We start from the raw sequence: 144179 nt of genomic DNA on the forward strand, positions 1-144179 counted from the left end.
TTCAGGTAGTTATTTCAATTTTCTTGTGTCTGTTGAGTCTTGCTTTATGAAAGAGTATATGGTCAATTTTAGAGAAAGTTCCATGAAGTGGTGAGTAGAAGGTATATTCTTTTGTGTTTGGGTGAAATGTTCTGTAAATATCTGTAAGGTCCATTTGGTTTATAACAGCATTTTGCTTCAGCATTTTTCTGTTTAGTTTTTGTCTCCATGACTTGTCTATTGGCAATAGCAGGGCATTAAAGTCTCCCACTATCATTGTGTGAGGGTCAATATGAGATTTAAGCTATAGTAGTTTCTTTTATGAACTTGACTGCTCTTGTGTTTGGGTACAGATGTTTACAATTGCAGTGTCTTCTTGGTGGGTTTTCCTTTGATGAGTATGTAGTGTTCTTCCATGTCTCTTCTGATTAGTTTTGGTTTGAAATCTATTTTTTCAGATAATAAAATTCCTAACCCAGCTTGTTCCCTGGGTCCATTTGTTTGGAATATCTTTTTCCAATCCTTGACCCTGAGGTGATGTCTATCCTTGATGTTAAGGTGTGTTTCTTGGATACAACAGAATTGTGGATACTGTTTTCCTATCCATTCTGTTAATCTGTGTCTTTTTATTGGGAAATTGAGACTATTGGTATCAATGAATAGTATTTTATTGATTATTTTGGTAATGGTGGTGGTGCTACTGGTGGTGGTGTGTGCATACGTACATGTGTCCTTTCCTTTGATTTGCTGGTCTGGAGTTATTTATTCCTGTGTTTTCTTGGATGTGGTTATCTTCTTTAGATTGGAGTTTTTCTTCTATTGCCTTCTGTAGGGCTGAATTTTGTAGATAGATATTGCGTAATGTTGTTTTTTTTTCCATCTATTGTGACTGAAAATTTTTCTGGACCTAGGAGTCTGGGCTGGTATTTGTGGTCTCTTAGAATCTGGAATGCATCTGTCCAATTCTTCTGGCTTTCTGATTCTCCATGGAGAAGTCAGGTGTAATCTAATACATCTGCCTTTATGTGTTAGTTGATCTTTTCCCTTGCAACTCTTAATATTCTTCCTCTCTGTATCATGCTTTGATTATCATGTGCTAAGGGAACTTTCTGTTTTGATTCAGTCTATTTGGCACCTCCTTCTTTATGTTAGGGAAATTTTCTTTTACAATTTTGTTGAAAATTTTTTCTGGGCCTTTGACCTGGGTCTCTCCTCCTTCTACTATTCCTATAATTCTTAAATTCAGTCTTTTCAGAGTGTCCCAGATTTCCTGTATGTTTTCCCCAGTGTGTGTATGTGTGTGTGTGTGTGTGTGTGTGTGTGTGTGTGTATACATATATAATATTTTCTTTGACTGAAGTATCCATATCTTCTATCATGTTTTCAATGCCTCAGATTCTCTCTGCCATATCTTGTATTCTGCTGGGGAAGATTACCTCTGTGGTTCCTGTTCAAGTTCCTAATTTTTTTCATTTCCAGATTTCCCTCATTTTAGATTTTCTTTGTTGGGTCTATTTCCACTTTCAGATCTTAAATAGTTTTATTCATTTTCTCCCAGTGTTTATTTGTATTTTTATAGATTTTTAAGGGGTTCACTTATTTCTTCTTTAAGGACCTCTATAATGTTCATAAAAAGTATATTAATGTCTTTGTCTCATGCTTCAGCTATGTTGGAATACTCAGAGCCTGCTGAGGTAGGGGTTCTGGACTCTAGTAAACACATTGTGCCCAGATGTTATTGATTGTGTTTATATGCTGGCATCTAGGAATCTGGGTTTGGGAACATTGTGATTCTAGGTGCTGATATCTATCTTGTCTTTGTTAGGTGGATCTTTTGTTTCTTGGTTTCTGTTTCCTCTCTGGTTCTTAGGAGTGTGTGGTGGCTGTGTGTTACCTGGTTACCTGGTAGGGAATTTATCTGGGATCCTGACAGGTGTGGCTACTGGGGGTTCCTGGAAAATGTGTTTCTAGGTTTTAAGAGCTGATGCTTAGAAATGGGGATAGGCTTTGAGGGGATGGGTGAGGGAGTCCATAGGAAGGAGTAAAGCAGGGTGCTCCATCAGTATCTGCTTCGTCCCCTGGGAATGGGAGCAGACTGTGAGGAGAAGGAATAACAGGTAGTCTGCTATAGAACTTGGGATAAAACTGGAGGGTTGGATATGGAGGAGAGGAGGAAAAATTGAGATCTGAAACTTGCCTACCTGCTTCACTGACCTACTTGCTTCTCTGGCAGACTTGGCTGGAGGGTTCCTAAAGAATGCCTGGTGGAGTTGTAAGGATAAAACAATGAGTGGGGTAAAGTGTGTTTGGAAGGGAAGATCTATATGATCCACTGGAGATAAGCGCAGGGTGGGAACGGAGGATGCTCTAGGTTTTCTGCTACAAAACTGGGGATAGGACCGGGGGATTGTATTTGAGGAGCAGAAGGAAGGTGAAGATCTGCAATTAGCCTACCTGCTTCTCTGGCTGGAGTGGCCTACGGGTTCCTAGGGAATGCCATGCCTATATCTTGAAGTGTTTCCCTGTTTTACTTGTTTTAATCTAGCAGTTTCACTGTTTGGGCTTTTATTTTAAGGTCTTTGATTCCATTTTAGTTGAGATATGGGGATGCAGCTTCTTTGTTTGGAATGTAAATAGACAGTTCTGTCACCAGCATTTGGTGATGTTGTCTTTTTCCAGCATGCATTTTTGACACCTGTACTGGGTAGTTTTATGTCAACTTGGCACAATCTAGAGTCATCAGAGAGGAGGGTGCCTCAGTTAAGAAAATGCCTCTAAATGACAGAAATGTTGGCAAGCCCAAGGACATTTTCTTAATTGGTGATTGATGTGGGAAAGTCCAGACCATTATGGGTGGTGCCAGCCCTGGGCTGGTGATCCTGGGTTCTATAAGAAAGCAGGCTGAGCATTGATTGCTGATTCTTGTTTGTTTTGGATTCGTTTTAGTAATGGTATTGTGTGTGAGTTTTTCCCCTATTTCTGGCTTTTGGTAAAGTGAAATTATCTATTGCCTTTGTTATTGTGAGTGAAGAGGAGGACATGGGGGAGCAGGAAGGTTGATTCAGTGGAAGAATAGAGGACAGCAGGATGAGAGATACCATAATAGAGGGAGCCATTATTGGATTGAGAAGCGATCAGGCACTAGTGAGATTTTCAGAGATCTACAAGGATGACACCAACTGGCTACAAGCCTACCTTAAATGCCCTCCCCCAATAATGAGATTGATAACTACCTTATATGCCATCCTAGAGCCTTTATCCAGTGGCTGATGGAAGCAGACGAAGACACCCACAGCTAAACACTGAACTGAATTCCTGGAACCAAGTTGCAAAGAGGGAGGAGTGATGAGCAAAAGGGTTAAGACTTGGCAGGTGAAACACACAGAAACAGCTGACCTGAACAGGAGGGAGCTCATGGACCCCAGACTGAGGGTTGACTGGCCAGCGTGGGACTGATCCAGACCCCCTAAATATGGGAGTCAGTGAGGAGTCCTCGGCATTCTTTGTGGCCTTGGGCAATAGGTCAGCATTTATCCCTGGCATCCAGGTGGAATTTGGGAGCCCATTCCATGTAGAGGGATGCTGTCTCAGCCTGGACACATGGGGGAGGGCCTAGGCCCTGCCTGTCCTGGATGATATGACAGACTTTGAAGATCCCCCATGGAAGGCCTCACCCTCCAGGAGAGCGGAGGGAGCATGGGGTAGGGTGTTGGTGTGGGGCGGGAGAGGAGGGGAGGTAGATGGAGCTGGGATTGACATGTGAAGCAAGCTTGTTTCCAATTTAAATTAAAAAATAATAATAATTTAAAAAAGAAAGCAGGCAGAGAAAGCCATGATAAGTAAGCCAGTTAACAGCAACCCTTCATGGCCTCTTCATTGGCTCCTACCTCCAGGTTCCTGTCCTGTTTGTGTTTCTGTCTTGGCTTCCTTTGAAGATTAACTGTGATGTGAAAACATAAGCTAAATTACCTCCCTCCCCCGAGTTTCTTTAATCATGTTGTTTTATCACAGCAGTAGAACCCTAACTAAGGCAACACCTTTATTAAAAATTGGAAAGCTGTAGCTGTGTGCATTTATTTCTAGGTCTCCTATTTCTGTTTAACCTGACTGTGTATTCTTGTGCCAGTACCATGCTGTTGTTTCTATGGATCGGTAGTTTAATTTAAACTTAGATATTGTGATACCTCTAGCATTGTTCTTTCTGATTACTTTGGGTATTTGTTGTCTTTGGGGTTTACATATGAATTTAGAATTTTTTCTTGTTCTGACAGTATGTCACTGGAATTTTGTAAGGATTGTATCAAATCTGTAGACTGCTATTGTTAGCCTTTGTAGTTGTTTTCTCAATAATGTACCTAAATTACAAAACATAGACATTGAAAATTGTTACAGAATACATCTCTAATTTAGAGACCAATTTATTTTCATTTCACATACTCATAAATTGTCCTTCATTTACTAGGAAGTTTTATACACATATAATAAAAGTCATTTGATACATACCAATTTTATTCTTGGCTGTGTAAGCTGAATAAACAGCTATATGACAATATAATTATGTTAGTTTGTTGAGCTTCAAGAGTAGACATAGTATTATTTATATATTACAACACCATTAGAAGCAAGGGTTGAGCCCCCTCTTCTAGTTGTATTAGTCCAGTGTTGTTATTACAGTTTGTAGAGTATACAGGAGAGAGAGTCGGTCATGAATCCTAAAGATTCTCCTAAATAATATGTGCTAACTTTGCTCTGAAAGCTTTTAAACATCCTTTTGAAGATTATATAATCTACTAGACAGACAATAAGCTTAGATATTTAAGAGAATCTACACTCTTCTGAATATGGAAAGTAAGTTAGGGTTCATAGACAAGTATATGTTTATATGCCTACATAAGAAATGGTATCCCCATGCCTATGAAGATACAATTAGTTTACAGAACACCAAATAGACTGGATCAAGAAAAATAGTTCCCTCAATACATAATATTCATAACACTAGACATACAGAAAGAATACTAAGAGCTGCAAAGGAAAAAGGCCAAGTAACATATAAAGACAGACCTCTCAGAATTTCACCCAACTTCTCAATGGAGACTATGAAAGCCAGAAGGTTCTGGGCAGACATTTTGCAGACACTAAGAGATCACAGATGCCATCCCAGACTACTATATCCAGCAAAACTTTCAATCAGCATAGATGGAGATAACAAAATATTTCATGATAAACCAGGTTTAAATAATACCTATCTACAAATCCAAACATACAGAAAGTACAAGAAGGAAAACTACAACCCAAAGAAATTAGCTGCACTCATGAAAATACCGGCAATAGATAATCCCACACCAGCAAATCCTAAAGAAGGGAAGCACACACAAATTACTACCACCACCAACAAAACAAAACAAATAGCAGGAACTAACAATAACTGGTCATGAATATCTATTTTTATTTAGAAACTATCATTTTATATATCACCCCCCTTCCATCTCACTCCCATAACCCCCAAGCCCCCCAACCCATCTCCCCAAGGATGGTGAGGCTTTCCATGGGGGATCACCGAAATCTGTCACATCATTTGAGGGAGGGCCTAGGCCCTCCTCCGTGTATCTGGGTTGAAATAGTATCCCTCATAGGGAATGCTCCCAAAGTCCATTTGTGCACTAGGGTTAAATACCGGTTCCACTGTTCGAGGTGCCATAACCTGCCAAGATCTCTTAACTGGCACCTACATTCAGAGGGTTTGGGTCAGTCCAATGCTGGTTCCCCAGATTTACAAATGGGGTCCATGTGCTCTAACTAGGTCAGGTCAACTGTTTCTATGGGTTTCTCCAGCACGGTGTTGACTGCTTTGCTCATCCCTCCACCCTCACTACAACTGGATTCCGGGAGTATGGCTCACTGCTTAGCTGTGGGTATCTGCTCCTGCTTCCATCAGTTACTGGATAAAGGATGTTCATGGGGCCTAGTATGATCCCTTGTTGGTTCCCCAACTGTCAGAATGGGATCCATGAGCTCTCACTTACTCAGGTCAGCTGTTTCTGCAGGTTTTCCCAGCATGGTCTCGGCCCCTTTGTTGGTCACTCCTCTCTCTCTCTCTGAAACTGGACTCCAGGAGTTGTGCTCAGTACTTAACTGTGGATCTCTGCTTCTGCTTCCATCAGCTATGGGATGAAGGCTCTATGATGGCATTTAAGGCAGTCATCATTCTTATAAGGGAGAAAGGGCACTTAAGGTATCCTCTCCACTATTGCTTAGGTCCCTAGTTGGAGTCATCCCTGTAGATCTCTGTACAATTCCCTAGTGCCAGATTTCTCTTTAAAACTATAGTGGCTCCCTCTATTGATGTGTCTCTTTTGTTATTCTCCTCTCTTCCTCTCCCCACACAATCTTCCTGACCACTCATGTTCTCCTCCCCCCCTTCTCTTCTCCCCTCCTCTTACTCCTAACTATATTCCCCCTTCCCCCATGATCCCAATTTGTTCAGGGGCTCTTGTCTTTCCCACTTCACTGGGGGACCATGTGTGTCTTTCTTATGATCCTCCTTGTTTCCTTGCTTCTCTGGAGGTGTGGATTGTAGGCTGGTATTCCTTTGCTCTATGTCTAATATCCATATATGAGTGAATACATACCATGTTTGTTTTTCTGTGACTGGGTTACCTAACTTAGGATGTTTTTTCCTACTTCCATCCATTTGCCTGCAAATGTCAATATTCCATTGTTTTTCCACTGAGTAGTACTCCATTGTGAAAATGCACCACATTTTCTTTATTCATTCTTCAGTTCAAGGGATCTAGATTGCTATGTACATAGTGGAACAAATGTCCTTGTATGAATGTGCATCCTTTGGGGATATACCTAAGAGTGGAATTGCTGCATCTTGAGGTAGACTGATTTCCATTTTCCTGAGAAAACACCATACTGATTTCCAAAGTGGCTGTACATGTTTGTACTCCCACCAGCAATGGAGAAGCGTTCCCCTTTCTCCACATCCTCTCCGGCATAAACTGTCCTTGATGTTTTTGATTTTAGCCATTCTAGCAGGTGTGAGATGGTATCTCAGAGTTATTTTGATTTGCATTTCTCTGATGGCTAAGGATGTTGAGCAATTTCTTAAGTGTCTTTCTGTCATTTTAGATTCCTCTACTGAGAAATCTGTATTTAGTTCCACACCCAACTTTTTTTTGGTTATTTTCGAGACAGGGTTTCTCTGTATTGTTTTGGAGGCTGTCCTGGAACTAGCTCTGTAGACCAGGCTGGCCTCGAACTCACAGAAATCCGCCTGCCTCTGCCTCCCGAGTGCTGGCATTAAAGGCGTGTGCCACCAACGACTGGCCCACACCCAACTTTTTAATGGGATTATTTGGTGTTTTGGTAACTAGCTTCTTGAGTTCTTTGTACATTTTGGAAATCAGCCATATGTCAGACGTGGGGGTGGTGAAGATCTTTTCCCATCTGTGGCTGCCATTTTGTCTTGTTGACTATGTACTTTGCCATATAGAAGCTTCTCAATTGCAGGAGGGCCCATTTATTGTCAACTTCAGTATCTGTGCTACTGGTATTATGATCAGGAAGCAGACATCTGTACCAATTCATTCAAGGGTACCTCCCATTTTCTCTTTTAAGTGGTTCAGTGTGGCCGGATTTATGTTGAGGTCTTTGATCCATTTGGAATTATATTTTGTGAATGGAGATAGAAAGGGATTCTTCTACAGTCTTCTACACATCAGCATCCAGCTATGCCAGAACCATTTGAAGATGCTTTCTTTCTTCCATTGTATAATTTTAGTTTCTTTGTCAAAAATAAAATGTTTGTAGCAACACACCTTTAAAAAGTTAAACAAATGCAACATAAATATAAACGACAAAAATGCATCTTTAAAGAAATGTTCCACACCATAAACTAATATAACATGGCTTAAAGAGAATATTCCACAACACAGAGATACCCTGCCTGGATGATCAGTGCTGCTTATAAATGATAAACCTTAAGAAAAGAAAATTTAGGCGCCAATCACCAGCTTCTTCCTTGTGTGCCTGGTGACAGAGGCCTTAAAGCAAAAAAATAAATAAAATAAAAAAAACCCTAACACAGCCTCTTGCCCCTTGCTTTTGACTGCCTACCAAAGCATAAATAGATGGCAAGTGGTTAATGATGAAGACATCACATACTTTGATTGCAGGATACACAAATCAGTCATTAACTGACCAAAAAATTCCCTCCCTACTCGATAATGTCCTTAGCGCTGGAAGTCTATTCAGGCTGCTGGGGGAGACAACAGGTTGGCTATTCTATCACTGGACTCTGCATGTTGCAATACTGAACTTTCAGGCAAGATGTGCCCGTTGGGGAAATAATAGTGGTAACCAACTGCTCTCTTGATAGGACCTGAGGTCTGATGTGCAGGAGTGTATTCATGCCAGTTAGTAGACATATGATCAAAAACCATGGGTAAGGAAATCACAGACTCCACGCGAGAATCTTTTGATGATGTTGACAAGTGGCCATGTTGTCAAACTGTCTTCTAGGTGTTTATATTTATTTCAATTCATTTCTTCTAATCTCAGTCTTGGACAGAGAATCTTGTTGCAATGTGTCACAGTTTATTAACTGTTACTGTTCAAGATCTGTGAATCCTCAGTCACAGATAGGACCTGTACAGCATCCCCCTCCTCAAAGTGCAGGAAATATGGTAGGGGAGAGGACACAAAGTGTTCAAATCTTGCGCTTGGGAGGCTGGGATTTGGGTGAGAAAGGATTCAGAAGACAGCCTAGCAAGAAACAAAGCCCAACCAATGCCAGATCCTTAGGAATATACTTTCAGTGGCGAAGTGCATTTGATGAGTGTAAAGAGAAGCTTTTTCTTTGCTAGCTGCTTTGGTTTATCCCCTGCCAGCCGCCTGGGCTCTGCCGCATTGTACTCCCCAAATAACACACAAGACGCTGTATTAAATATGAAGCTGTTGGCCTTGTTTGTTTCTTACTGGCTAGCTCTGACTTAAGTAATTACCCCATAATTGTTAATCTAAGTATTTCTGTTACTGGAGAATAGTTCCGGGCTTCCTACCCCATGGTGGTTTCATCTCGAACTCTCCTGTGTTTCTCCTTCCCAGAATCCTCCTGGACACCTAGTCCCACCTATCTAGATTCCTTTTGGCTCAACAGTGCTTTATTGACAAAAGACTTCCCCAGCATCTCCTCTTTTCTGTTTAAACAAAAAGAAAGGTCTTAACTTTAACATAGTCAAATTATATATAACAGAACAGTTATCAAGTAAGAACATAGTTACAATATTTTTTCTATCAACATTTAGTAAGATTTAAAGAAAATATCATCTATCTCATTCTTGTGAGTCCAAACTCCTATGTGTATCTTATCTTTTATCATAACTAAGGAAAACTATAATTATAACTATCTGTCTTCAACTCCATCAAAGACCACAGAAGGATAATATATAAACACTAGGATTGATTAGAGACATCTTACTGCCTAGACAGTCACCCGAAGTTCCACTGTAATGTTGGGGCATCCATCTTCAGCTCATAGGCCACAATGTATCCAGAAGATATCTCAGCCAAGCAGGAAATTTCAAAACTGTCCATCTGCATCAGCAGTCTGTCAGTCATTTTTCTGTGTCCTGCAGAAAGTCCCGTAGACTCTTCCATTAAGCAGGAACCCTGTAAGACTGAGTTTAGCAGTCACTTTTCTGTGGGTCCTGCATGTCCAGATTATACAACAACAAGCAGTACAGGCAAGAGCAGTTTCTTGCCCAAATGACTAATCTTGCCATGTTGAAAGCAAGCTCCATAACAAGTTTCTTCGATGCCCATCTTCCTCTCAGGCATAATTGGTACTGCCAGGAACAGACATTTCTCATTGTCAAGAAAAACCCTAAACCATTTTAAATGCCATTTTCTGAAGGTCTTTGAAAGGTTTGAAGACTATCTCAAATATATTTCTGTATATCTAGAAAACCTAACTTACCTAACTATAAATTCTATTATAAGTAACTATCTATAGTCTGTATTCAATTATGCATTACATTTTAAAAGATCAGTATAAGCACAATACTTAATCAAGAGGAGAAGTATACACATCACAAAATTGACCTTGAATTTGTATCAATAAATGAAAAACAATACCCATACCATAATTCCCTTTTTATCATTAAAAAAGATTGGCTGTATCACTAGCCAATTACAAACAACCCCATATAAATGAAAACAAAGATTTATAAACAAGATGGGAATTAGGACGTCGCTCATTCCAAACTGCTTCGTGCTGGAAGGGGGCGCTGTTCATACCATGGGGATCATGACAAAACTCAGAAACCTGTATAAATCTGTATTTTCGGGGTCTGTAAAGCTGCATCATCTTAGCTGTCTCAATTGTTGGAACACCTGGTCCACTGCTTCCGGGGGTCTTGGTTCGTCAAACCACAGAAGCCTGGAAGGAATCCTCAGCTTTTCATTTTCTGTAGAAACATAAGTAAAATCTCCTTTCCCAAGTATCATATCATTATACTTAAATTTTGAAGTTAAGGCATTTTTAAAAGATAGAAGTTGGATTAATTTAGTAGCATTTATAATCAAGTGAACAACTTTCAATCGTTAGCAGAGTCTCTTAAAACAACCTTGGTGGTTTTTTTTTCTTTGAATGCCGAGTCAGGAAAACTAACTTAAGCCAGCTGTGAGTCTCTGCTTGCTGCTCAGAGCCCGCCTGAGAAAATACTACTACCAAAAATCTGTGCTTCTCTCCGTTCTTCCTTTTCTAAAATTCCTTTAAAGCTTTTGTTGTTTTGCGTGGAAATTCAATCCCACTTCTGACAACCATTCTGTAAAGAGAAGCTTTTTCCTTGAGAGAATGCCTTCCCACCAGCCTGATTCCAGAGCCGCATCAGTCCTAAATAAACACACAGGAGGCTATATTAAGTATGAAGCTGTTTGCCTTGTTTGTTTCTTACTGGCTAGCTCTGACTTAAGTAATTACCCCATAATTGTTAATCTAAGTATTTCTCTTACCGGAGAATAGTTCCGGGCTTCCTACCCCATGGTGGTTTCTTCTCGAACTCTCCTGTGTTTCTCCTTCCCAGAATCCTCCTGGACTCCTAGTCCCACCTATCTAGATTCCTATTGGCTCAACAGTGCTTTATTGACAAAAGACTTCCCCAACAGATGAGTAGTCCATTTGATGGCTAGCCTACTTATTCCATCACAGAATAATAAATTCGTTGTTTTTGTTGTTGTTTTATAGGAACCCAAACTTGAAGGACTGGCAATCTTTTAGAGACACTTCTGTATTTCTGAGAAACTTTAAACTCTGGATGTTTAAAGTAACTAAATTTTAACGTGTTGAAATTTTGAACACTGTTGAGAACTTACAAAGCTGTACTGCATTTCATTTTGACATTAGCATACCATCTAGTGGAACATGATAAATGAAGGGTTGTAGTTGGATTGTGTTGTAAGTGTGCATTAAGTTAACCAGAGTCAGTTGATATAGGCTATAGTCATTTAGGAAGATGGATTCTCTCCTTATTTAGTGATTCACAATTTATATTCCTTTTTACTATTTTATGTTATTTTAAACAATTTTAAAATTTATCTTTTTTGGTCATATTCTTCCCTTCTACCTAGTCCTTCCAGATCCCTCCCCATCCCTACACATTTAAATTCAGGTTATTTCTCAAAAAAGTAAAAAACAGAAACCACAATTTGAAAAGAAAATTCTGCCAAAACAAGAAAATAAATACCTCCCCCTAAAAACCACTGAAGTGTAACCAAATAAAAACACACACAGAAAATAACTGGGAAGTTCAATTAAATGATGGGCATGAGGCCTGTCCTGGAGTGGTTGGTATATCCAGTGTATGGAGAAAACTTAGTTTTGCGTTTTGCAGCAGGTATAAGTGTAAGGGACAGCTCTGTTGCTAAATTTTATCCTGATGCCTAGGTTTCCTTTCATTCACTCAATCATTCATTCATTCATTCATTCATTTGTAAAACAATTTAAGAAAAATGTTAAATAAAACACAAACTATGAACAAGAAAAAACCAACAACCAGGAAAAGACTTCAAGAGAAGCAGGTCTGTAGATTGAGAAAATCTGTAGGTGTGATTGATGGGCCTATAGGCAAGATTGTAGTGTGTTTTCTTTTTTTTGTTTGTTTGTTTTGTTGTTGTTGTTGTTGTTGGTTTATGAGACAGGGTTTCTCTGTATTGTTTTGGAAGCTGTCGGTCCAGCCCGGCCTTGAACTCACAGAGATCTGCCTGCCTCTGCCTCCTGAGTGCTGGGATTAAGGGCGTGTGCCACCACCGCACAGTTTTGTAGTGAATTTTCTTATTAGTGATTGGTGTGGGAAGTCCCAAGCCATTGCAGGTGTTGCTATCCTCTGGGCAGGTGGCACAGTTTACTATAAGAAGTCAGGTTGAGAAGACAGGAAGGAGCAAGCCAGCAAGCAACACACCTCTATAGACACTGCATCAGTTCCTGGCTCCAGGTTCCTCTGCTGTATGAGTTCCTGTCTTGAATTCCCCGAGCAATGTACTATGCTATGGAACTGTGAGGTAAAATGAACTCTTCCCTCCACATTGTTTATAATCATGGCAGTTTGTCCCAGCAATTGAAATGAAAACACACCAGTTTAGTCTTCCAGTAACAACTTTATCCTTATGAGTTTCATGTCCATCATTCTTCTTATGTTTGTTTTTGATGAAACAAGTAATGTTATAAAGCATTGAATAGACCCTTATCATAGGATTTTCCATATGCTTTTAAAGATAAGTAACTTTGGGAAACACTCAAAGTAAGGATTTTTTTAGGGCAGGTAAGTACTTTTAAAACTCCTTGTAGATCACACCCCAGCTTTATGACCTGCACTTAAAGCAGAAAACATCCACTGCCCTTCCAAACACCAAATCTGATAAGGATTAGGCAAATCAATGCTGTATTTATTATGTTTTCAAAGCACCCTTTCCTTGGGGTGTTACTTTTTTTTTTTATTAAGGTGATATCATGGACTCTCTTGAATCCTGTAAGTGGATTATGTCACAAAGGGAGATGTAGCAAACACTGGGAGGAGGCTGGCATCCAGGATGTTCAGCGGAGGCTGGTACTGCTGTCCCCATACCTCTCACCACGTAGCATCTCATACCTGCACCCTATAAACCATTCCCACCCACATATGCCCCTTCCAAATACACAAGAGCACACCAGCCATTTCTACCCCCACATCCTGTCCCATGAAATAAAGCATCAGGAACAAGTTGAACTTCTGCATGGTTGCTAACAGTGCATATCCGTCATCTCCAGGCTGTAGGTAGACCAGTTGTCAGGCTTCCAGACCTGTACAAATCAATGCCCCTCTCTAACCAGTCCATCTACCACCCTTTCTCCCAAGATCCCACCACAGACCACAGGAAACTCATCTGCTCACGTTTGTTTGCTTTTATTTACGGTACCACAGGAGGATTCTGTGGTAACTGTCAATGGACCTGACACTGTCCATGACTGACCATCAAGACCTCTGAGGAGGTGAGGGGTCTTGATCACGCTGAGTCTCGGGGCTGGTCATGTCCCCAGTAGATTCTCTGGTGCTTGGTGAGGACCCTTCTTGTTGAGGATCATTCTTGCCCAGCTCCACGTTATGCTGATGGTTTTGATCAGATGGCATTCCCCCACCTCTCACAACTTTTATCAAATACTTCTCAATGAGTCTTTTCTTTGGCATCCTGTGCTGCCGGTGTCTTCTTTGCCGCTTATAAAACCTTTGAACCTGCAAGGACAGCACAATGATGATAAGCATGTGAAGGGGACACTGTGAGGAAAAGGTGTGGGCTGAGGAGGAAATCAATGCCAGGCCACGGAGAGACAAGAGTCCCAGGGAAGGGAAACTGCTAAATGAAGAAGAAAGGATACTTTGTTCTAGTAGTCTCACATTTCCACGTCTTGCCGAAATCGGCTGACCTGCAGCTGTGCCAGGTGCGCAGGGAGAATTCTGACTGGAAATCACGGTATTCCTTTGCTGTTCTTGTGAGGTTGAAGCTTCTAAATCTTTATTAGTCTCCACTGTCTCCTCACTAACATCCATAATGGAGCCCATCAGAGAGAGGTCTGACCCACAGCTCAATGCACCCCACTGATCTAGGCTGCCAAACAATGCAGGGCCACACCCTTCAGCCCTGATTGGTCAGCACAGCCTCACCAGCCATTATGAACCTTAACAGCATCATGAGGGGCGGGCTTCCAGAGAAACCAGGATGTACCTGAGAAGTCAGAATGCACCACCTTGATACCTCGCTGGGGAGGGGGGCACTGCAATTGTAAAGGAAGAGAGTCTGTCAGGAGACAGGAGGCTCTTAGTGAGCTTCTTCAAGAGCTACTTCCCAAACCACTTTTCTTTCCTTCAGTCAATGCTCATTGCAGAGGTAGACGTGGCTGGAAGCCCAGTCTCCAAACTCTTCCCTGTGTCACCCTTACTCAGTGGATCATTCTGGTTTGTCTTTCCCTTATCCCTTAGGGAGCATTATATTATCATTCTGAAAATATTTCCAAAAGTGATTTGATCAAATTAAGGACTCCTTAGCTTGTGAATTTCCTATAAACAAACAAAACCAGGTCTTTTTTTTTAATATTTTATTTTTATTATGTATACAGCCTTCTGCCTGCATGCCAGCAGAGGGCACCAGATCTCATTCAAGGTGGTTGTGAGCCACCATGTGGTTGCCGGGAATTGAACTCAGGACCTCTGGAAGAACAGTCAGTGTTCTTAACCACTGAGCCATCTCTCCAGCCCCAAAACCAGGTCTTTTTGAATAAGTACTCCCCAACCTGTTAAATTTGTCATGAGAGGTTATTTATTTTCATTAGAACATTTTTCTGTTTATTGTTGGAAATTTTTATATAAGTGTATGATGGATTTTTATTAAATCCCTCCCCCAATTCCTCCCCTCCACAGCCTCCTAGGTTCAAAAACATTAGAGTATGTTTCTGGCTGCCCTTTTCTTATCAACAGAGTTTGGGATAAATTGGAAGCTTTTGTAGACTATTGTATGTCTACTTTTATTCAGTAGTTGAACACTGACCTGTCTGGATTTTTTTTTACTTTTTTTTAAAGGTTTTTTTCTTTTGTTCTTGTGTAAGTGTGTGTTTGTGTGTGTGTGTGTGTGTGTGTGTGTGTGTGTGTGTGTGTGTGTGTGTGTCGTACTGCTGGCACACCTTTCCTTCCCTGTAACATATCTTCTATTATGGTGTTTTTGAATCATGTGTTTTTGAGAAATAAATGCTGCTGCTTTAATTCATTTGTTGGTCTGAATATAATTCATCATGATAATTGCTCAAACTCCCAGAGTTCTACCTATCTCTCCCTCCTGAATGATGGGCCTAAAGGCATGTACCACCACTGCCTGGCAGCTCTTTACTTCTAATGGAGTAGCAATATCCCTTTAGAATGTACACACCAGTTTTCTCATCCAATTCATTCCTGCTTTCAAGGACATCTATGTTTGCTGGGCATGACAGTGCCACAAACAGTGATGTTCTGAGCATCCTCATTTATGTCCTCTTGGGAAATTCTGCATTGAGACAATCACAGGAAATTGAAGCCCATGGCTTTGGTACCATTGATTGTCTCCCTTGAGGCTCCTGTACCACAACACTTAACCTTATAAGATTTAAACACCACACATTTATTTCTCACAAAGTAGACACTAGAACCACATTTAGAAAGTCATGACAGTCAAATTCTGTTGATCATATTTTCCTGGTCATGTCTTTTTTATATGTTTTTATTTAAATTAGAAACATGCTTGCTTCACATGTTAATCCCAGTTCCCTTCTTCCACATTCCTTCCTTCTCCCTCCACCAGCCCCCCTAGTCTAGATCAGTCAGCTGTTGGCCACTCAGCCATCATTCTGGGGTTCAAGAACTCCCCCTTGTCTGGTCAGATGTCTTTATGGGTTTCTCCATCATGGTCTTGACCCCTTTTCTTATCATTCCTGCCTCTCTGAAACTTGGTTCCAGGAGTTCAGTTCAGTGTTTAGCTGTGGGTGTCTTCCTCTGCTTCCATCAGCCACTGGATAAAGGCTCTAGGATGGTATATGAGGTAGTCATCAATCTTATCATCAGGGAGGGGCTATTAAGGTAGTCTCTCTGATATTGCTTAGTTTGCCCATTGGTGTTATCCTTGTAGATCTCTGGAAATCTCCTGGTTGTGCCTTTATGTGGTCCTTGGTTTGGGATAATCAACAACACAGAGAGGGAATTTTAACTTTATTAAAAAATTATACAGTCTATTTTGATCTTATTTCCCCTGCCCCAACTCCTCTCATATCTCCAAATCCCTACACACCCAGCTTCATAGTTCTTCTCTAGAGAGATTTTATATGAGGTGAAGGGAAGTGCTGACTCTGCCTGCTGTCAAGGAGGTAGGATGTGCCAGTGATAGGTTAGGGTTGTAGTCCACTGTCCCCCTTCCTTTTTCCTGAATTCAGCTAATCCTAAGTGGGAAAGAAGATAGCTCAGCAGGTGAAGACTCTTGCCACCAATCCAGAGGTCCTGAAATCTATGCCTGGGTCGCACTTGGTGGAAAGACCAGCTTCCCAATATTCTCTTCTGACCTCCATACATGTGCCATGGCAGGCGTGCACACACATGCATAAACACAAAGTAAAATATGTGACATATTTTTAAAAACAGCAAAATTATTGTTATTAATATTGGTGATTATCAACCTGAAATTTTAAAGAAAAACGTACTAAATGTGGTTATCAAAGGAAACAACAGACTTAAGACAGATGAAAGAGATCTCTTTAATTAAATAGACAGGACACAAACAAGGATAATGACAGGGAAATGGAAAGATCCCGCATTCCTATCAGCAGTGTCTCAGAGGAAATGAGACAAGTTGTGAAAATAATATTCAGTGAAATTTCAGATAAATTACAAATGTACAGAAAAACTGGAACCCAAAATGTAGGTGTCTTAAGGGGATAACACATGCAGAAATGCATGGTAGTATATCATAACTCATTTTTTAAATTCAGAAAACTTGTTTTAAATGGTGTAATCAATGACTTAAATATTTTTCAGGCTATTCCATCTTCTCGAGTCTCACACATTGTAAGGTCTGGTGATCATAGATGGCAAGAATATTACAGCATTGTGTCAGATTTACTGTTTGACCTGTATTCCTGAATCAGTTACTTAAGAAGTTCTAGAAATTCTGATGACCAGTAGTTTGAAAAAGATATCCTGCTGGGCCGTGTTAGTAAATTCTGGCTTAATCAAGAATCAAAATTCTTTCTTTTTACAGAGCAATGAAATGAAGAAAGAATTTAAAAGGCTGACACTCAGGGTGTGGATTTATCTGGGATCAGGAATTTCAGTTCCACCTACATGCCAAGAAAGATGCTAGCCTAAGCTAAAACCGCATGGCCATAAATTAGTTACAAGAGAACAATTTTAAAAGAAGATATGTGTATGTCCATAGTGAAATCTCTGCTTTCTTATCATATTGATTGATGACTTATTCTAGATTAGTAAAGGAAGAAACCAACCACTAATCCCACATTGGGTGGAAGAGGAGGCCCTGAGTCCCCCACCTTAGCTCAGATTTATTGGCAGATGTTCACTTTTCTGTCATCTGCACTTCCGTGGATAGTCTTACATCCATGGAAGAACTGACTAGACTCAATGCATTAGTAATGAAAGAAAAAATAGGATATAAAGTCAGGAGGAAAATATGGAGACTTTGCAAGAAATTGGAGAGGGGGCAATGTAGAATGGATATGATCAAAATATATTGTATACTTACTTGAAATATTTAAGGAATACCAAAGTGAATAAATCATTTAATAAATACAAAACCATGAAAGTCAAATGACTTGATTTGTGGACTACGTATGAAACAACTACATGAGAATCTATGATCTTGCATCCAAAGGAATATATTATAATGAGAGGAGATATTGAAACACATATGATACAAGAAAATGAGGCAGGGAGAAGACTAGAACCAAAATTTAAACCGGAATGCAAGTTGAATTTGAGGGAAAAGGAGTGCTAATGACTGAGTTAACTACAACTAAAGATACAGGATGAAACTGCATGAAATCACACTACTATTTTTTTTAATTTCGAGACAGAGTTTCTCTGTGTAGCTTTGGAGCCTGTCCTGGAACTATCCCTTGTATTCCAGGCTGGACTTGAATTCACAGATTAAAGACAAGGGTTACCACCACCCGGACTTTACTTTTCTTCTTACTTCATGTCTCTCTCTGTACGTAGGTGACAGGCCCAATTATTTTCTTGCTCCTTTACCTTTCCTTATCTCTTTAAACCCTTGTTTATTCTCTATGCCTACCAGCCCCACCTGTCCTTTCTCCAAATTAGCTATTGGCCATTCAGCTCTTTATTAAATCAAGCAGGTGTTTTAGACAGGCAAACTAACACAGCTTCATAGAGTTGAACAAATGCAGCATAAAACAAGGCATCATGTCTTAACATCATTGTACAAATGTTCCACAGCATAAACTAATATAACACATCCTAAAGGAATATTCTACAACACGGAGAAGCCATGCCTGGATGATCATTGCTGCTTCTTAAAGACAAAGGTTGATAAAAGAAAATTTCGGGGATCAGCCCCTCCAAGACCCCAACCCCAGGGAGCCCAGCTTCAGGTGAGATTGGGTCTCCAGCAGGGACCACCCGCCCATCACCCATCCCCCCGAGATCTTCTGGGCTGCTCCCGGCATCCAGAAGAGCCGCCCACACAGGCAAGAGATCAGCCCCTCCAAGACCCCAACCCCAGGGAGCCCAGCTTCAGGTGAGATTGGGTCTCCGGCTGGGACCTCCCGCCCATCACCCATCCCCCTCCATCTTCGGGGCCGCTCCCGGGTTCCAGAAGAGCCGCCCACACAGGAAAGAGATCAGCCCCTCCAAGACCCCAACTCCAGGGAGCCCAGCTTCAGGTGAGATTGAGTCTCAGGCTGGGACCGCCCGCCCATCACCCATCCGCCTCCATCTTCGGGGCCGCTCCTGGCTTCCAGAAGAGCCACCCACACAGGAAAGACATCAGCCCCTCCAAGACCCCAACCCCAGCGAGTCCAGCATCAGCATCCCCAGCTTCAGCCCGCAGTAAGGAAGGAGACCAGTGGAGACGGAAAGACGCCACCAGCACCCACTGGAAGAAGAGATGGGAAGAAGACAGAATAAGAGATCACTCAGCAATAGAAACACCAACATGACCCCACCAGAATCCAGGGATCCAACACCAGCAAGTCCCGAAAAGCACTACATAGATGAAGAAGAGGAGACAGACCTTAAAAATTATTTCATGAAGATGATGGAGAGCCTCAAAGAAGAAACGAGGAAATCCCTTAAAGAAATAGAAGAAAAAACAAACAAAAAAATCCATGAAATGGGGGAAAAATTCAAGAAATAAACAAATCTTTCAAAGAATCTAAAGAGCACCAAGAAAAAACAACCAAGAAAATTAAGGAAAGAGCTCAAACAGTTGAAGGATTGAAAGCTGAAATAGAAACGATAAAGAAAACACAGAATGAAGGGATGCTGGAAATAGAAAAGCTCGGTAAACGGTCTGGAACTACAGATGCAAGTATCACCAATAGAATACAAGAGATAGAAGAGAGAATCTCAGGTGTTGAAGACTCATTAGAGGATATAGAGTCGTCAACCAAAGAAAATCTCAAAACCAACAAATCCTTAACACAAAATATCCAGGAAATATGGGACACCATGAAGAAGCCAAACCTGAGAATAATAGGTATAGAAGAAGGTGAATAATTTCAACTTAAAGGTACAGAAAACATATTCAACAAAATCATAGAAGAAAACTTCCCTAACCTAAAGAAAGATATGCCTATGAAAGTACAAGAATCTTACAGAACACCAAATAGGCTTGACCAGAAAAAGAAGTCACCTCGCCATATAATAATCAAAACATCAAACCTACAGAGCAAAGAGAAAATATTAAGAGCAGCTAAAGAAAAAGGCCAAGTAACATACAAAGGCAGACCTATCCGAATTACACCTGACTTCTCAATGGAAACGATGAAAGCCAGAAGATCCTGGTCAGATGTCCTACAAACGCTAAGGGAACAAGGATGCCAGCCCAGACTACTATATCGAGCAAAGCTCTCAATTACCATAGATGGAGAAAACAAAATATTCCATGACAAAGCCAGATTTAAACAATACGTATCCATGAATCCAGCTCTACAGAAAATGCTAGAAGGAAAACCTAGAGCCAAGGAAGATAACTACATTCACAAAGACACAGGCGATATATAATCATACTTTACAAAACACTAAAAGAAAAAGGGAGGAGAAACTACACAAAATAACTTCACTAACAATAAATCAAGCGCAAACAAGGATCACCAATCAATGGTCATTAATATCCCTCAATGTCAACGGCCTCAACTTGCCTATAAAAAGACACAGACTAGCAGAATGGATACGAAGACAGAACCCTTCCTTCTGCTGCATACAAGAAACACATCTCAACACCAAAGACAGACGTTATCTCAGAGTAAAGGGCTGGGAAAAGATCTTCCAATCAAACGGCCCCAAGAAACAAGCGGGCGTAGCAATCCTAATATCTAACAAATTAGACTTCAAATTAAAATCAATCAAAAGAGATGAAGAAGGGCACGTCATTTTCATCAAAGGAAAAATACATCAAGACGAAGTCTCGATTTTAAACATCTACGCCCCAAATACAAAGGCACCTACATTCGTGAAAGAAACATTACTAAAGCTCAAAATGCACATAAAATCTCACACACTAATAGTAGGAGACTTCAACACTCCGCTCTCACCGCTAGACAGGACCTCCAGACAGAAACTTAACAAAGAAACAAAAGAATTAATAGAAGTTATGACCCAACTGGGTTTAACAGACATCTATAGAACATTCCATCCAAATACAAAGGGATATACCTTCTTCTCGGCACCACATGGAACCTTCTCTAAAATTGACCACATAATAGGAAACATAGCAAATCTCCACAGATACAAAAAAATTGGAATAACTCCCTGCATCTTATCAGACCACCATGCATTAACATTAGAATTCAACAATAACACAAATCGCAGAAACCCTACAAACTCATGGAGATTGAACAATGCACAATTGCACCATCCCTGGGTGAAGGAACAAATAAAAAAAGAAATTAAAGACTTCCTCGATTTCAATGAGAATGAAGACACAACATACACAAACTTATGGGACACTTTGAAAGCGGTGCTGAGAGGAAAGTTTATAGCACTAAGTGCCCACATGAAAAAACTGGAGAACAGTCATACTAGAGAATTAATAGCACAGCTGAATGTTCTAGAACAAAAAGAGGCAAACTCCCCTAGGAGGAGAAGACGCCAGGAAATAATCAAATTGAGGGCTGAAATCCATCAAGTAGAAACCAGGAAAACACTGAGAAGAATCAATGAAACAAAGAGTTGGTTCTTTGAGAAAATCAACAAAATAGACAAACCTCTGTCCAAACTAACCAAAAGACAGAGAGAGAACATGCTAATTAACAAAATCAGGGATGAAAAAGGGGACATAACAACGGACTCAGAGGAAATCAAGAGAATCATCAGGGCATACTTTGAAAATCTGTACTCCACAAAATTTGAAAATTTAAAGGAAATGGACAATTTCCTGGATAGATATCACTTGCCAAAACTAAATCAAGAACAGATAAATAATCTAAATAGACCTATAACCCCTAATGAAATAGAAGCAGTCATCAAAAGTCTCCCAAACTAAAAAAGCCCAGGCCCAGATGGCTTCAGTGCAGAATTCGACCAGAAATTCAAAGAAGAGCTCATTCCAATACTCGTCAAAGTATTCCACACAATAGAAGCAGGAGGCTCACTGCCAAACTCTTTCTACGAGGCTACAATTACCTTGATACCCAAGCCACACAAAGACACAACTAAGAAAGAGAACTATAGACCAATTTCCCTCATGAACATTGATGCAAAAATACTCAATAAAATACTTGCAAACCGGATTCAAGAACACATCAGAAAAATCATCCACCATGATCAAGTAGGCTTCATTCCAGGAATGCAGGGATGGTTCAACATTAGAAAATCTATCAATGTAATCCACCATATTAACAATCTGCGAAAGAAAAACCACATGATCATCTCACTAGATGCTGAAAAAGCCTTTGACAAAATCCAGCACCCCTTCATGATAAAGGTCCTAGAGAGATCAGGGATAACAGGAACCTACCTGAATATAATAAAAGCAATATACAGTAAACCAACAGCTAACACCAAACTAAATGGAGAGAAACTCAAAGCAATTCCTCTAAAATCAGAAACAAGACAAGGCTGTCCACTCTCTCCATATCTCTCCAATATTGTACTTGAAGTTCTAGCTACAGCAATAAGACAACAAAAGGAGATAAAGGGGATACAAATAGGTAAAGAAGAAGTCAAATTTTCATTATTTGCAGATGATATGATCGTTTACATAAGTGATCCAAAAAACTCCACAAGGTCACTCCTAGAGCTGATAAACACCTTCAGCAATGTGGCAGGATACAAGGTAAACTCAAAAAAATCAGTGGCCCTAGTATATACAGATGATGAAGTGACTGAGAAAGAAATCAGAGAAACATCACCTTTTAAAATAGCCAAAAACAGCATCAAATATCTGGGGATAATGTTAACCAAGGAAGTGAAAGACCTGTATATCAAGAACTTTGTGTCTTTGAAGAAAGAAATCAAAGAAGATACCAGAAAATGGAAAGATCTCCCATGCTCTTGGATTGGTAGGATCAACATAATAAAAATGGCAATCTTGCCAAAAGCAGTCTATAGATTCAATGCAATCCCTATCAAAATTCCATCACAATTCTTCAAGGACCTGGAAAGAACATTAAGCAACTTTATATGGAAAAACAAAAGGCCCAGGATAGCCAAAACATCCCTATACAATAAAGGAACTTCAGGAGGCATCACCATACCTGACTTCAAGCTCTATTATAGAGCTATACTCCTGAAAACAGCTTGGTATTGGCACAAAAATAGGCAGGTAGACCAATGGAACCGAATCGAAAGCCCTAATTTTAACCCACACACCTATGAACACCTGATTTTTGACAAAGAAGCTAAAACTGTACAGTGGAAAAAAGAAAGCATCTTCAACAAATGGTGCTGGCATAACTGGGTACTGGTATGCAGAAGACTGCAGATAGATCCATGTTTATCGCCTTGTACAAAACTTAAGTCCAAATGGATCAAAGATCTCAACATACATCCAGCCACACTGAAACTTTTAGAAGAGAAAGTGGGAGATACTCTTCAACGAGTTGGTACAGGAGACCACTTCCTAAACATAACACCAGTGGCACAGGCACTGAGATCGACAATTAACAAATGGGACCTTCTGAAACTAAAAAGCTTCTGTAAGGCAAAGGACACAGTCAAAAAGACAAAAAGGAAGGCCACAGAATGGGAAAAGATATTCACTAACCCTACATCTGACAGAGGGCTAATCTCCAAAATTTACAAAGAACTCAAGAAACAAGTCTCCAAAACACCAAAGGATCCACTTGAAAGGTGGGGTACAGAGCTAAATAGAGAATTCTCAATAGAGGAGGCTAAAATGGCCAAGAGGCACTTAAGAAAGTGCTCAACATCCTTAGCCATCAGGGAAATGCAAATCAAAACAACTCTGAGATACCATCTTACTCCTGTCAGAATGGCTAGAATCAAAAACACTGAAGACAATTTATGCTGGAGAGGATGTGGAGAGAGAGGAACACTCCTCCACTGCTGGTGGGAATGCCGACTCATACAGCCTCTTTGGAAATCAGTATGGAGATTCCTCAGGAAAATGGGAATTAATCTACCACTAGACCCAGCAATTCCACTCTTAGGCATTTATCCAAATGAGGCAGGTTCATACAACAAGGGCATCTGCTCCACTATGTTCATAGCAGCATTGTTTGTAATAGCCAGAACCTGGAAGCAACCTAGATGCCCCTCAACTGAAGAGTGGATAGAGAAAATGTGGTACATTTACACAATGGAGTATTACTCAGCAGAAAAAAACAATGGAATCTTGAAATTCGCAGGGAAATGGATAGCACTGGAAGAAACCATCCTGAGTGAGGTAACCCAGTCGCAAAAAGACAAACATGGTATGTACTCACTCATATATGGATTCTAGATATGGATCAGGATAGTGCCAGTCTGCATTTACACAGATAGAGAGTCTGGGAAACAGGAAAGAACCTAAAAGATATGCATGTATGCATAGTACCCAAGAGAAGAGGATGGAGACAAGATCCTCTGAATGGATGGGGAACACGGCAAGGGGTGGGGGGAGTGGGACCTGGGAAGAATAGAGGGGGTAAAGAGGAAGGGAGTTGGTCATGGGGGAACAGGAGGTTGAGGGGGTGGGGGTAGAATAGGGGGAAGAGGGAATCATAGGATCGAAGACAGATCAGGCACCAGAGTGACCTCGAGTGATCTAAAGGTATAACATCAATTGGCAAGCTAAGCAATAGTGGAGGGACCACCTCAAATGCCCATTCCTGATAATGAACTTGATGTCTATAACCATCCGGGAGCCTTCATCCTGGGACTGATGGAAGCAGAGGCAAACACACAACTAAGCACTGAACTGAACCCAAGGAACCCAGTGACAGAGAGAGAGGAGTGATGAGCAAATTGGCAAAGAATGGGCTGGCAAAACCAGCAGAGACAGCTGATCTGAACAGGGGAGTGCTCTTGGACCCCAGACCGACAGTGGGGAGGCCAGCATGGGACTGATCTGGACCCCCCAAATGTGAGTAGAAGGCCTGGGCAACCTATGGGGCCCTGAGCTGTGGATCAGTGTCTATCCCTGGTATACCAACTGTCTTCATGTGCCTATAGCACAAAGAGAGATGCTCTCTCAGCCTGGACTCTTAGGGGAGTGCCTTGACCCTACCAAGAGTAAAATGACAGACTCTAGATATCCCCTATGTGGAAGGATTTGGCAATAGGGTGGGAGGGAGGGGGGGAAGGGGAGTGCGGGAGGAGGGGAGGGAGAGGGAACTGGGATTGACATGTAAAACAAGCTATTTAAAATTAAAATAAAAAATGATAAAAAAAGAAAATTTCGGGAGAGGAGACAAGGAGACCAGGGGACCAGCTGTTCTGGCGGTCCAGGTAAAACAGAGCCTGCATCTGGGCCTGTGTTCCAGTGCCTGTGGATCGCCTGGGAACTGCACAGAAATTCCAATCCCAGCAGGAGCCAGGCACCCCAGATTCCAGGTTTACTCTCCCACCAAGGAGACCAGGAAACAAGAGGAGCCAGGGAGACCAGGGGACCAGCTGTTCTGGCGGGTCCAGTGCCTGGGGTTCCCCTGGGAACTACACAGAGCTTCCAATACCAGTGGGAGCCAAACACCCCAGACTCCAGGACTTCTCTCCCACCAGGGAGACCAGGGAACCAGCTGTTCCAGTGGGTCCAGGTGCCAGAACGAGGACAAGCAATAGAAGAACAGATTATTGGACTTGCTAGCACCCACCAAAAGCAACTATGGTCCCCTAACCACCAGACCAGCAAGGGGCTCTTTCTGCACCCACTAGAAGAAGAGATGGGAAAGAGACAATACAAAAACACACTCAGCAACAGAAAAACAAATATGACACCACCAGATTCTGGAGACTCCACACCAGCAGAACTCCAACATTCCAATGCAAATGAAACAGAAGAGAATGACATTAAAACCACTTTCATGAAAATGATAGAGGCCATAAAAGAGGATATAGGAAAATCCCTCCAAGAAATGGATGAAAAAACAATCCAAAAAATGCAAGAAATGGAAGAATAAACAAACCAAACAATGCAGGAAATGGAAGAAAAAACAAAGCAAAAAATGCAAGAAATAGAAGAAAGAACAAACCAAAAGATTCATAAAATGCAACAAATTGACAAAAAGAAAAACCAAAAATTGCAAGAAACAACGCAAACAGTGCAAGGGTTGAAAACTGAAATAGACACAATAAAAAAAAAAAACACAATCTGAAGAAAGGCTGGAAATAGAAAAGCTGGGCAAACAGTCAGGTACTACCTATACAAGCATTACCAACAGAATACAAGAGATGGAAGAGAGAATCTCAGGTGTTGAAGATACACTAGGAGAAATGGATTCATCAACCAAAGAAAATCTTAAGTCCAACAAATCCTTAACACAAAACATCCAGAAATATGGGACACCATAAAAAGGCCAAAGCTAAGAATAATAGGTATAGAAGAAGGAGAAGAAAACCACCACGAAGGGGCAGAAAACATATTCAACAAAATCATTGAAGAAAACTTTCCCAACCTTAAGACAGACATGCCAATGAAGGTACAAGAAACTTACAGACCACCAAATAGAGTGGATCACAAAAAAATTCCCCCTCGCCACATAATAATCAAGACCCCAAATATACAGAATAAAGAAAGAATATTAAGAGCAGCTAAGGAAAAATGCCAAGTAACATATAAATGCAGACCTATCAGAATTACACTTGACTTCTCCATGGAAACTCTGAAAGCCAGAAGGTCCTGGATAGATAGTCTACCAACACTAAGAGACCATGGAGGCTAGCCCAGACTACGATAGCCAGCAAAGCTCTCAATCACTGTAGATGGAGAAAACAATATATTCCATGACAAACTAGATTCAAGCAATGCGTATCCACTAACCCAGCCATACAGAATGATTTGGAAGGAAAACTCCAACCCAAGGAAGTTAACTACAACCAGAAAAACATAGGCATTAGAGAATCCCACTCTACCAACAGCCAAAAGAACAAAGGGGTGAAATTCCATACATAATTCCACCAAGAACAACCATTGCAAGTCGAAGAAGAATGAGCAATCAATGGACATTAATATCCTTCAACATTAATGGCCTTAACTCACCCATAAAAAGACAGATGCTAGCAGAATAGATTCAAAGACAGAACCCATCCTTCCGCTGCATAAAAGAAACACACCTCACCCTCAAAGATAGACATTACCTGAGAGTTAAAGGTTGGGAAAATAATTTCCAATCAAATGGACCCAAGAAACAATCAGGGGAAGCAATCCTAATATCTAACAAATTAGACTTTAAAATGAAATCAATCAAAAAAGAAGGAGGTCATTACATACTCATCACAGGTGAAATGCACCAAGATGAAGTGTATATCCTGAACATCTATGCCCCAAATACAAAGGCATCCACATTCATAATCCAAGCATTACTAAAACTTAAATCACATATAAAGCCCCACACACTTATACTGGGAGATTTCAACACACCACTTTCACCACTAGAGAGGAATACCAGACAGATACTCAAAAAAGAATCACAGGTTCTAGTAGAAGTAATGACCCTACTGGGATTAACACACATCTATAGAACATTTCATCCACATAAAAAAGAATATACCTTATTCTCACCACCACATGGAACCTTATCAAAAATAGGCCACATACTTGGCAACATATCAAACCTCAGCAGCTACAAAAAAATGGAATAACTCCATGCACCTTATCAGACCACCATGCTTTCAAATTACAATTCAACAACAACACAAATTGCAGAAAACCTACAAACTCATAAAAATTGAATAATGCACAACTGCACCATTCCTGGGTCAAAGAAGAAATAAAATAAAAAATTAAAGACTTCCTAGAATTCCATGAGAATGAAGACACAACATACCCAAACCTATGGGACACTTGGAAAGCAGTGCTACTGGGGAAGCCCACATGAAGAAACTGGAGAAAAGTTATACTAGAGAATTAACAGCACAGCTGAAAGCTCTAGAACACAAAGAAGCAAACTCCCCCAGAAGGAGTAGACACCAGGAAATAATCAAATTGAGGGCTGAAATCAATAAAGTAGAAACTAGGAAACAATACAGAGGATCAATGCAACGAAGAGTTGGTTCTTTGAGAAAATCAACAAGATAGACAAACCTTTGTCCAAACTTACCAAACAGCAGAGAGTGAGCATGCAATTTAACAAAATCAGAAATGAAAAGGGGGACATAACAACAGACTCTGACAAAATCCAGAGAATCATCAGGTCATACTTTGAAAACCTGTACTCCAAAAAAATTGAAAATTTAAAGGAAATGGACGACTTCCTGGATAGCTATCACTTGCCAAAATCAAGTCAAAAACAGATGAGCAATTTAAATAGATCTATAACCCCTATGGAAATAGAAGCAGTCATCAAAAGTCTCCCAACCAAAAAAAGTCCAGGTCCAGATGGCCTCAGTGCAGAATTCTACCAGAAATTCAAAGAACAGCTTATACCAATTCTTTTCAAAGTATTCCACACAATAGAAGCAGAAGGGTCTTTGCCAAACTCTTCTATAAGGCTTCAATAACCTTGATCCCCAAGCCACACAAAGACACAACTAAGAAAGAGAACTTCAGACCAATATCCCTCATGAACATTGATGCAAAAATACTCAATAAAACACTGGTAAATCGGATCCAAGAACACATCAAAACAATCATTCAACACGATCAAGTAGGGTTCATCCCAGGGATGCAGGGATGGTTCAACATACAAAAATCCATCAACGTAATCCACCATATAAACCAGCTGAAAAACAAAAATCACATGATCATCTCACTAGATGCTGAAAAAGCCTTTGACAAAATCCAACACCCCTTCATGGTAAAGGTCTTGGAGAGATCTGGGACAACAGGGACATACTTAAACATAATAAAAGCTATATACAGTAAACCAACAGCCAACATCAAACTAAATGGACAGAAACTCAATGCAATTCCTCTAAAATCAGGAACAAAACAAGGCTGTCCACTCTCTCCATACCTTTTCAACACGGTACTTGAAGTTCTAGCCATTGCCATATGACACCGAAGGGGGATCAAGGGGATACAAATTGGGAAGGAAGAGGTCAAACTTTCACTGTTTGCAGACGATATGATAGTTTACATCAGCGACCCAAATAACTCTACCAGGAAACTCTTACAGCTGATTAACACCTTCAGCAAAGTGGCAGGCTACAAGATCAACTCAAGAAAATCAGTAGACCTACTATATACAGATGATAATAGGGCTGAGAAAGAAATCAGGGAAACATCACCCTTTACAATTGCCACAAACAACATGAAATACTTTGGGGTAACGCTAACCAAACAAGTGAAAGACCTGTATCACAAGAACTTTGAAGCTGTAAAGAAAGAAATTAAAGAAGCCCTACGAAAATGGAAAGATCTCCCATGCTCTTGGATAGGTAGGATCAATGTAGTAAAAATGGCAATCCTGCCAAAAGCAATCTACAGAGTCAATGCAATCCCCATTAAAATCCCAGCACAATTCTTCACAGACCTTGAAAGAACAATAATCAATTTTGTATGGAGAAACAAAAGACCTAGGATAGCCAAAACATCCCTGTTCAACAAGGCAACGTCCAGAGGCATCACCATCCCTGACCTCAAGCTCTATTATAGAGCTATAGTCCTGGAAACAGCTTGGTATTGTCACAAAAATAGACAGGTAGACTAATGGAATTGAATTGAAAGCCCTAATATTAACCCACACACGTATGAACATCTGATCAAAGAAGCTAAAAATATTCAAGGGAATAAAGAAAGCATCTTCACCAAATGGTGCTGGCATAACTGGAGGCTGTCATGTAGAAGAATGTGGATCGATCCGTGTTTATCGCCATGCACAAAACTTATGTCCAAATGGATGAAAGACCTCGACTTAAATCCAGCCACACTGAACCTCTTAGAAGGGAAAGTGGGTGGTACCCTTGAATGAATTGGTACAGGAGACAGATTCCTGAACATAACACCACTAGCACAAACAGGGAGATCAACAATGAATAAATGGGATCTCCTGATACACAGAAGCTTCTGTAAGGCAAAGGACACAGTCAGCAAGACAAAAAGGCAGCCCACAGAATGGGAAATATTATTCACTAATCCCACATCTAACAGAAGGTTGATCTCCAAAATTTACAAAGAACTCAAGAAGCAAGTCTCCAAAACACCAAAGGATCCAATTAAAAAGTGGGCTGCAGTACTAAATAGAGAATTTTCAACAGAGGAGTCTAAAATGTCTGAGAGGCACTTGAGAAAGTGCTCAACATCCTTAGCCATCCAGGAAATGCAAATCAAACAACTCTGAGATACCATGTTACTCCTGTCAGAATGGCTAACATCAAAAACACCAATGACAATTCATTCTGGAGAGGATGTGGTGAAATGGGAACACTCCTCCATTGCTGGTGGTAGTGCCAACTTGTTTAGCCACTTTGGAAATCAGTATGGAGATTCCTCAGAAAAATGGGAATAAACCTACCACAAGACCCAGTAACTCCACTCTTAGGCATTCTTATGCCTATTCATAAAATAAGGATGTCTGTTCCATTATGTTCATAGCAGCATTATTTGTAATAGCCAGAAATTGGAAGCAACCTAGATGCTCCTCAACAAAAGAGTGGATAGAGAAATTGTGATACATTTACACAATGGAGTACTATTCAGCAGAAAAAAACAATGGAATCCTTAGAATTGCAGGCAAATGAATGACACTAGAAGAAACCATCCTGAGTGAGGTAACACAGTCACAAAAACAGAAACATGGCATGTACTCTCTCATATATGGATTTTAGACATAGATCTGGGGAGTGCCAGCCTACAATCCCATGGCCAGAGAGTGTGGGAAACAGAAATTTCATTCAGTGGATGATGGAAGAAGAGGCACACTCCCATGTCTAAACACTGAGCTGAACTCAAGAAAGCCAGTAACAGAGAGGGAGGACTGATGACCAAAGGGATTAAGACTGGGCTGGTCTAAACCCCAGAAACAGCTGACCTGACAAAGGTTTACTCTTGAATCCCAAGCATCAGCCTGGGAATCCAGCATGGGACTGATCAAGACACCCTGAATGTGGGTGTCAGTGAGGAGGCCTAGGTAGTCTATTGAGCCTTGGGCAGTAGATCAGAACTCATCCAGAGTATACACACGGACTTTGGACTCCCATCCAACAATGTGAGATGCACTCTCACCCTGAACTCTTGGGGGAGGGTCTAGGCCCTGCCCTGGATGAAAGGATGAAATGACAGATTATCCACACCCCCATGGAGGGCCTCACCCTCCCTGGGGAAATGAGGGGATAATGGGGGGGTTGCGGGGAGGTTACTGGGTGGAGGGGAGGGAAACGGTGAGAGACCTGGAACTGACCTGTAAAGCAACCTTGTTTCTAATCTAAATTTAAACTTAAAAATAAATTTAAAAACACACACACAAAACAGTGTCGTATAAGTTTGGATATGTTTTGCATTCATTTTCATGGAATTTGAGGAAGTATTTATTTTCTTTCTTTCCTTATTCCTTGGCCCAGGAGTGATGCAAGTGAGCATTTTTTTATTTTCATGGGTTTATATGCTTTCCTTAATTTGTGTTGTTGAATTCTAACATTAAACCATGGAGATCCAATAAGGTACAGGGGGTTATGCCAATATTTTTTGTAGCTGTTGAGGCTTGGTTTGTTGCTGAGCATGTGGTCAATTTTAGAGAAGGTCCCATGTGGCGCTGAGAAGAATGGATATTCTTTTGTGTTTGGATAGAATAATCTATAGGTATCTGTTAAATCCAATTGCATCAAAACTTCTATTATTTCCTTTGCATCTTTGTTATGTTTCTATCTTGTGGTCCTGTCTAGTGGTGAGATTGGGGTTTTGATATCTCCCACTATAAGTGTGTTGGTTTATATATGTGTGATTTGAGATTTAGTTATGTTTCTCTTATGAATGTAGTTTCTTTGATATTTGGGACAATGATGTTCAGAATTGAGACTTCATGGATTTTTGCTGTGATGAATATGAAATGACCTTCTTCATCTCTTTAGAGGAACTTTAGTTTGAAGTCTAATTTTTTAGATATTAGAAAAATTACCTCAGTTTGTCTCTTAGTACTATGCAGTTGGGAAATCTTTTCCCAACCCTTAACTCTGAGGTAATATCCGTCTCTGAAGTTGAGGTGTGTTTCTTGTATGCAGTAGAAGAATAGATACTGTCTTTGTATCCATTATGGTAGCCTGTGTGTTTTTATAGGTGAGTTAAGGTCATTGATACTGAGGAATATTAATGACCATTGATTGTTGATTCCTGGGTCTTTTTCATTTCTTTTGGTGGTGGTGTTGTGTGTGGGTTTCTCTTTTTTTTCATTTTGGCTTTTAGTAATGTGGAATCATCTATTGCCTATGTTTCGTGGGTGTAGTTAATTTCCTTGAATTGGAGTTTTCTTTTGAGCATTTTCTGTAGTACTGAATTTATGGATATGTATTGCTGCAATCTCGTTTTGTCATGGAATATCTTGTTTTCTTCATCTATAGTGACTGAAAGCTTTGCTGGGTATAATAGTCTGTGTTAGCTTCCATGGTCTCTTAGTGTTGGTAGAATAGCTATCCAGGACATTTGGGCTTTCAGAGTTTCGATTGTGAAGTCAGGTGTAATTCTTATAGGTCTGCTTTTATATGATACTTGGCCACTTCCTTTGCTGGCCTTAATAGTCTTTCTTTACTCTGTATATTTGGTGTTGTTATTGTTATTTGGGAAGAGAACACTTTTTGTGGTCCAGTGTATTTGGTGTTTTGTAAGTTCCTTGTATGTTCGTAGGCATGCCCTTCTTTTTTTATTATTTTAATTTTAAATAGCTTGTTTTACATGACAATCCCAGTTCCTTCTCCCTCCCCTCCTCCCACACTTCCCCATCTTTCCCCCCAGCCTCCCACCCTATTGCCAATTCCTTCCATATAGGGAATATCTAGAGTCTGTCATTTCACTCAGGGTAGAATCCAGGCACTCACCTAAGAGTCCAGGCTCAGAGAGCATCCCTCTTTGTGCTATGGACACATGATGTCTGTTTGTATTCCAGGGATAAACACTGATCCACTGCTCAGGGACCCATAGGTTGCCCTTCTTGAGGTTGGGAAAGTTTTCTTCTATGATTTTCTTGAATATGTTTTCTGCACCTTTGAGCTGGGCTTCTTCGCCTTCTTTTGTAACTATTATTCTTAGGTTTGGTCTTTTCATGGTTTTCCATATTTCCTGGATATTTTGTGCTAAGGATTTGTTGTACTTAAGATTTTCTTTGGTCAATGAATTTATTTCATCTAGTTTATCTTTAACACCTGAGATTCTCTCTTCCAGTTCTTGCATTCTATTGGTTAAACTTACATCTGTAGTTCCTGATAGTTTACACAGCTTTTTTATTTCTGACAAATCAAGCTTGCCTGGAGATCAGAGGACAGAACTAGCTACTACTTAACCATAGAAGCTATGTAGTGGTGGTTCAAGCCTTTAATGCCAACTCTTGGGAGGGAGAGAAGGAAGTGAGAAGGAGGGTTGAGGAGATCACTGCCCTTTTGTCAGAGGACCCTGAGAGGTAAGAAGTCACTTGTGGCTGCTCCTCAGGTTCTCTGATGTTCATTGTTCTTACCACAATTTTTGACTTTGCAGTTTTTTATTGAATAAGATTCTTTATAGTAATGTTTCAGTAAGCTGTTATAGATACAGAAGAATGAGAACATAAAGAACATTCTTCATCTAATTAGTCCCCATGATAGTATAACTTACACTTTATACAACTATATAATACTTCAAGAGCAGGCCACTCACATTGGCACAATGGGTGTGTATAAAACTCCTTCGCAGTATCATTTGTGTAAACTAATGCAATTACCACCACAAACAATTTTCACCACTGTATAATTAGATGGAGACAATAACATGCATCCCAACAGGAATGAAATATTATTAACTGGTACATTTTTATTGCATTTCGTTTGATTGTGGTGTAAACATAGGTTCCTGTGTGTGTGTGTGAGAGAGAGAGAGAGAGAGAGAGAGAGAGAGAGAGAGAGAGAGAGAGAGAGAGAGAGAGAGAGATTTCCTTTCTTTTCTCTTTTTTGCGGGTGTAGAGACTGGTGAGATATCCACCATCCACATTGGCATATCGACTGAAGTTGTCATTGTGGGTATCTCATTTATGTGACCACAGTGTTGAGATTTTATGTGTGCAGCTTCCCCATCACTAATATAATACACCTTTTTTAATTGCAGGTGACCTTGTGGTCTACTGCTTGCAATCTTCCTGTCCCATATTTCAATATATTCCCTAAGCCTTTTGTATGGAGGTTGTGTTGTAGATACACTTGTTGAGGATGGGACCTCCATAGTCTAGTCTCGGCAATTTGATCAGTGGTGCATTTCTGTAATACTCTATCACCTGCAAAAGGAAGCTTCCTTGATGAAATGGTGACTTAATTTAGTCATATAAGCATATAAGCATAAGTATTTCTTTAGAATGCATTTAGAGAGTGTCCTGATATAGAAAGAGGCAGTAGTGAGCTCCTCTTTAGTGCCCATGACATCACTGTATTATAACATTCTGTTTCTTTGGTTGATTGATTTGGTTTTTTGTCTTTTCATGACTTCTTTTGTACTTTTCTCATTGTATATTGCTGCTTTGGGTTTAGGGTTCTTTTCTATGTTTCTTTTTTCTTTGTTATATTGACTTAAATTTTATCCATTAAATATTATTATGATTATATTTTACCCTAGCCCAACTCCTCTCAGATTAATTTATCCTGGCCAACTATTCAGGAGCATGGTATATGCCCTTGAGTGTAATTGATATGCCCAGTTACATTCCTTTGTACAAAACTGGTTTTCCTTTCGCCAGAAGCTATCAATTGCAAAAAGCTATGTGGTTAGTGGTCAGACCCTGTGTCTACTTCCCTTTCCCAGTGTTGGGACAAAGTTTGGCTTGAACCTGTACAGGTTTTGTGCATGGTGCCACAGTCTGGGTGAATTCATGTGTGTATTGGTCCTGTTTTGTCCAAAAGACACTTTTTATTTGAGTCATATTCACCTCTGACCCTCGCCATCTTTTCTCCCCCCTCTTCTACATATATTCCTGAGCCTTGAGAAAAGGCTTTTGATAAAACATTCACACTTTCAGTGCTTCTAAGTGTCTCACTCTCCGCATACTGTCCATTCATTTTTCTGCATGTTAATGCTCATATTCTGCAAAGAAAAGCTTCTCCAATGTGTGTTAAGAGATGCAATGATTTATGTATGTGTATAGCAGTACGTCATTAGCAGACAATTTATACCAATAGCTATGTTACTTTATAAGAACAATAACAGTAGCTTTTCCTTTAGTCTAATTAATCTCAGAATCTTGTCTGGTTTTCGTTCACATCATGAAGGAGCACTTAATTACAATCAAAATATATTCATCCCTGGATTATGTGCTCTCTGGTTCTTGGTTACCTACCCAGGGCCAGGTATAGGTTCCATCTCGTGTAGTGGACCTTAAATCATAACAGGAATTGGTTGGATACTCCCACAAGGTTTTGTGGTAACAGTGGGATGGTGAAGTTTCCCACTATTAGTGTGTGGGGTTTGATTAACGATTCAAGCTTTAGTAATGTTTGTTTTACAAAATGCAGAAGCCCGTGTATATTGGGAATGAATTTTCAGAGTAGACATTTCCTCTTGATGGATTTTCCTATGATCAATATGAAATGCCATTCTTTAACTTTTTTGAAGTGTATTTTGTTAGATATTAGGATAGCTGCACCAACTTGTTTCTTAGGTCCATTTGATTTGAAATTTTTTCCAACCCATTATTCTAAGGTAATGTATGTCTGGAAGGTTGAGTTGTGTTTCGTGTATGCAGCAGAAGGAAGGATTCTGTTTTTGTATCCAATCTGTCAACCTGTCCCTTTTTAGAGCTCAATTGATATCATTTATATTAGTAAATATTAATGACCAGAGATTGATAGTTCCTGGTATTTTTGTATTTATTGTTGGTGATGGCATTGTGTGTTCAGTTCCCTTCTTTGGGATTTGCTGCTTGTTGACAAAATACCTAAACTTGTTAAATGGAAAAAAGAAATCATCTTCAACAAACAGGACTGGTCTAACTGGAAGTCATCATGGAGGCATATCTATCTCCCTTTACAAAATTCAAGTCAATGTGAATGAAAGACCTCATTATACAAGCAGTTACACTGAACCTTACAGAACAGAAAGTGGGACATATCCCTGAATGCCTTGGCACAGGAGAAAACTTCCTGAGAAGAATACCAATAGGGCAGGAACTAAGATCAACAACTAATAAATGAGACTTCATGAAATTGAAAAACTTCTATAAAGCAAAGGACATCATCAAAAGGACAAAACAGTAGCCTAAAGAATGAGAAAATAACTTCACCAACCCCAAATCTGACAGAGGGCTGAAATTTAAAATAGATGAAGTACTCGAGAAACTAGCCATAAAAAAATCAACTAACCCAACTAAAAATTCTGAACAAATCTAATCAGAGAATTCTCAACAGAAGAATCTCAAATGGTCTAGAAAAACTTAAATAGTTTATGCTGGAGAGGATACGGAGAAATGGAAACATTCCTCCACTGCTGGTGGGAGTGCAAAGTTGCAAAGCCATTTTGGAAATCAGTGTGGCAGTTCATCAAGAAAATGGGAATCAGTCTACCTCAAGATCCAGCAATTCCATTCTTAGGCGTACATTCAAAGGATACACATTCATACAACAAGGACATCTGTTCAACTATGATCATAGCAGCATTATTTGTCATAGCCAGAACGTGGAGGCAATCTAGATGCCCCTCAACTAAAGAATGGGTAAAGAAAATGTGGTACATGTACACAATGGAGTACTACTCAGCAGAAAAAAAATGGAATCTTGAAATTTGCAGGCAAATAGATGGGACTAGAAGAAACCATCCTCAGTGAGGTGATCCAGTCACAAAAAGACACATTATATGTACTCACTCATATATGCATGGTAGATATACAGCAAAAGATTACCAGCCTAAAAATCCATACCTCCTGAGAAGCTAGGAAACAAGGAGGACCCTGAGAGAGACATACAGGGTTCCCTGGAGAAGGGGAAGAAAAGATCTCCTGAGCAAATTGGAAGCAATGGGGGAGGGGAGAGGAAGTTAGGACATAGAAAAGAGGAGAAGAGGAAGGGAAGGAGGGCATGAGGGAGCAGGAATATTGAGTCAGTGGAAGAATAGAAGTGATCAAGAAAGGAGATATGAATGGATTTTGGGAGCCTACTCCACCTAGAGGGATACTCTCTCAGCCTAGACAAATGAGGGAGCGTCTAGTCCCTGCTCCAAATGTTATGTTAGACTTAGAAGATCCCCATGGAAGGCCTTACCCTCACTGGGGAGCAGAAAGGGGGTAGAATGGGGGTCATTGGGGGCCAGGGAAGGAGGGAGGGAGAGAGAACTGGGATTGACATTTAAAACAAAACTTGTTTCTAATTTAAATATAAAAAAGAAAGAAAAATATTCCATCATAGTCCTTGCAGAATAGTTAAGATCAATTAAACAAGTGACAGTTCATGTTGGCAAGGATGTGGAAAAAGGGAACACTCCTGCATCACTTGTTGCAATGTGAAATTAGTGCTTATTTTATTAAATAATACATTCGTATTAATTCTTTGGGAATTTATTGCACCTTATTTCAATAATATTCACCCATATTTCATCTCCTCATTCTCTAAGATTCATCCCTTCTCCTTCCTCTTCCATGATCAATTTCACGTCCTCTTCCCAGTTTTTATTATAGATAGATACTTTTCTCAGCACATCCTAATTACACTTATACTCCTCTCTGTTCCTACCCACTTCCCCTCCCTTCCACATCCACTTGCTTTCTGTCTGTCTCATTAGAAATTTACAGACTTCTAAGATGTAACAACCAAACATGACAAAACAAAATACAAAAAGATAAAACAAAAACCATCACATTAAAATTGGACGCTGCAACCTAACACAAGGAAAAGAGCCACAATAGAAGGCACATGAATCAGAGAGCAACTCTTTCACATACTCAGGAGTTCCATAAAAATACTAAAGAAAAAGCATTAGTAAAAGCACAGATGACCTGCTGCAGACAGGTGTAGGCTCTGTGCATGCTGTTTCAGTGTGAATTCATATGAAATTTGATCATGTTGCTTTAGAGGGCCTGTTTTCCTGATATACTTGTTCCCCTCTGGTTTTACACTTTTTCCACCTCTTCTTCTGTGGGATTCCCTAAGTTTCTGAGTGGAGGATTTTGACAGAAACACCCCATTTAGACTTTTGTGTTCCAAGGTCTCTATTTCTCTATGTATAATGTCTGACTGTGAGTCTCTGTATTTGTTCCCATCTGCTGCAGGAGAAAGCTTCACTGATGATGGGTGAGCAAAGCACTTATCTGTGAGTATAGCAGAGTGTCATTGGGTGATATTTTGCTATTATTTCTTTTTTTAAACAGCAGTATTTATTTTTATCCTATGTCTCTGGGGTACCAAGCCTTGGGTTCTTGGTTACGCAAGAAGTGTCAGGTATGGGTCCCATATCATGGAGTGTGTCTTAAGGCAAATCAGACATTGGTTGGTCACTCTCAGAAGCTTTTTGCCACCCCTGTCCTAGCACATTTTGCAAGTAGGAAAGATTGTAGATTAAAGGTAGCAAGATGTCTCTGTCAATTCTAGTGTTTATATATTGTCCTTCTGTGGTCTTTGATGGAGTTGAAAACAGATAGTTATATTTTCCCTTAGTTATGATAAAAGATAAGCTACAGATAAGATTCTGGACTCACACAGATAGGATAGGTGATAGAATACTTTCTTTAAAATTTTACTAAATGTTAATGTACTAACTATTGTAACTACAGTTCTTACTTGATAACTGTTTTTTTATATATTTTACTATGTTAAAGTTAAAATCCTTCTTTCTATTATGACAGAAAAGAAGAGATGATGGGGGAAGTCCTTCTGTGTATATGTTTGTCTTATTGATTGATAATGAAACACTGATGGCTAATAGAGTAGCAAGATAGGTGGGCCTAGGAGTTGAGGAGGATTCTGGGAAATTTAATAAAGGGTAGAGAGCTGCCATGTAATTCAGGGAGGAGAGGATGCATGAGGCTAGCATTCTTGGTAAGATAATTCCTTGTAAAAATATACATATTTCGGGTTAATACATAAGACAGAACTAGCCAATGAGAAGCCCTGGACATTAACCAACAGCATTGTAACTAATACAAGTCTTGCGTGTTTATTTGTGGGCTCTAAAGCGGGGATGAGACCCAGGCAGGAATTTGGCAACACTCAGGAATGTATATAGAAGAAGAGGAGAAAAGAGTTTAAGGGTCAGTGGTGAAAGTGACTCAAAGGAAAAAGTGTCTTGTGGACAAAACAGGAGCAATACACATGTGAATTCACCAAGACTGTGGCACCATGCATAAGACCTGTACAGGTTCAAGCCACACTCTGTCCCAACACTGAAAACAGAAAATAGTCACAGCGTCTCACCACTAACCATGTAGCTTTTTGCAATAGATACCTGCTGGCGAAGGGAAAACCAGTTTTGTACAATGAAATGTCACCGGGAATATCAGCTACACACCACGGCATACCCCATGCTCCTGAATAGTTGGCCAGGATAAACAAATCTGAGAGGAGTTGGTGGATGGGTAAAAATATGATCAAAATATATAATATGGAAAAATACAACAAACAGGAAAAAGAAGCAGATGAAAGAGCCCTAAACATAATGCAGCAATAGACAAGGAAAAACAAATGTTATAAAAAGACAAAAAAAAAAAACAAACCAAACAAACAACATGGTAGAATATACTGAGGCCATGGGCAATAGAGGGGCACGCATTACTGCCACATCCTAGACCAGGAAACTTTCTAAGTGCAATCTAAATACCTATGCTTATATGCATAGATGAGCATATTAGGTCTCAACTTCCTCAAAGGAGATTCCTTTTGCAGCTGAATGAGACTATTACAGAAATTCATAACTTGTCAAATTGCTGGGAATAGCTCACTGTGGAGGGCACATCCACAATGTATACATCTACAACACAGCCCCTATACAAAAGGTTTAAGAACTATATTGAAAGATGGGGCAGAAAGATTGTAAGCTCCAGAGGACCAGGACAACTGCAATGAAAATGTGTCTTCTATATGAGAAGGGCAAGCTATGCCCATAAAATATAAACACTATGGTCACATAAATAAGACACCCACAATGACAACATCTGTTAGTATGCCAACATGAATGGTGGATATCTCACCAGATTATACACTTAAAAAAATAGAAATCACAAACAACACATACACACACACACACACACACACACACACACACACACACACACACTTCCAGCAGACATAATTTTCCTTCTGAGTTCCTGTCAATAAAATGGAACAAAAGCACCTTTGAAAACAACAAAAAAAGGAAGGAAGGAAAAGTTGAAAATCGTGGAGGGGAAAGTGGTAGCTTGACCATGGGAACAGCAGCATGGAGAGTATAGAACCATTACTACATAATTGCCCTGGCCTAGGAGCATCTTTCTCCAGAATGTCCCAGGAAAGATGCAAAACTACTAAGGAAAAGATTGCAACATTTCTGGAATAGGTTTGAGTCTGGACACGTAATGGTGTTATTGTCAACAGGTTGGACATGGTTGCTCCTCCTGATCATGCTCCCAAAAATATTTCACCACATGGTTAATGTTGACATTCAGGATCCTGTAGCCTCTGACCTTCTTCAAAGGAGGGTGTAAAGCCCACAGTTATTCTGTCCATTACTGGAGAAGCCTTTTAAATATTCTTTGGTTTTTCTGTTGCGAATGCATGTTGTCATTTTCTATTATCTGTGTTTTTCCTTGTATAAGAGGGACTGGGTGGTATATGAGTTGAGTGTCAGTTATTGAGGTCTAGTGTCAGCTTTTCTAAGGATGGTGAATGATAGGTTGCTTCTCTCTTGGTCCCCTCAGACATCCCAGACGTGTTTCCCACATATTTCTGGCAGCAGTGGTATTCACATTTGAACATCTCCAGATTTGCATTTCCAGGAGAAGAGGGATTTCTGTTCCTGTCCCTTTGGTGACATAACACAAACCTGACACGTTTCTTTCTCTTGATTTCAGCTAGCTTTGCTTTCTTTTGGGGTGATTTTGAATTCTCAGGCTAATGCTCTTCTTCCATCCCTTCAAAGAAAAAAAAAAGCACATATTAGAAACACAGCTCATGCTGCTCAGACTCCTGGAGCACCTACAAACACGCTCATGTACACCTCTCAAGAGGAGCCCCTGATGGTTTCAGCAATGGAAATCTTAGTTTCTAACTGGTTGGTGCAGCCATATTATTTTAATCTCAGCACTCTGGAGGCAGAGGCAGGTAGAACTCTGAGTTCCAGCATAGCCTGGTCTGTAGAGTGAGATCCAGGACAGTCAGGGCTCTGTAGACAAAATACCTTGTCTCAAAAACAAAAGAGAGCAAAACTAGGACAACAACAAAAGTGTCTGCCCTGGCATAATAACCATTAAGTTTCAGTATTGACAGACACAAACACTCAGGTATAACAAAAGCTTTCAGTTTAGACTTAGGACCCACTCAAAAGAAATACTTAGGCTAGCTAAGTATCCACAGCCTGGTGAAGTCATGAATCTTGGAGGAGATTCTAAAATTGACATTTTACTAAACCAGCATAAACCACAACTACCATCTAAGTATTTTACCTCGTACTCACAGATACGTGTAGGCCTCAGCCATCACTAAGGAAACCTCACTTTGCAACATACAGAGGCCAATATACAAAACCACAAACAACAAAAATGCAGAGTTGTGAAGGCAAGTATGAACAGATAAGTCTACCACAAAACTCTTGAGGCCAAGGCTCAGGGATCATTGTGGAAGAAGGCACAAAGAGATTGTTAGTGCTACAAGATTAGAGAGTTTGCTGTGAGACTGTGTCTCCTAGGAACGTCAGAAGCTACACGCATAAAGTCTCACCAACATGCCTGCATAAATATAGGATGAACAAGGATGCCTTCAAAAGACACACTAACATGGAAAGGGCTGTGTGGTGGAGGTGGCAGGTAGAGATCATGAGGTCTTATAGAAGTACAGACAACTAAGGAACGCTGAGAGTCTGGAGTAAAAGCTTCCCCAAGAAGATTCACACCCATAGGTTATGTAATACCATATGCCAGTCTTGAAACTATATACCTACGAGTAACCTTATCCAGACTGAATAGGGTGTATTTATGCATTTAGGAATATGTGTATACTATGAATACAGCAATGATTCCCAGAAAAGGAGACAATGACTTTCAAAGACAACAAAGGAGATGTATGTGGCAGGTTTGGGAGGGAAACAAGGGAAGGGTAAGTGATGTAATATTCATCTCACCAACAGAAAACCTTAAGTGGATGCTCACCAATCACCACTGGCAACACCCACCACTCTCACCTCCCACCCCCACACACATTTGCTTTCCTAACAGCAAAACACTGCCTCCTACTGCACTGCAAAGCTCAGCATGTTAGCACTTAGACTTAAATGTTGACTTCTGTAGACCAAAGTGCCATATAAACTCCACAAGGGTAAAAGACTGCCTGACATGGAGAAAGACCTCCCTAAATTACTGCATCGGTTACCATTGTTCTCCATCTCTGTTGGGCGAGGCTGGAGGCCAGAGAATAAATAAAGGAACAGTACCATCTGATGAACCACAGGGAAAGCAGGACTTTGATGGGGTCACTAGAAGCCATGTAGTTATGCAGATGACAGTCCTGGAAGTCTCCAACATGGAACCCACGCAAAGCCCTTCTTTTCTTTTCATTCACACTGACAGGTATCTTTACTCCTTGTCCCTCTCTCCTCTTCTTCATTCTGCAACACTTCTGCGTGTCTCACGTAGGGAGACCTCCAGCCACATGAGAGATGGCATGCTTCCTCCATAGCATAGGTGTTTCCTTGCCCTGCTCCTGCTTGAACTGAACCTGAATGCTCTGCCGACTATCAATACAGGTTCTTTAAAAATCCTACCCACCTGCCATCATCACCTGGAAATACCCAACTCCTAAAAACCTGATCACAGAATCCTAAATGAAGATGGGGAGTTCATCAAATGCCTGAAGTGCCCATGCACCAGATAATGTTGCCTCCTAGATTTTCCCATTTGTGCATGGCAGCTGCTGGACTTTGTTTAAAACACTGCTTGTCTAGATGAAGAGACACACATCCAAACAACTAGGCACAGAGAGAGCCCAAATTGGAGATCTGCATCGGCTCCTCCCCTGGGATGTCATAGAGTTCCCTTGGGAAGGGAGAGGAATAATTGTGGGAGCCAGGGGTTTAAGGGACACCTGAAGAATGGGGCTCACAGAAACAACTGAGCAGGCTTCATGGGGGCTCACAGACACTATACAAACCATCATAGAGCCTACAGGGTTCGTTACTAGGTCGTCCGCATGAATGTCACGGCTCTTATGGGACTCCAAACAGTGTAAGTGATTGTGTCTCTGATGCTTTTCGTGCCCTTGGGACCAAGTTCTCCCTACAGTTTGGCCTTTTCTAGCCCTGATAAGTGGGTTTGTGCTTAGTCCTCTTAGAACTTGTTATGCCACGTTCTGTTGGTATCTCCAGGAGTCTGCTCTTTTCTGAAGGAAAACAGGAGTGAATCTGAGGGTAACAACAGGTGAAAGAGGGAGGAGTGGAGGGAGGACTCGGGGCTCTGCTGTGGTAGGGATTTATAATGCGAGAGGTGAATAATATAAATGAGGAAAAAGAAAAACTGATGTGTCTGTGTCTGTGTGACTGTGTGTGTGTGTGATGCTTGCCAACCCTATGTAAGTTTCTTAGTTTCTGTTCTTATTGTCTTCATCACATATGCCTAGGAAATGAAGCCAAGGAAACCTGGGAACACCTGATTGTTTGGACAAGTCACCAGGATTTCTAGACACAGTTCACTTCCAGTGGTCACCATCCATACCACTGCAGGGGGCTGGTTATACATGTTGTGGCACTCACTAGGTATTCTGGACAATCTGGGTTAAACAGTAGCCAGTGTAGCAATGCAAACACATGCTTTGTAAATCCTCTGCTAACACCTGAAGCATTCCAGGACAGGGGATCACATCTTACATCCAGGACAACAGCCCTTCCTTTTCCAACCCCATTGGTTTTCCATCAATGCTCTGTCAATCTGCCACCAAAACTGTGGCTACAGGTAATTGAAATTTATCATGTAATCTAATCATCTCCAAGCTTTAGAATTACATATGGGGTTGATACCATGCCCTGCCTTGAGGTTAATAGGCTCCAAGCAAGATGTCCCTAGTACTGATGTCAGCAGTAGAGGTCCTGAAAGATTTCCGGGGTCCAATCTCACTCTACTTGCTATATTAGTTCAGCTCCTTCCTCATGTGGGGGACTGAACCCTGTACCCTTGCTGCCCAGCATCTTAGCCCATTCAGGTGCTGTTGGAGAGGCTTCCACAGTCCCTTCCTGTGCTTTCCCTTCAGCGCCCTCCACCAGCCGTCTATGGACACAAACCTATCTCTCTCTGTGCCTAGGTCCTGTCAGCTGTTGCGCCCATGGTCTAACAGAATCACGAAAGAGGTGTTGGTAGAACTTCCAGGAGGATTCACAAGGGCATTCCCTTGCTGTGTGCACACACACTCTGGAGTTCTTTGACCTCTCTGTTAATTAAGTGACCCACATTAGTATTCAATTTTCACTTAGTATTATGCCCCAGAAGACTTTCATGTGGGTTAGACCATATTTTAATTAGTCCCCTCATCAGAATTCTAAGACTTTTCCAACCCTGGCTGCTACAGAGTCCTTACCTTCTTGTACATCTATTTTAATATAGAAAACATTTAATTGGGGTGACTCACCGTTTCAGCCTAAAGTTCCTTATCATCATGATGGGGAGCATGGAGATACGAAGCCAAACATGGTGCTGGAACTGAGAGTCCTATATCTTGCAGGTGACAGAAAGTTGACTCAAGCCATTTGATAGTACCCTGAGTATAGTAAACCAAAAAGTCCACCATCACTTCATTCAAGAAAGTTACATCACATGATAGCACTACTCCCTATGAGATTATGGGGGGGGGGAGCAAAAACATCCAAACTACCACATTCTTCTACCTGGCCCCCATAAATTTTTTAACAATATCATAGTGCAAAATACATTCAGTTAAACTTCAAAAGACCCCATAGTTTATCACAATCTCATCAATGTTTGGATGTCCAAAGTACAAAGTCTCTTTTGAGATTATGTAATCTCTTAACAGTAATCCACTGTAAAATCAAAATCCAAAAGCATATTGCATACTTCCAACACATAATGGCATAGAATATACATTACCATTCCAAAATGTAGGGAAGGGAGAATAGGGAGGAAATACAGAATGAAAACAAGACCAAAAACAAGGTGGACATATTCCAAATTCTGCATCAAAACACCATCTCCAACCCTGTTCAGCTTTGTTGATGGCAACACACTTCTTTCTGTTGGACTGGTTCCACTCCCAGTTAGCAGCCCTCCTCGGCAGGTATGCCACAACTCTCGAATCTCTAACATCTTGGATTCTTCAAGAAATCCAGGCTTCAAATTCACAGCTTCACATAATGGCCTTTCTACTAGGCCTCCAGCCAGGGACACTCCTGATACATGCCTGGCCTCAGTGACATTCCTTAGGCATGGTGGTTATTTCCATAACCCATTTCTAGCACCCTCAACTCTAAATCCTTAACCATATGGCCAAAAAATGCCAAGTTCTGCTGATATCTACGGCTGGAACATGGCCCCTGTGTTCAATTACATCTTCACCAGCTTTCTGTTTTCCATGTCCACTGCCTAAGCTTGGCTGTTTTTGAACTCTGTAGAGCAGGTTGACCCACACCCTATGCCATGTGGCTGTCTGAGCATATTAGAATCAGGTGGGCACTGGGTATCTTCCTGCCAGCCCAGGTCTTGGGGATCCAAAGTGTTTTCTGGGTGGTTTGTGTGAACCTGAGTTGAGTGGCATCATATGGGCCCTGAACTTCCTGTACTTCTTAAGTGGTTTCTTTGGTATAAATTTCTGGTAGTCCTGGTCCTCTTCGGTGGGCAATATTTTGCTTTCTTTAAATTTACATGATTTTATCTTTTGAGACATAGTTTCACTATGTGACCATGACTGGCATGAAACTCACTGTATAGACTACACCATTCAAGAACTCACACAGCAGTGCCTATTTTTGCATCCTGCTACATGGGGTGGGCTATCATGCCCTGAAACGGTAGAAAAAAATTAAAGTGGGGGAGGGATGCTATAAGTCATGTGTCGCAAAGACTGAAAATCGAGTCTCTTCTGACACTCATTCAAGTCTAATTGGCTCCCAAATGCAATACAAGCACTGGCAGTCCAGTTTCTCCAACCAGAAGAGGACCAAATATACTTCACAGGGTTTTAGATCATTATGTTATAGTCATCACCCTAGGAACAGGATATAACTCCTCACTTGGGAAGCCCAGGTGTGCTTGATAAATAAAGATCCTGTAAGTGCTTAGTCTCATAAATCACTGAATCTCACCTCACCTGATCTAGGAGACCTACCACCTTTCCCTGTCTCTGGACACAGTCCACGATGCCTGGACACCAGATGTTGTACAACGGAGAGAAGCCTTGAGGGCAGACAGTCAAAGGACTCCCAGAGCTGAAGACGTACAGACAGTGCAAAGAAGCTGGGCCCTCCATGCAGAGATCCTTCATAAACTGGAGTCTGGATATCTCCAAACCCTCTCTGCAGATGGAGGATGCCTTCTCAGGAAGATTGGCTCAGTCCCCATGGGGACAGGGTAAGGTAAAATGGGAGACGTGGACAGGACTAGGTCTAACTGTTGGTCAGATTCTTACCTTGAGGAGTCAGCTGGATTTCATTTTTTTCATGTGAAATGAAGTTTCACTCTCTGATTGAGGGTCCTGAGACTGTCAGCCCACCACCACACACCCAGCCGCAGTGGACAGTATGGTAGCACGGGGAGGGGAGGGGCGACCTGCCAGGGGCTCTGCAGTCTTTCTGGAACTCATTGTGAGCAAAGAACCACTTGCCAGGTACTGAGAGTGAACAGTGGAGGGATGGTTGGTGGTGTAGGAGGGAGGTGTTCATGATTAGGTGCATTGAAAACGAGTGAGAACAAGTGTGTGACAGGCTGGGATTTCCGTTCCGTTACACTCCACCAGACCACCAATTTCCATTTCTTTGTTTATGGCTGTATCTGAATGGAACACCCTGGAACTGCCCAGCATGTGTTACATGAGGCAATAAGCAGATCAAGCAGTAGCTCACTGCTCAAAGAAGAGTGTGTGTCAATGTGAACAACTATGTATTCATTGAAATCTGTTGAGTTTGTGTATTTATCAGGGCTTGAGTGTTGTGATCTCATGTAGTTCAGTCTGGCTGCAAATTCCCTTACTCAGCAGGATGATCTCAATTTTCTGATACTGCAGCCTCCACATCCCAATACCAGCTTTAGAGGCTCATGCCAGTGCACCTTTTTTTATGTGAGGCTTAGGACCACATCAAAGGCTTCCTGCATCATAGGCATCTCTATAAAATGACATGCAGTCCAAGCCCCAAAAAGTGTTTGTAAAAACACAAATAATGGTTTTCTTCACAGCAGTGCACACGTGAATACAATTGGAATTAGCCTATACTCACCTGCTCCATAGTCCTAACTTGCACACCCCACACCAAGCTAGCCTTTCTACTTTGACCCTTCCACTCTGTATGGCCAATTATTGTCCACAATGGGCAGTGAACACATGAATACCTGCTCAATATTTCTCACTCACACTACCTCTCCCCCTTCTGCTTATCCCCTTTATTTATTAAGTGATGGAAATGGCATTATGGTGTTCGGTCACCTTCTTTATTGTTCCCATGTCTCTTACTGATATAGTAAAATGGAGGAGACACAGAACTTTGACATGCTCTACCCAGTGAAGGATTTAGCTGGTCCTGGAAAATCGATACCAACCTAGGCATTTGGGTCTTAAGTGCTGTGTTGTGTCGCCATCTACTGCTGACTCTCAGCTCCACACCGGCACCTCCATGTTGGTGATGGTCTTTAGTTTCTAATCTTCCCCCAGACACTCTTACCCAAGAGTCCCAGGGATCCTGGACACTCTGCGAACCATCTAGAACTCACGCTCCCCAAACATATGTGATCTTATGTCTGGTCTAGTCTAGGTAGCCTTTGAAAGCTCCACTGTCTTCCAGACTGACTCAATGTCTCACAATCCTGCACTGCTCCCACAGACCCTAAGGTATCAACACTGTCTAGATGACCTTGCAATTCTGCTTTCACTGGCTCTTAGTCCTCTTCTCCTGCTTCATAGTCATGCAGGAAGTGAAGCAGCAACACACAGAGGGTCCCTGTGATACATAGAGCTCTTCATAGATTGTCATGCCATTGCTACTTGTAGACAGACTGTAAGCATGCGTGATGAGCATGAGAGCATCTGGTGTGTGTGCAGGTGTGAATGGATATATATATATATATATACATATATATATATATATGTATTTTTCTTCAATAATCTATACCTGGCATGTGCACAGCAGCTTGAAACCCCAGCAAGCAGCATTTCCTGGAGAAAGGAAAACAAACCAAGCTTCACACCTTAAATAAAGATGGTCAAACCTGAAGGAAGGACAGAGTGGGAAGGATGTAAAACCTTTAGAGTGTGGACTGATAGGGCCACTCTACCTTCCTTCCATCGGACTTAAGAGAGAACTCTGTCTCAGATGCAGCTCTGTATAAGCTGAGCCCTCTGGTTGCTGGGATTGCATCCCTTGCTCTCAGTGTGAAATGCACAGTGAAGAATCAGCTCCAAGTCAGCCACGTCACGTTTTCCACTTCCCGTTACTCTTCATGAACGAGGTGACAAGGGAATGGGTGAAGAGGGAAGAGCAGCACCAGATGAGATTCTCATGACCGAGAAACACTGTTCATGGGTACCACTTCATCATCATCATCGGCCACCATATTTTTTCAGCCCCCAGTGCAGATGGTGTCTTCAGGCAAATGAACCTGCACCTATGAGAATTCTCTTCTGCTGGAGTGATCAGGTGCCTGTTCAACATGAGTTTCTGGAAAGGAGAGAACCATCTGCCTGACAGCTCGAGAGTATCATGCAGATGCACGAGGATGTCTCCACCATTATACTGCTGTTCTCAGATTATAACACACACTCAAGAGAGCAAATGACTCATGCAGTGATGGACATGAAAAGCCTGTCTGTGACAGCATCACTGCCACGCTACGATTTTCAAACCCCTTAGCACACGAAGCCTATAAGTGGGCAGGAATATAGGAAAATATTATGGACTGACACATGCAGTATTTACAGTGATGACCTTTTCCCTGGTCACAGGTAATCCAGAACTCTGTACCTGTGCCAGCATCCTTCTCAGCATTGGAGCCTTCTGTCTGTCCCAGGGCCTGGGTGTATAACAGGCACTTAGGAGCTGTTTTGTATTCTGAAGGAAAGAAAAACTCATCAAATCCTCACTTGGGCCCATGAGGTAACTACAAGAAAGGATGGAAGACTAGCATCTCAGCATTCCTCTTGTGTCTGTTTCCTGTTCTTTGTTTCAGACCTCTGAATACCTATACAAGGACTGATTTTCCATGTAAAGGAGCAACCCCTGTTAAACCAAAGGCCATGACAGCCAGAAATAGAGATAGCAGGAAGGCTGCCTGCAGACCTTCCCCCCTCTCTGTTCCCTCAGACCCAATCCCCACTCTCACCCCCAGCTCTACAGCAAAACAGCCATGACTACCTTTCCTGCCCCTGCCTCCATCTACTGTGTTTCCCCTAGATCTTCCCTTTCTAACCTCACTCCCCACCCTTGTTGCTTTGATCCAGAACCCAACTGCAGTAGTCACTCCTGCTAACCCAGGGGAAACTTCTCACAGGGCAAAAATACGCTAAAGGCAGACACACACCTCTCCTACTGCTCCTGAGACCCAGTCACACCAGTTTCATTCCCTGTTCTAGAGCAGGAAACCTGCTGTGGTCTCCCTTTCCTCTCTGTCCCCATCCCCATGGATCATAAAGAAATTCTCCTCCAACCTTCCTCCCCCAACTCATACCATGGTCCCAAACACTAATAGCAGCAGACATTTGCTGTGAACACACCAGTCCAGGAATTCAGGCAACACAGCCACCACACTCTCTGAAAATACATAGGAAGCAGACACCAAGGAACAAAACACCCACACAATGCAGACAAGATCAGACATTAGCATCTAGCATTGCAATTGTCCCAAACCCTACAGTGTAGAAACACAGTATCAGTCAGGGCAAGATGTCCCCACTAGATGCCAGATATCCTTTCATATTATGCAATAGCCCTGAATATTCAATATAGCTGAAGCACAAGAAAAAGACTTTAATGAAGCTCATATGAAGATGACAGAGCTCCTTGTAGATGAAATCAATAAATCCCTTGAAGAAATCCAGAAAAAGTGAAATAGACAGTGGAATGAAATGAATAACACTGCTCAAGACATGGAATTGGAAATGGAATCAATAAAGAAATCAAAGCTGAAATAATTATGGAAATGAAACATTTGGGAAATCTAACAGGTACCTTCAGATGCAAACTTCCCCAGCAGAAGACAAAAGATGGAAGACAGAATCTCAGGCACTGAAGATACTATAGAAGAAAAGAACAATAGAAAAGGAAAAATGGATCATGAATGAAATTCAGAAAGAAATTAAAGGCATTCTCGACTCAATGAAAATAAATACACAGCATTCTCAAACTTATGAAACACAATTAAGGTAGTGCTAAGAGGAGTGATTCTATAACTAAGGATCCATATTAAAAAATGGAGTGGTCTCATATTAGCCACCTAACAACATACCACAAAGCTCTAGAACAAAAACAAGTGAGCACACTCAAGAGGAGTAGTTGCCAAGAAATAATTAAACTCAAGGTTGAAACCAATAAAATAGGAACAAAGAGAACAATAAAAAATGCAACAGAGTTAGTTCTTTAAAACCTCCACGAGATAGACAAACTTTCAGGCAAACTAACTAAAAGGAGAGAGAAGATCCAAATGAACCAAATCAAAAACTAAAAGGGACAAATAACAGCAGGCAGTGAGCAAATCCAGAGAATCATCAGGGCATAGTTTAAAAACCAGTACTCTACCAAATTGGAATATCTAAAATAAAATAACTTTTTTTCAATAGCTACCACTTACCAAAGGTAAATAAAAAACCAGATAAACAATCTAAGTAGACCTATAACCCCTAGAGAAATAGAAGAAGTCATTAAAATCACTCATCCAAAATAACAAAAACAACAACAAAACAGGAATGGATGGTTTCAGCACAGAAGTCAATGAGAGCTTGAAAGAAAACTTAAAGAAGCCAATGTTCTTCAAATTATTCCCATAAAGTACAAATAAAAGGGAACATTGCCAATTAATCTTACGAGGCCACTATTAGCCTGATATCCAATACACATAATGATTAAAAATGAAAGAGTATTATAGAACAATTTCCCTTTTGAATATAGACCAAAATATACTCAATAACCCTAATGACAGCTTGCAGCAGCCACCATCAACATAAATGGAAAGAAACTCAAAGAAATCCCACTACAATCAAGAACAAGACAAAGTTGTTCATACTCTCCATACCTATGCAATACCATACTAGAAGTCTTAACTAGAGCAATAAGTCAACTGAAGATCAAATTGGAAAGGAAGAAGTTCAAGTATTATGATATTGAGATGATATGACAGTTTAAGTAAGTGACCCTAAAAATTACACCAGAGAGCATCTACAGCTGATAAACACTTTCAGCAAAGTGTCTGGCTGTACAACTAATGCAAAGAAATCAGTAGCCCTCCTATACTCAATTATGAAACAATTATTGAGAAACTAATATTAAATTAGACTTGTTTGGACAATGGCTCATGTGTATTACTACATGGCTCTCTCATATACATTAACACATTTATCTTAATCTATGTATTTCCATGAGGCTGTGAATTACTGACACTGCTCCAGCATATCACTCCTTTGGCAGCTACATGGTGTCTCCTGACTCTGCCTACTTTCTCTCTGAACCTTTGTTTGGATTTCACCCCTAGTTATATTTTGCCTGGCCATTGGTCAAAACAGCTTTATTCATCAACCAATAAAAGTAGCACATATTCGCAGTATACAGAAGGACATCGCCTATCAGAAGAGAACACAATCAATTGGTAAAATAGCAGCTTATAGAATGGGAAAATAATTTTTTTACCAACTCCACAATGAAACATTACACAGCATTATAAATGGTATCATGACACTTGCAGGCTAATTTCTTACCTCCTGAGTGAGGTAAGACCTAGAAAGATAAATATGGTATCCCCTCACTTGTAAGTGTAAATTGGCCTTTAAGTAAACAATGAGTTGTGGGCGGTGGTAGTAGAAGTCTGTAATCCATGGACTTGGGGGGGCAGGTCAGCCTGGTCTACTAGTAAGTTCTAGGGCAGACAGAGCTGCATAACAACAACCTATCTCAAAAAATAAATAAAACAAGCAAAATTAAATGAAAACAAAGTTACAATTGTTAGACCCACAGAGGTTAGGTAAAGAGGAGAGGCCTACGTGGGGATGAGTAGATCTCCTGGAAGGGAGAAATGGAGATTTTAAAGTCAGACTGGGTGCAGGTAGGGATGGTAATGGAGATGGGTCATTAGGGGTGGGGGATGTGGTAGAGAGAGAGAGTATGGGGAGTGAAGGCTGGAGCTGGGAAGCACTTGGGGTGGAAACCTCATGCATTGACAACTTCCTGGAATCTATGAAGGTGATCCTAATGAGGACTCATAGTTACAGGGGAATGGATACTAAGTCTCCAGAGCCCATTGCTTGAAGCCGGCCAAACTTGCAATGGTGGGACTGGGTTGCATTCAATTGAGTTCTTGGCCCAGGGATCCCCATGGAAATCCTCAATCCAGGCTGTTTCTGAGACAAAGAAATGCTCACAGTCTGAAAATTGACAGTGGGCCCACACTGTTGAGGACAACACGCACACAATGCATTGAACATGGAGAATTTGAACTGCTGCCTACAAGGAACTTTCACCCCTATGTTCTAGTCTCTAGGCACTCAGGGTAACAAAATGAAGGCTAACAAAAAGAAAACAGGGACACCAAGGCAGCCGCAAAACATCTGACTTACATTCTGTACTGCCTACAAAATATACCAGGTAATGGTAACACAGAAAATGTCTGAGTAGCCAACCAATGGTTGATTTGACTTAAGGCCCACTCCACAAGAAGGAACCCATACATGACCTATGTGGATAATCAAGGAGCAGAGACTAGATAGCCCAGGGTCCTAGGGTAACTATAAACAATACTGATCTAAAATTCAATAAAATATTTTCAAATGATATCTTCCTATACTCATAGATCAGTGACTCCTTCAGTCATCTTCACAGGGGCTTCCACTGGTAGGAGATGGGAACAGATGTAGAGTCCAACAGCAAGATGTTATATAGAGGGAGCCTAAATTAGATGTCTCCATCATATCTATCCCATAGGAGCTCTGGAAATTCAATGGAAGTGGAGGCTAGGGATTGTAAGGGCCACAAGGGATGGAGGACACCAGCTGAACAAGGCCCTTTGGATCAACTAAACAAGGGACATATGAGCTCACAGAGACCGAAACAGCAATTACAGGGCCTAACTGGATCTACACCAGGTCATCTGTGTATGTGTTATACCCATTGGCTTAGTATTAATATGTGACACCTGATTGTGAGAACAAGGGGATCTCTGAATCGTGTGCCTACTGTTAGGGCTCTTCTATTGGATCTCCATGTCTATCTTTGATATGGTAGTGTTTGCTTTTAACGTAGTATATCTTATTTTGTTGTTTGGTTGTTATCTCTTAGAAGCCTGTTCTTTTCTAATGAGAAAGAGAAAGAGAGTGGCTCTGGAGGCAGGAAGGCTATGAGGAATTGGGAGGAGTAGAAGGAGGGGAAACCATAATCAGGATGTGCTACATGAAAAAAAGAATTTTATTTCCCTAAAAGAAAGAAAATCTGCCATAAAGATAATGATGATTGAAGTGCATTGGACAATTACTGAATCAACAGAATACGATTAATTAAAATTTTGTTATTTCAATTTGTGTATGTGAGAGAGGGGGGAGACACACACAGAGAGAGAGAGTAGGGGACTGGATGTGCATGTAAATACAGTGTCCATGGAGGCCATAATAAGACTTGGGATTCCCTAGAAGTCTAGGGTTCTTTGCACTTACAGAGTGCCCCATGAATTTTCTGGAACCAACTCCCAGTCCTCTGCAGGAACATCACATTCTGCTGTCAACTGCCAGACCCTCTGTATTTCATTATGCTCACAGAACTGACTGTGCATCTTTGCCATTTCTTTACCATTACTCCAGGAACACTGCACTTCCTCAGGATTTGCCTGACTATAAGTGGGACTAGCATGTTAATGGAACACAAGGAAGGTCTGAAGAAATCATGACTGAGTTATGAGGCCCAATTAGAGTTTGCGGGTCTTTGGACAACAAATGTGCAACAGGATGGCATCCCTCTAACGGACAAATTGTCCGATGTTGTCTGGAGGTCCTCTCTCCATGGTACTCTACTTCAGTGACCAGATATCACCCGTGGGACTTTCTGTCTAGCAGTGCTGGAGCCTAGCCCAGTTGTAGTGTCACTATCACCATCCAAGCTGCATGCTGAAGGCAAAGCAACATCCTTGTCTGTACAGAAAACACTCAGGATGGTGTAGATAACCTGCTGTATTTGGTTAACTGCCACATTTTGGCACTGGGGATTCATTGGGGAAGGTGTAGAGATGCTAGCAAGGATGATCTTGGAAACTGGTCACTCACAGGGAATGGAAGCCTGACCTCAAGTGTGCCAAGACCACTTGGACATCATCTGCACAATGTGTGGACATGTGGGAACAAGCCTGCCTCTTAGATGAATGTGCCCCTAACTCTTCCCAGAGGACTCCCCTTAGTAGATGCCAGGAAAAGATACTAATCAGGCAAGCAGCAATCCCATGTGGACAGTGAGTATATGAACCCAGAAAGCCGTTAATATTACTGGAGGTGTGTGGGTTTGGGGATTCACGGTCTTGTTGGAAGGATGTCAATCAGGTCAGCAGGGTAGGCATATTGAAGGACACAAAGCAGTGTTCCTTTCTTTATCTTTTCTCCTGGTATCCATGGTTTTGGTCCCTAAGTGTCCACATTGCCTGAAACCCTGGAGATGGTCCATTGACTTCCTGAAGGAGAGGCTTCTCCCTCTCACAGTTTTACCTATGTTATATACCCCAACATCACAAAGCAAGGAAATCCATTGAAGTCTGAAGTTGTTGAGCAGTTTCAGCTGATTCCCTGAGCATTGACACTGCTGGAGGCCAAAACTCAGACCAGGCTCAGTAAGCCAGCGGTGGGCAGAAATGTTGAGGGCCACCATCAAGAAAGCAGGCAAAGATGTAACCCCATGAGGATGCTCTCTCCAAGGACATCACCAATACCTCTCCACCCCCACCTGCTCAGTACTCAGTTCTCCATGGATCCTGTGTGTCACCTGCATCTCAGCCCAGGGCTCATCAGGAGACCTCACTATGAATGGAGATGATTGCACATAAGGTTACTGTCTGTAGGTGTCTCAGTTAGGGTTTTCTTGATGTGAAGAGTACCCACGCATAAGGCAACCTTTACAAAGGGAAACCTTTAACTCGGGCTGACTTACACTTCAGAGGTTTATTCCATTATCGTCATGGTGGGAAGCATGGCAGAATGCAGGTAGACATGGTGCTGGAGAGGCAGCAGAGATTTCTCCATCTGGATCCACATGCTACAGGAAGAGATAGTAAGTGAACCACCAAGCCTGGTTTGAGCTTCTGAGACCTCAAAGCCCACTCCCCATTAACACACTTCCTCCAACATGGCCACACCTACTCCAACAAGGCCACACATCAAATAATACCACTCCCTATGAGTCTTTGGGGCTTATTTTCATTCAGACCACCATAGTAGCTATATGTCGCATTGATTAGAGTTACTCATGTCTGCATTCAAACACCAGGTAGTCATTAAGAAAGGAGACTGAACTGGGCATGGTAGGTCTTGGCTTTAATCCCAGAATGCAAGACCCGGAGGCAGAGAAATATCTGTGTATTTTCTCCCACTCTGGTTACTTATGAATTTCTGGGACACAACTGTTATGTAGACTAACTCAAAACAACAACACAAACAAAACATAATGGAGACTGAAGGCAGAATGCATGGGTTCTCCTATTGCATTCCACTAACTTTCATGCCCATTAAGCATGTTCCAAGTTCTTTTCCTTGCAATTTTGTATTTACATTTGTTCACATGTACACTGTAATGGCATAAAAATGCAGTGTGTTTCTGTAGGGTTGACCACAACAGACGCATGAAAGTGGTGGGATCTGTTCCATCCGGTCCATGGTGCTGGGCAAGCATGATGGAATGTCACACCTCAGGGTCATTCATCATGTTCTTGGTCCTTTCTGGAGAGGAACCCACACAGTGTCTGTCCTTCCCAGTCTCTAGTTTCACCTGAGACAGTGAGTTTCCTCAATGGCAGCCCACTTCTTTGATTCACTTTATATCTTGATTACGGGAAGAGTCTTGAAAGGGTAATGTAATTCTCAAGCTCCATGGTGGGATCTGCTTACATCTGTTGTTCATGCTTTTGATGTCAAGTCTCAGGCACATCTGTGAGAGATTTTACTTGGAATGGAGCCTTGCAAAGTTCAGTCTCATGGAACTCACCCTGGCAAACAATCTTTTTTGACATAGTGAAAATCATATGACCATTTCCAGGTTCCACAGACAGTGATGTCATTATATATATATATGTATGTATGTAGTGTGTTTATATATGTATGTATATATTTCATTTTATTTTTATTTTTTACATTCTAATCCCAGTTCTTACTATCTCCCCTCTTATTGCTCCGTGATCTTCCATTCATGCCCCGTTTTCCTTTCAGAGAGAGAAAGGCTTCCCATGGGGAGTCAACAAAGTCCATCCAATCACCTCCTTGAGACCATAGCGTTCCCCACTGTCTAGGCTGGGCAAGGTATCTCTCCATAGGAAATAGGCTCCAAAAAAATCCAGTTCATGTACCATTGATAGATCCTGGTCCCACTTCCAGTGGCTTCACACACTTCTCACCCCACCCACTGTCACCTGCATTCAACAGGCCTATTTTGGTCCTATGCAGGATCCCCAGCTATCAGTCCAGAGTCAGTGAGCTCCCACCAACTTGGGTCAAGTGTCTCTGTGGTTTTCCCCATCCTGGTTTTGACCCCTTCGCAGTGATTATCACTCCTCCCTCTCTTCAACTGGACTCTGTGATTTCAGACCAGTGGTTAATTGCAGATCTCTGCATCTGCTTCCATCTGTTACCACATTAAGTTTCTATGATGACACTTACGGTAGTCCTCAATCTGATTACAGGAGAAGGGCAGTACAAGCACCCTCTCCACTATTATTTAGAGATCTGGGGTCATCCTTGTTAATTCCTGGGAATTGCCCTAGTGCCAGGTTTTTCCCAGTAATCCCATAATAACTCCCTCTATCAAGATAATTCTTTCCTTGCTCCCCCTCTCTGTCCTTCCCCGAATTCAACCATCCCGTTCCCTCATGTTCACCTCCCCTTTGCCCTTCTTTACACCCTCTCCACAAACCATCGCCCTCCCTCTCATGCTCCTGATTTATTCAGGTGAACTTGTGTATCCCATTTCCCCTTACTAGGCAGATCCATGTATGTCTCTCTTAGGCTCTTGTTTGTAACTGCCACATACATACATACATACATACATGCATATTCATGCTCACTGAACTTAGTGATACATCCTCTGTGTGAATATATGGTGTGAGATGTTTCACAATTTCCTTGGTTCTGTGGAGAGAGAGAGAGAGAGAGAGAGAGAGAGAGAGAGAGAGAGAGAGAGAGAGAGATGCTTTCTGGAATCTAGAGAATTCCTTTGTGTGCCCATCAGACAGTGGAATCTAACCAATGTTCCATTTTATGAAAATACCCTGCACAGGCACCACATTAGGGCAGCCAGAACAGAAAGAATAGCATCTGGGGCTCAGGAATCAGGGCCACACAGGTGTTCAGAGACCTTTCTCCTAGCACATGGAGGGAACTGTCTGCCAATCTGCACACTCTCACTATAAAATGAGGCCGATCATGTGGCAGTCTCCATGTGCCTCAGCACTCTCTCCCGGTATCCTAGGCAACCACCAGGTCTACATTCTGTCTGAAAAATCTTTTTCTCCCAGGTTATTGACTTCCTCTGGCACAGTGGCTTCAGAAAGAGATTAACAACCTACACCTCCGCCACCGCCTCCTGCCCAGAGACCTCACGGGGCCTCCAGCTGAGTCATGACATTTAAGGAACACCGGATCTGCAACCTCTCGTGACAGAAAATCAGAATGGTGCAGTGGGAGAATGTCTGTCTCCTTCAAAATGGCTGGGAGAGGTTAGCACGGTGCAATCATACAGATAAATCATGCGCAGTGATGAAATGTGTTGCAATGGCATCACCATGACAACTCCAATCAAGGCATAATTGGAGTCTCTCTTGTACACCTGACGTTAGAATCACACTGGAGGTTTTGAGAGCAGCAGCAACACTCCTGAGGCACTGGAAATGGCTCGTGAAGATTCTGCCTGCTCTCTTGTCCACTAAAGAGTGTCAGTCAGAAGGAGGGAACACACTGTGGTGGGGGCTTCACTACTCACGAAAGGGCTGGTATTATTTGAAAGTAGGTTGCAATTAATTAAAAGTGTACAGCTCAGTGCTGGGGAGCCAGGTGGCCGGTAAAGTGTCTGGATTATAGGCAGGAAGGTCAGAGATAAGATCCCCCAGCACAAACAAAAAAGCCAGACCTGGCAGGGCACTCCCCTAATCCTAGGGCTGCTAGGCAGAGAGGATTCCTGGCACTCACTATCTATCTCATCAAGCCACATGGTGAGTTCCAGGATCCTATAAGAAATCTTTCTCAAAACACATGATAGAGAGTCATAGAGCAGCAAACCCATGGCAACCTTGACCTTCACCTACACAGGCATGAGTGCCCACACTTCTGCACACGGACAGGCACTGAATCATACAGCACACAAATATAACTGTACAGTTCAAACCCTGGAGGAGAAAGACATGCAATTAAAGGAAGTAAAGATGATGAGTCAGTAGTTATATTCAAATGAGAGCATCCACAGGACTCAAATAACTGAGGGCAAAGTAAAGGGGACTACCTGGTCCCCAAAGAAGACCACCCTGCAAGGGAAGCCAGGAGCATAGCTAGACTGAAGCCAGGAGCATAGCTAGGCTCCAGCCACCACCAAGATGTCTCTGACCAAGCCCTTGGTGTTTTTATGCATATAAGGCATGGATTTTTCCAGAGGGTGGGGCAATGTGGTTGGCAGCTGAGCCTAGGTCATCCTGCCAAAAGTTCCTGCATCCACCATGCCAAGAGAGTCACAGCAGAACCTTTTGTTGGTTGAGGTGGCTCACTTGACTATTCGGGGAGGTAGACCTCAGGCCACATAGTTCTATGACCCTCCTCCTATTCTGCCATCTCCCTTTGAAACTTTGCCATTGTGTATTCTGAAGAGTGACACATAGTGATGTTGGATGCCGGGGGCAGATAAAGAAGACTGCCGGGTAGGTGAAGAATCAGGGGAAGATGTGACAGGAGAAAACAAGCGCCTACTAAAAGAGATCCACTGTTGAAAATCACAAAGACAAGCATTGCTGTTTAAAAAGGGAGAAATATTGCAAAGTAACAGGCAATCTTAACTGTAATGAAAATTTTACTGGTCACATAGTCAGTAGCATGGATTAGTCAGTGTGGTACAAAACTCACAATGTGTTCAACAGAAAAGTTGTTTCATGGATTAGGGTGGAGATCGGTACACAGTGTCTTCACCTCTTAAAAACTCTGACAAAACCACATGATGACTTTCCAGTCCACATTAACAACAGGAGGCAGGTGGTCATAGAGTCATAGAAGAGAACATGTTTTCATATTTGGAAGAGGGCATTTCATGCCATCTGGGACAAGCACAGGACACTACACTTGAAAACAGCAAATCATTTCAATGCTGGGGAAGTTAAATACACTTGCACACTATGACACATCCCTCTGATTAGACAGAGGTACAGGTGCCCAGCCCAGTGACTGCAGATCAGGGGGCATGTGAGAATGAAGTACTACAAACAGCACAGCCAGTAACATGTCTCACAGACTCCCCCTTGTTGCCCAGTACAAAAGAAGCTCTGCCTCTCATTGTCAAATGACAAGGAAGGATTACCCTGCCAGGTTGCCTGCACCCTCACAGCTATCAAGGCACCCCTAATGGCTGGGAGGCATGTGTTTCCAGGCCTCTACCAGATCCTTCTATCATGCAGAAGCTATACACTGAGCGCTGCAGAGTGGTTGCTAGGCAGCAACCCGGAGCAATGCCCAACTCCCTCATTTGAATAAGCCCACCCCACCCTACCTGTGTGGCATACAGACAGGTTAAATGCTGATTCCTATTGACAATGCAAAGAGGGGTGCATCTGCCCTCCCAGATGCTCTCTTGGATCATCAGAGTCTTTTAGCAGCTGAGAAATACAGAGCATGCACAGATCCCCGGTACTACCACTAATTAACCCACGGGATACTTTCCACTGCTGGCCCGAGACAAGCAAGAGCAGGCAGAAGGGTAAACTGACCTCCCCACTTTCCAGTCTATGAGACCTGTATACCCAGGCCAGAGCTGTATATACTTGGATTACTGGAAAACATGGGACTCCTGAAATCAGTCCCGACAAACATTCACTACTTATCGCCAGTTTTGGGGGATAATGACGCTTATCACCAATGTCTGACACCGTAACCAACCTTCCTTCAGTACAGTCTTACCCACTCCCTGGACTGTCCATGCTGACCCTAGAATGCATACTCTTTGCCTCTCCATCTAAATGAAACTATGCCTTTCCTGTCCTGCTGTGTCTTTAAATTATTTTATTGACCTCAGCAAGAGTCTGGGTGGGGTGGGTGGGTCAGGTGTGATGCACAGTTATGAAATCCCAAGTCAACCTTTGCTATGACAATAATTGAGTGGATACATGGGCAATTCCTCCAGAAATCCACAATTTGGTGTGGCTGAGGAAGAAATCTTTTCTTCCATGTAGAGTCACACAACTGAATGTTTTAGGTGATACAGAACATTGGGTAGCTGCCTAAAGCCTGCATTCCCTTGCTTAAACTTCTGAGAGTTGCAAGTGAATGTCTCTCCTATGCAGAATATGCATCCCATCATACCTGCAATTCTTTTTGTGGGAGCACTCAATAAACTGACATCAGGAAGGCATATAGAAAACATAGGTATACCTTATATATACATATATATACACATATATACATTCATATTTATATACACACATATGATGTTGGTTCTTCATAACAGAAAATGGGGGCACTGAGTTAGAAGGAAAATGAGTGAAAACTCTGTGTGTGAATCACATCATGGGGGTTCAGGCTTCCTTGGTACCCAGTTTTCTTTTGTATAGGCTTACTCACACCACCAAACCCACAAAGGCATGCGAAAAGACATAATCAGGAAAGTTGAAGCCTTTCCTAGGACAATTATAGCTTGGCACAAGTGTAGGGACTCATCCAAAGGCAGCTGACTGCCTTGACCTCAGGAGAGCCCAGGCCATTGAGCTGGCCAGAACACAATGTCTTAGTCAGATTTCACCTCCATCCTCTGGGTGGCAGCTCCTCAGCCTTCTTCCATCCTCTACTTGAGCATCCTCTGGAACATTCTCACGCTTTCCTGCTGCCTCTCCAGTGGGAGCATCTGCTCTGGCTGCTGCTGCTCCCCAGTCCCCTCTGGCAGGGGCCTGGATCTGTGGGCTCCCAGGTTGAGGGTGAGGCCACTGAGGCCCTGAACCAGCGTTTCCCAGGAGGGAGGGTTGGAAGCTGTGTTCCTCTCTCCACTCAACCCAGCAATATTCGGCACATGGCCCTGGCATTGGAGCGAATTTTGAGCTCTGTTGCCTGAAGGAGAGCCTCTGACATCCCGTTCAAGAAGGTAAGGTGCCATGTGATCCCGGTGCCAGCGTCTCGAGTGCCTCAGGAAGACTTTCTTCCTCTGAGGAAAGCCCTGCTTTTCCCAGTACTGTTGCCACAGGGCCTTCTTTTCGCGGGCCTGCTGCTGGAGAAGGCCCTCTGACAGAGGAGCAGGGACACCTGGACCAGGGCTGCGGCTGAGGCTCAAACCACTGAGGCCCATGCTTAGTTTTTCTGAGGAGAAAGGCTGTGAGCCTGCTGAGGCCTCTTGGGAGCTTGTCACAGTGGCCATGTGGGAGGGCATGGAAATCGACATTGGATCCCATTTCTGCAGCGGATCCATGGGGAAGCCACACTGAGCCCTGGTTCCAGGAGGAAAAGTGAAGGTGGAGGCTTGTGGAATAACTAGGCGATAGCCAGGAGGAATGTGTGCAGCCAGGAAAATCCAGACTGTAACAAGAGGTGAGAAGACAAGAAAGAAAGCCCATGATTATTCATCTCACTTTGTCCCTCATCTTCAACACAGGGCCACCTCCCAGGCTGTATCCGATGGTTACATGAGATGACACATGTCCAGAGAGCTCAGCACAGGGCCTGGCACATCATCAGCATTCCTGCCATGGCAGCTGGTTCTCCTTCTATTGCCTGACAGCTCATGAGGAAGGTACCATAGGGTGAATAACACTGATTCTTGCCTGACTCCCCTGACCCATAATTCTCAAAGGCAACTCTTCTATAATGTATCAAGTGTGATGGACATTATTCATAAATGTTTGTATGGATTTGCAGGGTAGAATTTTATGAGCTTACAAGGATTTGATCCCTAGGACCTACAAGTCTCTGGTGGACACCCTACTAATCACTGACTTGCAACGCTGCCCTAGAAGCTGCTCAGTTGCCTGTGGGAACATTTCCATGGCATACACTGACATCACAACAACATTTCTCTCTTTGTGATGAGAATGCAAGTATCTTGGCAGGGTGATTCATTGACTCAGAGATATCTCTTTTCTGTGTAGCAACATGTGACCTTAGACAAGAGCTTAAAGGTGAATTTTGCAGTCACTAAATTTCAGGAATAGGCGTCCCGATGTAGCACCGAGAGCTGATTACTGCTTAACTGTTTGAATGTGGTCTTGACTTTACCTCCTGTATTCCTAGACCTACTCATCAACTGGCATGTGACAACCACAGCCAAACTCCTCTGTTGCTCTCTGCAATTCCAGTTTTTTTTATCCTTTCAATTGTGTGTGCTCAATGCTTCCCGGAAGCATGTCTGATAGGTGCAAACTGCTATGTTATAAAAATATAAAAAAGCATCTCTTTGTCCAAGTGCAGGAATATGAAACGTGGGAAGAAAATCAAAAGGGATACTGAACAACCTGGGTAAGGGTGGCATCAGTGACAGATAGCAAAGTCTAGAGTCACTCACAGATGGGGACACAGGAGTCACACCTCTGCCTACAGATAGCAGCAAGGTGATATTGATCAAGCTCAGTCCACAGTGACTATATATCCACACTCTTGAAAGGCAGTCAGAGAACAGTAGATACTGAGGTAGGCATCCCATGCTCCCTATGCTCAGGCATGAGGAGACAACTGACAAAAGAAATTCTTCATGCTTGTTAACCAGTGTGGGAGGTGATCAAGTTAACTTTGCCACTGCACAGGAGTGAAGAAAGTTCAGAAAACCTGGGACATCATGAAAAGACCAGAACTAAGAATAACAGATACAGAAGAAGAAGTTCAACTTAAAGGCACAGAAAATATATTCAACAAAATCATAGAAGAAAACTTTCCCAACCTAAAGAAGGAAATGCCTGTGAATATATAAGAACCTTACAAAACACCAAATAGACTGAATTAAAAAAACAACAACAAACAGTCCTCTACCCACATAGTAATCAAAACACAAAATATACAGAGTAAAGAAAGAATACAAAGAGCTGCAAAGGATATCCCAATGGAGACTCTCAAAGCCAGAAGGTCCTGGACAGACATTATGTAGACTCTAAGAGACCAGACTACTATAACCAGCAAAACTTTCAATCACCACAGATGGAGAAAACAAGATATTCCATAAGAAAACCAGATTTAAACAATACCTATCCATAAATCCAGGGCAACAGAAAACACTAGAATGAAAACTGCAACTAAAGGGGTTAGAGGGACCCATGAAAGCACAGACAATAGAGAATCCCACATCAGACTAAATGGAGAAAAACTCAATGTGATTCCTCTAAAATCAGGAACAAGACAAGGTTTTCCATTCTCTCCAGTATTGTACTTGAAGTTCTAGCTAGAGCAATAAGACAAGAGGAGATCAAGGGGATAAAATTGGAAAGGAAGAAGTCGAACTTTAATTATTTGCAGATGATACGATAGTTTACATAAGTGACCTGAAATATTCTACCAGGGAACTCTTATAGCTGATAAACACCTGCAAAGTGGCAGGATACAAAATTAACTAAAAAAAAAATCAGTAACCCTGCTATATATAGATGATACATGTGCTGAGAAACAAATCAGAGAAACATCATCTTTCACAATAGCCACAAACAACATAAAATATCTTGGGGTAACACTAACGGAACAGTGGAAGACCTGCATGACAAGAACTTTAAGTCTTTTTAAAAAAGAAATTTAAAAAGATACCAGAAAATGGAAAGATCTACCATGCTTTTGTATAGGTAAGATCAACAGAGTAAAGATAGCAATCTTACCAAAAGCAATCTACAGATTTAATGCAATTGCCATCAAAATCCCAACACAATTCTTCACAGACCTTGAAAGAACAATACTCAACTTTATATGGAAAAATACAAAATCCAGGATAGCTAAAACAATCCTGTACAATAAAGAATCTTCTGGAGGTATCACCATCCCCTACTTCAAACTGAACTATAGAACTGAACTATAGCTTGTTATTGGCATAAAAACAGACTGGTGGAAAACAGAATCAAACTGAAGACCCTGACATTAATCCACACACTTATGAACACGTGATTTTTGATAAAGAAGCCAAAATGGTACAATGGAAAATGGAAAACATTTTTAACAAATGGTGCTGGCATAACTGGATGTCAGCATGTATACGATTGCAAGTAGATCCATATCTATCCCCAAGGACAAAACTCAAATCCAAGTGGAACAAGGGGCTCAACATAAATCCAGTTACACTGATCCTTATAAGAGAGAAAGTGGGAAGTACCCTGTAATGCATTGTCACATGAGACTACTTCCTAAATATAACACCAGTAGCACAGACACTGAGAGTAACAATCAATAAATGGGACCTCCTAAAACTGAAAAGTTTCTGTAAGGCAAAGGTCATAGTCAATAAGACAAAATGGCAGCCCACAGAATGGGAAAATATCTTCACCAACCCCACATCTTACAAAGGACTGATTTCCAAAATATATAAAGAAATCAAGAACCTAGACATCAAAATACAAAATAACCCAGATGAAAAACGGGGTACAGTGCTAAACAGAATTCTCACAAGAAGAATCTCAAATGGCCAAAAGGACATTTAAGGAAGGGCTAAATATCCTAAATCATCATGTAAATGCAAATCAAAACAACATCTTACACCTGTCAGAATGGCTAAGATCAAAAATACCAAGGAAAGATGATGTTGGAAATGATGTGAGTCAGGGGAATATTCCTTCACTGCTGGTGGGTGTGCAAACTTGTATGGCCATTTTAAAAATCAGTATGGCAGTTTCTAAGAAAATTGGAAATCAATCTACCTCAAGACCCAGCAATACAATTCTCGGGCATTTACTTAAAGGGTGCTCAATTATACCACAAGGACACTTTCTCAAGAATGTTCACAGCAGCATCATTTGTAATAGCCCAAACCGGAAACAACCTAGATGCCTCTCAACTGAAGAATGGATAAGGAAAATGTGGTACACACTGGAGTACTATTCAGCTGAAAAAAAAAATGATGACCTCATGAAATTTGCAGGCAAATGGATGGAACTAGAAAAAAAAACATCTTGAGTGAGGTAACCCACACTCAGACAAACAGGGTAAGTATTCAGTCATAAGCAGATATTAGATATAATGCAAAGGATAACCAGACTACATTCCACAGCTCCAGACAAGCTGGGTAACAAAGAGGACCCTAAGAGGGACCCTAGCAGCAGGACCAAGATATAAACCTGGTACATGAGCTAGCTTATTGGAGCCCACTCTCTATACTGGGATGCCATGCTCAGCCTTAAGGCACAGGAGAGCGGCCTGGCCCTGCCCCAACCTATTGTGTCAGACTATGTTGATTCCTCATGGGAGCCCTTACCCATTAAGAAAAGTGGACTAGGGGTGGGCTGGGGGGGTGAGGGGGAGTGGTAGGAGGTAAGGGGGTGGGAGAAGGTATAGAAGGGAGAACTGTGATTGCATAAAAATGAAATTAAAAATTAAAAAAGATATTCAGAATGCTATGCATACCTTTCTCACCCAACATGTCCATTACTGGTTCTTTCCTGGGACAATGGTTTTATAGGAAAACAAGTTACTCCTCAAATGCCAACTTGTTTTCACCATGACAAGGATCTGTCCATATGCATTATGCCCCTCCTGCAGAGAGGCCTCTGAGGTCCCATCCCTCAGAAAAGTAGCCATTCAACACTGCAACCTCAAAACTCCCAGCCTGAGAGTTTTCAGGGTCTCTCAGGTTTCCACCTCCTTCAGAGGAAAAGGCAGGCTTAGCTGAGTGGGAAGGAGAGACATAGCACTCACTGCTATTAGCTTTCCTACAATAACTGAGAGGAGGGACGTTATTTCTTTGTGTGGGAGCCCATGTGAAAGCTCATTTTGTGGAAGGCTGCTAACAGGTCCATCCTGGCTACATGATTTCTAGTCCATAATGGAGACCTGGTTTCTCCTGAGGGCACTCAAATTCTGTCTTCTGCTCAGTAAGTGATATTCCTGGGGAACCTGCATGTGCTTTAGGATCTGAGCTGTGAACTCATCTGCACCATTTCTTCCAAGAGGGCAAATAATGGGGGGGGGGTTGATATTACACACAAAATAAATATACTTGACTTTGGTCTTGATGCATAAACAAAACTACAATCTCTCTCAGGATTAGGTAGCACAGAAACCAAACCAAGTCAGCTAGTGATACCCGAAAAGGTAACAATCTTTGCATTGTCACTCATAGTAGGAGGAGGAATCCTCTGGGATAATGTGGAGGGTGGGGTGTGTTCAGTAGATTTGAGGTACAAGGACAGTGTGGTTGAGGGGCTTGAAGTAGGAAGTAAGGTGTCAGTAGATGAGTGTAAAGTGGCAGCCACTCACCAAGCACCATGAAGCAAACGTTATAGGGCAAGGGTAAGGGCTTGGGCACATTATCCTTAAAGCAGTGGCTGGGTGCTGTGGCTGCTGAGAGCATGCCAGTTCCCTCACTATATTCCTGCACTTGCACTCATATTTTGCACCATTCATCACAATTGCATTAAAAGGATATTTTTACAGATGTCCTCAATCATACAGAACATTCTGGGGCTCAGGAACAAAATAATGTTCTCAATTTACTCTTTTAAAACTTCAAAGGGACCTCAATAGCTGATGATAGCCTTAAAAGTGATGACGGCAGCTGCGGTGGAAATCTTTTGCCAGTCCAGGTGAGACAGGCTGATGGGACAGCCGTGAAACTGCACCTTACTGAACAAATTCTAGCTTGAGGAGTGAAGAGAGGACTTGTGTGTGGGGTTCCTGACATTGAAGTTGGATGAAACCAACCAGAGCAAGCTAGAGACCTGTATAGCTATTGGGGCAGCATGTTTGAAACTGGCAAGTTGGAGATGGCTGAGACCAAGTTGGAGATGGCAGAGATGGGAGGGGATATTAACGATGTGGCAGAGAGAAGTTCCAGGCCAGCCAGACATACCATTTGAAGCCTCTTGGCATAGACATGTCACCGAGGGCTAAGGCATTGGCTAGCACTGGTGAGAAGAAGAGATGGGCAAATACTAGGCTGGAGGAATGCCACAATACAAATGTCAGGTCTGATGGCTTAACTAAACTAAGAACAAAATGGCAAAAGGAAAATAAATATAATAGCCACACCATCCTTGTAGGAGAGCCATGTGGCAGCAGTCTCATGTGGGTGTTGTTGCCTTAGTTCATATCCTGATGACTGTGTCACCCCGGTACTCTTACCTACAACAGTAGCTACCCTATCCTGGAGTTTTGGTTCTTGCAGAGTAATCATTGAGCCAGATAACCAGATTTTGGGGCCTTGGGGTATAAGCAAGTGTCCTTACATGAAAGCAAATGAGGGTAGGACAATTGCTCCAACACCTACTGCAGCTGGTCCATTCTTAAAGCATATGTCCTCAGCTAATTTAATTAATACAGGTCTGTATTCAGAACATACACATTTAAGCATTTATTTAGCCCCTTTTAGGAATGTATTCTCTTTATTTTAAAATTTTTATTTCAGGTCTCATTTATAGTGTAGTTTGGTCAGAAACTCAATTATGTAGCACAGAATGTTGTCTAGTGTATGACCATCTTCCTGCTCTGCCTCCTCTGGGATTATAGGAATGGCCCACTATGCTTATTGAATATGTACCAATGCTTCTGTGTCTTCCACACTTATATACCCATTGCAAATGGGAGCTACATGTGTACTGTTTGCCAACTGGGCTGGATCTCATTATGGAGCCAAGGCTGGCCTCCAACTCCTGATCCTTTTGCCTCTGCCTCCCAAGCTCCTGGCTAAGAGACGATGATACAAACATTCCTGTCTTTAAAACTTACCGAGGCATCTAGGTTCTAAAGCAGAAAATTGAGAACATGGCTCTTCCAATGTTGGGAAAGGGCTCACTACTAGATTCTTTCTTTGGTGGCTAAATGATACCTTTCCAAATGGGAATTGGGGTATTCTGACTAATGATGAAAAGCCTGCCCTTACTACACTTGAATTGAGCATTCTTCTTTAAATTTTGATGAAAGATTCCAAAAATTGATCTCCAGGAGTTCCACACAATGCACTCCCAGATTTTAGCCTTGTAGGTTCTTGGCACCAACCGATCCCCTCCTCATGATCAGATCCTAGCAAAGAGACCAAGTATGTCTCTCTCCCTCCAGCTTGAGAACCATAACTAGTTGCCTTGTAGCAGAATTGTGCCTGTGAACCTGTAATAGTGGCCACACCCCTTTGGGCATGACTTCACGTGTGGACAAAAACCAAAACAGCAAAGCATGAGGCGTGGTCTCTCTCGCTCTCTCACTCTTGGGTCGCAAATTGGATTGGAAGGGCAGAGAAAATACTGTGGCAGTTCTTTATTGTTCTGTGTTATTTGCTCCCCAATGAAACACCCATTTATCATTTATCTTGGATCTAGTGAACTCTTTACACCCATTCCTTCATTGCCTCCTATCACTGACTGCATCAATGGGATATCCCACGGCCCATTTGCCAATGTTGGCTCCTCAGGCAGTGTTCCAGCTTCAGACCTTGTGGGGACAACTACCTTTTGAAATTAGAGTTCATGTTGGAAGTTAAATTGAAATAATAATGCCTTCTCCATTCATCTTCCCTCTCTTGAGGCCCAAAGACCCAAGGAGGCCTTCACTGTGGAATCGCAGTTTCTGTCTTTGAGACATGTCCTAGATACATGAACTCTGCATAAAAATGTCCTGTAATCAGCCTGCAGTATTAGGCAAACAAATCTCATAATGTATCTGTGCCCAACTGCAAAGTGCCATGGAGCATACACAAGGACCACCACATGCCCACAACAGTATCAAAGTAAACATAATCCTTTTCGTGACTGGGTGCTACCAGTCAATCCGAGACTGTTAGCATTTAAGCAAACTCCCCCAAGGTCACACACAGAGTTGAGAATTCACCAAAGATGTGGAAAGTCAATATCAGTAGTGAGGGCCATCAGAACATAAAGGAGACTCAAGACTGACTATGCTTAAGGTGAGCTGTGGGAAGTTAATGTCCAGTCCTGGGTCACAAGGACACCACCAGATCAAGCCTTGTTAACAAGAGTAATAAGGAAGGTTATGATTGTATTGCATCTGTTCAGCCCTATTTGGTAACTTACCAGCGTGTCGTCCCCGTGTGCTACATGAATGCCTTGTACTAGCAGGAAAGAAGATCCAGTCTTATACTTACATTGACTCCCGCGAGATGTCTACATAGGAAAGATCTTCCATCTCACTTATGGACATTTACTGTATTTGCATTTATCTGTGTATGTATACTTTCGCTGGTACAGGCTATTAAATGTAGAGCCTGGCACACAGTGGGCATATTCTACCATATTTCCAGCCGTATCTTTTGACATTTCCTTTTCACACAATGTCTTCTGACCCTACATAGGTGTACTTGAACTCAGTGTGTAGCTCTGCCTTAGAGCCGGGGATACTCCTGCCTCAGCCTTCCAGCTAGCTGGCATTAAAGGCTACCACCAGCAGGCTTGTGTTTTTATTTCTATTTGAAGACAAAGATGTGTGCATGTTTCCTCTTCCACAAGGAGAAATGGACAGAACTGTCTTTCTCCAGAGGGACATCAATTATCTGCACCATCTGTTTAGCTTCATTTAGTCTGTATGCTCCATGGTGTCTTGAAAAATCAACAACTAAATTCTCTGGCTGTAACAGGAAATCTCAGTGCATAACAATACAGTGGCCACACCTGCAGTAAAGGCAAGACAGTCAGGATTGTGACAGTGTTACACCTCTCACAAAGGTCAAGATAGTATACAATGTTTATATACCTGGTCCCTATCAAACATTCTTACTTTAAGAAATAATAAAAAAAAAGCATACTGAGAGCTCCATCTTGTGAAGAATGCTCACTTTCCTCTCTCTAGTCTTGGTTCATAAGAGTAACCCTTTATTTTTTCAGAAACAATCCTGGCCAGAATATCCAACAATTGGTACCAAGAAGCACAGGATAAGATAACAGTTGTTAATCAGAGTCAACTCCAAAATCTGCCTTACTTTGTGGGGCACAAGTGATGTTATCACACAGACCTCACACGATACGGGAAAAACAATGATGCTGTCAAGAACGGCTCAAGAGTTCAGAAAATCCTTCAACAATTAAGGTTTGATGGAGACCTCAAAGTGATCTGTGCTTCAGTCTGTTCTGTGTTGTAGTCAAGTACACAGAAAAGGATTCCCCAGGGGAAACGATCTAATTATTATGCTAATCTGCTGTAGGGAACATGTGCAAGCAAGAAGGAAGGACAGCATGAGGGTTGGCATATCATGCAGGTGACTGTCACTCTTCAAAGGTCAAAAATCACAAAGTGAAACCAGTACCACCTGCCAGTGGCCCAATGGAGGAACTTCACAATTATGGAAGTGATGACATCCAGTGAGGATACATAAGCACCTCCTCTACTCAGGAGGACTTGCCCAGTGTTCATTCAATGGGTACAAACATGGCTACCAGACAGTGTGTACCGCAAATTCCTTCTTGTATAAAGTGAGCCATGATATCCCTCTTGTACTTGGCCATAAATAACAAGGGCAACATGGCTACAGATGTTGAAAGGCTCCATGTACCAAGTAGTAGTTGTGTATGAAAAACTATGAGGAGAACATGGGTTCAGGTCACAGTTCTTGAATAGGAGATGGAGGGAGTGAACCTGGGAAGAGAGGGAGGGACAGAGTGAAAGAGAAAGAAAGGGTGAAGGACAGGGAGGGAGCCAGCATGTGAAAGAGGCAGGTGAACGACAGAGAAGCAGGAAGGTGGGAGGAAGAGAGAGACTGTTCCTCCATCTTTCTGGTCCAATGACTATGTCCATCACTGCATCACTAGGCTTAAATACTATCTAGGAGAACAATGGAATGGGTGGGCATGTGCAGCTGAAGGTTCTAGAATCAACCTGGCCTTGCCTAAAACAACCAAATGCATTAGAAGAATGGGGGCTTCTACTAAGCTGAAGAGACCTGTTTTTCAACTCTGCTGTTCTATCTCTCCAGTTGTGTGCCTTCAGCTGCTCATGGACTCCTGTCACTTTCTTCAGGATCTGATAGGGCAGGAGGATGACTTACAGCCAGTTTCCTTTCCTGCATGTGTCTTGTGAAGCTCACCCCACTTTTCTCAAGAAGTGTTGGGAGGAACTCACTGTGGTTGTAGCCAAGGGTAGACTGATTGTTCCTAGAGGTCAGTTAGGCCGGTATCATCCTAGGCAAAACATTCTTTCCTTGTTCTTTGTATTTGATTCTTCAAAAAAAAAAAAGGAACCCTTCTCTCGCCTGCTGGTCTTAGAAAAATGCTTGTACACTGGAAGTGGGGCACTTGTGGAAGGTGAGGTTACATCTCTCCAAAAAAAAGATTGGCATCTGTTAGGACTAAGACTGGTGATAAACAGTTAAATAACTTGCAAAAGACATTAAGGGGAAGACACAATATATTTATTGTGTCAAATAAGATTCAGACTGTTGAAGCAGCTGGAGATACAGTCATTTCAGTTCAGGCTTGGTCATATGGTAAGAGCCTGACTTAAAAAAAAAATAAAGTGTTAAGGAAGGCCAGACATGATAGTCCAAGCAGTCAATCCGAGGATAAAGGAGGCAGAGGCAAGCTCACCTCCTTGTGTTCTATGCCAGCCTGGACTACATAGAGAATTCTGAGCTAGCCCTGGTCAAATGTGAAGAGAGGTGGGGAGTGAGAGAGAGACAGAGAGGAGGAGGGAGGGAGGGAGGGAGGGAGGCAGGTTGTGTTTCAAGACCCGTGACTTCAAGGGACTGTACTTGGGTTGTCAGGTTAGGTTAAAATAACCTTATTCCCCAAGATATCTCACCTGTATGCCTGAGTGGTTCCTACACATGGTAAGCCATCTGCAATAGATTTCACCCTGAAGTATTCTGTTTAGGTGTTCCTGAATTGTGTTGATTGAATGCACTTTCAGACTTCAGATACCTTCTCCTCTTTATTATATGATTCTTTGCTTTACACTTCCAGAGAAAATGTTAACCAAGTATCTGTTCATTGTCAACTGCCAAGAAGAATAACATCTTCTCCTAAAGACCTGCTTCTCCAACTTTGGGAACAGTAGGCATTACAAAATGTACTTTGCATGGCACATATTCCCTTTACAGAGACAGCTTGCTAGCAAACATGTCAAGGCTCTTCCTGTTGAAGGTTAAAACAAGTTGTAGCCCTAACAGCTCCAGGGAAGATGGTATAGTGACTTCTGGTTCCTTGGTCACCACTCTGATCACTGAGAAGGTACAGGCATTAATGACGTGAGGTTGGGTTGGCTGCTCCATATGACTAACAACAGAAACTAGCCATGAATAAATGGCATTGCCTGTTACATCTAATGGGGCCTCACTTCACTCATCACAAGCTGCATTAATTATGCTGATAGTTTTACCATTACTGGGGTATTCCACATGCTAGGCAGGCTCTGTTTCACTGGCCCACCCTGCCCCAAACAACTGTATTGTTTTGATGCTGTGAGATGCCCTCTTCCCCATGAAAGGTTTCTTATACAATGAATAGTCCTCCCACGCAGCTTTACAACACCTCACAAGTGAGATATGGTGTCTAGTAGCTTAGGCTTTATCAACATTAGGCATAACAAATGGAACTGTAAGGAATAACACATAAGCTGTTCATATCTAGACTTTACACTTAAGCCACAGCATTGCTATGCACTTCACGGACAGAATTACCAGTGCATTCCACAGGACTGAAGGGCACACATGGGGACATTAGGACATTAAAGGAAGAAGACTTCCACCTTGGAATGCAAAGAGTGCAGTTACTACATACAGGCTTCACTTTAACAACTACACAGGCAGACATTGTCCCCAGCATAGGTAGAGAGCGGTATCTGTGCAGCATCTCCCTTGTGAGGAGCAGCCATGCCGTTCACTTCACAATGACAACAAGTCACATTCTCCTCTACCCCCATGTTCATTACCAACTTGGTGTTGGTTTGTTTATTCATATTGTTTGTTCTTTCATATTTTAATGAAAACCACAAGCTTTCCCAGGCCACTTAGCCTTTAAGAAGAGTCACATTTTAAAACCACATTTATCATGGAGACCCTGAAAGAGGGACTTAGAACCCAAGCAGAATTGGACAAATAAGCCATTCAGAATCAGGAGAAGTCCTCCTGTTGCTACTTAACATGAATTGGACACCAGACTTGACAGAAAACATATCAAAGCATCATGAAAGACCCTTGGAATTCAAAGTGGTGGAGCAAAACAGCGAAAGAGTACAAATGCCCATTGACCTCTTACTGAAAATACAGACAAAAGCCAAGACTGCTTTGTGTGAATGCCATTACTTTTTATAGACAAGGGATGAGGAGCGCCTAGGCCATCATATCGGAGATTGTCCTCTCTGCTGTAGGCTGTAGAAATGGGCCTCCTTCAATATCTGGTTAATATGGGAGTAAGGACCTTGATCTTGGCACACTGCATAGTCCTCCTGGGAGAACTCGGGGATATTGGAGTTAAGTTCAGCCATGTTCTGGTTTAAGCTGTTCTCTGGCATATTTTCTCGACTGATGTTATTGATGCTGATGTGGCTCCTTGCATTACCACTGCTTGACGACTGGAAGGAGAAAGACAGAAGGAGGATGGCTATTATGATACTGTCATCATTTCCTATTCAGCTTGAAGAATACAGGCATCACACTTAACAAAAGGTTTCACTGTCCATAAAGTGCAATCACTTGGATAGCTCATTCCCTACTTGCAGCAGCTCAAGCTGAGTTAATAGCACCCATTTGGCAGACCACGGAAGAGATGTGTGACGGACACAAAGGCCACTCTCTAGGAATGTCTGGGAGAGGATTCAAGCACAGGCTTTCTTACTCCAAATCCCTCCTCATATCCTCTGGCCCCAGTGGCACCATGCATTCCAATTATCTGCAGCAGGGAAGTAAGCTCCCAACCTCCAGGAGAAAGCAGCACTCAATGTTGCAGAATGTGTTCAGGATCAGGACTAAAACAAATAAGATGGAATGCAGGGCCATGTCCCAATGTGACAAAGAAATGGTGGGGAAAGCTCCCCCTTTACACATATATACACACGTGCATACACACAAACTACAGGGTCTTTCCATACCAATCCCCTACAGTAAACATACATGCTAGTAATATAACAATTCAAGGCTCTATTCAATATCTCCAAATGCCTTTGATATGTTTTAATGACAGATGTAGGTCAACACTCAGCACTTCTGATGACTAACACCCCTGGTCTCCTATTTGTGGGTTTACTATAGTTTGCATATGGTGAGTTTGCTCTTGATATTGTCTGTCCTGGGAATAACTTCACTCTTTCATATTGGTGATGTCATGTGGTGATATTACATTATACCTATAAAGAGCTATGTTCTGGAATTCTGTAGACTAGGGAGGAAATTCAGTGGTAGAGTGCTTTCCTCACATGCTTGGGACCTTGGGTTACATCTCCTTGGGTACAGGACACACACTTGTGCATACACTCAAGAACTACTTGTCTCTAATCTTAAGACTATCAGAGGAGGAGAAGGTGATCATAAAGACCCTTATGTAAGTGGAAATATTAAACAATATTGGTATTGTATGCCATAATTATAAGGCTACTTTTTCCAGGTAGGAGCTGCAATAATGACAGAAACCAAGACATGTCATCATTCTCAGGTCATGTTGAACTCCTCAACTCACTACATCACCCGAGGTATCAAATAACAGTATTTATGCACCAAGATTCATGCATTCATAGACTGTCTTTGAGAGACACAGAAACCAAGTAAATCTGTGTAAGTAAATGTCTAATACCTATCAATGGGTGTAACGGCTATGTTTGTGAAAGTGATCTCAGAGGAAATCAAACTATACCCCTGCAGTGTAAATAACTCCAAGGAGCACTTTTACTATATGGTTTGCTCGTAAACACTCAAAAAGCAGGTAACCTATCACATTGAATACAAATATCCAGTATACACTCTGGTTCCCTTAGGTAGGGTTCCTTTCTTGTTTTTTTTGTTATGGGTTTTCCTTTTTTTTTTTTGAATGAACTATATTCTGAACAACATGGCATGTAAGGGAACCATCACAAATAGAAGCGTATTTGGTTTACACTCTTGTGTCATGAAGATGTTAGCATCATATGAAGAGCGGACATAGTACATTAAGGGGCTGAGGATATGATGACATTGGTAGAGAGCTCCCTAGCACAGAGGAAATCCTGACCTGAAACCCAGCTCAGTACAGCAGATGCTAAGGCGCACTCCTGTAAAGCCAGGTGGAGGCTTACTTGAGTCTCTTGAGACCTCCTTGCCTAGGAGAACTTACAGGAACCCTCATAGCCCACACAGGAATTCTTCAGAGTCATTGTGAAGAAAACATTAGATAACCAGCCTCTAATTTCTAGTTGACTTACAAACTTTTACCTCCGTTGTGTAGTTAGCCACATTACAATAATCTTCACTGACATGTTGTACCCCTTCAGTATTGGTTCACAACCAGAGACCAGTAATGAATTTTTGTAAGAGAAGTGACTGGTAGGGTATATTAGCACAAACCTGGATACCAGCACTTGGGAGGCTAAGGTAGAAGGATCTGGAAGCCCTGAAGATTACATACTGAGTTTCAACACAGCCTTGCTGTGTATTGAGAACCTGCAAAAATAGAGAGACAGACAGCCTGACATGCAGTCAGCCTGGCAAACAGAAAAGAAAGAAGGAAAAAAGAAAGGATGAAGTAAATTCAACTAATATAAACGATACTACACCTATTAATTAGAGTTTTCAGGCCCATTTCTGGTAAGAAGGATGACATAGTCTTGTTTTTGCAGATATACACTGATGTCTGCATTTCTCAAGTCATTTGAAAACTTTGAGATGTAGTTAATGAATGTCAACACTGATCATTGGTTGGAAAACACTCCTGCTGTATTAGTTATAGTTACTTTCTACTGTTGCGAAGACACCATGAGCAAGGCATCTCATGGAAAACCTACTGGAGACCTAAGTTTCAGAGGCTAATTAGAGTCTGTGACCACCATGGTGGGTGCATGGCTGCAGGAAAGCAGGCATGGTACTGTAACAGGTGTTGAGAGCTGATAACTTGGCACAGTAGGAAGAGGGGAGGGAGTGGGGGAGAGAGGGAGGGAGGGAGAGAGGCAGGGAGGGAGGGAGAGCGAGCACACTAACTGGTAATGGCATGGTGTGGGCACGTGAAAATTCAAAGCCCATACCTCCTCCAACAAGGCCACGGCTCTTAATTTTTCCAAAGCAGGTTTAGCTGCTGAGGATCAAGCATTTCAATATATGAGCCTATTGGGGCCATTCTTACTCAAACCACCACATACTTGTTCAGCTTGTGACTGCATATCTTCCCTTTCCAACTCATCTACAAGTGATGTATACAGGAAACCAAGATTCTGCTGTAAGTAACTGAATCACAGATGCTACCATTATGCCAATGAAAATAGATTATGAGACTCAGTTCCTCCTGACATCAAAACGAGGTTAATGAACTGTAGTGCTATAAAAAGACCTTCAGGAGAGGGCTCAGTGTCCTACAAATTGGCAAGGACAGTCTACCTCCCCATCCCACAGCAGCGCTCTCTCCATCCTCAAGGCCATTCACCCTATCAATAGTCCTCCCCTTTACAAAGACTGGACTTTGTAACAGTCTTGCTGTGAGAATGACCTCAAGGAGGAATCCTTGAACTACAGTTATTTATAATACAGGACCAACTGGGAATTTGTTTACTGCTTGATCAGACTGTCTCTTTGAGAGGCAAAACTGATCTTCATAACAGAAATATTTGCACATTCCTACACCTGAGTTTCATAGATGAGTTCTTTTCCCAGAACACACAAGACCCGAAAAGTTCCAAGACTGTCCAAAATTTCCTTGACACATGAATGCTGCTTAGCATGTTCTGACTGCCTTCATAAACATCTCTTCAGACTGCCTTCACAAGTACAAAACCCAATCGTTTAGAAAAAAAATGGGGAGATTATTGATGAGGTTGTTGGTGGTACATGATTTTAATCCCAGCACATGGACATCAGAGGGAGTCCAGTCTCTGGTCTGAGGATTGAAATCCAGGACAGCCATGCTACACAGCAAAACTCCATCTTAAAAACAAACAAACAAATGGACAAGCAAACAAGACTGATCGATTTATATGTTCCTGAGTACATGCTCTTAGGTGCCTATGCAGGCCAGAACAGGGAGATGAATGCTAACTAACTGAAATTGCAGATGTTGGAACACCCTCAATATGGATGTCCAAGTCCTCTCTGAAAGACAAGCTACTATCTGCAACTGTTAAGCTACCTCGCCCATCACACAAAGCCCACTCTGGTATCCCTGCACTTCCAACACGGCTTAGCACTTATTTTGGTCATATCCTTGCAGATGCATGCATTCCATAAAATAAAAGCATCATTAAGATTTATTTGGGGAAGAAGGTCTCACCATTTAAAAATTCCAAGAATGCTAAACAATGATGATGTGGCCTAGGCCCACGTGCAAGACACTGCTATACGTCATTCAAGGCCTTAGTAAAGTCTACATGTTTAACACAGAGCCCACGAAGCTGCATATCCAGCTGAGAATTGCTACAGTTGTGTTTGAGAAATAGACACAGAATCTACCGTGGGATTTTCTTCTCAGTGGCTAGGAGCCTTCCTTACCTGGGCTGCATTGTGAGAGAATACTGGGTGGGCACATGCTATGCTATTGCAATGCCTAGCATGGTAAGCAAACACTAAATGTACATACATTAGTGGTGACTTACAGATCCTTATTCAGCCTCAGGCCCACTCAAGAAAGAGGAAGTCAGACCTGGTACAGGAAACCTAAACAGCTACCCAGGGGTAGATACAGTATTGAAATCTGGAGAACCAGTAACTGCCACTTTACCAAGACAACATAATCCCTAACTACATTCCAAATTACATTCCAAATATTACCTTTATACAGTAGTCCCCATGCATCATCATGGATGACTTCTTTTAACAACAGACAGAGGTCATTAAAGAATAGCATAACTAACAAAAGTGCAGCATGGTGGAGGCCAGTTATAATGGACACAATGAACATAGTGGAATAGGGGACAGAAAGATTGTTAGAAGCAGAGATCATGGAGTTTGCTGTGAGACTTTATTTCCTAGGAATGTCAGGAGCTACACCCATGAAGTCCCTCCACCATGATGGCCTAATCATGAACTGAAGAACAACCACAACAGACATTGCAAAGTGGACAGGGATTCCCAGGACACCTCAATGCTACAAAATCAAAAACAAAACATAGAGGCAACTAATGCATCCTGATAGTGGGAGAAAGTGGCAATACAGTTGGTTATCCAATACCACATACTTTGCTTTGTGTGCTCATCGTGAAGTCCATCTGGAAATCAAGAAACTAGACACAGGCCATGGGGTTGGAGGAAGTTTGCATGAAAGAACAGGAAGTAGCAGAATACTGGTAAATGAAAGTAGAGAGCAGAAATGCTGGTGTCAGAAAGGTTCAAACAGTTTGTGGAGAGCTGGGAAAGGGAAAAGGAGGGACTGTGGGAAGGGTCAACCAAAGTGAAGTTTGAAGAAAGAAACTACATGAGAATCCATGAGCTTAGACCCCAAGTGAAATGCATAGTAAGAGGAGGTGGTGGAAGACATGGGATAGGAAAGAACGTGAGGGGCATGCTGGGGGAAACAAATTCAGGTGAGAATAGGGGAAAGGAGTGGACACAAGAAGTGAGGATGTGGACATGCAAAGAAAACTAAGGATGTGTGAAGAAGCTTTATGAAATGCGCCAGGTGGAAAACGAGGTCGTACATGCTATTTTTTAATGATTCATTTGTTCTACATGCACTGGTGTTTTGCCGGCACATATGTCTGTATGAAAGTGTTACATGCCCTAGAACTTGAATTACAGACATGTGGGAGCTGCCATGTGGTGCTGGGACTTAAAACCAGGTATCCTTGAAGAGCAGATAGTATTCTTAATGACTCAGTCACCTCTCAAGATGAGATACATGCTATTTTAAACAAAAATACTGCTAAAGGTTATTCCCAAATTATAGGTCATTAAGTAAAAATCTCAGCATTGTACACAGGTTATCCCCCTATTCCGCTGGTCCCAGAGGTAACTAAATAATAAAGTTGATTTGTCACTGTTCTTGGTTGTCCAAGAGAACAAGTTGGCAGGACCCTGAACCTGAGTCAGTATACATTGTTATTACAGGTCATTGGAAAATCAGTCTTAAACTCACCAGGAACCACTCCCAGCCTACTAATCTTCATAGTATCTAGAAGGTATTATGTTGGCTGTTGTGAGACAAATGTCATCAATGATCTTACCCATGGCTGGGCCCTGCATGCTATAATACTGGCCTGCCAGGCATGATGAACCCACTTCTCTAATAGTTACAGTTCTGTTCCTTGGGCTAACTATTTGTTCTCCTCATTGGATCTGAGGCCTGCTCCACAAGAGTGAGTGTATGCCTGGTCCTGTAAACATAGTCACAACCTATTATTAGTGAGTGCATAGTTCCTTGGAACTGCAGGGGGAGGACTTATTCTAGTTCTGTTTAATGATCATGTTCTTAAACTGCCTTCCATATATTTATGTCTGCACTGCTCTCAACACTGGTTTGAGGAACTTGTAGCTGCAATGAGTAGTGGTCAATGTAGAAACACACTAAAGCCAGTATAATTCCCTGGAATGTGCTGTTGTAGCTGAACGTCTAGTGTAGGAACTATTGGCAGTTGATGGCTGCTAGAGAAGTAAGAGTCACTTCTCTCTGGGGAGATGGACCCTGGCCATCAGTGCACTTGAGAAGAACTAGCTGGACACAGTGGGTTAAATAGGTACATACTTATGCAATCAAAAGGAGGATATGAAGTCTACACAGATATTTGTTGGGAGAGTCCAGGGTAGAGTTGCAGGGAGAGATTTCAGGTGAAGATGATCAAGAAATAGTGTATCCATGCATGAAATGTCAAAATATACAAAAGAGTATTACAAAGAGATTCTCATCTCAGGTGGTTCCATGTTTTTTCAGGCTGACCGTTAAAATAAGCAGCAGAGACCACAAACTGCTAACACAAGAAAGAAATATAACAGGTTACCAAACATTCTAGCAGACAGCTTAACTTACCCTTGTAGGTTCTTCTGGAAGAAAGCAAGAAGAGCTTTGCAGCTAATGGTATGCCTCCCTGTTCATCAAGTTTATTTCTGTCCTAACCATATAAAGTGGGGTTCCATTCTTCCCCCTTGCAAGATGGGGGAATTCCTGGAAACCCAATCCTCCTGACTGTGCTCAGGAAAGCCTCTCTATTGGACCTGTCTGCGTTGTGTTGTGGTGCACAGTAAAGCCATCTTATGACAACACTCAAAACGCTACTGTGTCTCAAAACCATTGCAGCCAAGGAGGAGACTTTCGTGAGGGCGTCTGGGAAGCTTCTCTTGCCACTGTGGAAATGAAAATGAATGTCGCAGAGTGGCAATGAGTTAAATGGAGAAGCTGTGTGACTGTGGTTCCTACCTCTATAGCATGAGAGTCCTGGAAGGCCTGGTCCTTCTTATTCCTCTTCGAATGAGGAGCATGGTGATTGTCTTCCTCATTGTCATCTCGTGGCCTTTTCCTGAAAATAGTTTTTAAGGAGAGAGGAAAATCTGTCATCATTCAGCAATTGACTTTTGGATGCTTAACGTTCAGCCCTGTGCAAATACCCAAATCTGCAGCCTTGTCTAAGAATGAACCAGTCAGAACTGCTCTGCTGGGTTCACACACTCTGCAGGCAGATGACACTGGGCAGTGGAGGAAAGCATACCCAAGCTCAAGTTCAAGTTTCCCAAGCCAGAATCTTCATTTGAACCACTGTTTGGGACCAAACACATGAAGAAACTTATGGTCAAACATTAAAACTCTACCTGAGGCCCATTGTCTTCACCCAGTGAAATAATCACTCCAGGTTATATGATTTTACACCCTGTCACAGGGCACCTCCCAAGATACATGGGGTTTTTCTAGTGTATCTGTTCTTGTGTCCCTTTAACCAGTGGCTACAAACAGATGCCCCATGAGTACTGTTAGAAATTATTATGTTACTGTAGCTAGTTACTTGACTGCCACCATGACACTCTGCTTATTGCTTCCCGGAAATTTGTCTAAAGTGTTTCAATGAAAGTAGATTTAATGATGCATGCCTATATTCCCAGCCCCACGGATGCAGGGACATAAAGAGATCTAGTTCTATTGCTACTTGTGCTGCATTATGAGTTCCAAACCAGCTTGAGCTTTTATATAGTAATACACTGTTTCCAAAGGGGGAAAAAAACCTACCTACCATACCATTTAATTACAAATTTTGTTGTGGTATTTGCCATTATAATCCCTATCTTTGTTTTCTTTTATTGGACATGGTTTCATGCTGTAACCCAATCTGTCATCAATCCCACTATTGTGGTTTGGCTGGCCTTGAACTTGCTGTAATTACCTTGATTCAGCTTCAAGACTGCTAGGATTCTTTCCTGATCTTGAAATTCTTGCAGAAATCATATAATTGATTTAGACACATATTCTTCATAACCACTTAATTAGAAACTAGTTTTAATGGTTTGGCATTCCTTAGTATTGTTAATTCTACTGATGCCCATTCTCAATCTTACGTTCACCTCTAAGAGACTGGAAGTGCTATTAGACTCTTTTTAAAACACCTTCCCCAGGGCCCCTTTCCTACTTCCATGAGCAATGAGCAATAGAAAAACGAGGACTACTGAGAACATGGGATGTCTAAGCATATCCCTCCCTGGATCTACTTTCCTGTGTCAAGTGCTAACCTCTCAAAATTGGGGAAACAGTCCAGAGATATGACGTGACTAAATAATAAGTAAGAATGGCAAAAGTGGCTGGTGGAAGTTCTCTCGAGTACTGATCACCGTCTTCTACAGGAAGGGAAAATCAGTGCATAATTGGATAGCTGTTCAAACAGCTCAAAGGGAAAATTAGTTTATAACTGGATAGCTATTCAGTTTCTTTACAACAAATAATTTGACAGTATAGTTAAAGTTATATTATTTGTATACAGTTTACGAAGAAAATTCTCAGTATCAAATACAAGATTTTTTTCTAGGTATGTCAGGAATGCCAAAGCAACATCAAAACTAGTAGCTGGCCTTAGAGAATGAGGAATATTTCAATATGACTAACTTTCCTTCAAACACATTGTTTCCTTTCAAAATGGGGAGGGGTTGTTAGTCTTGTTTTTCAAGACAGGGTTTCTCTGTATAGCTTTGGAGTCTATCCTGGTGCTCTGTAGACCAGGCTGTCCTCGAACAAATAGTGTTCTTAATTACAAGAGTACTTCGGTAGTTTGACCGCTAAATTTGTATTTCCAAATTCTATACTATTCTGAATACCCCCTACCTCATACATGATCAAAATAAAAAATTCAATGTGACAATTTAAGCTGACTCCAGATTTTTAATACCTTATCAGTTAACCTTTAGATACTTCCCCAAGTCTTAGTTGCTATGAATTACCTATGATCCTGGACAGTGTCCGTGAAGAAAGATAGGAAATACAGTGAGAGCCAATCAAAACAACACATGGAGCAACAGTAACAGGTTCACCATACTACCCAAAGAAATTCTGTGATACATAGCATTTAGTTAAACCTCACAGAATGAGGGAAAGTATTTTGAATCTGGAAAGACCAGGGCTCTGTTTATTCCAGCTAGCTAAATGGTTTCCCCTTCTGTCAACTAACCAGACTAAAACTAATAAAACTGATTTCAAAACAAAATAGTAAATACAAAACATTATGTAGAAAACTCTTAGAACACAATGCATGGGAACACTGATATATATATACACATGATGAAAAATGCAACCATTTTATTTCACAACACTCACTGAGCACTGACTACAGTAAAGATATTCCTCCAGGTGCTGGGTTATGATTAAGCATAAATAAATCTCAGCTCCTACCTCTGAAGACTGCACGCTGATGGCTGACCTTGAACCATAAGTATTTTTACCTCCCTTTTTTTTTTTTCGAGGCAGGGTTTCTCTGTATTGTTTTGGAGGCTGTCCTGGAACTCGCTCGGTAGACCAGGGTGGCCTCGAACTCACAGAGATCCGCCTGCCTCTGCCTCCCGAGTGCTGGGATTAAAGGCGTGCGCCACCAACGCCCGGCTACTGACCTCCCGTTTTACTGAAGCTTTCAGTACTTTACATTTTAGTTTTTAAGCAAAAATGTATATAGTGTAAAAAATGTTATTTTTCATAAATCTAAAACTGAGCTCTAAAGCAGTATGTTTAAGTTGTGATTAAACACAAGCCCCATTTTATTTTAATATACCTCATGAATGAAAGTATTCAGAAAGATTATACCTGTTCATTAAGAAAGCTTAATCTTTCAGCAATGGGACTGTATTTAAGATTAGCTTTCTGTATTTTATAATATCAGCCTTCTGAATTTTCTACAGTGAGAAAGAATAGTTACTATAAAGGGGAATATGTTGAAAAAGACTGTAAAATGCAGGACACTAATGGGTCCAAGAAATCAAAAAGATCTTCCAGAAAAGCAGAAATGCCAAGTTGCTAAGGTACGTAGGCAATCCCATGGGACAAATAAATGTGTCTCTAAATATTGACTTTTTGTCCAAGTGGCAGCAGCCCCACCACAGGCACCTGTGTGGCACTGATACCACAAGAAAGAGTTTCTCCAGCAAAAGGCTCTGCATGGCCTTTTCCAAGGTGATGGGCAGGGCAAATGGTGGAGCAGCTGCAGCAGGGTGCATCACTGGCATCTGTAAATCAGGGGAAAATCCATCTTCCCAGCTACTTTTCTGTGGAAACCTCAGAGATTTGGCTGAGGAAGCCAAGTAGGATGAAAGGGAAGATAATGAATGAACTGATACCAACAAAGACTCGAGCACAGAAACATTAGCCCTGCCTTTGGATACATGGCAACAGCAACAGGCAGTGCATATGCCACAGGAAACATGACAGGAGAGGAAGTCTACCCTGAGACTGGCAAGCTCTAGGATTGTATAGGAACCCTGAACCCAGAGCGGTCACCTCCAGTCTCCAGCCTGGGGTTTGCATAAACAACCCTTCTAAAACTGTTGTGAATTGCAGGCTAAGAATTTAGAGCACTGATAGAAGAACCACACTGACTAATTATTCCCGCTGTGCCAGAATTGAGACACGTGTCAATTCCTTGGACATACTCCTTCCACTCTGGTGCTTGTACTGTCTTCTTTGCAATCCTCAACCTTTAAAAGTAACTGCCCATCTTGGTGTTCACAACACTGAGAAGGTCATCAGTGGTCTTCTCCCAGGAACATTCTCATTTTCTCCTGCTAAGTCTCCCTGCCTGTGGTTATGTCCTGGGCAGCAGGAAAGACTATGCCTTTCCATAGTGTCATTTTCTTTCACCCTCTCTCATCGGCAGCAGTACCATCTCCTGACCTTCCAACTCCTTAATGGTTCCACATCATATCCTCAGCCTTCAGCCTCCTATAAGCCCCCACTCTACTGAACACAGTGTCTTACCATACACCAGACCTGTATCTATGAACGACCCTCAAAACCATTTGTGCAGCTCCTTTTCTCCCCCTCCCTAATTTGTAAATGCTCCAATACCAGACAATGTCTACGTTCTCAATCATTGGCTTGGAGTAGCCTTCCAAGAGCATCAACATCAACAATTCTCATGACACTCACTAATCATTCCTTGAATAGGGGCTGGCTAAATGGTTCAGTTGGTAAAGTGTTTGCCCCAATAAGCATGAGGACCTGGGTTTGTATCCATAGCACCCAGTAAGCATACTTTGTAACCCCACTGCTAGGATACCAGAGAGGGTAATAGGGAAGACAAACAAATTCCTGGAACTCACTGCCCAGCCAGTTTACCCAGATGTTCAGCTCCAGATGTTCTCTTATTGAGACACCATATCTCAAAAACAATAAATAAATAAATAGATAAATAAATAAAAAAGATAGAGAACAAGTAGGAGGCAATAGATCTCAAGGTCAATGCGTGCCTGGGCTACAGAATTCAAGTTCAGCCTGGCCAGCCTAGTGAGACCCTGAACAGCAGGAACAGAAGGAAGATAGCATCTGAAAAGCAGAAAAAAGCTGTCTGAAAGGGCATTAACTTGATTGTTACAGGGGATTCAGGTGACCCAATTTCTGTCACTGTGACAACTGAACCCAGAAACAGTTGTGAAGGGAGCAGGAGAATTGTGAAGCAGAAATGAAGTGTGTGACCTAGGAAGATTTGCCTGTGACCTTCACCTTGAAGGAGTGGGTTTTGCAGGGTTTCCCCCACATAAGATCCATGGATATGTGATGCAGGAAATGTTCAGGAACCTTAGGATAACAGAAAGACCAGAACTTTGAAGATGACTACAGAAATTCCAGGAGAAATCTAAGAGAGGCTTTGAATGCAATAAAGATAATCAATGTGGCAAAAAATTCAGCTGGATTTTAGAGCCGATTGTGAACACAAACCTTATAAAGTAAAATCAAATGAAAGGCAGGTATGTGGAGAGGAGATATCCTTGATGTGCATTTATCCCTAAATGTTTACACCACATCTCAGAAAGGAAACAAACCAGTATTAGGAAGAGAAAAAGAAATGGGATGAATATGAAGAATATAGACATGTCTTTAGTTCTCCTCAATGGTTTCTAAAGCATTGGACAGACACTTCAAATATACAAAATGGGGAAGCCTTCAGCTGCTCTAGTTCCCTGTGAAATATGTACGTTCACAGAAGAGAGACACTTAAAGACAGAATATGAGAAGGCCCCATTATCCCAAGACCTTTCTAACGAACATGACCATATAGAATGAAGAAAACTCATCAATGTGGCCAGGTGGTGGTACACACCTTTAATCCCAGCACTCATGAGGCAGGCTAGCTTGTTCTACAGAGCGAATTCCAGGACAGGCTCCAAAAAGGTATAGAGAAACCCTATCTCAAAAACAAACACAAACCTCATCAATGTTAAGCACCTGTTCATAGCAGCTTTATTTGTAATAGCCACAACCTGGAAGCAATCTAGATGCCCCTCAACTGAAGAATGGATAAAGAAAATGTGGTACATTGTACACATGGAGTACTACTCAGCAGGAAAAAAAAACAATGAAATCTGGAAATTTGCAGGCAAATGGATGGAACTAGAAGAAACCAACCTGAGTGATGTAACCCAGTCAAAAAAGACAAACATGGCATGCATTCACTCAGATATGGACTTTAGACATAGAGCAAAGGATTACCAGTCTACAATCCACACCGCCAGAGAAGCTAGGAAACAAGGAGGACCCTAAGAGAGGCATACATGGTCCCCCAGAAAAAGAGAAAGGAATAAGATCTCCTAAGCTAATTGGGAGCATGGAGGGAGGGGAGAGGGAGTTAGGAAAAAGAGAAGGGGAAAAGAGGAAAGGAGAGGAGGACATGAGGGAGTAGAAAGATTGAGTCAGAGGAAGAATAGAGGAGAGCAAGGAAAGAGATACTATGAAAAGGAAACCATTATACGTTTAAAGAGAAATCTGGCACTAGGGAAATGTCCAGAGATATACAAGAATGCCCCAACTAAGAATCTAAGCAATAGTGGAAAGGCTAACTTAAATGCCCTTCCCCAATAATGAGATTGATGACTACCTTAAATGCCATCCTAGAGCCTTCATCCAGTAGCTAATGGAGGCAGAAGCAGGCACCCACAGCTAAACACTGAGCTGAACCCCTGGAATCCAATTGCAGAGAAGGAGGAGTGATGAGCAAAGGGGTCAAGATCGGGCTGGTGAAACCCACAGAAACAGCTGACCTGAACAAGGGGGAGCTGATGGGCCCTAGACAGAGAGCTGGGAAACCAGCATAGAACTGACCCAGGCCCCCTGAACGTGGGTGTCAGTTAGGAGGCCTGGGCAATCAATCTATGGGGTCTCTGGTAGTGGATCAGTATTATCCCTAGAATATGAATGGACTTTGGAAGCCCATTCCACACAGAGGGATACTCTATCTACCTAGACACAAAAGGGGGAAGGCCTGGGGCCTGCTCCAAATAGTATGATAGACTTTGAAGATTCCCATAGAAGGCCTCACCCTCCCTAGCAAGTAGAAAGGAGAGGATAGGAGGTCAGTGGAGGGCAGGGGAGGAGGAGAGGGAAAGGAAACTGGGATTGACATGTAAAACAAGCTTGTCTCTAATTTAAATAAAAAAAATAATTGAGAAAAAAAAGGAGGTCTGGGCTCAGTGGTCAGGTGCTTGCTTAGTATGCATGAATCTCTGGTTCACTCCCCAGAACTGGAAAAAGTAAAACAAAAAACCCACATGCATGTATATTAAAAGTATGAAAAGACACCAGATCTCAAATATAATTCAAAAGATATTATTGTCATCTCTACTTTAACAATCCACAAAAAATTAGAGAAATTATTTAGTAATGGTATTTATTTGTTACACAATTTTTATTTTTCCTTTCTTTCTTTCTTTCTTTCTTTCTTTCTTTCTTTCTTTTTTGCTGCTGCTGTTGTTTTTCAAGACAGGGTTTCTCTGTAGCTTTGGAACCTGTCCTGTAGGTTCCAGACTGACCTTGAACTCACAGAGATCCGTCTGCCTCTGCCTCTCAAATACTGGGACTATGGTTGTGAACCAACACTGCCCAGTTCATGTACAATTTTTCTAATTCAGAAAAAAATACAGTAATTTTAAAATACATTATGAAAGACACATATGCTAGAATACTGAGAAATTTGAATTTCTAAAAATGCATTATTTTATATGAAAACTTCAGAATTCAGTATTGGATAATATACCTTCAAAAAGTATATTGATAGTATTTAAAATGTGGAAAATTGATGTGATATACAAAACACATTGAAATAAGATGTTTATGAGAATTTAAGTAATGATTATTTCCTTTATTATTTTTTATTTGTTCCAAAATTCCAACAGAAATGAATTATCAGGCCAGCAAGACGGCTCAACAGGTAAACTTATCTGCCTCCAAGCCTATGAGACCTGCATTCAATTCCCAGGATCCATAAGATGGAAGGAAAGACCCACTTCCCAGAAGCTGTCCTTTGAACTCCACATACATATTATGGTGCTCTCTCTCACTCTGTCTCTCTGTATCTCTCTCCTATCTTAATTTTTGAATTTTTAAGAAATTTATGCATATGGATGCTTTCCCAGCATATAGTTTGTGCACTGTTTGCATTCCTCATTCCAATGGAGACCAGAGAGGGTACTGGATCTCCTGGAACTGGAGTCACAGACAGTTGTGAGACAGCTATTCTGTGAGTGCTGGGAATCAAACCTGGGTCCTCTGGAAGAACAGCCAGTGCTCTTTAAAAAAATTACAGAAACAAATTTCATTTTTAAATTAAGAGTGAATGCATGAAGAAATCTCCTTGGCAGATTAAGCAGGGAACAGCTAACCCTCTCCAATGAAGTCAGGTTGCCACACATCAAAGAAAGTAAGCAGATTTAAAACAGTTTTACCATGCAAATATGGATATTCTCTTTAAATGTGGCAATGGTAGAACAACTGTGATTAGTGAAGCCATTACTCTCTCTCACTCTCTCATTCAGAATAAATATGTTGGCAGAGAGGAAGACTAGAACAATATGCCATACTACCAAGGCCTACATGTTAAAAAAACAGAGTATGAGCAAGACAGCCTGCACTATGCAAATGACCTATAAATGTGCCAGTCTTCCATGGTTTTAGTGTTCCTCCCAACTCCAGCCCACTTCCTCCTTTCAAATTTCCCTCCTGGTAAATTGTGTCTATTTCTGCTATTATCTACATTTCTTTGTCCAGTTCTTTGTTCTGGGACATAAGAACCTAGAAATGTCAACAGATACCAACAAAACCCCAATATTTGTTGATATCGCAGGTGCCTGTACTCTCAGCACTGGGGAGATAGAGGATTCCCAGGAATTCAAGCTTAGCCTAGACTGTATATATACCAAGTGTCTGGTTAGTTAAGGCTACATATACATAGCAACACATTCCTCATAAAAAATAAAGGGTAGCTACTACACAGTGTAGCATATACTGCAAATAACAATAATAATAGTGAATCTACCCTTGCCAGGAGACAAAAGAAATCTCTTGACTATTTATGGAAGGCATCATCTCCCTGAAACATGTGTATTTACCCCTTTTAATGAATGCTTCTAGAGACAGCACAATAGACATGTGGAGTCAGCTATCAATAGTGTCAGGAAGCTTGAGGGAGAACATAAGGTTTTACCAATGGCCCTTGTCTATCAAGTCTCTAGACAACACAGTGGCTTTAAGGATGCTTTTCTGTCCAAGAATGAGTACAAGACATACAGCAGAAGAATGTCAAACAGCAAGCAAAGACTTTTCTAGTAAACTGCAATAGCATACACGTGTCCACAAGAAAGTGGAAGCAAAGGTCATTTAAGAAACTGCAAATATGGCAGGTGGTGGTGGCTCATATCTTCAATCCCAGCACTAGGAAGGCAGAGGCAGGAGAATCTCAGTGAGTTCGAGGCCAGCTTGGTCTACAGAGTGAGTTCCAGGACAGCTACAGCTACAGAGAGAAACCCTATCTCAAGCCCGTCCGCCCACCCAACCTCCCCCCCCAAAAAAAAGAAAGAAGGAAAAAGAAACTGTAGTTACTATGGAGTTTTATGAAATAACACATGCATGCATAAACAACATAAATTAACCAGAACTGTTTCTGTGTTCAACAGATGCTGGTGTGGAGGGCAGGCTAGGAGACATTGTTCTGTTGGTCTCTGGTTTTGGGCAGGAATGGGGGTGGAAATAACTAGTAAAGCTTCAGTCCCAGGGAAAAATCCTTTGTTGTTTAACATTTACATAGGAATTCAAGGCTTCCTATTGTTTTCCATACCAGTTTTGAAAGAACTCTGTCATAGTTGTAGCCCATTACTAGGATAAACCTATCATAGGCTAGCTAGATATGTACACTCATTGAGATTCACAGCAATATTCCACAGGTTTTTTAATGTGCAAATATGGATCTGTACCTGTATGGATGAGAAAACCTCTGAAGCAAGGATCACCAAATGGAATTAATGATGATTACTGGGTGATAGGACTGTAAAAAAATGTTTTTATTAATATTCCCAGAAAATGTTCAGAATGCAGTGAAATTAAATCTATACTTGAATAACATATTTGCAAAGGTGCATAAACTTCAAGGTCAGAAGGGAAAAAGAATGAGTTCCTAAGTTCCCCCACTAAAGCAAGGCCAATTTGAAAAGAAAAGGTCTTTGTCCAAGAGGTAGGGAGTTAGTTGGGAGGGAATCTAGGAAGTTGGTAACTTAATCTCAGGCTCCAAGACTTTTTCTAAGCCTCTACATAAGAAAAAGGCTCCACAGCAGGGGATTGTTTTTCCACATTCAGAAGGAGGGAAAAGACGGGGACAGGCCCACTCCACTGCATTGGGAAATACTGCCATCTAAGGTTCAGAGAAATGTATAAGCACCAACAGTAGAGAACCATTCCTCTTTTCTGAGAATTTTCTGTCCCCAGCCCATTAAATGAAGATGAGAAAAGCCAACCTACTAAGACGACTGATCAGACAGACCACACAGGGAACCCACGACTCACACCTGCCCAAGTAGTTAAGAGGTCTACGCCAACAAAGGAAACCTCCCTTAGATCTGCTCAAGGAACCATGACAACAGCAAGAGGAAATCCCTACCACATTGGAAAGATGCTGCTCCTTGTAGTAGTATTGATGAATTAGAAGCCTGAGCACAAGTGTCCTGAGAGGCCTTGTGAGTCTCCCTGCTGAGGCAGGCGCTTTCCTTCCAGTGCTGTAGTTCCCTGCTGACCAAGGGATGCAACCGCTGATGGAAAATGGGACTGCTGATAAGTAGGACCTATTGCCCTGCTTCCCTGGACATACTCCTCCCACTCAGCCCAGCCTTTGATCCCGCTTCTCACGTGGCTGCACTCACTGTCTTCCTTGCAGCACTCATCCCCTCTAATCCTAGCTGCCCATCTCATGGCCGGCCTCATGACACAGCTCAGGCAGCCAACTGTGCCTTTGCTCCTGGAGACCCTTCTCTTCTGTTCCAAAGACCCTTCTCTTCCCCCCACAGAAGACTGGGTCCTTCTGTGATGCCCACTATAGGACACACACCCTGCTTACATCTCTTTGTTCCTGTCTTAATTATTTTAACTCAATCCTCACAGAAGTCAAAGGTGGGGGGAAAAGCACATATTTACTTAAAAGGGGGAGGGGGTTAAACAGTACAGTAAGCAAACAGGGTAAGGTAGGCCTTGGCCCAGGCTCAAGAGAACACCCCTTCCAGTCCAAGCTCCATCAGTCTTTCCTGCTTTCCTTTAAAAAAAAAAAAGAAAAAACAAACAAACAAACAACAACAAAAAAAAAGCAAATAACCCAGCAAGCAAAACTTTTTGTTCTCTGGGAAGGCTGTTTCTTCAACTTTAAGAACTGATGAGGATAGCAGCAGCCAGGCAGGGGGTTGTAAGAAAAGAACCTCTTCCACCTACACCCCTCCCCCAAGAAAGTTTCCTGCACTTAAACAGTTTGAAATCTACTGGCTTCAAGATCTCTAAGCTTCCCTCCTAGTGTCCCAAAGAGAAGTGACAAAGGAAAGTAAAAAATGAGTAAACTTAACCATCCTTTGTAGTATCAGGCACCCAGAAGTAACCTCTGTGCTTAGGTCTGCAACACTGGTAAGCTGTTAGCCAGGCATAAATTTAATCAAGTGATATGAAAACAACAACAACAAAAAAAAACAACTTTTTTCAAGGTTGTGTATCTTTGCTACCTTCTTAGTCTTCCCTGTGCCCTATCTACATCCACCATTGAAAACCAATCTCTATAGAACTGGGTCCTGTTTCTTCATGGGATTGTATACATCATATCTTTTCCAAGTAGTACAAGACACTTTTTCCTAATTTCCTAAATTTAATTATCTGGCATCACAGGTTTTAACACTTTGTAGCAGAGCTCTTTGTCATTTTGAAGACATAAGATAAGTTTTTGCCCCCCCCCAAAAAACTGTGCTTTCAGAGTTTGTGATCTTATATGGCTAAGACTATACACATAAGTTATGAAGAATCAAAGCCATTTAAAAGCTTCTGATGCAACAAGTTACCAGAACATATGGTCGGAATTGGGCCCGGTCTTACAACATAACTAGTGATTCCCAGGAAGGAAGAGCTATGTGTTCTGTCCTCTGCAAACTTAGCAAGGCAGGATAATTCAGAAATAGTCAGCTCAAAGTACGGGAATGTGAAATGGGGGTAAAGTAATACACATTACCCTGTTTCTTTAACTGACAGATACCAAGGAGAATCCTAAAACAGGCCAATTCTAACCATGATGGTAGTTTATGTAGTGCAGGCAGTCTATGACTATGACTTTTCTCAAATTATAAATTTGCATATGCAAATGTTTGGACTGCATGGCTGACACAATGTTCCTTGAGAAATGTTTGGATTGTCTAATGTTCATTTATCTATTGTTTTTGTTGTTTTGTTTCTTTTTTGATGTAATTGGATACTCAACCCATGGATTTACCTGACCACTTGTTTTGCAAGTGCAGTGCCACTGAGACATATTCCCAAGCCATGATGCATTCCTTTTAAAACCAATATCACATATGAAATCTTAAAATTCATTTTCACAGAGTAAATAAAAATGTACAGGACTAAAAATGTATGAAGCGCACTGCATCACAAATAACATAAAAGACATTTATAAAAACTAAGACAACAAATTCAAATCTCAGCATAGTAACATTTTGAAGGTTAACAGTAATCTGAAAACACTGTGGTACAGATACTGGCAAGTTTTCTTGGTCAGAGGAGTTTTGCACTATGTGTCCACTTGGCAGAAACCACAGTGGGCACATTGTTTAAATGAGGGCAATGACGTACTAACAATGATTATTATAGCATTATTTTTCTTTTTCAGAAACAATGAAGGAACTGTTAATCATGTTGTAGAAGATATATAAGAAACAATTGAAAAATTTGAATTTTATGAAAATATACTTATTACCTAATAGAAAAAAAACAACTTCATAATTTAGTAATGAACAATATATTACCACAATTATAGAAAAATGAGTATAATATGCAAAACACATTAAGAAAGATTACACTTTTTCATTTATTCTCTTCCATATATTTCAAAGTGACTACAACAAAACTGAATCAGAAAGCCAGGCTTATGACACACTTCTGTTATCCCAGAGCATGGAAGGGTGAGTCAGAAGAATAAAAGCAGATTGAACTCCAGAGGTATACCCTATCTCAAAAATAACCAACAACATAAACAAGAGAGATTGCCATTTCATGATATGCAATTAATGATAAATTAATAGTGACTGTGTGAAACAATTTCTTCAGCAGGTTTATAAATGCCCACACCCACTGGACGAGGATCAAAGGAGCAGTTAGCCTTCTCCATGGAAACAATAAAAACTGCCAGAGGACAGAGAAATGAAGTAGAATTCATGTAGGTCTTCTCTCAACGCTGACATTCCTTTTAGGGTGGAAACAGTAGAACAGTCCCAGCCACATCTTCTACTCATCTCTTCCCTTGATAACACCATCATTACTCACTCTCCCTACCAAAAATTCTTTGCCCCTCTAGCTACACTGAAGGAGGGAGATAACTTTCCATAACTACCAGTTCTGCCCTCATAGGTGAAGGTCAAATTTATGTGCATGCATAGGTAGCTTTAATGAATCAAAATCTATAGGATCTAGTAAGTCTAGTGAGAGTATAAAAAGCATGTACTAAAGTACCACAAGTTCAGAGATATGAGGAATAGACACATACTGGAGTCCTGGAGGGTAGTGATTTTAGCAAGTAGTTAGGGGAAATCTTAAATGTGCAGTCACTTAGAATTTGTATTTCTTTGAGGTTTGTCAAGGCATTTTGATGGGGACTACCTCAAGACAGTGGGAAAATAAACAGTAGTTCAGTGGTAGTGTGTTCATTGAGTGCTCCAAGCTCTAAGTTCCATCCCCAGCAGAGTGGTGAGGGGCGGGGATAGTATTAATAATTACATATCCAGAGACCACAAACATAACTAAAAAGGAAAAATATTTAATATATGTGTTACAGTGAGGTTAATTTCTACATTTGCAACATAAAATCAATACTATTTTTCAAATTTATAAATGATGACGACTGCACAAAAACCCAAAGTTTACATAGACTGGGAATTGACTTTCATGTGGCATGTATCCATAGAATAAAAAGTTGTGCCTTTTATACAAGATTGTCAAAAACAAATTTAATTAATATAAAAAGTTTGAATTTATAAAGTCAATGAATCTACTTCTAGAAATATGATAAGAATTATGATAATGTTCTTTGTAAGTTAAAGAAACAATATTTTTGAGTAATGTATTAATATTTTCCTCCTTGACTCAGTTCACTCAAAATGACATAATGTTTTTCCTACAAGAAGTAGAAAAGGTAATCTCAAGAGGCTACATTTACGGAGACTTTATCACACCCACTCTCAAATAAATAAATAAATGAATATCTGATTTAAAGCTCTCTCCCTACAACACATGTCATGGCAAACAGTAGAGATAGAAATAACGTGGCATCTAGTAGTGAGGACCCAAGTTAAGAACCTGTTGAACTATTTATGCAGTCTATCAACACTGAAGCAGATACTGCAGTCACCACCCTTTATATTTACAGCAATTGTAGCACACAGATGTGAAATCACATTCTAAAATACACACTCCTGTAGAACACCTTTTTGTGCCAAATACAAGAAAAAACAAGACACTCTGGGGAAGAATGTAAGCCTGGAAACAGCAGTGGTTTTAAATTATACTTATTACTCACATAGTTTTAATGTAAAGAAAAAGCACACAGGACATTGTTTAAACACATAAGGCATTATGAAATGTCACACTGCATTTGAAAACAAAATTACCCCCCAGAAATCAAACACTAATTCATACACACAACATATCTACTCAGAACATAATGCTAGCTACTTTTTTGTGTGCTTAATAATCGATGGTGCGCAAAAAAAAAAAAAGCAAACCAGTACAGATCTTCTCCTTAGCAGCAATACTTTTAAAATATTTGATAATGAGATGGGGCTATGAGTTGTTTCATATCACTTATTAAATAATTTTGTCACACTGAAGATAATGTTCAAGTGACAAATAACTCATGCTAAATATATGAGATTTTTAATGTGACATACAGCAATTACATATATCAATGGAATTTGGTCTGATTTTATAAAAGAATTTTTAAGATGCTAAAGCAAAGGCACAAATATGCATTCTAGTATGTTAAAAAAAGACCCGTATGCATTAGAAAATCTCTAAGGCAATTACCATAAAATACAATTATTGGTGACCACTAGGTGATGGGACTGTAGGAAAAAAAAACTTGTTTTCATTAACACTTTACAGAAATTTTCCAGACGAAGTGAAACAAAGTCTACACTGAAAGAACACACTGATAAAGGTCCACAAACCCCAGGACAAGCAGGAGACAGAATAATAAGGCCTTTCAGAGAAGCCAAAATACAAGTAACTGTAGTGTTTAGGCTGCCCCACAACAGTAAAGCCAACTTGAAAAATAAAGGGATTTGTTCTAAGGCTGTGAATATTAACAAGGTAAAATCTAGAATTTATTAACTCAATTGCCAGTTCCAGGCAGACACAAATCCTACTAGGGGAAAAGGAGGGGAAGGGGAGAACGGGAAGAAGGTAAGGGAAGGAAGGAAAAAAAGCCTTTTCAGTTTAAAAAGACTCACAGTATATTTTCAAACACATAGGGCAGAGGAGAAGGGGTTGTATGGCGCAACACTGCCATCTAAGACTTTAAAGAAACAGACAGGCACCCACATCGGAGGATCGTCCATCTTCGGAGGATCATCCATCTTTTCCGCTGCTTTTCTGCCCACAGCCCATAAGATGAAGGCTGGGAAAAACAGGTGGGATGAACAACACACAACGCACTCAAACCTGAGCAAGGGAACTGGAGAACCATTCAAACAAAGGAAGCCTTTCTTAAGTCCCGCCCGCGGAACCATGGCAACAGCAACAGGAAGTCCCTACCACATTGGAAAGATGAGCTCTTCTTAGGGTAGGATTGGCTGGTTCAGAATCTGCAAGCATATGCTGGGGAGGTTGCTGCCAGGCTGCTAGTCCGGCTCCGGGTCTCCTGCACTTTCCTTCCGACGCTGTGGTTGCCTGTTGCCTAAGAGACGTGGTTGGTGATGTCCAGAACCTATTCCCGACAGCCCCCTGCGCCTCAAGCTCAAGACGTGTACAAGGACATGCTCCTCCCACTCACCCCAGCCTCAAACCCACTTCTGACGCACTCACTGTCCTCCAGGCCCTCACCTATCCGAATCTAACTGCCCACTGCAGTGTCTACGCCACCAAGCAAGCCGCCATCGGGGCCTCTCATCCTTTGGGGCCCTCTTTCCCTCTTAGGTCACACCTACGCATCAGGGAACAACTAGCCTGCAGGGCTAATAATGGATAGATGCCCTGCCAGTATCTGAGCTCCCAGACAATGACAAGAAAAATCTTAAAAGCCTTCGGAATTATTTGAGCTATAGCCTAACATAACTGAAAAAATCATATTTCATAACAAAAACGGTTTCATTTTGTAGTGTAACTGTACACTATTTTTTTTAATAACAGTAGGTTTGCCATAAAGACTGATAGGCAGCTCTTTACTTTTCATAGGGTCTCCTGGTGGGCCAAGACCTAAAAGAACTTCCCTTCCATCTGAGTTCCACTCTTTCCCTGGAGAACCTTTATTTCCTGGGCATGCTGTTTCCTCAGCTGTAAGACTATGAAGTCAGAGAACTCAGTATTCAGGCAAGGAGGTGATAAGAAAGACCCTGCTTCTGCTATAGCTCCACCATGCACCACACTTTCCCCTCTCCCAGGAGTTTCTATCACTTAGAATTTAAAATACATTGGTTTACGTGATCTCTAAGTTTTCCTTTCTATTCAATATCCCAGACACACAGAAAAAAAAATAAGACAACAAATAGGAAATTCCAAGAATGAGTAAACTTTGTCATCCTGAAGAGAGCCACATACCCAAAAGTAACCTCTAAGCTTAGGTCTACATTAATGACAAGCTTTTGAATTAAGAGAATTTTTCACTCTTATATTTTTGGTTGTGAGCCTAGCCTTTAACGGCTGAGCTATCCCTCCAGCCCTGAATGTTTCACTCTTAAGATACTTTTTTTAGTGCCCTACTGTGTCCTGCCTAAACGGTATAGAGGTGCATGAACAGCAACAGCATCCAAAACTACTAAACTCCATAGATATTTGAATCCTTCTATTTCAGGTGACATTTTTTTAACAAGCTAACCTTTTCAAATAGTAAGCTCATTATATATGGCAACGCAGGTTGTATTATTTTCTTATAGCACCCTTTCTGATTTGAAGGTGCATGAAGAACCTTTACTTCTAAAGTCGTGACTCCAGAGCTTGTGGTCTGCTAGAACATCATGTAAGATTTGAGTATATACTTCTAAGAATCAAAGCCTACAAACTTTCAGTTTCAAGTGTTACTACAGTCAGAGCCTAGACCCTGGCAGACCACCTATCCCCAATAAGCCAATTAAATAAAGTAACAGTAAAAATTGGAAAGATCTGTTTACTGCAGCCATTGTGGTCAGAGGAGCATAGAATTCAAGTGATCTGCCCCCAAGCCCATTTTTCTAGTATACAGCAGTGATATTTAGGTTTAGATCGAGGGACCAAAAGGATGCAGACCTAAGTGATCCTGGTTAAGGTGTGGTCCCAGCCATCATCATATTTTAACTCCAGTCTCTTAAAAGGTAGTCTGACAATGTATCAGAACTGTGCACAATGTCTTCAAGAGACAGCTGCTCTCCCTGTCTGGCACAGAGTTTATTTTAGTTCCCCCAGAATGAAATTCCTGGGGAAATTTCCAATTCCTTGAGATCCATTGTTGAACAGATAGCCAGAGGAGGAAATATTTAAGTGTCTCTTTAGGACATCTTCACTCTTGCCTGGATATTTACACAAGGAAATAACAGATTCCACGGTCAGTAACAGGACTTGCTATTTCCCAGAAGTAAAGCATACGTGCTTTATCCTTAGGGTGGAGAAATTGTCCAAATGTATCCAAAGTAAGATATCACAAGGCAAAAAATAAACAAACAAGTGACTCAAATTTAGTAATTTTTTTGAACCAGGGTCTCAAGTAGAGCATGCCGACCTCCAACTAGCTACATAAGTGAGGGTATCATGTACTCCTGATCCTCCTGTCTCTATTCCTAAATGCTAGGATTACAAGTATGTACCACCATGCCCAGCTATGACTCAAATGTAAGTGGCCTATTCAACTGATATACACAAAGAGAACAAGAGGCTAGACAACCTCAAAGTTGAGGCAAGATGGGAGTTTATCTAGGACAGGGAATAGAGTTTATGACTGTGTACCACCCCAGATTCCAAAACTTTTTTTTTCTGTAAGCTGTTTTCCATCACCTGTTAAATATTTACTTATGAGATTGTTTTTCTTTTTCTTGTTACTCCTTTGTTTTTACTTTTTGCTGATCTGGGAATTGAACTCAGATCCTTCCAAGTGCTAAGTAAATGCTCTAACACTGAATGTATAGTTCTGACCACAAAGTACTCATTTTATTTTTTACTAGTTTTAAATTTTTATTTATATTTTATGCTTGAGTGCTTTGCTGTATACATGCATGTATACATGCATGCCAGAAGAGGGTATCTGCTTCTATTATAGATGGTTGTAAGCCACAATGTGCTTGCTAGGAATTGAACTCAGGACCTCTACAGTCTGTGCTCTTAACCTGTGAGCCATCTCTCCAGCTCCAAAGTACTCATTTTAAATTAAGAGTATCTTATATGAAATCTTGTAAGCTCATTTTATATAAAAGTATGAAAAGTAAATGCAGACATTTTAAATGAAAATGCAGACCCTCAATGTAATTTAAGAGAATTTATTTTAAAAGAAAAGCAATACAGCAAAGTCTGAATTTAGTAACATTTAAAAGGTCAGCAATAATCTCAAGGTACAGTAATGAAGACACTTGATAAATATTCTCAAAGGAATTTTGCAAAATGTATCTCTAGCAGTCTCAACAGAAGCCAATATATTCTAAAGTGACACACTTGTGCCCCTGGCCTAGGCTATCAAACTATTGAAACAACAGACCCTAAGAAACAGGAATTTACCAAGAGTCCCATTCTGGTAAGGAAAAGGCTGGGCCTAGGTACCAGCCAGAGGGGAGCTTATCTCCTGGAAAGAGATGTCACACATTGCTGACAGCTACATGGTTGACCTTGCAGGACTGGCAGTGATGTGTCAGTTGGGGGGTAGGATCACATCCTGACCAGAACTGCTTAGTCATACCTAAGTCTCACCCTCTACTAAACCCTAAGCCAGATGTCAGGACCCCCAAAATGGGGGTGGCTGAACCTCTTTACTCTTTCCTCTTCCCAGTGTGGCCACACTGAAATCTTTTTCTCTCCTTCACTATTACTTGTCTCTCTAACTGGCTTATTGACGATGAATGAATCTCAGAATCTATCTTGTTAGGGCTGCTAGGACCAGTTTGCTGAAACCCAGCAACTCCAGAAACATGTCAACTTGTAGATAGAAATCAACATGAGAATTATCGTCTCAAATGTGGACAAGGATTTATTAACAATATTTGTTGTATGCCTTCCAGTGAGAAATTTTCATTATGCATACTATATAATTAAGAGATTAATGAAGAAAACGCTCTCTCTTAGCACTTGTCCAGCTCTAGCAATTGCTCAAAGAGGAGACAGTCAAAACCAGAAGATGTCACTAGCTTACGTATACGTATACTTCATGTTTACGCATTCCACACATGCTGTCATCCTTAAATCTCTTTTAGACCCCAGCCCCAGGTTACACTTTGAGCAATGTAAACAAAGACAGCAGACTCAAGTCTGGCCACTTGGGCAGATGGGAAAGTTACACAGCAGATATGTTGCCAGAATTATTTTTTAAGTACACCTGTGCTGTTCTTTTCCAGTAGTTAACCTGGGTCATCCTGCCTACCTGGCAGAATTAATGCTTTTCTGAAAAAGAGCACAGGGGACTCAATGGCAGACCAGGACTTAATGGTGGTTGTGACCCAGCACTGCCTGCTAGAGGAATGTTCTTAGATAATGGCTGATTGTAAAATGGAGGAGCCTAATTGGAAGTTTATCTTGATGAGTAAACATTAGCAGAAAGTTTTCCAGCAAACTCAAATTGTGGCACAGACTTTTCTTTCTCCATTCCTCATATGTCTTTCACTTTGCAGGAGGCAGGGAGGAGGGTCAAGACAGAGCTTCCTTGTGAAGCCCTGCCTGTCCTGGAATGTACTATGTAAACCAGATTGGCCTCAAACTCAGAGAGTCACCTGCCTCATCCTCTCAAATACTAGGATTAAAGGTGTGCATCACCACCACCACCACCACCATCTAGTCTTATTGAAGGTAGCACATAGTTAAATTCTACTTTGTACAATTTAATAGTCCCTAAGCAAGCTTATTAAAATATCCTTTGTATTTTTGACAAGGAAGCCAAAATTATACAATGGAAAAAAGAAAGCATTTTCAACAAATGATGCTAGCAAAACTGAATGTCTTTATGTAGAAAGGATGCAAACAGATCCATATCTATCGCCATGCACAAAACTCAAGTTCAAGTCAATCAAAGATCTCAATACAAATCCAGATACACTGAGCCTGACAGAAGAGAAAGTGGGAAATAGCCATGAATGCATTGGGACAGGAGACAACTTCCTGACTAGAACACCAGAAGCACAGAGAGTGAGATCAACAATTAATGAGACCTCAAGAAAGTGAAAAACTTCTCTAAGGCAAAGGACACTGTCAATAGGACAAAACATCAGCTTACAGAATGGGAAAAGATCTTCACCAACCCCACATCTGACAGAGGGCTGATATCAAAAATATATAAAGGACTTAAGAAACTCAACATCAAAAAAACAAAACAAAACAAATAATCCTCTAGGTGGTGGTGGCTCAAACCTTTAATTCAAGCACTCAGAAGGTAGAGACAAGCAGATCTCTAAGTTAGAGGCCAGCCTGGTCTACAAAGGGAGGTCCAGGACAGCCAGGGCTACACAGAGAAACCCTGTCTTTAAAAAACTAAAAATAAATAAATAGATAACCTAATTAAAATTGGATATAGATTTAACTGGAGAATTCTCAAAAGAGAAATCATAAATGAATGAGAAACACTTGAAGAAATGTTCAACATCCTTAGCCATCAGGGCAATGCAAATCAAAACAACTATGAGATTCCATCTTAAACATGTCACACAACTGACAGCCTATGTTGGAGAGTATGTGGAGCAAGGGGAACACTCCTCCACTGCTGGTGGGAGTGCAAACTTGTACAGTCACTTTGGAATCAGTGTGTCAGTTTCTCAGCAAACTGGGTATTGATCTACCTCAAGACCCAGCTATACCACTCTTAGTCATATACCCAAAGGACGCTCAATCATACAACAAGGATACTTGCTCAACTATGGTCACAGTAGACTTATTTGTGATAGCCAGAAGCTGGAAATAACATAGATTTCCTTCAGCCGAAGAATGGATAAAGAAAATGTGGTACATTTACATAATGGAATATTACACAGCTGTCAAAAACAATGAAATCATGAAGTTTGCAGGCAAATGGATGGAACTAGAAAAAAAAATCACCCTGAGTAAGGTAACCCAGACCCAGAAAGAAAAACATGATATATGCTCACTTATAAATGGACAATAGTTGTTATGTAAAGGATAACCAGACTATAATCCACAGACCCAGAGTATCTAGGTAACAAGGAGAGCTCAAAGGCAGATGCTAGGATCTCCCTGGGAAGGGGAAAATAGAAGAGATCTCCTAGCTATACTGGGGGTGGGGGGTGGGGATGGAACCATGGGGGATCAGATTGGGGGGAATACTGAAAGAAATGACCAGAAAGGCGGGGGTACATGTTAGGTTCAGGTAGAAACCTGGTGCAAGGGAAACTCCCAGGAATCTACAAAGACTACATCTAAGACTTCTAGAAATAATGGATACATAGCCTGAACTGGCCATTTCCTGTAACCAGCATTAGGACACCAACCCAGTCATACAACCTTTGACCTACAATCTGCCCTGCCTATGGGGTATGCTGGGGTAAAGGTGGTGCAGAGACTGTGGGAGTGGCCAACCAATCACTGGTCCAGCTTGAGACCTATGCCACGAAAGTGAGCCCCCCTGATACTATCTGGAGTGTCAGGACCCAGAGGCTGGATGGTCCAGAGACCTGGGATAGAATCAAACATGACTGGGGAAAAAATATCAGCATAGTGATGCCTAACAGTATTCTGCTATACTCAGAGATTGGTACCTAGCCCAACTGTCATCAGAGAGCCTTCATCCAGCAGCTCATAGAAACAGATGCAGAGACCCACAGCCAAACATTAAACTGAGCTCAGGGCATCCCCCTGAAGAAAGAGAGGAAGGATTGTACTAGCCAGAGGGACCAAGGACATCACAAGAAAACCCACAGAAACAATTAACCTGAGTCAGGAACTCACAGAGTCTGAACCAACAACCAGGAAGCCTTTCTGGGAACGAGAGAAGCCCTCTATACATGTAACAGTTGCATAGCTTGATCTACTTGTGGAACTCCTAACAGTGGGATCAAGGTCTGTCTCTGACTCTTTTGCTGACTTTTGGAAACATGTTCCTCACACTGTGTCGCCTTGCCCAGCCTTAATACTTACTACAACATGATATGCCATGTTTTGTTGATACTCATGGGAGACCTGCCCTTTCCTGAACAGAAATGGAGGAGTCAATAGAGGGAGCAGAGGGGAGCTGGTGGGATGGAATGGGAGGAGAGGAGGGAGGGGAAACTGTGGTCGGAGTATAAAATAAATAAATTTAATTAATTAAAAAATCATTCATAGCATCAATGTTACTACTCCAAATTTCCCTTATATCAGCATTTTTTCTATTTCAGAAACAATGGAGGAAAGTTTAAACATTTTATGGCACATATATGTGCTGAAATGTTGGGATTCTGGGTTTAAACAAAATATACTAATTACCTATTAATATACTAAATGATCAGAATTGAGCATGGGACAATATATTATCTCAAATGCAGAAAAATAAATGTGATATACAAACATGTTGGAAGTGGAACCTGTTAAAAGGGGTATATGTGAGTTTCTGAGCCACAGTTATTTTTCCCTTCTATCTTGTCTGTATATTCCAAAATGACTATAATAGAAATTAACTGTTAGGATGGACATAATGACTCAAGCTCAAAATAATAGCTCAGGAGAAACTATCAAGATAATCAGACTTCAGGCCAACTTGGATACACTGCCAGACATCTTAAAATAATATACCAAAAGGTATAAAATGCTATTGTAGAGTAAGGGATTAATGATGGAGTGAAGGTATGAGAGAACGGCTTTACCAGACTTTGTAAACTCCTACAGTCCACTGCATAGACTCAAGGGAGCAGTTTCTTCCTGATGACAATGAAGTCAGCTTGTCAGTACACATATAAAAGTATAACATATAAAAGTTCTCTGCAAAACTGATAACCTCTGTAATGTGGAAATGATATGATAAACTGGGGTGAATGAAGCCAAGAATCTCATCATTAATGAATACGAAAAGATTCACAATGGCTAAAATAAGTAAAACCAAAACATAAGAGTAAAGAAAGATTTATTACCTGCAACATGCAAGGAGAGCACAAGGGCTATTTTCAAAGTCATGCCCTCCCAGGAACAAAGAAGCATTTTTTTATTCAGGATCCTATACATATTCATATGGGGTGGACCCATTCCTAATAATGTTCAGCTTAAGGTGATAGAGCACATGTCTACAGAGATTAAAGTGATGAGCAGGAATGCTTCTCTCTGGGCAGGCTCAGCTTATACCATAAAGTTCTAGCTGAAAATAAATGAAAGCACACCTTGAAGGAACATTAATACATGGGTCTGCCCCAGAAGGTGCTGTCTCACTTGGAAGCTAAAGCACCAGCTTTCTCTTTCTTCCCCTCCCTCCCTCATTCCCAGCAGCAGAATCTCTTCCTAGCTCTCAGAATCCCACCCCCAATAACTCTTGGCCTTTCTACCTATTCCGAGGAAGAGGCCAATTTCCACAGCCTTCCTCGTGGGTGGAGCATAAAATAGTGCACATGTTCAAGGAGCTTACTGAATCAGGGTATGTGGGGTCCAACATTTCTATTAAGATTACAGGACAGTGTCTAATTGGACATTACAACAAGTTCAATAATTATAAAGAAAACAGACATTAAGAGTCCAGGGCTAGACAGATGGCTCAGAGGTTAAAAGCACTTGCTGCACTTCCAGAGGACCGCTTCAGTACCTAGCACCCACAGCAAGTATCCCACAACTGCTTATAACTCCAGTTCTAGGAAATCCAATACCCTCCTCTTGTTCCTAGAGGAACTGCATGAACATAGGTACACAAACATTCAGGCACACACACAAATAATACACATTTTTTAATAGTCCCAAAAGTATTCACCCTTGCAGGTAGCAAGTTTGCAAAAATAGCTGGGCTAGGCGGTGGCGGCAATGATGCACACTGTTATGGTAAAAGCTTCACCCTAGTTGCTGGCTTCCATATACCCAAAGAATTTGGGGTGTACTAGTGGAAGTTCTACTCAAGCTCCCTCCCCCATCTCCCTCCAAAACCTGCAGCATCTCAGAAAGCCAGCCAAATGATGGCCCCTCCCCGAGAGTTGCTCAAGACTACTCCCACAGGGCATTTAACTGCCCCCCAGAAACCAGACTGGTGGTTTTTCCAGTCTCCCTTTCCCTTCCCCTCTCTGGGGGTTGGAAGCTACCTGTATCCATTAAACGTGGGCCTTTTCTAATTCAGTTTGATTTGGATTGGTGTGGAAACTTTTCATCTGGAGGTTTCACGACTCTGGAGATCCACAATGGAGGGCCTCACCCTTCCTGGGGATTGGATGGGGAGGATGTGGAGCTGTTTCTTCCTTCAGCGGTCCAGGGCCACAGGGTGGGAAAACAACCTTCTCACATACACCTTCTCTCTGCCAGGTTAAGATCAGCTATCAACTGGGTAAATTGTCCTTTCTAAGTCATTGCCTTAGAGGCCAGGGCTGTTGTTGGTGGGACAAGGATCGGTCTTGTCCAGTTGGGAACCCTGGACTTCTGCTCAAGGGATTCTCCCACACCCTGTCTGTTTTTGACCCACCACAGTGGACACATGGCATTAGGCTCTGGGTTCTCAAATAGACTTGTCAAATGGGCACCTGCTCTTCAAAGCCAGATCCCCAAAAGCCCTTGGGCTGCCTTTTACAAAATCTTTTCAAATTGGGGCTGTCTGACACCATATGTTCTGAACTCCTGATTTCTCTGTGCACTAAGGCCTGGCCTCAGTGTGTCCTTGACAATAGGACACAGGGCCACTGGAAGGAACTTTTGATTTACCATCCTCCTCCATGATCTTGAAATTTTCGGCCGGCGTGGGGACCAGTGAAGAGACACCCCCCCCATAAGTCCACAGTTTCTGAATACTGTGCTCCCGCCCTTCCCTCAGTAACCAGTGTCTCACAGCACCAGTCTTGTTGCCTAGGGTCCTGGTGCTTCCAGATTCCTGCCTATCTGAGAACTGGTACCCTAAAAATTCTGCCCTGACTTGCTGTCCAAAACACTTGTCCCTCCCCCATCCCTGCCTGCCCAACCCCCTCCTATGGGGCCACGGGTTCCATTCAGAGACCCACATTCCTCACATTTCTCCCCCATCCACCTCTTCCCCCTTCCTTCCCCTCCAGGACAAAGGTCGAGTAACAACTTCCTACTCCTTACCCACCTTTCCCCTTCCCCCTGCCGGCCCTCCCTATCCTTCCATGACACCGCCTTGTCCCCCTACACCTATACTTGACCTCAGCGGGAGCCAAAGTCCTAGCCACCCATTTCATGTCTCAGTCAGCATCAAATATAAAAAAACAATTTTAATGAACTTTGGCTGCCCATCCCACAATGAAGGATGCTCTCTCAGACTGGACACTCTTGCGGGAGGGCCTAGGCCCTGCCCTGGATGAAATGACAGACTCTGGAGATCCACAGTGGATGGCCTCACCCTTCCTGGGGATTGGATGGGGGGAGGAGGGGAGGGAGAGGGAGCTGGGATTGACATGTAAAGCAAGCTTGTTTCTAATTTAAATAAAAAATGAAAAAAAATTTTAAAGGCTGAGGAAGGTCCCCAAACTCCCATACAGGAATTGGTGAAAATGTTTTTTTTTTCAACGCCTGAAAAGAGGCATTGAATGTTAGCATAAACTTTTAAGGGGGACCATGGTGGATTCCATGGCAGGCAAGGGTGACCAAGGCAGAGGGACAAACAGGCAGACAGAGCTAAGTGCAAAGTTTTATTAGAAAGGGGAGGGAGGGGGAAGGAAAGAGACACAGAGAGAGGACAGAAGAGAAGAGGGAGACAGGACAAGTCCTGTCTGCCCCAGGGAAACAGCAGGAAGAGAGCAGAGAGAGAGAAAAACCAAAGTTCTCCTCCCAAAAAACAATGCCATGCTCCAAGCCTGAGCATTAGCAGCTGCACTGAGGTCACAAGGGGTAAAAAGAAGTTTACCACCATGAGGCTCCATCCCGCTGGAGCTCAGCCCAAGTCAGCTCTGCAACGAATGTGGGCAGGATGGTCATTTGGCAAGATATTACCTGGATCCTCAGGCACCGACGAGGCCATGCTCTGCCTGCCTTCAGCCTGAACACTGGAAATCAGAATGCTCCCGTGCAGACTCTCTGCTTCTATTCCAAGCCATGGAGGTACAGCCTTGCCAACACCAGCAGCTGAGTCTGTGCCAGCCTTCGAACTACTCAGGCTGGCAGAGAACTGATGTGATCCAAACTTGGTGACTCCCATTGCCCTCTCCTAGCCTAGGGTAACACTGCAGGTAGTGGGTAAGTTCATTACTTCTCTTTTGGACACCTAACTCTGTTTTGACCTCTCGGGTACCACAGTTCCCTTTCCAATTCCTGTCACTGGGATGGATGGGAACCCCTCCTTCCTGTTTAAGTAAAACCTAGGATTGCTTTAGCTGAAAAAGCTATCTCACTTCTGTTCATCTAGTGATCCCTCAGATCTGATGGCATTTGATGAGTGGGGTACTGATAGCTCATTAGTTTATTAAGCTAAATTTCTTGCTAAAAATACAGACAGGCTTCATAGTGAGGGATTAACAAGTTTCAGATGTAACTTCACAGGTTCAGGGTTTTAAATTTCCTCTGATTGTCTTCTAAATATGTTCACACCCTTTAACTTAAAACCATAGCCTTTTACTATGACACCAAGATGTAAATCTGACCCAACTGTCTTACAGATACCTGCAATTTTCTGGGAGAAGTTCTTCTATATCAAGAAATCTGGTCTGATAAAAACAGTCTCTAGAACCCATTTTCACCCTATGTCTTATAGGTTCACACACCTGCCTGGGCAAAGGCCAACCCACTGAGGGTCCTCCAGATAACACCAGCACCTGCACCAGCTCCTAGGACTTCACCATTGGTACCACCTCTCCAGGCTTAAGTGGGCACCTCTTCAGGACACTTGGTCTGTCCAGCTACTAGGACCCTCCACTCTCTGGTTTTCCAAGATGTCCCCCTGTCTCACTCACTCAGCCTTGCCTCTTCTGTACTACCAGGACACTTCTCCATTCCCTTTGTTCTGGCAGTTATCTCTCTTTCCATGGCAAGCCCCATTCATAGGACCAATGATAACAATCTATTTTTTTCTTCTAGCAACATGCCTTCTCCAACTCCTCAAGGAACAGGTACCTGAGCTCTACAGGATGGCAGCTAACTAAATGCTTCTTCACTCATACCACTGACTCCTCCCCCACACACGCATTGTCCCTTGTCAGCAGGAAGAAGCCAGACATGTACCCAAAGAGTATGGGATGTTACGGTGGAAGTTCCACCCAAGCCCCCTCACCCATCTCTCTCCAAACCCTGCTGCATCTCAGAAAGCCTGTTAAATGATAACCCCTCCCCCCCAGAGATGCTCAAGACCACTCCCACAGGGCATTTAAACTGCCCCCCACCCCAGAAAATAGACATGTGGTTTTTCCAGTTTCCCTTTCCCATCTCCTCTCTGGGGGGCTGGAAGACCATCCGGGAGTGTTGTATCCATTAAACATGGGCTTTTTCTAATTTGGTCTGACTTGATCTGATTTGGATTGCTGCATCTGCATAGAGGCTTATTGGTGTGTAGAAACTTTTCACATGCCTATAGTCTCAGGAGTCAGAGGCAGGCAGATCTAAAGTTCAAAGTGAGCCTAGTCTGCAGAGTGAGTTATAGGACTGTTACACAGAGAAATCCTGTCTTGAAAAACAAAAAGAGAAAAAAAGAAAAATAACCAGGAGCCAAGCAATGGTGGAGCACAACTTTAATGCCAGCACTTGGGAAGCAGAAGCAGGTGGATCTCTGTGAGTTCAAGGCCACCCTGGTCTACAGAGTGAGTTCTAGGACAACCAGAACTGAGAAACCCTGTCTTGAAAAATAAACAAAAAAATCAAAACAAAAGAGAAAAACAGCTGGGAGTTAGAGAGAAACCACAACTGTAAATTTTCATTTGGAGTCTTTCAAGGTAACTCAGGGAGACCTTATCAGGACACTCAGAAACAGAAAGGAAACACAGGAGTAAATCTAGTAACAGAAAAGGTTAGATTGGAATGACATTTTCAGTATAAAGCCTTGCAAAAAAAAAAAAAGGGGGGGACAGTGTTGTGAATAGGTCTCAATGATAGATGCTCACTTAACATTTTCCATTGACTAGGTTTCATGGGTAGCAGAAACTGTCAGAGACTTAGCTACAGAAAAGTAAAATTTTATATTCATCCTCAAACCAGAAGCACAAAGAGCAAAACTCAAGGAAAATAGTCACAATGTTTGTGACACCTGAGATTCATTTCTATACTTGCAGCTATTAACTACTAATACCATGATATTTTAAAATTAATAAACAGTAGTGAGGGCATACAACACAAGAATTTTCACATACTGGATATTAACTTTCCTTCAGTATATACCCAAGAATCTAGGTTTTTAATACAGTACGTCTGCTTCAAAAAATAGATTACAAACAATTCAATATAGTAAAAAAATCAATATATGTAAAACACTCTTCATTTTATAGAAAGGACATCTTTGAGAAACATAAATGTGCTTTCCTGACTCACATTTCTTTCATGGATTTCCCTACAAATGACACTGTTCTTTTTCTATTAGAAAGCAGAAATGGGAAGCTCATCAAAACTCTCAGTTTTTCAAGACAGTTTCTCTGTATAACAGTCCTGGCTGTCCTGGGACTCATTCTGTAGACCAAGCTGGCCTGGAACTCACAGATATCCACCTGCCACCGCACCACAGCTTGGCTATCTTTTTTAAAAGGTATATTTTGTCACAGTCTCAATTTTCTAAGAAGTGCCCACTCCACATTTTAACAACTATGAAAAATAGTAATAACATGGCATGTAACATTAGTAAGACAGACCCTAAGAGCCTGTTAGGTACTAATACTGACGCAGGTTCTAATACTATCTAATTCTATTTGTGGGAAACATGCCAGGACGCAGCAAGGAAAACAGGAGTACTCACCAATGTCCCTGATCTCTTACACTCTACACTGTATATGGCTTTACAAAATGCTTTCCTGTTACTAAATACATAGGTGAAGAATTTTACTTTTAATTTTTAATGATTGTGTGTGAAGTTTTTCGTGAATGTACGTCTATGTACCGTGTGTGCCTGGTGCCTGTGGAAGTCAGAAAGCAAGAGAACTGAATCCCCTAAAATTAGAGTTATGGATGGTTGTAAGACACCATGTAGGTACCAGAACTCGAACGTGGATCCTCTTCAAGAGAAACAAGTGCTCTTAAACACTGAGTCATCTCTCTAGCCACAAAAGATTTATTTTAATTATAATAACATCTTCACAGCTTAGAATAAGGTATTAAGTGGAAAGAAAAACCATGTTAGGTAAGTGTACAAACACTAGAGAGTACTATGAAATATGTTATATTTATAAACAAAATTACAAAAAAAAGCTTGCATGATGGTTTAGCAGTTAAGAGTAGGTAATGTTCTTGCAGAGGAAGTGAGTTCAGTTCCCTGTACCCATGTTTGGTGGCTCACAACAGCATGTTACTCTAGCCCCAGAGGATCAGATGCCTGTTACCTCTATGGACACCTGCACTCATGTGTACATACACATATATGCATTCACACATACACGCACACAATTAAAACTAAATCTCTAAAATATAGTCTTCTAAAAGTTGCTGAAGAAACCATCACTTATATGCATATTGAATAAAATATACATATTGAAAGGACACTACTGGACAGCTTTTGGTATGCTGGGAAAACAATGGTGAGCATAAAGAAAGCAAACCAGTTGAACTATGTCCTTAGGAACAATTTTTTTGGGTTTTTTCTGAGACAGGACTTCTCTGTGTAACAGCCTTTGCTGTCCTGGAATTTGCTTTGTAGACCAGGCTGATCTTGAAGTCACAGAGATCTTCCTGCCTCTGCCTCCCAAGTACTGGGATTAAAGGTGTGCACCACCAAGCCCAGTTGGAACAACGTTTTATGAAGAAAAAAATGTTCATAACTTTTCAAATGATTATTTGGTCAAGGTGATTCAGGTTAAATCTGAAACTGGATAATACATGTGTCAGGTCCCAACCCCCCAGGATGGCAGTTTGGACTCAGCTCAGGCTGGACTCTGACTCAGTAAACACTCAGCATTCTTCAGAAATCTTGTAAAGTAGATGTCTGTTTGCCAGGAAAAACCAGTGCTTTCTTATCTTCTCCTACAGCTCCCCAACCTCTGGAAAGGGCATCTAGTTGTCTATTAACTCAAAAAAGCCTCCAACAGACCAGAGCCCAAAGCTAGTTCTCAAGCTGATTCAGCTAACCTGTTTTGCTCAAAAACAATACAGCCCCTTATAACTAACTGGCAAGACTTTCCCACCAGTTTTGCTGTATTCTCTGCTCCCATTGCCCTGGCAATTTCCAGTCTGCTAATCTCTCTGTCCAGGAGAGATAGTCATGGCAGATTCCCCCAGATGCCTTTGGCTAGTCTCTCTTACCTATAATAAAGCCTTCCCTACTAACCATGAAGTAGCCAATGTGGTGGTATCTTTACTGACCTCCTAGCTTACATCACACAAATGAGGTTTATTTTGATGAGCATAGATATGTGTGTATGAAAGAAAACTGAAAAGAAGCTGTGCCTGCAGAGACTCATTGATAGAGAGCTGTGGAGATATTGGCATGTTGCAGGCCCAGAGGTTAACTGCCTTATCTTCCCCTGGTTCTACCCTAAGGAGGAGCTGCCATTCCATGTCAACCTCTATGTTAGAACATCTTGTGACTAACAGAACCCTTTGGGAATCTATTAACTTAGAACAGCACTAGTTTCTACCAACCCAAAGCTTAGACAGCAACTTGGACCTCTAGGAAAACTTCCCTCATCTAGGCGTATCTACTTCTTTGATATATCATCCAAAGTAATTTAAGCTTGCATTGATTCACAACTTTATTCTCTAAAACTATAAAACTACATGAAACTGCTTCAATGTTGGAACATGGAATTTGGGGTAACCTAAATCTTTGTTCCCAGGCCATGGTCACTCAAAATAGCTCCAAAATAAACTATCTCTTATTTCCTTTAAGATGGACAGCTATGGGTTTGTTTATTTTTTTTTGAGTTGACATATATGTAAAAGGAAGTTAAAAGTGCCAAGGCAGACATGGATCACAGTATATTTTAATGTAGCTTTATGGAGATGAAAACCAATAAGGCAATTTGCATGAAATTTAAGTAATCCTGATGGGATCCAGCCCACCTAGAGACTGTCAGAATCCTAGTCCCTTTCTCTGCCAACAGGACAGGCAAGGTAAGCATGGGCCTGTTTCCCACCTGCCTTCTGGTGCCCTGCTTGCAACCAGCTAAGGCCTGGGGACTGTGCACTGCAGATCCCACCCCAATGGGGTCCAGCACACCCTGAGACTGACAAGGTTCCAGTACTAGGACAAACTCCATCCATGAGGAGAGGAGAGCCACCAGAGTATTGAACCTGCTTGTACCCACCAGAAGGGAACCTTGGTCCCATACCCACCAGGACAGGAAAAGACTCCTGCACCCACTAGAAGAAGGGATGGGAAGGAGACAATATAAAAACACACTCACCGCCAAAATCTAGAAACTATACCAGCAAGACTCAAACATCCCAATGCATATGAAGCAGAAGAGAATGACCTTAAAAACAACTTCATGAAAATGGTAGAGGTCATCAAGAGGATATGAGAAAATACCTTGAAGAAATAGAAGAAAAAAAAAACAAACCACAAGCCAGGCGTTGGTGGCGCACGACTTTAATCCCAGCACTCGGGAGGCAGAGACAGGCGGATCACTGTGGGTTCGAGACCAGCCTGGTCTACCGAGTGAGTTCTAGGACAGGCTCCAAAACAATACAGAGAAACCCTGTCTCGAAAAAACAAAAAAAAAAACAAAAAACAAAAACAAAACAAAACAAACAAACCACAATAATTCAAGAAATGGACGAAAAGACAAAGCAAATATTGCCAGGAACAATTCAAACAGTGCAAGGGTTGAAAACTGAAATAGAGACAATAAAAAAAAAAAACAAAGTCGGAGGGAATGCTGGAAATAGAAAAGTTGGGCAAATGGTCAGGTACTACAGATGCAAGCACAACCAACATTATTAAAACTCAAGCCACACATAAAACCTCACATACTTATAGTGGGAAACTTCAACACCCCACTCTCACCACTAGACAAGACTACCAGACAGAAACTTAACAAAGAAACAAAGGTCCAGGCGGTGGTGGCGCACACTTTTAATCCCAGCACTAGGGAGGCAGAGGCAGGAGGATCTCTGTGAGTTTGAGGCCAGGCTGGACGGACAGCCTCCAAAACAATACAGAGAAACCCTGTCTTGTAAAGCAAACAAACAAACAAACAAAAAGAAACAAAGGATCTAATAGAAGCTATGAACCAATTGGATTTAACAGACATTTATAGAACATCCCATCCAAACGCAAAAGAATATACCTTCTCAGCACCACATGGAACCGTCTCAAAAATTGACCACATACTTGGCAACATAGCAAACCTTAACAGGTACAAAAAACTTGGAATAACTCCATGTATTTTATAAGACCGCCATGATTTAAATTTAGAATTCCACAACACAAATTGCAGAAACCCTACAAACACATGGAAATTGAATAATGCACAATTGCACCATTCCTGGGTCAGAGAAGAAATAAAAAAAGAAATTATAGACTTCCTGGAATTCAATGATAATGAAGACACAACATACCCAAACTTATTGGACACCTTGAAAGCAGTTCTAAGAGGAAAGTTCACAGCACTAGGTGCCCACATGAAGAAACTGGAAAATAGTCACACTAGAAAATTAACAGCACAATTGAAAGCTCTAGAACAAAAAGAAGCAAACTCACCCAGGAGGAGTAGACTCCAGGAAATAATCCAACTGAGGACTCAAATAAATAAAGTAGAAACTAGGAAAACAATAAAAAAAATCAATTTAATGAAGAGTTGGATCCTTGAAAACATCAAGATAGACAAAAACGTTTATCCAAACTTATGAAATGGCAGAGTGTGAACATGCAAATTAATAAAATCAGAAAAGAAAAGAGGGGCATAACAATAGAAACTGAAGAAATCCAGAGAATCATCAGTTTATACTTTGAAAACCTGTACTCCACAAAATTTGAAACATATAGGAAATGGACATTTTTCTGGATAGATATCCCTTTCCAAAATTAAATCAAGAAGAGATAAGCAATTTAAATAGACCTATAACCCCTAATGAAATAGAAGCAGTCATCAAAAGTCTCCCAACCAAAAAAAAACCCAGAGCCAGATGGCCTCAGTACAGAATTCTATCAGAAATTGAAGGAAGAGCTAATACCAATTCTCCTCAAAGTATTCCACACATAAAAGCAGAAGGGTCATTGCCAAACTAAATAAACTCTTTTTATTAGGCTTCAATAACCTTGATGCACAAGCCACACAAAGGCAATACTAAGAAAGTGAACTTCAGACCAATATTCCTCATGAACATTGATGCAAAAATACTCAATAAAATACTGGCAAATCGAATCTAAGAACACATCAGAAACATTATCCACCATGATCAAGTAGGCTTCATCCCAGGGATGCTGGGATGGTTCAACATATGAAAATCCATCAATATAATCCATCATATAAACAAGCTGAAAAACAAAATCACATGATCATCTCACTAGATGCTGAAAAAGCCTTCAACAAAATCAAAACACTCCATCATGATAAAGGCCTTGGAGAGATCATGGATAAGAGAAACATACCTAAACATAATAAAAGCTATATACAGCAAACCAACAGCCAACATCAAACTAAATGGACAGAAATGCAACGTGATTCCTCTAAAATCAGGTAAAAGACAAGGCTGTCCCCTCTTTCCATATATCTTCAATACTGTATTTGAAGTTCTAGCTAGAGCAATAAGACATCAAAAGGAGACCTAGAAGATACAAATTGGAAAAGCAGCCAGACTTTCACTAAATACATGATATGATAGTTTACATAAATGAGCCAAAGAACTCTTCCAGGGAACTCCTACAGCTGATTAACACCTTCAGCAAAGTGGCAGGCTACAAGATCAACTCAAAAAATCAGTAGCCCTAATATATACAGATGATAATAGGGCTGAGAAAGAAATCAGAGAAACATAACCTTTTACAATTGCCACAAACAACATAAAATACCTTGGGGTAACACTAACCAAACAAGGGAAAGACCTGTACTGCAAGAAATTTTGAGTCTTTAAAGAAAGAAATTAAAGAAGGTACCAGAAAATGGGAAAAACTCCCATGCTCTTGGGTAGGTAGGATCAACGTAGTAAAATTGGCAATCTTGCCAAAAGCAATCTACAGTGCAATCCCCATGAAAATACGAGCCCAATTCTTCACAGAGCATGACAATAATAATCGGAGGCACAGACAGTCACAGTGTAGGATGCAGGAGAAGCAGCATGTTGACCCTTCCTCTGAAAATGGAAAGCTGCGGATTACTTCCAGGCTTCTGTGGTTTGATGAAACAAGACCTCCTGAAGCAATGTCCCGGGCCATCCAGCATCTGAAACGGCTGGGATGATACAGCCATACAAACCACAAAAACAAGGACTTAGCCAGGTTTCTGGGTTTTGTCATGAACCCCATTGTACGGACAGCACCCCCTATCAGGGAAGCAATTTGGAATGAGCAACGTCCAAATTCCCAAATATTGTTTATAAATCTTTGTTTTCATTTAAATGGAGTTGCTTATAATTGGTTAATGATCACAATCAATCTCTTTTTAAAGGTAAAAGGGGATTACAGTAGGAAATGAATACTTTGTATTGGTATGGTTTTTCATTTACTGATACAAATTTAAGGTCAATTTTGTGATATGTATATTTCTCCTCTTGTTTAGGTATTGTGTTTGCATAACTCATCTAAAAATGTGATGTATAATTAAATATAGATTATACATAGTTACCGATAATAGTCAGAACTTACAGTTAGGTAAATTAGGTTTTCTAGATACACAGAGAGGTATTTTAGATAGATAGATAGATAGATAGATAGATAGATAGATAGATAGATAGATAGACAGTCTTCAAACCCTTCAAAGACCTTCAGAAAATGGCATTTAAAATGGTTTAGGGTTTTTCTTGACAATAAGAAATGTCTGCTCCTGGCAGCAACAATTACATCTGAGAGAAAGATGGGCATCGAAGAAACTCGTTACGGAGTTTTTTTCAACATGGCAAGATTAGCCATCTGGGAAAGAAATGCTCTTGCCTAGACTGTTTGACTGCTGCTGTATGAACTGGACATGCAGGACCCACAGGAAAGTACTGTTGAACTCAAACAGTCCTTCACACTTTCTGCAAGACACAGAAAAATGAAGGACAGACTGCCAATGAAGATGGATAGCTTGAAAATTTCCTGCGTTGCTGAGAAGTCTTCCAGACACACTGTGGCCTATGGGCTGAAGACAGATGCCCCAACGGTACAGAGGAACGTTGGTTGACTGTCCAGGTAGCAAGATGTCTCTGTCAGTACTAATGTTTATATATTATCTTTCCGTGGTCTTTGATGTAGTTGAAGAAAGATAGTTGTAATTATAGTTTTCCTTAGTTATAATAAAAGATAAGTTACATATAAGACTTTAGACTCACAAAGATAGGACAGATTATATTTTCTTTAAATCTTACTAAGTGTTAATGGACAAAATACTCTATTTATAGTTATTGCTTGATAACTGTCCTGTTGTATATAATTTGACTATGTTAAAGTTAAAACCTTTCTTATTATTTAGACAGAAAAGAGGAGATGATGGGGGGAAGTCCTGTGTATCTGCTTATCTTATTGGTTGTTGACTAAAGGACTATTGGCCAATAGGGAAGCAAGATAGGTGGGACTAGGAGTAGAGAAGGATTCTGGGAATGAGAGACACAGACAGTCACAATGTACGATGCAGGAGAAGCAGCATGTGAACTTCCTCCGGTAAGCAAAGACCACATGGAAATACTCAGATTAACAGTTATGGGTTAAACACATAAGTCAGAACTAGCCAGTAAGAAACCAAGCAAACAGCCAACAACTTCATAATATAAAAAAAAAGAATAATAGCCGGGCGTTGGTGGCGCACGCCTTTAATCCCAGCACTCGGGAGGCAGAGGCAGGCGGATCTCTGTGAGTTCAAGGCCAGTCTGATCTACAGAGCGAGTGCCAGGACAGCCTCCAAAACAACAGAGAAACCCTGCCTCGAAAACCCAAAAAAAACAAAAAACAAAAAACAAAAAAGAATAATAATCAAATGGAAAAACAAAATGCCCAGGATAGCTAAAAACAACCCTGTACAATAAAGGAACTTCCAAAGGGATCACCATCCCTGACTTCAAGCTGTATTATAGAACTATAGTCCTGAAATCAGCTTGGTATTGGCACAAAAATACACAGGTAGACCAATGGAATTGAAATGAACACCCTGATATTAACCACACACCTACAAACACCTGATTTTTGACAAAGAAGCTAAAATTATACAATAGAAAAAAGAAAGCATCTTCAACAAATGGTACTGGCATAACTGGATATTGGCATGTAGAAGACTACAGGTAGATCCGTGTCTATCACCATGAACAAAACTTCAAAGACCTCCCCATAAATACAGCCACACTGAACCTAAGTTGCTTTTAGTCAGGGGTCTCTTTTGAGGAAACTATAAGTCCACTGGTGTTGTCAAAAAGCATGGAAAGCAGGTGAAACCCTGAAGCTCTAGAGAATGGCAGAACAACACTGACTAGTGAAGTCACTACTCTCATCTGCATAGCCTCTCAATTCTCCCTCTCATGGATAAAAGCGTCTCCCATGGGCCTCTCCACAAGCCACTTTGGCTCTTCCATCTATTCTGAGGAAGAGGCCTGTTGCCACAGTGGCCACCTCTGCTTTCATAGGACTGAAAACAATACACATGCTTGGGCAACCTACTGAACCAGAATTGAACAGGTATGACACTTCTGAGAAGAGAAAGACAAAGACAAAAGGAATGATATTATTTAAGAACATCTAGTTGGGGACATCCTCTCAAAAGTTGACAAGTAGTTAAGGGTGGCCATTCCTATACAGTTAACTATGGCTTTTCTTTTTCAGTGCGGAGTGTAGGCAGGGTAAGTAGAAACTCAAAAGAATAAAAAGGATAAAAATAAGTTACAGGACAGGTAAGTCAAAGGGGATGTTTTCAGCTTTCTACCAAAGACTAAGGCCCTGAAAACAGGATGAGTGCTAAGTGCTCAGAAGTGTTCTGCTTGCACAGTCTAAGCACTGGATGTATCCCAGCATTAGGGCAAAGAACAATAAATGTGTTTACAGGAAAGGAAAATTCACATCTGAAAATGACAAACATAACTGCAAACTTTAAAAAAGTCAAGGATTTGCAGAGCAGTGCTCACTTCAGCATCATGTATCTTAAAACTGGAGTAATAAATTGGATACTGGCATGTAGAAGAATGCGGATAGATCTATGTCTATCGCCATGCACAAAACTTAAGTCCAAATGGATCAAAGCCCTCAACATAAATCCAGCCACACTGAACCTCTTAGAAGAGAAAGTGAGTGGTACCCTTGAATGAATTGGTACAGGAGACAGCTTCCTGAACGTAACACCAGTAGCATAGACATTGAGGTCAACAATTAATACATGGGACCTCCTGAAACTGAGAAGCTTTTGTAAGGCAAAGGACACAGTCAACAAGACAAAAAGGCAGCCCACAGAATGGGAAAAGATATTCACCAACTCCACATCTGACAGAGGGCTGATCTCCAAAATTTACAATGAACTCAAGAAGCTAGTCTCCAAAACAGCAAAATATTCAAGTAAAAAGTGGGGTTCAGAACTAAATAGAGAATTCTCAGTAGAAGTATCTAAAATGGCTGATAGACACTTGAGAACGTGCTCAACATCCTTAGCCATCAGAGAAATGTAAATCAAAAGAACTCTGAGATACCATCTCACTCCTCTCAGGATGGCTAAAATCAAAAACACCGATGACAGTTTATGCTGGAGAGGATGTGGAGAGAGGGGAACACTCTTCCAGTGCTGGTGGGAGTGCCAACTCGTACAGCCACTATGGAAATCAGTATTGAGATTCTTCAGGAAAATGGGAATCAGTCTACCACAAGACCCAGCAATTCCACTCTTAGGCATATACCCAAATGATACGCATTCATACAAGAATGATGTCTGTTCCACTATGTTCATAGCAGCATTATTTATAATAGCCAGAATCTGGAGGCAACCTAGATGCCCCTCAACTGAAGTGTGGATACAGAGAAGTGTGGTACATTTACTCAGTGGAGTACTACTCAGTGGAAAAAAACAATGTAATCTTGAAATTTGAAGACACATGGGTGGGATTAGAAGAAACCATTCTGAATGAGTCACAAAAAGACAAACATGGTATGTACTCACTCATATATGGGTATTAGACATGGAGTAGGGGATTGCCAGCCTACAATCCCACCGCCAGAGAGTCTGGGAACCAGGGAGGACCCTAAGAGAGATATCTATGGCACCCCAGAGAAGGGGAATGGGGCAAGATCTCCTGAGTTGATTTGGAGCATGCAGGGAGGGGAGACGGAGCTGGGAAAAATAGAGGGGGAGAAGAGGAGGGGAGAGGATGACCTCGGGGAACACTAAGGTTGAGTCAGGGGAAGAATAGAGGAGAGCAGCACGAGAGATATCATAATAGAGGGAGTCATTATAGGTTTGAGGAGAGATCTGGCACTATTGAGATTTCCAGGGATCTACAAGGATGACACCAAATGTCAATTAGAGCAATAGTGGAAAGGATACCTTAAATGCCCTTCTCTGATAATGAGATTGACGACTACCTTGTATGCCATCCTAGAGCCTTCATCCAGTGGATGGTGAAAGCAGAAGCAGACACCCACAGCTAAACACTGAACTGAACTCCTAGAAACCAGTTACAGAGAGGGAGCAAAGGGGTCAAGACTGGGCTGGCGAAACCCTTAGAAACAGCTGACCTGAACAAGAAGACGCTCATGGACCCCAGACTGATGGCTGAGAGACCAGCATGGGAGTGATCCAGACCCTCTAAATTTGGGTGTCAGTGTGGAGGCCTTGGCAATCTATGGGTCCTTGGGTAGTAGATCAGTATTTATCCCTGGCATACAAATGGACTTTTGAGCCCATTCCACATGGAGGGATGCTATCTCAGCCTGGACACATGGGGGAGAGCCTAGGCCCTGCAGGGGATGAAATGACAGACTTTGGAAACCCCCTATGGAGGGCCTCACCCTCCCTGAGTATGGAAGTGAGGACTGAGTGGGGGGTTGGGAGGTTGGGGGACAGGGGAGGAGGGGAGGGAGGAGCTGGGATTGAGGCAAGTTTGCTTCCAATTAAAAAAAAAAGATTAAAGAAGCCCAAAAAACAAATAAGTAATGATGACCACAGGGTGGTAAGACTGTGGTGAGAATTGTTTTCATTACGCTTTACAGAAATTTCTAGACCAAAATGAAATTTAGTCTTTATTGCAAAATTGTACCCACAAAGGTCTATAAGCCCCAGGATCAGTAAGGGAAACAATGACCAGATCTTTCAGAGGAACCTGGTTTCAGACAGGAGAAATAGCATCTTAAAAAGCAAAGAATTCCAAATTCACAGAGCCTGAGATGTTGAGAGGGAAACTCCAGAATGCAACAAATGAATCCCATAATGCAGCAGGCAAAAAAAAAACTCCAACTTCTTTTTTTTTCCAAGCACAAAGGGCGGGTGCACCTATGAGCAGCTTTGCTTCCTACAGCAATACTGACACCTAATGGTCAGAAAAAATAATTCTCGTGCTTGTGGAAAAATGCTGTCTTTAAATTAGCTTCTGGCTAGACTCACTGGAAATGGAAAATCCAAGAATAGAAGATGGCGGGATGAATGAAACCTTTACAAAATGCACTCGTATTTTGCCAGGTGGACCTAGAAAATAACCCCCACCATGAAAGCCTTCCCTGATGCAGCCCTAGGAACCAAAGAAACAGCAAGTTCTTGATTCACTTCAACAGAAGAATTCACTTGTCTCTACCCAAGTATTAACAGGCTCTGAGCCCATGTGGAGATAGACAGTGAGGTCTCCAGCAAGCTGAGTCTACGTGGAGATAGATAGTGAGATCTGCTCAACTCTCCCTCTTGGGGCCCATCAATGTTGTAGCTGACTAGGACTAATGGATGGGACTGTTGATCTCCAGAACAGCTGGTCCACCCACCGCCCTCCCACTTAAGTCAGCCTTGGAACCCATTCCTCCACAGGAGCGCTGTCTTTCTCTCAGTCCTCACCTTAACTACCCACTACAGAGCCAAGGACACAGAGCGGTTAGCCAGTGGACTCTCCTCAAAGCCTTCTGGCTTCACCTTAGCATACCCGTCCTAGGATGTAGGAAAGCCTCTGCCTTTCTGTCTCAGTAATGGACAGGTGCTCTAAATGCACCTGAGATCCTGGAAAAAGATAAGAAAACCATACTCTTTCTGAATCACTTACCTCTATTTCCACATAACTGAGGGAAAAAATCACAAACTGGACCAAAACAAGCTTTAATTTTAAGCACATCATAGGCAGACATGGTTTTCTGAAAGGCAGGACTTAGACCCAAGAGAATTTCCATTCCATCCCTTCTGTCTGTCTTTCTCTAAGCCAGTTTTCCCTCTGTTTTAAAAAGAAAGACTGAACCCACAGGGGGAGATCTGGTACTACAGACCAGGAACTGCAGATGCCATTTGTCTCAAAGGAGGCTGACAGCCCAGTGTCTCAGTGGCTGCAGGGGGACCTTTTCATTCTTTCTTCCTCCCTGATGTGACTGAACTCTCAGCGCCACTAAAACCTATAAGAACAAACTTCAGTTCTTTTATTTCAATACAGTGAAATGTTCATGACAAAATTTTATAGTACACCATACCTTCCCTATACTTAAGCAGTACTAGCATATTAAGTTGTATTGCTTTGTTACAGAGCCCTTTTTGAAAGCAGAAAGGCTGATTGCCGGGGTGAAGAAGACACAGACCAGCAGGAGGAAGGCACTGGGGTAGGGGAGTGGGCCAAGGACTAACACAAAGCAGTATAAAATGCCAGAGTAAAGCCTGTTACTAATTTTAAAGATTAACAACGTTTGGTTTCGGGGCTGGAGAGATGGCTCAGAGGTTAAGAGCACTGACTGCTCTTCTAGGGGTCCTGAGTTCAATTCCCAGCAACCACATGGTAGCTCACAACCATCTACAATTCAATCTGGTGTCCTCTTCTGGCATGTAGGCAGAACACTGTATATGTAATAAATAAATGAATAAAAAAAACAACCTTTGGTTTCCATTTTGAAGACACGAAGGAACTCTTTACTCCCCCTAAAATCGTGACTCTACAACTGATGGTCTTATATGTTATAAAGTCACATGGCTAGGACTGAGTACTTCTTCTGAGAGATCAAGGCCTTCAGACTTCAAGATACAAGGAAAACATGGCTGAACATTCCTGTTCACAGTGGTGCTCAAGACCTTGTACTCATGAGGGACCAAGAATTAAAACTAATAAAAGTTTAAAAACCTGGGCCCAAAATCTATACAGAGAAAGGGAACTTAATGGAAAAGGAAACTCTTTAAATCAGGAGTGCCATGGCTGGCGCCTGAGCCCTGCTCTCAGAGAAGGGGAGGTAACTGTCCACCACTCCTGTTAACATTCCTTGCTAATTGCTAGTCATAAGGATCCTCTGCCAGCTGTAAAGATCCCCAAGCCCAGGGGACAGCTGACAGACCCTGTGATCCCTGTAACCCTGCAAGCCCATGCCCTGTATCTTGCTTAAAATATATAGTTACTGGTTTATTCTGTACTTTATATGACCTTAAGTAACCATGGAAACTGAAATTTGTGGCCTTCAGCCTTATGGTCTGCCCCCTTTAAAAGCTTCTGTTTTTGGCTGGTGGGCATCTCATTTCCTCCACCATGGAAAGAGATCCGGCTGGCCAGCTGAACAATAAATGGAACCTTTTGCTTTTGCATCAGAGTGTCGACTCCTTGGGTTAGTCTCTGGGATTCCCAAACCTGGCACAACACTCTATTGTCATTGTCTGAACCCTTAGTGTGAAGGGGATGTTCCACATGTCCAAGCCAAGGTACCACAACAGCAATAAGAAGAAAAACTGACTTTTACTTCAAAAGTTTATTCAGCTGAGGCACACCAAGGATGATGGTGAGACCAATAACTCCACAGCTGGAATAGGACTGGAATTTCTCAAGAGCAGTGGTTCTCAACCTTCCAAATTCTGCAACCCTTTAATACAGTTCATCATGTTGTGGTGACCCCCCCCACCATAAAATTATTTCATTGCTACTTCATACCTGTACTTCTGCTACTGTCAGGAATCATAATGTAAGTGTCTGTCTGGTATGCAGGAGGTCTGATAGGAGACCCCTGTGAAAGGGTTACTCAAATCCTGGGTCAAGACCCACAGGTTGAGAATCACTGCTCTAGACCAAGGAGAAGGCCATGTGAGTGTGGTCAACCCCAAAGAAATGACTGTCCTCAAGAATATTTTTTTGTGGCCGGGCGTTGGTGGCGCACGCCTTTAATCCCAGCACTTGGGAGGCAGAGGAAGGTGAATCTCTGTTAGTTCGAGGCCAGACTGGTCTACAGAGCCAGTTCCAGGACAGCCTCCAAAACAATACAGAGAAACACTGTCTCGGAAAACCAAAAAAAAAAAAAAAAAAGAATATTTTTTTTGTTTGAGTGTTTGTTTTTTGGTTTTTCAAGACAGGGTTTCTCTAGGTAACAACCCTAGCTGTCCTGGAACTAGCTCTGTAGACCAAGTGCTGGAATTAAAGGAGTGCGCCACCATGGCCTTGCCAAGAATCTTTTTTTTTTCTTTAAACTGGAAACAAGATTGTTTCATATGTCAACCCAGTTCCCTCTCCTTTCCATCCTCCCTGCCCCACACTGCCCCCCCCATTCCATCCCCTTTCTGCTCCTCAGGAAGGGTGAGGCCTTCCATCTTATCCTGAGACCAAGTAAAGGTTAAAAGATCTGGTGCCAGGCAGAGGAGGAACGTGTCTCCCAGGGATGGATTTCACATGGATCTGACAACAGACTGCCCTGGAAGAGAGATAGACTCTAAGCTTATGATGTGCCAAAGATGAGTGAGAGCACATCTTAACCAGGACTGTGGTTAGACATGCCTCTCACCCTCCTTATAAAGCGAAGTCTCATGCCAGCGCCCAGAAGGTGGATGTGGGAGGAAGGGCGGCTCTGGAGCTCTGTCCCTCTTCCCAGTGCGCTCACATAGAACAAACGCCTTTTCTCTGCTCCTCACTACTACTTGTCTCTTTCACTGGACTACTAAGGATAGGTGACGAAGCATAGCCTATTAGGGCTGTCAGGGTTCAGGCCGTGACCCTAGCAACCCCAGTAACACTAGGTTCCAAATACCAACCGATGAGTTGCCAAAATGAGACTAGAGAACCTTCTTTTTTAACTTATTTAATTTTATATTTAAGTTAGAAACAAGCTTGTTTCACATGTCAGTCCCAGGTCCCTCTCCCTCCCTTCCTCTCCCACCCCCAACCAGCACTCCCCACCCCCCACTCAATCCCCACTCCATCCCCCAAGGAGGGTAAGGCCCTCCATGGCAGAGTCCCTCATTTCATTCAGGGCAGAGCCTAGGCCCTCCCTCAAGTGTCCAAGTTAAGAGAGCATCCCTCATCGTGGGATGGGCACACAAAGTCCATTTGTGTTCCAGGGATATATACGGATCTACTACCCCAAGTCCCATAGATTGCCTAGGCCTCCTCCCTGACACCCACATTTAGGGGGTCTGGATCAGTCCCATGCTGGCCTCTCAGTCATCAGGGGGAGTCCACGATCTCCCCCTTGTTCAGCTCAGCTGTTTCTCTGGTTTCACCAGCCCAGTCTTGACCCTTTTGCTCATCACTCCTCCCTCTGCAACTGGGAGAACCTTCTTCTTACTGCTATGTATTTACTTATGCTTTGGGGTTTGTTTGTTTGTTTGTAGAGATGAACCCAGCCTTTGCATATTCAATGTACTTATTTTAAAATACTTAGATATTACACATAATCCTCATAAAGAAGTAAATGAGTCTCTATTTGAAAATGTTATGATTATTGACATAAAAAAAATCTAAGAAAAGAGTTAAGAGATAGGTCAACATTTAAGAGCCCTAGCTGCTTTTCAAGATACCCGGGTTCAATTTCAGGCATCCACACAGCAGGTCACAACTCACAGATGCCATATAAATTCTCACAGCTGTCATGTAAATCCAGCTGTGGGGGACCTGACACTCTCACACAGGCATACATGTAGGCAAAACACCAATGTACATAAAATAAAAATAATTTTTAAAATCTAAGAAAATATACTAGAACTTAAGTGGATTTAACAAGTTGCATAGTATGAGGTGAATACAGAATACTAAACTCCTTTTATATATTTAAACTCAATTTATAGTACTATGATGGTTAATATTAACTGTCAACTTGCCACAACCTACAATCACTCACCCTCTCAATGAGGGATTATCTAGATCAGGTTGGTAGATAAACATGTCTATAGGAAATTTTGTCTTGACTGTTAATTGGCATGACCCAGCCCACTGTGAGCAACACCATTCCCTAGCTAGAGCAAAGCAAGCAAAGATCCATGGTTAGTCTCCATTTGACTGTGGATGTGATGCTTTAACTTCCTGTTTGAACTTCTTTACACTAATGAAATGTAACCTCAAACTGTAAGCCAAATAAGTCCCTTCTTCCCTAAGTTGCTTTTAGTCAGGGGTCTCTTTTGAGGAAACTATAAGTCCACTGGTGTTGTCAAAAAGCATGGAAAGCAGGTGAAACCCTGAAGCTCTAGAGAATGGCAGAACAACACTGACTAGTGAAGTCACTACTCTCATCTGCATAGCCTCTCAATTCTCCCTCTCATGGATAAAAGCATCTCCCATGGGCCTCTCCACAAGCCACTTTGGCTCTTCCATCTATTCTGAGGAAGAGGCCTGTTACCACAGTGGCCACCTCTGCTTTCATAGGACTGAAAACAATACACATGCTTGGGCAACCTACTGAACCAGAATTGAACAGGTATGACACTTCTGAGAAGAGAAAGACAAAGACAAAAGGAATGATATTATTTAAGAACATCTAGTTGGGGACATCCTCTCAAAAGTTGACAAGTAGTTAAGGGTGGCCATTCCTATACAGTTAACTATGGCTTTTCTTTTTCAGTGCGGAGTGTAGGCAGGGTAAGTAGAAACTCAAAAGAATAAAAAGGATAAAAATAAGTTACAGGACAGGTAAGTCAAAGGGGATGTTTTCAGCTTTCTACCAAAGACTAAGGCCCTGAAAACAGGATGAGTGCTAAGTGTTCAGAAGTGTTCTGCTTGCACAGTCTAAGCACTGGATGTATCCCAGCATTAGGGCAAAGAACAATAAATGTGTTTACAGGAAAGGAAAATTCACATCTGAAAATGACAAACATAACTTTAAAAAAGTCAAGGATTTGCAGAGCAGTGCTCACTTCAGCATCATGTATCTTAAAACTGGAGTAATAAATTGGATGCTGGCATGTAGAAGAATGCGGATAGATCTATGTCTATCGCCATGCACAAAACTTAAGTCCAAATGGATCAAAGCCCTCAACATAAATCCAGCCACACTGAACCTCTTAGAAGAGAAAGTGAGTGGTACCCTTGAATGAATTGGTACAGGAGACAGCTTCCTGAACGTAACACCAGTAGCATAGACATTGAGGTCAACAATTAATACATGGGACCTCCTGAAACTGAGAAGCTTCTGTAAGGCAAAGGACACAGTCAGCAAGACAAAAAGGCAGCCCACAGAATGGGAAAAGATATTCACTAACCCCATATCTGACAGAGGGCTGATCTCCAAAATTTACAAAGAAGTCAAGAAGCAAGTCTTTAAAACACCAAAGAATCCGATTAAAAAGTGGGCTACAGAACTACATTGAGAATTCTCAATAGAGGATTCTAAAAGGGCTGAGTGGCACTTGAAAAAGTGCCTAGCCATCAGGGAAATGCAAATCAAAACAACTCTGAGATACCATCTTATTCCTGTCAGAATGGCTAAAATCAAAAACACCAATGACATTTTATGCTGGAGAGGATGTAGAGAGAGGGGAACACTCTACCACTGCTGATGGGAGGGCCAACTTGTACAGCCACTCTGGAAATCAGTATGGAGATTGCTCAGAAAAATGGGAATCAGCCTACCAGAAGACACAGCAATTCCACTATTAGGCATATACCCAAAAGATGCACATTCATACAACAAGGACGTCTGTTCCACTATGTTCATAGCAGCATTATTTGTAATAGCCAGAACCTGGAAGCAACCTAAATGTCCCTCAACTGAAGAGTGGATAAAGAAAATGTGGTACATTTATACAATGGAGTACTCTTCAGCAAAAAAAAAAAGCAATGGAATCCTGAAATTTGCAGTCAAATGGATGGCACTAGAAGAAACCATCCTGAGTGAGGTAACCCAAACACAAAAGACAAACATGGTATGTACTCTCTCATATATGGATTTTAGACATAAATCTGGGGAGTGCCAGCCTACAATCCCATGGCCAGAGAGTCTGGGAAACAGAACCTTCAACCAATGACTGATGGAAGCAGAGGCAGATACCCACAGCTAAACACTGAGCTGAACTCAAGGAACCCAGTGACAGAGAGGGAGGACTGATGAGCAAAGGGGTTAAGACTGGGCTAGTTTAACCCCCAGAAACAGCTGACCTGACAAGGGTTAGCTCTTGAATCCCAGACTGATGCCTGGGAATCCAGCATGGGACTGATCAAGACCCCCTGAACGTGGGTGTCAGTGAGGAGGCCTAGGTAATCTATTGAGCCTTGGGTAGTAGATCAGTATTTATCCCGGGTATACAAATGGACTTTGGGCTCCCATCCCACAATGAGAGATGCACTCTCAGCCTGGATTCTTGGGGGAGGGTCTAGGCCCTGCCATGAATGAAATGACAGACTATGGCCACCCCCATGAAGGGCCTCACACTCCCCCGGGGAAAGGAGGGTGTATTGGGGCGGGGGTGGGAGGTGGGATAGAAAGGGAGAGGGACCTGGGATTGACATGTGAAGCAACCTTGTTTCTAATTTAAAGTTAATTTAAAAAAAAAACTGGAGTAATATAGAGACAAATGGACAGTTCCTGTGCATAAGAACAACACCCAAATTTGTGAAACATCCTACATTTCTAAAATCAACCTAACTTCGAGGTAAAAAGGTTGTTAATAAATTGACTATGCCAATAAATTGACATAGCTCATTTTCAAAAAAAAGGAAGAATTTGCAATGCAGATGAGATAGTAGCTAATTTCTATACATGTAACTATTAAAATCAATAATATAACTACTTTTAAAAATTAGGATTTGGGCTATAGCTTAGTTATAGAGCATTAGCCTAGCATGTATAAGGTTCTAGGTTCAACCCCAGTACCTCAACAACAATAAATATTAATATACAATATTTATATTTAACAATTAATGCTACTAAATTAAATTTTATTAGCCATGTATAAGCATAAGTATTAAATATTTTCAAGTCAAAACAATTTAATAAATTAATGCTTAATAAATTAATATTTAATGTAATTATATCTGATAATGGCTATTATTTATATTAAATGTTAGTTTGCAACATTTATAGTAATTTGTTATTGTAAATCATACTAAAGGCATGGTAAACAAGAATCCTCATAGAATGAGGATTTTTCTTCCAAGAATAAAAAACTAATAAATCTACGTCAAAAAAATGCAAGTTGTTTATAATCGGAGATGCTGAAACAATATGCCAATACAAAAATATTCTTTTCACTTTATGGAGGAATTATCTTTAAGAAATATACTGCCCAGCACAATTCTTCACAAACCTTGAAAGAGAAATACTCAACTTCATAAGGAAAAACAAAAAACCCAGGATAGCCAAAACAATCCTGTACAATAAAGCATCATTAGGAGCCTCATCATCCCTGACTTCAAGCTCTACTATAGAGCTATAGTAATGAAAACAGCTTGGTATTGGCACAAAAACAGACAGGTAGACAAATGCAATTGAATTGAAGACCTTGATATTAAGCCACACACCTAATTTTTGACAAAGAGAAAATGGAAAATACATTTGAACACATAGGCACAGGAGACCATTTCCTAAATAGAATACCAGTAGCACAGACTCTAAGAGTAACAATTAATAAATGGGACTTCCTGAAACTCAGAAGCTTCTGTAAAGCAAAGAACACAGTCAATAAGATAAAATGGCTCCCTACAGAATGGGAAAAAATCTTCAACAACCCCACATCTGACAGAGGGCTGATCTCTAAAATATACAAAGAACTCAACAAACTAGAAATCAAACAACCAAATAATACAATTAAAAAACGAGGTACAGATCTAACTAGAGAATTCTCAACAGAAAACTCTCAAATGGCAGACAGACACTTAAGGAAATGCTCAACATCCTTAGCCATCAGGGAAATGCAAATCAAAATAACTCTGAGATACCACCTTACACCTGTTAGAATGGCTAAGATCAAAAACACCAATGACAGCTTATGCTGAACAGAATGTGGAGAGAGGGGAACACTCCTCCATTGCTGGTAGGAGTGCAAGCTTGTACAGCCACTATGGAAATCAGTATGGCAATTTTTCAGAAATCACCTCAAGACCCTGCAATACCACTGTTGGGCATATGCCCTAAGGAGGCACATTCACACCACAAGGACATCTGCTCAACTATGCTCATAGAGACATTATTTGTAATAGCCAGATCTTGGAAACAGCCTAGATGCCCCTCAACTTAAGAATGGATAAAGAAAATATAGTACATTTACACAATAGAGTACTACTCAGCACTAAGAAACAATGACATCCTAAAATTCACAGGCAAATGGACAGAACTAGGGGAGGCCTTACCCTCTCAGTTGAGCAGATGGAAGGAGGGGGAAGTAGGAAGAGAGGAGGGAGGGGGAACTAGGATTGGAATAATTTAGTAAATAATTAATAAAATGAAAAACAAGAAATATACTGATATGCTTTCCCCTGACATTACATCTGTAAAAAACTTGAGGCTGTGGACACAGGAGAATCAAGAACTACAGTTATCCTCAGCTAGACTAAATAGCCACTGCAAGGCCACTCAGGACTAAAGGAGGACTGCTCCAAAAAAATGTAAAACTCAAAAAGGTACCCACCACTACTAGGACACAGGCTAAAAAAACCTATTGACCTATGTAGGCCAGCACCTCCTGAAGCAGGTTCTGCTACCACTGTTAGGTTTATGGAAACTATGGTACACAGAGAAACAGTAACCAAGGGTATAAAGATGAGCAAAGGGTACCAATGTTTGCCAACATCCCTGGTCCATCACTGTCTAATCACACAAGGATGGTAGACATGCTAGGCAAGCGGCTTACTATGGAGCACTATCTCCAGCTCTCCTAATTTTTTTTTTAATTTCAAGACGGAGTCTCACTGAACAGTCCAAGCTGGCCTTCAACTCATTTTGTAGCACAGGCAGGCCTTGAACTGTAACCCTTCCTACCTCAGTCTTCCAAGTCACTATATTACAGGCTTGTTCTAGCAGGCCTGCCACTAGGCCTGAAGTACCAGGCATGAAGCACCAGGCCTGAACCACCAGGCATAATCTTATTCAGTCATGTTGTATGCACAGAGAATGGTACCCTGACAAAATCAGACACTTGCTCATTTGTCCAGCAGATACCAATGCTGAGAACACACAGCTAGCCACCATTCCGAAATACATTGCTGAGCAAGCAGAAAGCAAGGCGATTATGGTATAACCCTTAGGTACAATACTTCATGATATGTGACATTGACAAGAGGGGGAAATTGGTTATTAGATGATTTTTATCTCATTTGGAAGCAATGTTCAAGTCTTTGTCATTTTACGATTCATTTTTATGACTTTTCAATTATATACATGTGTGTGCAGGTGCTCAGGGAGGCCAGGGGCATCGGATCCCCTGGAGCCAAGGTCAGTGCTGGGAAGAATCCTCCTCAAGAGCAGTATGAGCTCAGAACTGCTGAGCCATCTCTCCAGCCCCTGGGGTCTTTTTCACACCATTAAGTAGCACACCCTTGTTATACATGTCAGGGGTGCTCAGTGTGATTTCATTTTCTTTAAATTGCTAAAAGCAATAATGTGCATACTCATCTCTTTGTGTTTAAAATATACCCATATGGATGAAAAAAAAATCTCTGATAGAAAAAATACTACTCTGTGTACACCAGCAGTTCCCACTTATGTGATTTTGGATCAAGCAAATATGGGCATTAAAATATTTTTTTTTAATCCAGACAGTACATAAGGTCAGTTTAGAGAGAAGTAAATGTTTATAAAGTCATCAGGCCAACTGTAAGGATATTGTTATGTGGTAAATTAACCAGTTTACAAATTTAAAAAACAATCCCTGAATGAATCAGGTATCCTAAACTATAAATCGTGAGCACTGGGGTGATGGTGGGTAAGAATTGTTTTCATTATTACCCTCTGCAAACGGTTAAATGAAAGGACAAGGATGTTTATAAAGCTCCTTAAATACAATGACAAGTTAAAGAGAAGAATGACTTTCAGAGAAGCCAAAATACAATTAGCTACGGTGTCTAGGCTGCCAAACAGGAAAAAGACAAAAAAAGCGCGCCTACTTGAAACAGCTGAGATTCGTCCACTGGCAAGCAAAAACCAAGCAACAGAGGATCTGGTACAGGAAACGTAATTTAGAAACCTCTTTTTTTTTTTAAGTACAAAGGGCGGGGTGAAGGAGGCAGAGCTACAATAGCGCGTTAACACTGCCATCTAGCGGCCAAACACACTGAGACGCACCCACACAGGACTGAATTTTTTCCGCTGTTTTTTAGTCAACACTTACAGAAATTAAGGCTGGGAAAGGTAAGCGGGATGGAGGAGACCACTGAAGTCAATCGTACTTGCCTGAGAGGTTGCGGCGAACCGTCTCCGCGACGAAAGCCTGTATGCCCATCCTCGCCCTAGCGAAACATCGGCAGAAGTCCCGCCCCGACCGGAAGGAAGCTGCCAGGCGTGGCCTAGGATTGGCTAATTCTGAGCTTGTGCAGTGATGGCAATGAGGTCGCTGCCAGTCTCCCTAATGGCTGCCCGGATGTTCCTTCAGATTCCTTTACCAAGCCAAGGTACACAGCTAGTCAGCCTGGGTCGCCCAAGGATAAAGCCTAGAGCCAGGTCTCCAAGAAGCCCTTCTCCCACTCAGTCCAGCCTTGAATAACTGTCTTCCTCGAAGCCCTCACCCGCTAATTATAAAGTCTTTTGGGATGTTTTTGCCTGTACCCTAAAAACACTGAAAAAAAATCACATCCTTTACCAAAAGAAGATATATTTTGAACTGTATTGTACACAAATAATATGATTTTTTTTCTTTTTCTTTCGTTTTTGTTTGTATGCTTGTTTCTGCTTGAGCCACGGTATCCTGTAATCCAAACTGGTCCCAAATGTGTTATTTTACCAAGACTAGATTTGAACTCCTGGTCTTCATGCCTCCACCTCCAGAATTTGGGGATTACAGGCGGTGCTGCAACAAGTTTGGCCTTCAAAATGAATTCTTACTGACAGTCGCTTTAGAATCAGGACTTGTATTTAGACGTGCAGTTTATTAATTTTCACTTCTCCTAGGGTTTTATAATGAAGAGGCCAACCTTGTGATCAGGGTTCAAGAGAACTTTTCTTCCAGTCATAGCTATTCCAGGCTGAAGTAAAGTCCCTTTGTTCTCTGGGTAGGCTGTTTCCTTAACTGTAAGCAGATGGAGTAACATCCAAGCAGCAGAGATGGCTGTGTCAGGCCTAGTAACTATTCCTTGCATTGCACTTTGTTTTCCTCCAAAGTTTTTTTTTACTTAAGTAAAGAGTATTGTGGTGAAAAGTCATGAAAAGAAGCTGTGTCTGGTTGTGTTTATGTCTACAGAGACTGGTGGATCAATTGGAATTTCACTATTACAGAAAGATTAGACTTTTGCAAGTTCAGAATCTAATTGATTTCTCATGGGCTAGCTAATTCCAGCCTTCCTTGCCCCACTCTGTATCTGAACTAACATCTCGTGATAATAAATGAAAACCTATTACAAGATATTAGCTTGGCACTAATGATCTGGAATAATAAATAAAAATCTCTTAGAAACTATTAACTTAGAACTGGTATCTTATGATAATAAAAACTTCCTAGAAGCTATTACCTTAGCAGAGTACTGCCTTCTGCCAGTCTCGGAGCTAAGAATGCCATCAGATAGCATCTTGGATCTATCAAATAGGCCTGTTTTGTACATGCCTCTCTGGTGTACCCATCAACATATTTTAAATGTGCCTTGATTTATGATTTTTTTTTGTTCTGTAAAACTATTTTTTAAAAAACCTTCTGTGAGATACTCTCTCGGTCCAGATACACGGGCTAGGGTGTAGGCCCTCCACCCAAATGATGTGACAGACTTTGATAATCCCTCATGGAAGACCTTACTCTTCCTGTGGAGTGGATGGCAGATGGGATGGGAGGGGGGTCAGTGGGAGACATGGGAGGGTGGGAGGGAGAGGGAACTGGGATTGATATGGAAAATAAGATTGTTCCTAATTTTTAAAAAAATTTTAAAAGAGGAAAAAATAAACCCTCTGTGAAACTGCTTCCACATTGGAACATGGATTGGGGTTAACCTAAATCTGTGGTCTGGGCTAAGGACACTCACAATGGCCCCAGAAGAAACAATGTCCTGTTCCCTTTATGATGAGAGCTATGGTTTTGGTGTTAACATCACAGAATCTACTGGGCTACATGCTCTTTAAACTTTCCTGTACTTGGTGTCCCAGACAGGATAAGTAAATTGTGAGTTAAAGGAGGTTAGAAAATGAGTAAACTTGGCCTTCTTTAGGGGAACCATGCACCCAAAGGTATGTCTGTAACATTGTAAGCAGTAAAGTAAGCCTCAAGAGATTATTTGTGAACAGAAATCTCATCTTTTAAAAACTAATTTATTAGTTGCGTGTGGTGACACACACCTTTAACCCCAGTGCTTGGGAAGCAGACGCAGATGGATTTCTGTGAATTTAAGGGTACCTTGGTCTACACAGTGGGTTTTAAGCCAGCCACAACTATATAGTGAGACCTTGTCTCAAAACTAAAATAAATAAGGGAATAAAATATAAAGCTAACTTATTGATGCCACCTTATTACATAATGTAACCTCTGTTCTACCTAAAACATATAGGAGTATATGGACTACATACAGAATCACTGAAAACTAACCTCTATGGACATTTGAGTCCTTGTATTCACTTTCAAATGAATGAATTTTTTATTGTTTTTTTATTTTAGAAATAATCTTGTTTTATATATCAGTCCCCCCCACTGTTCATGCTCACTCGCATCCTGCCATGCACCTCACCAACCTCCTCCAACCCACCCCCCAACCACTCCAAAAGGATAGTGAGGCCTTCCACAAGGGATCACCAAAGTCTGTCACATCATTTGGGTGAGAGCCTAGGTCCTCTTTCATGTATCTGGGCTACAATAGTATCCCTCCATAGGGAATGGGCTCCTAAAGTCCATTTGTGCACTAGAGATAAACACTGTCTCCACTGTTAGAGGTCCCATAGACTACCCAGGCCTCCTAGTTAACACACACATTCAGAGGGCTTGTTTCATCCAATGCTGGTTCCCCAGATTTATGATTAGGGTCTCTGTGCTCTCACTAGGTCAGGTCAACTGTTTCTGTGTGTTTCTCTGGCACGGTTTTGGCTTCTTTGCTCATCCCTCCTCCTTCTCTGCAACTGGATTCCAGGAGTATGGCTCAGTGCCTAGCTGTGGGTGTCTGCTTCTGCTTTGATCACCTACTGGATGAAGGCTCTAGGATGGCAGCCAAAGCAGTCTATGCTGAAGAGGATGTGGAGAAAGGGCAACACTCCTTCATTGTTGGTGGGAGTGCAGACTTGAACAGCCACTTTGGAAATCAGTATGGTGGTTTATCAGGAAAATGGGAATCAGTCTAACTCAAGATCCAGCAATTCAACTCTTGGGCATATACCCAAATGATGCACATTCATACAACAAGGACATCTGTTCCACTATGCTCATAGCAACGTTGTTTGTAATAGCCAGAACTTGGAAGCAACCTAGATGCCCCTCAACTGAAGAGTGGATAGAGAAAATGTGCTACATTTACACAATGGAGTACAACTCAGCAGAAAAAAAAAACAACGAAGTCTTGAAATATGCAGGTAAATGGGTGGAACTGGAAGAAAACATCCTATGTGAGGTAACCCAGTCACAGAAAGAAAAGAATGGTATGTAGTCACTCATCTATGGATATTAGACTTGGAGCAAAGGATTACCAGCCTACAATCCATGCACCAGAGAAAGTAGGAAACAAGGAGGGCCCCAAGAGAATAACACATGGTCCCCCAAAGAAGGAGAAAGGGACAAGAATCACTGAGCAAATTGGGAGCACAAGGGGAGAGAGGAGGGAGATAGGAAAAAGAGGAGAGAAGAGGAGGAGAGGAGAACAAGAGGGATCAGGAGGACTGAGACAGGGGAGGAATAGACGAGACTAAGAAAGGAGATACCTTGATAGAGGGAGCCAGTATCAGTTTAGAGAGATCTCTGGCACTAGGGAAATGTTCAGGGGTCCACAGGGATGACCCAAACTAAGAATCTAGGCAATAGTGGAGAGGCTGCCTTTGGTGCCCTTCCCCCTATGATGAGGTGAATAGATTTTAATGGCATAACTTTAACAAATAGCATATTGGGCTTTTGTCTCTGTGCAAAACCTACTGGCAACTTAAATTGTATTACTTTGTTGCAACATTAGAAAACAGAAGGAAAACTCTAACTCACCCAAAAATTAGGATTCCAGAGTTTGTGTTCTTTTCTATTAAAAAAATTGAGTATGTGCATCTAAGAATCAAAGATGATGAGGGAAACAAACACTGGAGCACATGCCAGAGGGAGGACTCATCTGTCCAACTCTCAGGGGTTTCCAGAAGAGGGATCTGTCTGCTGACTCAGATCTTTTTTTTCTTTTTAATTTTTTTATTTTCTTATTTTTTATTTTAATTTTTAATTTAAATTTAAATTAAAAACAAGGTTGCTTCACATGTCAAGTCCAGGTCCCTCTCCCTTTCCCTCCCCTCCTCCCATGCCCTCCCACCAACTCCTCCAATATGCCATCATTTCCACAGGGAGGATGAGGCCCTCCATGGGGTGTCCATAGTCTGTTATTTCATCCAGGGCAGGGCCTAGACCCTCCGCCAAGAGTCCAGGGTGAGGGTGCATCTCTCATTTTTGGATGGGGGCACAAAGTCCATTTGTATACCCGGGATAAATACTGATATACTATCCAAGTCTCAATAGATTACCTAGGCTTCCTCGCTGACACCCATATTCAGGGGGTCTTGATCAGTCCCATGCTGGATTCCCAGCCATCAGTCAGGGATTCAAGAGCTATCCCTTGTCAGGTCAGCTGTTTCTGGGGGTTAAACCAGCCCAGTCTTAACCCCCTTGCTCATCAGTCCTCCCTCTCTGTCACTGGATTTCTTGAGTTCAGTTCAGTGCTTAGCTGTGGGTGTCTGCCTCTGCTTCCATCAGCCATTGGTTGAAGGTTCTGTTTCCCAGAATCTCTGGCCATGTGATTGTAGGCTGGCACTCTCCAGATCTATGTCTAAAATCCATATATGAGAGAGTATATGCCATGTTTCTCTTTTTTGTGACTGGGTTACCTCACTCAGGATGGTTTCTTCTAGTGCCATCCATTTGCCTGTAAATTTCAGGATTCCATTGGTTTTTTTTCTGCTGAATAGTACTCCATTGTGAAAATCCATTCTTCGGTTGAGGGGCATCTACTACCCAAGGCTTAATAGATTGCCTAGGCCTCCTCTGTTGAGAATTCTCTATTTAGTTCTGTAGCCCACTTTTTAATTGCATCCTTTGGTGTTTTGGAGACTTGCTTCTTGAGTTCTTTGTGAATTTTTGAGATCAGCCCTCTGTCAGATGTGGGCTTAGTGAGTATCTTTTCCCACTCTGTGGGCTGCCTTTTTGTCTGGCTGACAGTGTCCTTTGCCTTACAGAAGCTTCTCAGTTTCAGGAGGTCCCATTTATTAATTGTTGACCTCACTGTGCTACTGGTGTTTGGTTCAGGAAGCTGTCTCTTGTACCAATTCGTTCAAGGGTACCACCCACTTTCTCTTCTAAGAGGTTCAGTGTAGCTGGATTTATGTTGAGGTCTTTGATCCATTTGTACTTAAGTTTTGTGCATGGCGATAAACATGGATCAATCCACATTCTTGTACATGCCAGCATCCAGTAATGCCAGCACCATTTGTTAAAGATGCTTTCTTTTTCCATTGTATATTTTTAGCTACTCTGTCGAAGATTAGATGTTCATACATGCATGGGTTAATATCAGGGTGTTCAATGGGATTCCATTGGTCTACCTGTCTATTTTTGTGCCAATACAAAACTGTTTTCAGGACTACAGCTCTATAATAGAGCTTGAGGTCAGGGATGGTGATGCTTCCAGAAGTTGCTTTGTTGAATAAGGTTGGTTTGGCTATCCTGGGTCTTTTGTTTTTCCATACAAAATTTATTATTGTTCTTTCAAGGTCTGTGAAGAATTGTGCTGGTATTTTAATGGGGACTTCATTGAATCTGTAGATTGCTTTTGGCAGGATTGCCATTTTCACTACACTACATTGATCCTACCTATCCAAGAGCATGGGAGATCTTTCCATATTCTGAGGGCTTCTTTAATTTCTTTCTTTAAAGACTCAAAGTTCTTGCGATACAGGTCTTTCACTTGTTTGGTTAGCATTACCCCAAGGTATTTTATGTTGTTTGTGGCAATTGTAAAAGGTGATGTTTCTCTGATTTCTTTCTCAGCCCTTTTATCATCTGTATATAGTAGGGCTACTGATTTTCTTGAGTTGATCTTGTAGCCTGCCACTTTGCTGAAGGTGTTAATCAGCTGTAAGAGTTCCCTGGAAGAGTTCTTTGGCTCATTTATGTAAACTATCATATCATCTATTTAGTGAAAGTCTGGCTGCTTCTTTTCCAATTTGTATCCCCTTGGTTTCATTTTGTTATTGTATGGCTCTAGCTAGAACTTCAAGTACAATATTGATAAGGTATGGAGAGAGTGGACAGCCTTGTCTTGTTTCTGATTTTAGAGGAATTGCATTGAGTTACTGTACATTTAGTTTGATGTTGGCTGTTGGTTTGCTGTATATAGCTTTTATTATGTTTGGGTATGTTCCTGTTATCCCAGATCACTCCAAAACCTTTATCATGAAGGGGTGCTGTATACTGTCAAAGGCTTTTTCTGCATCAAGTGAGATGATCATGTGATTTTTGTTTTTCAGTTTGTTTATATGGTGGATTACATTGATGGATTTTCGTATGTTGAACCATCCCTAAATCCTTGGGATGAAACCTACTTGATCGTGGTTAATGATTGTTTTGATGTGTTCTTAGATTTGATTTGCAGTATGTTATTGAGTATTTTTGCATCAATATTCATGAGGGATATTGGTCTGAAGTTCTCTTTCTTAGTTGTGTCTTTGTGTGGCTTGGGGATCAAGGTTATTGAAGCCTCATAGAAAGAGTTTGGCAAAGACCCTTCTGCTTCTATTGCACGGAATACTCTGAGGAGAATTGCTATATGCTGGTCTTTGAAGTTCTGGTAGAATTCTGCACTGAGGCCATCTGGACCTGGGATCTGGGGTGCGTGGCTCCTGCCAGGATTGGAGGCTCTGTGGCAGTCCCCAGGCACTCATCCCCTGGACCTGTTGGTCCCCTGTTCTGGTCCTGCTGGTTCCCTGTTCCCTGGTCTAGTTGGTGGAAGAGAAGTCTTGGGATCTGGGGTGCTTGCCTCCTGCCAGGATGGCAGTCCCCAGGCAATCCCCAGGCACTGGAACACAGGCCCGGATTCAGGGCCTGGTTTACCTGGTCCTGCTGGTCCTGCCAGACCCGCTGGTCTCCCTGGTCCACTGGACCTGCTGGTTCCCTGGTCTCGTTCGTGGAAGAGAAGACCTGGGATATGGGGTGCGTGGCTCCCACTGGGATGGGAGGCTCTGTGGGAGTCCCCAGGCACTAGAAGGCATGCCTGGATGCAGGGCCTTGTTTACTTGGATCCGCTGGTTTCCTGGTCTCGTTGGTGGAGGAGAAGACCTGGGATATGGGGTGTGTGGCTCCTGCCAGGATGGGAAGCTCTGTGGCATTCACTGACTCAGATCTTAAGATGTGATAGCTGACAGTCTCTTCAGGCCTAGCCAAGCCAAGGCACCACAGTGCCAAAGGCAAAAAAAAAAAAAAAAAACTTGTGTTTGTGAGATGTTATTTCATGCTGCCATCCTCCCCCTGCCCCAGTACATACCTGGCCTCCTGGGATGGTGAGGCCAGATCATTGTACAACTGAAGCAGCATTGGAGTTTCCATGCTTCTAGAAGTAGAGTATGGCGCTTAGTTAACTGGTTACTCCCAGCTTCCTAACTGTATGATGGGAGACACTGGGAATTTATGACTGTTAGAATGGTCCTTTGAGAGATGTTTTTCTTTACTGAAATTTATTCATTTCTTACTTTTGATGGTGCTGGAGGTCTAATCCAGAGTCTGACATGTAATTGCAATTGCACTCCCACAGAGCACACATTTTAAAACTAATACTATATGAACCTTATAAATTCATTATACACATAGAGAATATGAAAGTAAGTGCATGGGCACTGAATGTATTAAAAGATAGTAAACATAAAAATCAATTTAAATGATGTTATATCAAAACAACAATTACTTCTTAGTTTAGCAACATTTACTTGCTCATAGATAAGTGAATGCTACAATGATACAGACACTGGTGAATGTTCATGAACAAAAGAACTTGGAATTTTGTGTCTATAGTTCTGTTAGACACATAATAAAAAGATGTTTTAGGGGTTGTAAAGATGACTCAGCAGTTAAGAGCATGGGTTGTTCTTCCAGAGGACCCAGGTTCAATTCCCAGCACCCATGTGACAGCTTACAACTGTCTGTAACTCCAGTCCCAGGGGATTTGGTACCCTCACACAGACATACATGTAGGCAAAAATAAAGATAAATATATTCTTTTAAAAAAGTCACCTTGGCTGAAAAATCAGGCAAGTGCATGCAAACTACACATGTTAGACATGTCACCTGCTGTGTTGAAACTGGCGCTAGTTCACTGTGGCCTGTCTTCTCAGATAACTTCTGCAGTACAGGCAGTCTTCCAACTCCACTTGTTATGTCTGACCTAAGACTGTTGAAGGTAATGTGCTACCATGAATTTTTTTTAAAGTCGGAAAATGATGGTGCATGCCTGTAATCCCAGCACTTGGAAGGCAGAGGCAGGCAGATCTCTGAGTTTCAGGCCAGCCTGGTCTACAAACCAAGTTCCAGGATAGCCATAGTTGTTACATAGAGAAACCCTATCTCTAAAAACAACAAAACAAACAAAAAGATGTTTTATGTTTGAAATAAAGAAAACAAAGATGACTTACCACCCTACAGAAGAGTTTTATGTGGAGAAATTATGAGGCCATGGGCAGCCATGATGGGTTACTGAAGGAAAACCTTCAGTTCCAAAGAACAAAGGGAATGTCTTCCTCCTATTGATTTGGTGACCTAATAAGAGTTCAAGGCCACTTGGAGCCAGGGCATCATCGGGGAAATGGGCACTGGTTAAGACTCCATGGAGGCCTCACTTTTCCATTTAGTTTGCTGCTGTCTGAGAGAGGGAAATAACTCCCTCAGAGCTGCAATGTCGCAGCCACTCTTTGTAACTGTGCTGAGAGAACGGCTACAGGGAGTGAGGCCCGGTTCGGAGGAGAGAGCAGCTAGAGGGTCTGTCACCTAACTTCTCCATGTAAGACAGGTTATCCAAAGTATGGGAATTATTTGCTACCGTGTTAGAGAGTACGAGAAATGGTGACCCACACCTTTAATCCCAGCACTCAAGAGGCAGAGGCCAGCCTGGTGTGCATAGCAAGATCCCGAATAGCCAGGACTACATAGAGAGACTTTGTCTAAAAGGAAGAAAAGAAAGAAGAAGAAGATATATGTCCTAGTCACTGTTCTATTGTTATTAAGAAACACCATGGCCAAATGCAACTCTTATAGAGGAAAACATTGAATTGGGCCTGGCTTACAGTGTCAGAGGTTTAGTCCATTGTTATCATAGCAGGAAGCATGGTTGCACACATGGAGCTGCAGCAGTAGCTGCATCCTGACCCAAACACAGAGAGAGGAGGGGGAAGGGAGAGATAGAGATAGAGACAGAGACAGAGAGACAGAGAGAGACTGGGCCTGGTATGGGCTTTTGACACCTCAAAGCCCACCCCAGTGAAACTTCCGCCAACAAGGCCAAACCTCCTGATCCTTCTCAAGTAGTACCCCACCCCATGACTTAACATTCAAATATGTGAGCCTATGAGGGCCATTCAAACCACTGCAATATATAATGGACTATTGGCAAATTTGAATTTCAAAAAAAAATTAAATACCTAATGTCACAACAATATACTGTCTAAATTATGATGAAAGATGATAGCCATGTTACTTTAAAATTGATGTGTATGAATGCTTGAGTTCTGACCATTGTGGGATATTTGACCAAACTGTGTAAAAATGGGTCACTGTGTTACCTTGCCTGCCTATGGCACCTGATTGGTTCAATAAAGAGCTGAATGACAGGAAAGGTTAGTCAGGACTTTTGGGCAGAGAGAGGAACTCAGGATGAATCTAGGTGTGTGAGGGAGATGCCAGTGTGACACAGAGGGAGTCGAACGTACAGAATGGAGGAGAGGTAAAGATCCACATGGCAGAATACAGATTAATAGAAACTGGTTAGTTTAAGTTGTAAGAGCTAGTTGGGAACAAGCCTAAGCTAAAAGTCAAGTTTTTATAATTAATAAGTCTCCATGCCATTATTTGGGGGAACAGCAGTCCCAAAAGAAAGTTTGACAAGAAAGACTGGCTACATCTCTTTTTATTTAAACTTTCCTGTGTATTGCAAACTGTCTATGATAGAAATGAATTGCCAGGCAAGGTACAAGACTATAAACCTAGCATTCACAAAGCTGAACCTAGAGATTGTGAGTGCCAGATCAATCTCTACAAAGCAATACTCTCTAAGCTGGAAAAAAAATGAACCACCCCAGACAGAACAGCTACAACAGAATTGCCTTTCTAGCACAGCTGATAAATAATACAGTGAAGATATGAAAAAATGGTCTCAGCTTGCCATGGAAGTCTCCAGGCCCTCTTCACAGGACAATGAAGTAGGGTTGCCAAAGGACAGAAAAAGCAAGTAAAAATCACTAAAAGATTGAAGCAAAACTGACTTACCTTCTCATATGGGAACAGCAGAAGGACTGCAGTTACTGAAGCCACTATGCTACTGGGGGAGCCAGCATGCCTTTTTCAGATTCTTGGCCTCAGACAAAATAATTTAAAAACCTTACACCTTTAATCAAAGCACTCAGGAGGTAGAGGTAGGTGGATCTTCGTGAGATCGAGACCAGCGTGGTCTACTGAGCAAGTTCCAGGACAGCCAGAGACACATACCAAAAAAGAAAACAACAAACAAGAATTTAAAAACAAGCAATGTGGTGGCACATGTCTATAAAGACAACACACAGGAGACAGCGACAACAGCATCCCCAGTTCAAGTAAGCCCTTGCCTCTAAATCAGTTTGGAGAACAGCTAGAGCTACATGAGACCTTGTCTTAAATTAAGAACAAACCCAGGAGGTAAATATAGGCTGATAAAGAAAACAGCAGACGGCCAAGCTGGAGATCTCCAGAATTGAGAGATGGAAAGAGAAAAAGGGAACTTACACTATCTAAGCTGGAAATTATGGAAACAAAAGGTTTAGTGATGGCTTGGGGTGAGTGTCTTCTGTGCAATTTCTGGTAGCACATCGTTAATTTTGACACATAAACTGCTGTCATTAACAATATAAGGGGTCCTGGGCTGTGATGGCTCAGTCATTTGGTCTCAGAACTCTAGAGGCAGAGGCAGGCAGAGGTCTGTGAGTTCAAGGCCAGCCTGGTCTACAGATGGCGTTCCAGGACAGGCAGGACTGTTACACAGAGAAAACCTGTCTTAACAAAAGAGAAACAACAACAAAGGGTCTGGGGAGATTGCTGAGTGGTTAAGAGCACTGGCTGTTTTTCCAGAGGACCCAGATTCCATTCTGAGCACCCACATGACAGCTCACAACTGTTTGTAACTCAAGTTCCAGAGGATCTGACACCCCCATACAGACACACATGCAGGAAAAACAGCAATGCACACGAAATAAAAATAATTATTTAAAAGT

The 144179-nt window shown here is 41.7% G+C and overlaps 2 protein-coding genes and 1 long non-coding RNA gene across 16 annotated transcripts; all 3 read right to left on the minus strand.

The window, feature by feature from the left end:
* Window positions 1–13408: 13408 nt before the first annotated feature.
* LOC101839355 (protein FAM104A) lies at window positions 13409–97559 on the minus strand. Of its 11 annotated transcripts, XM_040743976.1 has the most exons (4): window positions 96905–97037; window positions 81548–81647; window positions 74335–74603; window positions 62374–62495 (listed from the first exon to the last, which is right to left on the minus strand). In XM_040743976.1, exons 1-3 carry the CDS (start codon window positions 96937–96939, stop codon window positions 74370–74372), a joined length of 369 nt encoding a protein of 122 aa, XP_040599910.1. In that variant the 5' UTR covers window positions 96940–97037; the 3' UTR covers window positions 62374–62495; window positions 74335–74369. The 11 variants fall into 11 exon arrangements, with proteins under 11 accessions (XP_040599914.1, XP_040599909.1, XP_040599912.1 ...); XM_040743980.1 differs by lacking the exons at window positions 62374–62495; window positions 74335–74603; window positions 96905–97037 and adding exons at window positions 13409–13751; window positions 97118–97559; XM_040743975.1 differs by lacking the exons at window positions 62374–62495; window positions 74335–74603 and adding an exon at window positions 13409–13751 and having other exon boundaries at window positions 96905–97093.
* LOC110339378 lies at window positions 39957–50609 on the minus strand. Of its 4 annotated transcripts, none has more exons than XR_002381513.2 (3): window positions 46785–50609; window positions 44775–44903; window positions 39957–41077 (listed from the first exon to the last, which is right to left on the minus strand). It is a non-coding gene; the product is annotated as an uncharacterized LOC110339378 (long non-coding RNA). The 4 variants fall into 4 exon arrangements; XR_005876719.1 differs by lacking the exon at window positions 46785–50609 and adding an exon at window positions 45388–46768; XR_002381512.2 differs by lacking the exon at window positions 46785–50609 and adding an exon at window positions 45251–46766.
* Window positions 59779–62388, minus strand: LOC121132723 (protein FAM156A/FAM156B-like). The gene has a single exon (XM_040743974.1). The coding sequence runs from the start codon at window positions 62386–62388 to the stop codon at window positions 61774–61776; it is 615 nt and encodes a 204-aa protein (XP_040599908.1). The 3' UTR covers window positions 59779–61773.
* Window positions 97560–144179: the final 46620 nt, after the last annotated feature.

Source organism: Mesocricetus auratus, unplaced genomic scaffold (assembly GCF_017639785.1).
Source record: "Mesocricetus auratus isolate SY011 unplaced genomic scaffold, BCM_Maur_2.0 Super-Scaffold_100003, whole genome shotgun sequence".
NCBI classification, from domain to species: domain Eukaryota; kingdom Metazoa; phylum Chordata; class Mammalia; order Rodentia; family Cricetidae; genus Mesocricetus; species Mesocricetus auratus.

Coding starts and splice junctions, on each gene's coding strand:
- LOC121132723 (XM_040743974.1), bottom strand. CDS start 62,388: ATGGATCCGCTGCAGAAATGGGATCCAATGTCGATTTCCATGCCCTCC.
- LOC101839355 (XM_040743975.1), bottom strand. CDS start 97,092: ATGGTTCCGCGGGCGGGACTTAAGAAAGGCTTCCTTTGTTTGAATGGT. Junction 81,648..96,904: donor AAGATGGACGATCCTCCGAT/GTGGGTGCCTGT, acceptor AACTATTTTCAG/GAAAAGGCCACGAGATGACA. Junction 13,752..81,547: donor AGGACTCTCATGCTATAGAG/GTAGGAACCACA, acceptor CTGTCCTTGCAG/GTTCAAAGGTTTTATAAGCG.